We start from the raw sequence: 144179 nt of genomic DNA, 5'->3' as shown, positions 1-144179 counted from the left end.
CATGTTGCCACAAATGGCAAAATTTCATTCTTTTCTATGGCTGAATATTATTTCATTGTGTATATATACCACATCTTCTTTATCCACTCATTTGTTGATGGACACGTAGGTTGCTTCCATACCTTGGCTATTGTAAATAATGCTACTATGAACATTGGGGTACATGCATCTTTTCGAATTAGGCTTGTTTGTTTATTTCTTCGGGTGTATACCCAAGAGAGGAATTACTGGGTTGTTCTATTTTCAGTTTTTTGAGAAACCTCCGTACTGCTTTCCACAGTGGCTGCACCAATTTACATTCCCACCAAAAGTGTACGAGGGTTTCCTTTTCTCCACATCCTTACCAACATTTGTTATTTGCGTGGCACCTCTATTTGCTCTGCGTTATCTTTACTTATTTGTTTATTATCTCTCTTTCTCCCATAGAATATAGGCTCCCTGAGGGCAGAGAGTTTTGCCTTTTTTGTTCACTGCCACGTCCTCGTCACCTAATTGTTGCCTGACATACAGTATACACTAAAGAAGCATTTGTACAATAACTAGATAAATGAATGAATGTCCTCCTAAAGCTCCTTTCCTTGGGAGGAAGTGTCCTTCCTTCCTATCTTCATATCATCAGCACATTTTAAGGAGGTTATCATCTAGGACCTGTAAGGTACTTTACTTAGGCACTGCTTTTAAAACATATTTCTTTTCTGGATGAAAGTAACAAAAAATATAGGAAACTCATTTAATCATTTAGCAATCCTTCAATGAACAATTACTTGATTTTATTTTCTATCCTGATAGATCTTTATGATTCTTACATGGTTACAGAAAAAATTAGAACAGAGGCCTCAGTTTTACAATTTACAAGGTTTAACGGTGTGCACTTTCTCCATTCTGATTTTCCCCCTAGGAACTGGGGAGGTGGATATGTGCTCCCACGCGGGCACCCCCATGACTCTGACATCATCCTCACCCCCTGTAGCTGCAGGGAAGCACAATACACCTTTTCCAAACCTCTATATTCCCAGTTCAAACTTCCCATTTCCCCGTCTCCAGATGCTATCTGGGAAGCACATAGATCTCTCTCCACCTCTGTAGCTTCTGACTGTGATGCAGAGACTAAATGAAGCTGAAAGATTGTCCCTAAACCAAGAAATGGAGCTTGTCATTTTCAACACCTTAATTCTTGAACAGTAGAAACATATTGTATTGCAGCCTGTTACGTGGGACTCATTGTATGGGAATCATGGCCCAAATAGCTGGATGAACTAACGCTTTAGTCTATTACCCAGGTAATAGTCCCGTCTCCTGGTAAGTCCATTATAATGGACTTTCTGTTTTGGACTCCGTCTGCTTGCTCCCTCTCCCAGACCTGGCTAACAGAAGCCGGAGTCCCTATTTTATGAGGCTTCCTGATTTTTATTCCTTTTAAGTGTTCTTCTGGGGGGAGAGCTTTATAGGGAGATGAAATTTATGTGGTATCAGCAGAATCCAGCCCCAGATGCCTCCATGCTGAAGAGAATTCTATCAGGCAGGTGCTGTGATATATCTGCTTCACTTAGGGTCTGATAAATCGCAGATGTCTTAACCTCTGCAACCATCAGCAAGAAGTCCGGATACGATCTTCACTCGGGATTCCTGAACTCATCTTCTCAAAATCTTATAAAACTGCCCAACCTTCAGTACATTAAGCCAGCCAAATTAAGTAAACGGGGAAAAATAAAACTCCTTATAAGCACATTATTTTCTACATGAAAGCTCACTCTTCCTGTGAATTTTCTTAAAAGTTCCCCCCTGACGTAATATGCCTGGCAGGTATGTCAGGAAGAGAAGGTAGGGAAAATCCTCGCTCTCGGTGCATTCGCTAAGTGTTTGGAAGAAACTCTCAGAACCCAGCTTTCAGACAGCATTACCAGTTGGCTCCCTCTGACAATTCTGCAGCCCCTGCGGAACCAGAACAAAGCGGGTGGGCTTCTTGGGTGCTGATGTTGCTGCAATGGGAACACTAGACCTTCTGTGTCCTGTGCTAGTTGCCCAGCAGCCACGCTGCGTTGACGAAGGAGGCAGCCCAAGGCGCTTCCCTGTCCATCACCCATCAGCTCTGCGGCAGCTGGGAGCTGATTGGACTAGGAGAGGCCCCGCCCTTAGGGCTACTCTATACGCAACAGCGTTGACTCAAGAGATCCAGTGATGGAGACAAGCCAGACCCATCAAAGCCTTTTTCTCTCAGGATTTGAACATAAAGCATAGCCAGAGAGTAAGGCTCTGGGTAAGTGAACAAATCTCAGAAGTGGAGACGGAGTGAGTGGATGAATCTCAGAACTGCGGGAGTCCTGGAATAGGAACCAAAGAACTTACAGGATTGAACCGACAAAGATAATCTGGTGTCCAGAGCTGCACTGTATTCCGGTACAGGGCTGTATTCGCAAAACAAGAATAGCAAATGCTCCTACAGCACTTGTGTGCCAGGCGCTTTTCTGAGCACTTTACATGTATTATGTCTTTAAATCCTCACAACGATCCTGAGGTCAATGCTTTTGTCATTCTCTCTTTACAAGGAAGAAACTGAGACACAGGTTAGGATTAGGAATTTGCCTAAAATCACATAGTTGATAAATGGCTGGAGGAGGACCTGAGGCTTGCTTTCTGACTCTGGAGCCCATGCTTTTCACCATTCCACAAGCTATCAGTCAGTCCCTGGAGGCTCGTTTCAGAATTTTTTTCCAATTGCAAAGGTACTACATACATGTGAACAGACAACATTCTTTGGTTGCAAGTAAAGAAACTGATTCTACTAACTTGAACCAAAGGGAATTTGTTCGAAGGGAAGGAGGTAGCTCAGAGAATGTAAGAAAACACATAAGACTCAGGCTTGCGCCTCACTGAAGCCAGAGTAGCTCGGAGCTCTTGGACCGAATAGATGATTTGGTCTATCTGGACCAAATAGACACTGCCACAGTGGGGTGAAGGATCCTTTATATATGCTTCTGTTCTTGCAAATCCCAAGGAGAGAGGCCCACTGGTCTAGCCTGAGTCCCATACCCAGTCGTTGACTCAGTGGATGGTCCCTCCAAGACCACACACATTTGGGGAGCAGAGATTTCCCAGAAGGAAATCAGGCAGACATTGTCCCCTGGAAGGAGAACGGATGCTGTGTAGGCAAAACCAACCAAAACATGTCCACTACAGGATTCACTATAGTGGTGAAGAAGCTTAAAATTAAGGACATGAAAATTCTTCGAAATGCTACCATCCAGAGATAATCAACTTGTAACATTTTGGTCAGTATTTTTCCAGTCTCTTAATTCCCATGTGAAATTTTATACAAATGGTCATCACTTGTGCCTACCTCCCTCTCTTAATCTCAGTCTCTCTCCCTCTCTCTCTCTTTCCCAGGGCCTCACAAATGCTGCTTATCTCTCTTAAGTCCTTCCTTATCACTTCCTCTAACTCAGTGTTTCTCCAAAGATCTGTGAGGAAGAGCCAGTTGGTTTTTGGCTTTGTTTTTTTCAATTTCCAATCTGTCCTGACTCATTTTTTTTTAATAAAAATTTACAATAAAATTAATTACCACGGAAACTAAAATTTTAAGAACAGATACATAAAGTACATTCCCCAATTTTCTATAATTAGATTCAACAGACATAAAATTACTTTGCCCAAATGTTATAAAAGTTTCTAAATGTTTACTCTCAATTTCTGTACTTACCCAGGGAAGACTGTTAACAAATAGACTTAGTGGACACTTTGAGTAACTTTGTTCTAGGTAACTCCAACCCTTTCTTTGTTTCTGGTTTTTTTTTTTTTCCGACCCTTTCTTTAATTCTCAGCTTAGACATCACTTCTTCCAGGAAGTCTTCCTGACAACCTTCCTCCAACCCACATCTGGCTGGCTGGTCTCATAGAATTCTGTGTGTTCCCCTGTCAAAGCATTCACCAATCAAGCTGTGTTCTAAATGAATCTGTCCTAGTGGCTTAGAGGTGCTTCTGGTTATCTCTGAATGTCAACCTCTTGCAAAAGTTCAGGGTTCCAGGTCATGGAAGCAACCTAAATGCCCATCGACAGACGAATGTATAAAGAAGATGTGGTACATATACACAATGGAATATTACTCAGCCATAAAGAGGAACGAAATTGGGTCATTTGTAGAGACGTGGATGGATCTAGAGACTGTCATACAGAGTGAAGTAAGTCAGAAAGAGAAAAACAAATATCATATATTAGCGCATATATGTGGAACCTAGAAAAATGGTACAGATGAACTGGTTTGCAGGGCAGAAACTGAGACACAGATGTAGAGAACAAACGTATGGACACCAAGGGGGGAAAGCCGCAGGGGGTGTGGGGTTGATGGTGTGATGAATTGGGCGATTGGGATTGACATGTATACACTGATGTGTATAAAATTGATGAGTAATAAGAACCTGCTATATAAAAAAAAATCTGATCAAATGTATTCTATTGGAAAGAAGCAAAAATAGACCATATTTACTGTCTAAATTATATAATAATTTAACGATATTTAGCATCTGTTGCAGATGTATTTATTATTGCAGATTGTATTTGCTTTATCAATGTCTTTGCTTTGGGAGTCAAAAAAATAAAATGAAATAAAATAAAATCTGAAAAAAAATAGTCACTATTTGGTGACCATCTACTAGTGATTAGCAAGGTACAAAAGAAAAAAAAAAAGTTCAGTGTTCCAAAGCCAGTAGGGCCACCACAATCCCTTCAGCAAGCCACTTGACCAAAGGAGGTAAGTCTGTGTAGATCCATTTGTATAAGCGAAAAAAGAAATGCTGTGTGTCATTAAATTTAAGATGCCATGAATTGTAAGACCATACTTAGTTCAGTGATGCGAAAATAAGAATTGTAAGACGCATCTAGATTTCAGAAATGGTAAAATGTGGATGAACAGGTGTCTTTGAACTGATGATATGTGGTTGTTAAAATCTCAATCTTCTGTCTTTTGAGTAATGAACGTCTCAATTGTCTCTGTGGAGAGAAGAGTTTGTAGAAAGGAAGTATACACATATGAAGCATATTTACATTTCTGATTATGAATATCCTGCCAGAAGAGGTTACTGGTGGCTTCTTCTCATCCTTTGCAGATATTGTCACTAATTTCTCCTTCATTCCTCCAAATTATGTATGTACTTGGTATTCTTATTTCCTCATCCTCATTCTACCACTCAGGTAAGTAAAGCCCTAGGTGGTTGAGTAAGTTATCCAGGGTGTTGCAGTGCGTGACTCAGCGGGGAATGGAATTTCTGTTCTCCTATCCCCAGGTTACATGGCCTAGAGCTCTGCTGGGAAACTCACCCTGTAAGGCAATTCCGGAAACTTAATTAACTGGACAGGCCTGGTCCTGACTCCATTGTTTTCATCTTCACAATGAATAAGGGCTGTGACAGAGGAATCTGTGTTGCCTGGTCTGGGAAACAATTTCTTTAAAAAACTCATAAATTGACCTATGACTATAATCAATATTCTAGGACTAAAATAAAGCCACAGCTACAGGCTCCGATGATATATAAACATGAGTCTATGTTAATTTGAATGTAAAAGGGCCCAGAAATCTCTTTGTGGCCAAATTTAAATGTATTTTTTCTCATCTATGACAACTGATATTATAGCTTCTTTTACCTACTGGAGATCATTGTGTAGTAATTAGAGTGTATTTTTGTATATTAAAACATCCATTAACTAGAATGATTTGGGATTTATTCAACTTGATCCAAAATCAAGTTTGGTCAGGACATGGGTAATCCATGCATACTAGGAATATTGATATGTAAATAGTTCATATTAATGTTTGAGAAGACAACAAATGACAGTAATAATGCAAGTCTCCCAAGTAGACTAGTGATGCCAGAAGCAATGAGAGGAGGTACAGGAGCGTGGAACAGTAAAAATGATGGGTCCAGAAAATGTGTCAGTTCCTTGATACTAGAAAAAAAACATGTTGCCATAAAAGCATCATTCAAGAGACCATTACAGTCCCGGGCCTTCCCACAAACACCTGTGCAGCTGACGAGAAGCCACCCTCTTATCCTGATAGCACTAACCTGGCAGCTGGGACCCAGGGATCTAGGCGAGAAGGAGGAAGAGGAAGGCATTTGCTGCAGACCTTACTTTATTCACATCTTTCACTTCCTGGAGCCCCCCTCCTAGACAGCAAGGCTCTCAAGCTGCTTTATAAGGATCCTTCCCAGGCTTACTCAATTTCTCCTTGGGCCCCAAGCATCTCAATTACCTCATTCTTTTTTGCCCAACAAAACTCTCATTCCCTCTTGGCAGCTGGAAAGCAATCGGATTGAACTGATTGGCACCAGTCTGTGTTTGATCATCCCTATACTCATCTGTCCTCCATGTCTGCATTTTAAAAAATCATCTCTAGGGCTTCCCTGGTGGCGCAGTGGTTGGGAGTCCGCCTGCCGATGCAGGGGACGCGGGTTCGTGCCCCCGTCCGGGAAGATCCCACATGCCGCGGAGCGGCTGGGCCCGTGAGCCATGGCCGCTGAGCCTGCGCGTCCGGAGCCTGTGCTGCGCAACGGGAGAGGCCACAACAGTGAGAGGCCCGCGTACCGCAAAAAAAAAAAAAAAGAAAATCATCTCTAAACTGTGTCCAGTGGGTGGTCTGAAACAGAAGTGAAAAAAATATTCGGTGTGCCGAAGGAGGAGGATGTTTAAACACACAGCTATAAACACAGCGTATAAGAGAATATAATCTAAAGGTATATATATTTGCATGGTATGTCAGTTAGGATTCTTAGGTGTCAAGCAAGAGAAACAAATACTAACAAACAGAAAGGACATTTATGTGACGACTGTGGAGTAACTCACAGAATCGAAAGGAAAGTTAAATAAGTAGACTTAGAACAAGCAGGAATTGTGAAGTTTGAGCAGAAGCGGAAGTGTGTTCTAAGCAGCAGAATTGATGGGTGCTATCTTAGTAGGAGGAATCAACTCCACCAGTCATTTTGTCACTTTGTTCAAAAGTCAGATTCCCGAGAGAAAGCCTCTAAATCGTCTGGCTTGGGTCATTGGCTGGGGGTGAGCAAGGTGCTGTGATTGATGGTCCCAATCAAGGAGAGAAGGTAGTTCACTAGGGTGAAATAGGGTACTGTTTCCAGAAGAGTGGATGGATGCAGGTTAGGAGTCTTACTGTCTGCTACGCACTCTAGTACACCAACCTCCTTGACCAGCGATGCCTGGGGGTGTGCCCTTGGGTTCAGTCCACTGCTCTCTACTTTTCACAGCCTCTACCCTTTCTATGTTAGAGCCCACACTTGCTAAAAGATCCCAATCAGTTCACACAATAGCTCCTGCAACAATAGCAGTTCTAATAAAGTGCCTGGCCAGCCCGTCCCGCCCTCAGTCCCCAGTTCTTAGCATGTACAGGTCATTGGAAGGTCTGACATGGTCCTGTGAGCTCAGGGTGATGGGCTAGTGTGGTTTCCAGGTGCAGCACTCTTCATTTTGGTCCTCTGGCCAGTGTTCCAGTTAAAATAAGAAAACTGGGACTAAGTCCAGTGACATTCGCATTGCCCCTTAAAACTTTTGAGCTCTTCATTTGTGACTGCCAAGTATCTGGTTTCTTAGAAGTAGAGAAACCCTTGCTTTGCCTAAGGTCGCCTCCCTGACAGGTGACTCTCAGAATACTTATTTAAACAAAGTCTAATTAATGCCCAATGGCAGGAACAGGGCCACAGATTAATATTTAACCAGTTGGAACGGTAGGTAACTGTGTGTCCAGGGTTTAGTAACAGATCTGCCGTGCAGGTTGACTAGGTCTCTGCCTCGTCAGCGCTCCTGAGGTCTCCCTGTTCCCTAGACTACGTTCTCTCCTTGCCTTCCCACCACTCCCCTCCCCCATGAAGAACTTGGGAGGAATCATGGAAGGTGAAGTCTCAAGCCCTGACTTGCTAACCTAAGGCGTAGCTGAATTTAAGTTTAAAATTTACTCAGCCAGGAAATGCTCTAATTAAGACTAGCTCTTTAAATCTTAAAGCCCCACCCTGAAAGGGCAGAAAACGATTACTCACCCCTCAGGGCAGAGCCCTTTGGGAAAGCACTTTTCTGCCCTACACCCAGATGTCTCAGAGATTGGCTTAGGTCAACCTTCCAAGCTCAAGTAAGAGTGTAACAGGGATGGTGGATTGACTTTTCATGGGATGTCCAATGGCTTCCCGAATAGGAGCTGGCTGTGTAGATCTCCGATTCTAGATGACAAAAAGAGGAGCGGCCAAATATCCGGAACGAAAAAGGAGATTTTCCAGTCTAGGGAGGCAGTTTAGTACAGCCGTAGGAGCAGTAGTCAGATTTCCTGGGTTGAATTCTGGCTCCACCATCCTTTTCTGGGTGACCTTTGGGTGACTCAACCCTCTAAGCCTTCATTTCCTCAGGGGTAAGTTGCAGCAGTAGTATCTACTTCATGGGGTTCGTGCTTAGCGAAAATCTGCTACCATTAATTTGATCATTCATGGAATCATTCACACAATCATTCATTCAAATAATATACCAAGCATCCAACATACACCAAATAACGTGCAAGGTAATGGTTATACAGGAAACTGTCACTTTCCTGAAGGAGCTCACAGCTTAGCAGGGAAACACATACATAAATTCTTCTTCTTTGTTGTAATAATTGCAATAATAAACATATTAACTCAAGTGATAGTAATGTGCAGAAAGAGAGCTATTTCCATGGAAAATTTCAGGAAGGTTTCATGGTGACATTTAAACTGAGTGTTTTTTTCAAGAAGAGCAAAGAGGAAAAGTGATCCTGGAGGGAAGGAACATCATGAACAGGAGGACAACAATGAGAAAAAGCCCAGCGTGTTTGGGAAACAACAGAAAATTTGGCTGGAGTGCAGGGTGGGCAATGAGGCAAGGATGCCATGGGCCATATCAAGGCATTTAGACTTTATTTTGCACGATCAGATTTCCATTTAGGAAGAGAATTCATGTAGTAATATAAAAACTGGATGAGTAGAGAAGATATTAGAACCCAGAAGAACAAAGAGGAGACTATGGCCACAGTCCAGACAAGAAAGAAAGAGAGGTCAACTCAGGGCCACGGCAGGTGATGGAAAGGAGAGGAGGGCAGAGTTAAGAGATAACTTGGATGGGATGCTCTTGTCCAGTTTCCACGTTGCGTCACTATGAACAAACCACTTCTGCTGCTCCCAGTTCCTTACGTGCAAAACTTGTGTTAAGAAAGGGTTCATGGGGCTTCCCTGGTGGCGCAGTGGTTGAGAGTCCGCCTGCCGATTCAGGGGACACGGGTTCGTGCCCCGGTCTGGGAAGATCCCACATGCCGCGGAGCGGCTAGGCCCGTGAGCCATGGCCGCTGAGCCTGCGCGTCCAGAGCCTGTGCTGCGCAACGGGAGAGGCCACAACAGTGAGAGGCCCGCGTACCGCAAAAAAAAAGAAAAGAAAAAGAAAAAAAAGAAAGGGTTCATGAAAAAAAACCTAAGAAGTGTTGAGTGTTTCAGAAGAATATTTGAAATGATTTTTGGAGGGTAATGATTTATAAAGATTTATCCTCAAATAACCACCAATCTGTTAGGTAGATCTCGTAACTACCTCCCACACATGAATTTTTTACTTAAATTTGGTCCTCCCTTGTTTATCCTTCTTGTTGTTTTTTCCTTATTTTCTTCCTCCTGCCCTTCCTTCCTCCCTCCTTCTCCCTCCTTCCCTCCTTCCCCCGCTTCCTTCCATCCGTCCATCCATCCCAATAATTTTAAGGTTTCTTGACCTGTTCCAATCCCTTTATTAGTTAGCATTCTTGGTTGCAAGTGACAGAAACCAACTAGCATGACTAAGAAGGAGGTTGGCAAACCTGGGTCAGAAACCCACTTCTGTGGTCAGGAAGACTGGACCAGTTACCAAAACAAGGGCGTGTGTGAAGGTTTGGAACCAAAAGAAAAATATGTGACCACAGTTCACTGTGAAATAGTTGGTCAATGAGAATGATAGCAGCCCCTTCTATTATGCTCTTCGATCCACAATCAAGGATATTATCAGGCTACAAAAATACATTCTCTTTGCTAAAAGTTCAGATACCATAAAAAACAAAACACCCAAACAAACAAACAAAAACAGTGTTCTCTGAGTAATTGCTGGAAAGATTGTACTAAAATCCTGTGCTGTGAGGTGGGATCCGCACCCACCCACCAAGGTGGACGCATTTTTTTCATTTGCAGCCTGGCATTAATGTCATTCAAACTCTTGGGGAGTCTTGAATTCATACTCTGGTTTCTGGGGTCACTCTGGATTCCTGATCCTGGCCAATTTTTGTTTTGTCCACTAAGCATTCTGCTTCACTCTGGAAATCTTTTTAAACTTAAAGAGAAGGGCTCTAGTATTGGCACACTCCTTGGCCCATAGATAGGTTTATACTTTGTCCAGGCCTCAGTTACATTCCATGTGCGCATGTGTGCATGTGTACACACACACACACACACACACACACACACACACACACACACACACACGGTGTGCTGGAGCCAGTTCCTGAGAGCCAGTTGTTACATTTTAGGAACTTTGCAAGCCAACAACTAAAACACAGCCGTTATTAAAATTTATATAAACTTAATAATTAAATAAATTATTTTAAAAGCAAAGATAATAAACATTCAAACTCTGTCACTTCCTGTTTTTTTATGCCTATGATATCCATGTGCTGGGAATACTATATAATAGTGCATCTCTTCCCACCTCTGTTCAGTGAAGTCTCATTGGGAGCTTGAAATCGGCTGTGGTGGGAGTATTTACATCATGGAAATTGGCAAATGCTACACACCAGGGCTTTTTATTTTTGTTTCGGAGGGTTGGTTGTGAAACATTTACCAGCATACCAATGCACACACACACACAGGCGTGCGCGCGCGCGCACACACACACACACACACACACACACACACCCTACCCCAGTGTGGGCTTTCCATATTCTTTTTAGCACAGATATCATCTCCTTTACTATATGTCTCAGTACCACATATCAAGGAAACCCTTGTTATTCATGAAGATATTGTGGTATAGGCGTCGTTCACAACTGAAGTTTCTTACCACGTTACTTATCTGCCTGCTTATTGGGGCAAGTAGACAAAAATTACTAGACATCACAGTGCTTAGATTTCTCCCTGAACTCCCTTTTAGGGATTCCACAGTGAGAGGGCCCTCACCAAAACGAGATACCTGCATCTACTCTCTTAAATATGGCATTTTTTTTTCTGTTATAAGACCACATTTAAGAACACTGCTGGCACAGAACCAGAAGTCTTGCCAATTTCCCAAGTCCTTGAAAGTGTAATCACTCAGTAGCCAAGGTTAAATTTACATTGGATGACATTTTTGGCCTTTCTTGCTAACAGAAATGTATTTATGAATTCAGTAGTTTCGCTGTCCTATTATTTCCTTGCTTTGTACAATTAAGCCAAGCGTAAACTCAAAATAGAACTAAGTCCTGAATAAGTACTGTCTTAAGGCTGATGTAATTTCTTGCTCTTTTGCAAGCTGCAATTGAACATACATATCTAACAGACCAGCTATACAGGAGGCCAGCCAATGCTTTAGACTTTTAATCTACTTGATGGAATAAAGGTTAGGCATAATTAAATATCTTTGAGCTTGAATCTCTCAATGCAGTAAGCAAATGACTTTGAATTAAATCCATCCAGGGGATAAAATAAAAAACATTTATCAAGGTAGTGATTTTGAAGGAATAACTCTCCTTCCACTCAAACTTAAAATGGCTTGGCGCTTTGGCCAAATGCCTGAAAAATACATAACGACTTTAGCGCATTCTTAGTAACAGCACTCATAAAGAGTGGATGGAAAGATGAATTCCCTCATCTCAGTCTTCCCTGAGCCCCAGGATTTTCCTTTTTTTTTTTTTGGTTTCTATAGTCTGTGAACTTTCTGGAAGAATGTTGGAGGCCCTGAAGCAGTAAATATCTTAGAACGGCAGAGGTCAAGCATTCTAACTCTGATACGCTAAAGATTTTCCTACATCTGATAACTAAAAGGCAGCATTGAGGACAAAGATTATCTGTTCCCTGAAGAAGAAAGTGCTTAGCTCCTAATGATGGGGATCCCCATGGTCAGTGAAGCAGAATTCTGGTGAGGTGTCCACAAGCATGACATCCTGCTGCCTTAGATCCTATCTAGAACCACTGCTCCAAGATCCTGGTTTCAGTTCAACATGAGACTTTCAGTGCTGGTGACAGCCTACATCGGTCACTCCCCTTTGCTCTTTGCCTGGGAAGACAGTTGGGAACAACTGCCTGGGCAAACATAGCTTTGCATCCAGGCTCACCACTGTTCTCTCCTGCCTGTTGACCAGAAGATAATTCATCTACCTGCTGTCCAGTACAATAAACCAGGCAGACAGGACTCCTTGCAGATGATTCCCTAAGATAGTCCGTACTATGTCTGGAATCAGGAACATGAAGTGAGAGGAAGGGAGTGAGTGAAGGCACAGGAGTGGAAGGGGGCTCGTAACCAGGGCCCTGTGTAAGGCAAATCACATGGTATCATGTGATAGTAAAAAGAATTCCCATTAGCTGTTCTTACGCCCTGTCTCTAACGTCCCAGAGGTTTCCTCTAACCTAAAATTTTAGTCTTGAGGACCATTTGTTTGCTTCTTAGAATTAGGAAGTAGAAGAGAGAATGGTGGCGAGATCTTTCCCCATCTCCACCTCTCTCTCTCTTTATACATACATATGTATGTGTATGTATACATATGTATGCATGTACATGCATACACACATATGTGTATGCAAATACACATGCATACACAAACCTACACTTGTGTGTATATATGTGTAAGTCCTGATATCAGCATGTTTCTGACCATGTTTTGCTTGTAACAGATATTTCTCTGGATCCCTGCTTGCAGAACACTGTATTATGCTTTTGAATTGTGACCTAAGTTCTGTAATCTTTCACCTCCATGTTTACCTTGAGCCACTGATCCTTGGCATTAAGTTTTACATATTCTACATTTTAAATTCCATCAGTTTGTTCCGTGTCACAGAACTTGTTTGGGTCCAATACCCGTAAAGATAACGTTCACTTTACAATAGAGTAAATTCTGTTTCCTTGTTGACTCACTTTGAGCCCTGGAGAGCGGAATGCCTTGCTCTCACAGGCTGCCTGATAAGCATCAGAGTCGCCCTATTTGACTAGGAGGATGGGGGGCAGACACAAGAAGAATATGGTACTTAAGCTGTGATGATGGAGTCAAGTCCTTCCCTCAGCTCAAACTAAGAGACAATTCTCTGTGAGAAAATGCAAGGGTAGAAATTTTCAGTGAGATCCAGAGGAAGAGGAGGCAAGTTCATGAACCGCAAATGCTCGGGAGGGACAGACAGAACTGCAGTTTGAAGGAGTTGGGCCCGAGACCGGGGATCCTTGGGTGGGAGCCAACGGATGTGACCGCTCCTTTCACCAGCTGGGGAGGCCAATGTCCACTCCTAGATCAAATACTTGCTATGACCAGTGCCCTGCGATGCCACCATCTTTGAATCCCTAGAAGTCCTGCTTCTGGAATGGCTGCCCAGTTGCCTACAGCCTTGAGCACTTCCTTACCTGCCTTGAAGAGGTAACCCGAACCCCATCATTTTTCACTCTTTACAGCCTTGTTTCTGAAGTAACAGAGATGAAGCTAGGAAATGTGTGTGGCTGACATGGTGCCAGTGGGTCTCCATAGCTATGAGCTCCTTTGTCTAGACTAACAGACACCACTACCCCGCCCCTGAGGCCTGAGATAGTCCTCAAGTCCAAATGGCTGGGCCCCTAAGAGACAGGCCCCAGGGGCTGAGCCGTTTAGGAGAATTCAGACGCGGCAATGAGCGGAGACCCCTAAGTTTGTTAACAGCCTACGAGGTAAAGGCTGCTCATCCCCAGCTACAACTTTCCCATATCCACTGGCCTTTAAAAACTAACAGATGAAACTCAAATAGCTGGGCTCTTTCATGCCACAGTCCCCCAAAGCCGTGAAAGCCTTGCGTGCAGTTTTCCCTGCTGGCGGATTTTGTGCCTGGAGGTGATGCCCCTGAGCTTGCGTCATCTGTGATTTCTATTTAAAGGCAAATCCCAGACAGAGGAATGTTTGTCGTAAATTATTACAGCAATGTGACACATGGCTTTTCTGCCACTAAGGTCACTCTGCCATAGGTCTCTCGTTTCCTCCTCAATTGCCGTTCATTCCAGGAGGCTTCCTCAATTTCAGCAATTCTTGTGGTGCAGAACTGCCTGCCCAGCCATTCATCACTGGTAATAACCAGGAGAGCTGTGATCTTTTACGTCTCCACACAATGGTCTGAGTCTTGGAAGGCTTCCTAAACTCCCCAGCCCCCTCTGCCTGGCCAGGGCCTCTGTTCCTTTCCAAGTGCGACAGACTGAGTTCAGAGGCTGGGCGCTCCCTCTACTAGAATCCCATAGATCGACCGTTGAACAGGTTCATTAACGCAAGAGGGAAGAGATATGGGGACGTGTGTATATGTATAACTGGTTCACTTTGTTATAAAGCAGAAACTAACACACCATTGTAAAGCAGTTGTACTCCAATAAAGATGTAAAACAAACAAACAAGCAACAAAAAAACATAGCAATCACAGGAGAGAAAAAAGGCTGGGCCGTTCCCAGTGAATGCTGAGCCTTAGCTCTAAATCCTCACAGAGAATCTCTTTTTTTTTTTCTTTACCATTGCATTTTTAAAATGTATTTATTTATTTATATTAGAGTATAGTTGATTAACAGTGTTGTGTTAGTTTCAGGTGTACAGCAAAGTGATTCAGAGATATGTACTTTTTCAGGTTATTTTCCCATGTAGTTTATTACAAAATATTGACTATAGTTCTCTGCACTCTACAGTAGGTCCCTGTTGTTTATCTATTAGTAGTATGTATATGTTACCCCCGACTTCCTAATTTATCCCTCCCCACCCCACTTTCCCCTTTGGTAACCGGTTAGTAAGTTTGTTTTCTATGTCTGTGAGTCTGTTTCTGTTTTGTAAATAAGTTCATTTGTATCATTTTTTTTTAGATTCCACATAGAAGTGATATCATATATTTGTCTTTCTCTGTCTGACTTACTTCACTTAGCATGATAATCTCACATAGAATCTTGATAAACTCGTGAGCGAGAGATTTGAGGCACTGCTCTGCAAAAGAATTTCAGAAAGCCAGAAGCATGGAATGGAGCCATCAGGACAGAAAGTCATGCGTTGCAAAGCCCTACTACAATAAGCTCCACTCTGGGGAGAGCTCTTAACTGAAAAAATAGCACACAGCCGTCATTCCAACTCCATTCCAACTCCATCCTAGCGGGTGAAAGCACTTAAAAATTTTGAATGGAAGCAAGAATTCCTTTTCTCCCCATCTGTAGTTCCTGTTACTTATTCTCTCAGGACTCAATGCCTTTCTCCAGCCCTATCTTCTGGAGCCAGAGGATCTTCCTGCATCTTGTAGACATTTCCCTCATTTTTGATGGACCCACCCAGGCTTTGAGAGTGGGAAGCAGGGTGTGTCCATTAAATACAATCTCCCAGGGGATGCATTTCTTGAGGAAGCAGGCCTGCGTGTGCCTGCATCTATTCCAGTTCTTTCCATGGCTGTATCCTTCCTGTGAGTGGCCTTCCAGACAGGCACCCTCCGCCAGCTTGCACGGTGGCCTGTGGGTTGTTGCCTGCTAGATCCAGGACTCCACGGTAGTCCACAGCCAACAGAGAGGTCGGGACATGTAGGGTCTGGACAATGGACCATCCTGAACTTATAATTATGTTTTGGGAACAAAAACTGTACATAGAGATTTAAGAGTTCAGCATTCAGGTAAAAGACCAACGACGCTATGGGAGAGGGAGTGCTGCTTTGTCCCCACCTACCTTTTTGGGTGACAAATTCCAGAAAACTTCTGCAATTGCTTATTTAAAAAGTCAATCAGAAAAAAAAAAGTCTAAAACATTTCCCTTTGCTGGCCACTTTCTCATAAATGAGTGCACTTACAAGCACTAGATCTGGAACATAAAACCAAAACCAACAAACCAATCACCTTTCCCTCCTTTGTGACTGCACAAAACCAAACACGCTAATAAGGTGCATTTTTCCTTTTCAAGTTACCCTATTTCTTTCTCTTTACAATTTATTTTGGTAATGAGTTGCTGCAAAGGAATTTCACGGTAGATGTGCTTGCTCTATACTGATCTTCCCTCCTTAGCACCCTGGCTTCTTTTGATCAAAGAGCAAACTAGGTACCCACGTAGGAGAGGAGCACCTGAGAAGCTGCCCGCGCCCAAGGAGGTCGCCCATCACATGCTCCTTACTCAGTGGGAAGAGGAGTTGCCATTTGTTAGCGGCTAAAAGTCATGCTCAGCTCATGCTCTGGGTCCCTCAAGTCACAGTACGAGGGGTTGTCATGGGGGCAGGGAGGGGGGGGCTGAGCTGAGTGACTTTGGCGTTTGGAGGTGACCAAGGTGGCGCTGTCTCTTGGAAGCCCAGTGAGATGGCACAGGTTGGAGGTGCGGGGGTTGGGGAGGGGCAGGCTCAGGTCTGCAGATGCTGTGGGAACGTGCCTCCCCGTCGCTGGGCCTCCTAAAGGGTGGCCAGGCGGGGCTGACTTGTGCGACTCCAGGGGCCCCATTCACCCTGGAGCTGTGTAATGCTGGCTCCTGTGGCTTCTCAGCCTTGCCGCCCGAGGGGAAGAGGTGACAAGGGCTGGGCAGACCTATGACTCCATCCCTCCTCCACCTGCCTGTCCCAGCGCCCTTCCATTCAGAGTCGTGTGGCAGACTGTGCCAGAGTCCATCTCTGAGGGCCACAAGGTGTCCCACGTGGGAGAGAGTCTCTTCCTGCTTTGGAGATCCTCTCTGGCCGCCTCAAGTAATGGGAATGTTGTAAGGACAGACATCGATCCAGAGACGGGGATCCCACAGGGGCCCAGACTAGAGGGCAGAGGTCCTCATGGAAGAGGGAGTAGAGTTCAGGAACTGGAAGGATCTCAGGTGTCTCTGGGGCCTGTTCTGCTGCTCCCTCAGGACGACATTGTGAATTCCCAAAGAATCACAGTTGCGGAGCTCTTCTCGTCTTTCCTCGGATTTTCCCAGCATCTACCTGCCACCTGCACGGTGTTCCTGTACATCTTTTTTTCTACCTCAGGGACTCCTGCTAGCCCCAGCTCAGGGGTGCTTATGACCTGTGTTAACCCCTAACTCTTGTTCACTTGTGGACTCTCACTGCTTACCTGCCAATCAGTGCTCCTGTATCTCATCGTCAAGGTGCTCCGAGAGACAGAATCTGACTGGCCCGGGTGTATCACCAACAACCCTCCAGGCAGAGGCTTCCATGCTGGGTTACCCACCCGTCTGTGGCCTGCCTGCCTAGTCCTGTCGCCTAGCCCGGCGGGGCATGGGGGTCAGGGGGGCGTGGGGTTCCCCAGTGGAAGACTGTGGCTTGCAGCACTTGATAGTTCCCTCCGGAATGTAGGATAAAATGTGAAAAGGAAATTTTCTATGATTCCACAACAACCCAAAAGTACCCCAGATGCTGAGGCATCTTGGGAGCCCGCTCTTAGTAGGGTCTCTAGAACACATATGGCATTTCTACCAACAGCAGAGCCTGCAGGCTGCTGGCCTGAAAGCAACAGCCAGGCCGTTATCTATCTGCCTGCCGTTTTGTAAAAACAAAAAACAAACAAAAAACAAAAAACCCCCCACCCCCCCGAAACCTTTGCTCAAGGCTGTGAATACTAAAATTTGCCAAAGGAAGTTGGTGGGAACAGCATTACTTAAATCCTTTCAAAATTGCCTGAATAAGACACTTCACTCAGACCTAAGGAGAATAGAGTGGCGCTGACCCTGCAGGGCATCCATAAGATGACCTCAGAAGTTTTTTTTCCTGTGTCTGGTTTCTATGAAGGAGAAAGACTGGAGCTGAACCAATGAAACAAAGAAGTAAAATCATACCCCCTCCCATCCCCAAGCCCTTTAATCTTCAGTTGAGTTTTGATTCCAGACTGTCTCCACCAAAGAATTTTTAAAAGCGTCCACGCATCATGTCATCTTAAAATACTGTAAGATCATCCTTTCCACTTTGAAGAGAGAATTCATTTCAAACAGCCGTTCTTTTTTTTTTTCATTTCTTCTTCCATAATTACTGCAAATGTCATCATGAGTGGACTCTGAATAATTCTCCAGATTATCTCTGGTGCCTCAACAGGCCCTCCACCTTACGACCGTCAAATTGAGCAAAATGTGCCCTTGCACGACTTTACCGCATCTGTTATGAACTAAGAGTTGTTTGCTCTTTGAGATCCAAATAATCATCGGACAGCTTCTCAGGCAACAGCTAGAATCTGGAAAAGTAAAAGCAGAAGGAAATAGGCATCTTCTGCAGGAGGTGTAGCTTTGCTTTCTTTTTTTCTTCTTTTACTCATTCTTTGTTTAGAAAGCAGATAAGGAGGTATTATTTATTGAGAAGGAAGTGTGTGCATTGCTACCGTGGTAACTTATGTTACTATTGGCACTGCCCAGGCCAGTTAAGGTCCTTTCATAATGCTCATTTTCTTTCTAGGGGCTGGGAAAGCCACTCAGGTCAGAGACAGATAAGTATCTTGCAAGCCGTGAGCATCAGCCTTCGAATGTCCCTCTGTTGACTTTCCTGGAAGTCTTACTGGGCATGGTGGAGTTGCATTTACTCCCAGCCTCTGGGAGGAGCCTGCGCCCTGGATGGCACCCGGCTCTAACACTGGGCAAGGAGACCTCCTCTAGCAGGGGTCAGCCTGGCCATCACACCCTTCTGCACCTGCTGCCCTGCCCTCTGCAGTTACGTTTTAAGCCTCACTTGTTTCGTTCTATGGAGATCTTCCTTCCCTTGGCCCTTGGTCCCTGCTGTCATACCTCTTTGATGCTAAAACTGCTGGTCTGCTGATACCTATGAGTTTATCCATCTGCCCATCTACCCAGACACCTACCCATCTATCCATCCATCTATCCATTTATTACCTTCCTACTACATACCAGGTGCCGTATTTGGTGCAGGGGATACTGAGATGAATAGGACATGGTTTCTGCCCTCAAGGGACTTATAGTTGGCCCAGGCAGACAAATAAAAAGGCCAGTGATTTTATATGTGGACATACAAAAGTCACATCATATGAAAGAATTACAATGAAATATTTCATGCCCACTCCTGCTGTGCAGAGCCCCAGTTTTCTGCCCCACTAACTTCAACCAAGTTGTTGAAATCCTTCCAGGGATATGTAGCACCCAGGTGTCTGGGTCGGGTGGGCATACAGTGGATGCCTTCTGGATCTGGGGACTCTGGCTGAAGCAGTAAGTATACAGAATCACTCCAGCAGGGTCCCGTGGGGCTATGTCCTACTGGTACACCGGCAAACACACTTTCATTCTTTTCAACTCTCCTTCCTACAACTGTGGGTTAATCCTCCCAGGCTACTGTAATATCTGTGATGTGTGCCAATTCTACTGGTCTGGGTACTTCACTGTTTCCTCAGCCACTTCTTTGGAGGTGACATGAGGCACCCTAAAACTTGCATTCCAAATCCTGTGTGAGTCATTTCCATTGCCTCTTGGGAGGCCCAACGCCATCATTTCACACTTTATCGCCCGTGATGGATATTCACTGTCACGTAAAATGGTGGGCCGGAAGAAAGGCCACATCAGGTTAAAAAGTGATTGTTTAACTCAGGGGAGTGTAGCTGAGTGCTAGTGACTCAGAGCCTGGAGAAAATACACACGAATGGAGGATGTCTAGTGGATATATTTTGTAGGTGTTCAACGCTTACATTCATCTGGTATGCGCTGGGACACCTACACTGTTGGTTAATAGCTGGTATATTTCTGATTAGTTGGTGTCCATGACATACAGATTGGAACCATTTCAATGATGAATAGTGTTAATGTAAATAAGTACTTCATGGGATAGTTTTGAATGAAGAATGCCTGTATTTTATGTATAATCAATCACATATATTAGGTCTGAGATTTTAAAAGCATTTTCTGAGCCCCATTAACCTTTCCTTGGAAATTTCTCAGGGTGATCTCCTTGGGTAAGTAATGGGGCCAGGCAGGCAGGCTCTGGGTCTCCTTCCTTCTCCTGCCCGCACTTCACCTGCTCTGAGGTTTTGCATTAGGTTCTGAGTTAAGATTTCTTTTGAAGAAATTAGAAATAAGGCTGAAACCCTTTGAGACATACGATCCCAATACTCTGGTGGTGGTTCTGAGTTAAGATTTCTTTTGAAGAAATTAGAAATAAGGCTGAAACCCTCTGAGACATACGATCCCAATACTCTGGTGGTATTTCTACGGAGGCCATGGGGGATGTATGGGGCAGGGCACCTAATCCAGTCTTGGGGTGAAGCATGAATTAGGGAAAGCATTCCATAAAAAGTGATTTCTGAGCGTGTGTAGGGTGGGGTAGGGCGATTATGTATCTTCTAGGCAGAGGTAGCAACACATGTGAAGTCCCAGAAGGAAGGCAAAGAGAGTTTAACTTCTTCAGAAAAGGTGCAAGGTGTTCAATATGGCCGCAGCGTTTGGTTTAAGATGAGACTGAAGAGCTGCCTGCCTGCCTATTCCACCTGGGTAGTTTCGCATCCTGCAACCAATGCTCTGGACCCGGGCAGTGCCTCCCAAACTCTTGAACTTCAAGCCTAGCGAGGGCACCATCTGTTCCCCCCTGTCCTCTCAGCACTGCAGAACTTCGACCCAACCGTATTCTTGGAACCTGCTTCCCACGTGACTCAGTCTGAAAGACCGGACGCTGAATCCAGTTAGCTCACCCGTACATCTGCTTTTTTTGAAGTCTGCATATACCCAGCAACTTTCCAGATTCCTGAGCCCGATCGAGCCTGGCACTTGATTTGTCTAAACCAAGCGCTGAATTTCCACTGGCCGTGACCTAGTTTTCTGACTCTCATTTGGTTTCTTAGTTGAGTCCTTGGATAAGAATGTGGCAATGGGATAATACAGTGATCTTCTGAATGCTCAAAACCCTACAGCAAGAAGGGGCAGCCCCTTTAGGAAGCCAGCCTCGGGTTTCCTGAAGGCTAGCCAACCCTCAACAGATATGGTGCTCCCCCTCCAGTTTGCTAAGATGTCTTTAGTACCAAATTGTAGTCCAGCCTATGGCATTTTAGATTAAAATCAAGTCTTTCATTTGTGGGAAATGTTCTATTCTCTTTTCTTCACATTGAACTTCTCTTAGTCAAAGGGGATCGCCGGGTTATGAGAACTGAACATGCCAGCGATTTCTTCCCCTTGTGCAGAGTTGAGCACCGGGTGGGTGCCAGCAGGGGAACTTTGGGTTTGTCAAAACCAAAGAGCTCAGTTCAAAGTCTCTAAGGAACACTTTCTAGTGCAGAAACCATCAGGTCCTACACTGCTTATTATGGTCTCCAAATTGTTGATTGTGACAAAGCAAGTTTTGTGTACAGGAAGCAACCACTTCCCTTCTCCCTTTGGAGAACCTAAAAAAAAATTTGATCTTAGATAAGAAGCCATAAATAATTAGATAAACAATTACTCAGCCTTTACCTTTTTTTCTTTTAATCCTGTAATGGTACTTTAGCAATAACATCAAACACCACCTTTCCTCTTCAGTTTTCAGAGTGAATAAAAATAGGAATAGAATTTAAATAAGTACTTGGTTTTTAAGACTTTTGTTAGTTGTAGAGGATACTGTTATTGATCCTTTGCTGGCTCCTAATTTGCTAACCATGCATGACTACACAACTGAATGCAAGTTTTCACTAAGCAGAGAATAAGACCATTTTTACAGTATGCCACAGGGGACATAAATTTCCCAGTATATGAAGTGACTTAGATTAAAATTATGCCTTTAGATGTGAACCATAGCTCCAATGGTTAGTTTTAAATATCTAAACTTTAACTTCTCCCAAGCCATAAAGAAGTTAAAAGCCAGGTCATTCTCTAAACAGAGGCTGGGCTTTCCAATATACTGTTATCTTTTATGGGAAGAAAAGTGTTGGCAAAGCTCCATAAATGTTAAGCTGGCTTATCCTATGTAGCTTTCTGGGGAAGTCAGGAATAAAAATATGACCCATCAATGTGAACAATAAATATTTGCCATCGGGCTTCCCTGGTGGCGCAGTGGTTGAGAGTCCGCCTGCCGATGCAGGGGACACGGGTCCGTGCCCCGGTCCGGGAAGATCCCACATGCCGCGGAGCGGCTGGGCCTGTGAGCCACGGCCGCTGAGCCTGCGCATTTGGAGCCTGTGCTCCGCAACGGGAGAGGCCACAACAGTGAGAGGCCCGCGTACCGCAAAAAAAAAAAAAAATTGCCATGTACTTAGTGATAGGTTAGACATTTACTATTTGGAAATATTCTGGAAAAAAAAGTAGAAGTCATTTTACCATGGAGAATATGACTATCCATTAACATGTGAAAAGAATTTCCAGGATTTGAAATCACTCAAAACAATTGATTTAATATTTAACACTGGCATTTTATGTATTTTTACTATTTTATAACCATGGCAATACCTGTTTATAATTTGATTGGTATAATATTGGATAATATGCTCTGACCAGTAAAGCCTATTTCATGAAAGTTTTCAAGGCGGGAGCTTCATTTAATGCTCTAAAGTAGTTGTGTAATTGTACCTTTTATTTTATTAAGCCTATTTGCCTCGCAAATAGTAGAATTGATTGCATCTACACCCTCCTCTATGCCTCCTTATGACGCTTTTGTCATTCATTCATTCACTCTACTTAAATCATTCATTTTCATTCATTCTACTTAACACCTGTTGAGCACCTACAGTTGCCAAGGTACTCAGCAAGGTGCAAGGACCCAAAATGAATAGGACCAGGTCTTTGCCCTCCAGGAGTAAAAAGCAAGTGGAACGGCAGTGTGTGACCTGCTCTGACTCAAGTGTTAACAGAGTGCAGAGGATCAATTGAGGGAGGGGTTGGGTCTAGACAGGGGGCTGGTCTACACAGTTCTACTCGATGCAGGATTTCCCACAGAAGACAGACAAGAGGGTGTCGTGAAAGAGTCCTGCGCTGGGAATTAGAAGACTTGGGTCTGGCTCCTCGTCCAGCTACTTACTAGATTTGTGATCCTGAACAATTCACTTCAACTCCCTGAGTTTTCTAACCTGCAAAATAGAAATAATAATAGCGGCTCACTCATCACACGGAATGGTGGTTTTCAGGTTCAAATGAGCTAATGCATATAATTGCATTACATAATGTTATTTACATTTTGTATCTTTCATATTATGGGCACTACTTATTATTGTGACTGCTTCTGGACTCCATAATGAGACAGGGGGATGAAGGATTTGGAGAGGACTCAGAAGAGATGGATAAGAAGGTAAAAAAAGAATAAAATGGGAAACCTGAGATAATTGTGCAGTGAACACAAGAGGGACTCCAGGTGTTTCCTATATTTACCAAGAGCCAAACAAGAAGAAATGGATTTAAGTTGCAGCATGAGGGATTTAGGTTAGGAATAAGGATGCTTTTATTTTCTCTAAAGAGCTGTTAAAAGACTAAAACGGCCAGTGAAAGAAGCTTCTGGTTCTCCTCCTCTGGGAGTCTTTAAAAATAGAAAGAACAGAGCCATCTCACAGTGGGTCAATCGTCAGTGCAGAGGATCCAGAGTTCAAGTACGAGAAGTGCCCAGCTAATGCTTGCAACATGCACAGCTTTAAATTATTCCTTTGGGGGAGAACCAGAATCTGGAGAACTATGTCAGGGCCCCCCTTACCTTCTGGACGAAGTGGATGGAAAAGACATGCTTTCTCTTCTGCAGACTTGTTTCTGTTACTCTTTGTTCCTTATTTTGTATACCTGCAGATGCTTCACACCTATACAGCCTGAGGGCCATGAAAGTCATTTGCTTCAGGACCAACTAAGCATGCACCTGGTTTCTCTTAAGCACTTGGGTTGATTCTCATTCTTCGTGGGATTCTCTATTTTCATCCCAATGCCACGTGGAGTGCCGTACAGGCCTAGTGGACACTGGATTAACCCAAGCCACTAAGTTACAGCCCTCACCTCAGTGCAGCATATTTCAGGGATTCCTGATATGTGGCTGGTAGGAAAGGAGGTACATTGGGACCTGAAGACCGTACTGAACTTGGCTGTTTTCCAGGCTCTATAAAGTGAATAAAATGAAACAGAATCTTTAAAGCAACCAGGTACAGACCTAGTCTAGGCAGAAAGCAAGGGACAGTCTGCATCACTGGTGCAAACATTCTTCAAAGAAACCAATTGTCCTATTGGAGTTCTTCTGAAATGTTCTTGAACCCACACCGTGATTAAACTTGGCTTTCATTCCCCAAAGAAATGAGAGCCTGCAAATGAGCAGCGGTCTATGGTGGGTTTGCCTCTCTGGCTGTGGGTTCGCCCTGCCATTCCTTCTTGCCCTGCCCTCCTTTAGCTCTGGAGGAAAGGTTCAGCACCAGACAACGCTCCAATGGGTCCTCTACTTTCCATGCGTGATGTTTGTCATTCCCGAAATCGCAGTTCTATCTAAAACGTATTTCCCCTCAGATTACACCATAGCTTGGAGCTACAGTGATGCTTTCTTCTCCCTTTCATGGTTGGAGCCTGCCTCCGTATTTGTGTAGTCAACAGGGAAAATGGCAGAAGTAGGAGGGACTTTCTGTTATAACTGTCTATTTTTAGTGGCTCATAAACTTCCCAATATTCCTTTGGCCTGAAGCTACCACATGCTTGGTCTCAGCCTAAAGGGAAGTTATCTTGGAAAGTTTGAGTAAAATTCTCTCCATTGCTGCTTGGGCTGGGTAAGGGAGACAGAAAAAAGTGGGCTTTTGGAAAATCAGGTCAGTAACTTTGGGGCTGGTGTGGAATTGGCCACAGGAATTCTGCATGGTCCATCCTCCCCCCTGCCCCCCATTAGAGGTGGGGCTGCTGGACTGAACACTTGGTGGGGCCCTTTCCTAGGCTGCTTCTTACCACAGGAAAGTGGCCATGCCATTGCCCCTGAGTTAAGGGCGGTCAATGGGCTACACTGTGGTATGAAAGAAAAAACTAGATCAGAACTAAGGAGACTCACAATTTGCCTCTTACTATTTGTGTGGCCTTGGACAAGTCTAGTCCTCTCCTTGGAGTTCAGTTCCCTTCTCTATAAGATGAAGTAGTTAGGCCAGCTCTCATTTCTAATTCTGCTCTGGAATAAGAGGATAGAAATACATTTTTTCTTGGGATGAAAGTACTCAAATAACTGGGGGGAAATGATCTTCATCCTTTAGGGGAGCTGCTGGTAAGAAGCCATTGAGACCAAAGGCTTTTCCTGTAGCTCATATTTGGGAGAATAAAAATTTGAGGCCCTGGAGTACAAATATATAGCGGATTTCTTGTTTGTAGAGGGTGGAGATGTAGGAAAGATATAAACAAAAGTGAAGTGATGATTTTTTTAAATGGTCATTCCATGTAATTCCCCAGAAGTGAAACTATTTATCCATCAAAGCAGATGAAAGCCAAGGTCAAGTCTCTTTCCTTAAAAAATATGAAAGATTTCATTTGTTTATTTATTCATCTATTTATTTCTTCAACTAATATTTACTGAATGCCCACTAATTTTTACCCTTTCCTCATGGAGTGGGAAAGGAAATGGACAGGGGGAGGGAAAGGTAAGGATAAAAAAACTGGCTGACACCTGGTCACAGAAGGTGGGCTTGGGGCCTCGGGTGTGCGCTGAACGTAAGAATGGTATCCTCCAGGGGGACCTAGAGCATCACTGAGCAAACAGAGTGACCAGATGCCTAAATTGTATGTTTGTGCTTCCCAAATGCTTCCGGGTTTCAGAGGCAAATCCCCCTCTCTGGCTGGCAGAGACGCCAGGGCTCTGCGTTCAGAGGCAATTGGCAGGATGCCATCACACCTACATCAACCTTCTCACTTCCTTGCTCCATCATCCATTCCCATGGGAAGCTCTGAGTTCCCACATGTCCTCGGCCAGGAAGGTCAGCGTGGACACATCTGTGTGTATCTCAGGGTGGGGCTGATAAGCACCAGCTGCTGGACCCTACTTGGCCCAGAGCACCACATCCCCTTCCATATCAGCTACTGCAGCAAAACCGCAGACCCCAGTCTGCTGGTCAGAGCCAGCTTTTATTTTTATTTTTTTTTAATTTTATTTATTTTTGGCTGCGTTGGGTCTTCATTGCTGTGTGTGGGCTTTCTCTAGTTGTGGCGAACAGGGACTACTCTTCGTTTGCGGTGCGCAGGCTTCTCTTGTTGCGGAGCACGGTCTCTAGTCGTGAGGCTTCAGTAGTTGCAGCATGCGGGGTCAGTAGTTGTGGCACGTGGGCCCCTAGAGCGCGCAGGCTTCAGTAGTTGCGGTGTGTGGGCTCAACAGTTGCGGCACGCAGGCTCTAGGGCAGGCGGGCTTCAGTAGTTGTGGTGCGAGGGCTCAGCGGTTGTGGCTTGCGGGCTTAGTTGCTCCACAGCATGTGGGATCTTCCTGGACCAGGGATCGAACTTGTGTCCCCTGCATTGGCAGGCGGATTCTTAACCACTGCACCACCAGGGAAGTCCTCAGAGCTAGCTTTTAAGAAGGGCAAAGAGAAATAGCGCAAGGAGCTTGACTAGGTTTCTTGCCAACCAGGCGAGACCAGGTGTTGGTACTGCTGCTGGTGGGAGTGGCAGAAGGGGAATGGTGGCATCTGTTTTCTGCGGCTTTGACATAAAACCAAGAGAAAGGAATACCTATACTCTCACCAACTGAGAAAGTAATACCAGAGCACATAGCAGTCCTTCTCAAGCTTTCACGTGCATACAAATCACCTGGGGATCTTGCTAGAAGGCAGGTTCTGAATCAGCAGGTCTGAGATGGGGCCTGAGAATTTCCATGTGTAACAAGCTCCTGGGTGATGTCTACACGGCTGGTCCATGAACCACACTTTGAACAGCAAGGCTTTATTTTAGTCTCCCAGCACTCCTCAGAGGTAGCAACATGAACATGAACCAAGCTAGACCAACGATAATATCTCAACACAGGTCAAGGGGTGGCACATAGGCCAGTCAGAGTTTTGCCTTTTTTAAAAAACTGAAGGTCGAGGGTTCAATATAGACCCAAGGAAAGGAAGCCCTCTCCTTTCTAGTTGCTGAAGAGTGAGCCGGAGCCACTACTGGCAATGAATCCCACCTCACAGAGGAAGTGGTCTGAGAAGATGCAGCAGAGGGGTGTGAAAGTGAGCAGGGGAACAGAGAAGATCTGTGTTCAATGTCCTGGTTCCGGCTGTCCCTAAGGTAGCTCCACCTGGCCCTTCCTGTGGTTGCCTTGGTGAGCCTGCAAATTACCCTCTATTGCTTAAACAGGTGGTTTTCCACCTTGTACCCCCTGGAATCTGATGCTGGGGACCCTCATCTGGGGATTATGATTCAATTGGTCTGGGACAGAATTGGGGCACAGGTCATCTCTAAATGTCCCTGAGTGATTCTAATGTGCTGCCAGGATGGAGACCCACGGTCTTTATTTTTAATTGAAGTATAGTTGATGTACAATGTTGTATTAATTTCTGCTGTACAGCAAAGTGATTCAGCTTTACATATATGTACATCCTTTTTTAAATATATTCTTCTCCAGTATGGTTTATCGTAGGATATTGAATATAGTTCCCTGTGCTATACAGTAGGACTTTGTTGTTATCTATATATCGTTATCTATATATATGTTGTTATCTATTCTATATATAATGGTATGGATCTGTTAACCCCAAACTCCCACTCCATCCCTCCTGCCCCCTTGGCAACCACAAGTCTGTTCTCTATGAGACGCACTCTCTTAATGCTCATTCAAGTTGGGTATGTGTCAGCAGCACCTGAGAGAGTCCTAAAATGGGTTCTTAGGAACTACTGAGCAAGAATGCTGGGGCAGACTCCTGGGAGGACAGCGTCTACAGAGGGCCTGAAGAAAGGGAGGTTGAGGGCCACACTCTGGCCTTTGGTGACCTCTCTGCTCCCTAAGCTCTGTGAGTGCCATGGGATACCATCTCTGAATTATGTGTAGTACTTAGTCTTGTTTTGGCTTTTAATTGTTTCCAAGTGTTAGCTCTCGTTCCAGATTGTATGCTCCTCCAGGGCAGGGATGGCATCTGATGCCTCCTTCGTTTCTTCCAAACACCAACCACTGTACGTGCACTTACTAACATTCCCAAACACGAGGTGATAAATGGCTATCCAAGCATGTGCCATGGTTGGCCTCATCTTTCAAACCCGAGTCTCCCCAACTTCCTCCTTGATTGTGAAGAATTCCTAAGGCTGTTCACCATGTTCTCAGCATGTGTTTTGGAGGTAGGGAGGGGAAGTGCTTGTGTTATAGTCCAGACCCACATCTTAGCCCAGAGTGGATGGAACGTGCCAGAAGTGAGGGATCAAGGGGTTTGCGAACTCTCTTGCCACTTCAGGTTCAACAACTTGTTCTCTTGAAATAGAAAGAGCTGCTAGTTTTGTGGGGTTTTTTTGTTGTTGTTTTTTTTTGCCCCAAGGTCAGGCCCTTTTCTCAGAAATGCAGCTGCCTGTGGAAAACTGACACTCCCTAATGGGCCCTTAACAGCTGTCAGCAATAGTAATTATTCTGCAGGCTTCTTGCTAAATTCCAGCGGTGGTCTCTGCTGGGGCGGGGAGCACATGCGCACTGGAGGTGGCGGGAGCTCCGCGAGCTCTTTGGGTGGGATCCTATCCCTTCCTTGGGGAGGACTTGGCCTGGGCGGCTTCCAAGTGGACCTTCCACCGTGGAGGTGAGGAGACGGGGGAGTGCGTGCAGTGTTCTCAGGCTGGGCCTTAAGGCTGTTCTCCCGGAATCAAAGATTCTGAAGCACAGTAAGGGAGTGAGCTAATAGCTAGGAAGAGACACCAGCCTTGCCAAAAAAAAAAAAAAAAACGTACATGGAAGCTTGTTAATATACAGAAAACCTTTCACAAATGTAAATTCTATTATTCTTTCTCCTTCAGTATCATTGTCTGAGTGAGAGACATAACATATACAAGACGCTTTTTGACCAAAGCCCTCAGTGAGGACTCCAGAGCTCCACTGGGGTCTTCTAGGCTATTTTCTACTACCAACTTCCTGACAATTCAGCTAGTTGGTCTGGGCCTCAGAGTTCTCACGTCTGGATGTCTAGTTGTTCCAGCAACAACATTGTTACAATTGGACAAGTTATTCATCGGGTGAGGCATGGACGGTCAATAGTCTTCAAATAACGTGTGGGAAAATAATTGCAATTATTGGCAAGAATAGGAAGGGGCTATTCCCAAGTGACTTGAATTGTTTGGGTGTCAATTCTTTATTTTGTGGAGCCATGACCAAAATAAAGGGCTAATCGGGGAGGAACTGTAGCTCCCTGTAGCCTTAGTGTATTACACGGATCCGCTTTGGCTTAGTGAGGTAGAGAATTCATTTGTTTAACTCATTTGAGAATGTCTGCGGTGCTCTGTTCCTGCCTTCTCCTTTCCTCAGTCTCAATGGCTTTCAGGGGTGCTTTTTACCAGAACACCTGGGAAAGGCATGGGGGTGGGGGATGTCCTAGACCCGTCAGCTGCTGCTTACAGCACATGCTGGAAGGGCTTTACGCAAACCGTGCAGGATGCCTATCCAGAGGGTTGCCCCGCCCAAGCCATTCCATAGAGCTGGAGTCCAGCCAGTTCTTCCCAGCTGGCTCTGAAATCCGATGCCTCAATGATTGATTTCACCATCTGACTCCCAAAGACTTGCGCGCTGGGGTAAAAGGGACATCTCTCGAGAGTGTGATAATCCACACTTCCTGATGAGGTTTCTAAACAGCAGCTTCCCAGTTTTCTTCTCACTTGGTTGTAGATTTTCTCTTGATCATCTGAAAGCATCATTCAATGTTATGAAGTGGGTGTTGTACTTTTTTGTTCCTAGAATGTGAAAGATCGAGAATACGCGGTTTGGACCCTTCATGCCCACTTTCCATGTTCCTCTCTGTTGCCACATATCGGGATGTATTGTCATTATTTGTGTACGTCTTCATTCAACAATGATCTCTTCATGGGTGAGAGCTGGACCGTATTTATTCCCGTAGATCCAGCAACTAACAACTCATGGTCCTTAGAACACAGTAGGTGTTAACTAAATGTTTTTTGAATGGCTTTTTGAGGGCATTTTGGTGATTTCTGGGATGAGAGGAGACCATCAAAAGTCAAAATATAAAAAACTGCATGGTTTTAAGGTATCAGTAGGGGAAATATATTTGACTGTGAGTTCAGAGCCTGAGATAACTTTTGATGTCAGTATAATCCAATTATTGGCTAAATCGGTTTTCTCTCTTATGAATGACTCCAAAATCTCCTAAGATAACATGAAATTCTATGAGGCCTTACATACATAGAAGTAAAAATCCTGTATCTTCATTTATCCATTCATAAGTCTTTGTCAAATGAATGAAAAAATGTCTCTTAATAAACAGAAGATATGTAAATTCCCTTTAATTTTCTTTGAACTCCATTATTTAAAAAAAAAAACTCTACCTTTAAATGAGTTAATATATATAAACCTGGTATGATGTGTGGCACATAAATGTCAGCTATCTTGGTTATTTTAATGTGGGTAGTGAAGTGGCATGCTTCCCCATTCAGTACAAATCACAGCTAATGCCAAGAACTTCCCCACCCTTATGTTATATTAAAAGCAAATTAAAAATAATTTTTGGAAAATTCTATAGCTACATATACAGAATAATTTCTTGTATCCGAAGCCCTTTTTGTTTTGTAGTCTTTTTTTCTTTGGGAATGCCTCGATATAGCAAAGCAAGAAATACATCTTCAATGTGTAGATGAAAAAATGGATGGGTTAGGAGCAGAATTTGGCTAGATCTCAGGTCCCAGTGTGTCTTCAGTGACCTCTGAGTTGGTGGCCCAGTAGTTTCTTCCATTTTACTTCTGCCTCATTCCCTTTGCTTTGCATGGAGCCTGGGGAGGACAATCCTATACCTGGCATACTTGGCCCCAAAGGCTCCTAGAAAATGGGGCTGGAGTAATGGATTGAGGAGAGAGGGAAAATGGGGGAAATTGGGGAATTTCATTACTTACTGGTGTCTTCAAAATTCCTGGGAGGATTTGGTTAATTCCATCAGGTCATCACTGTTCAAGAGGGTCTGATGCTGTTTTTAATAACCCTGGTGAGCGAGGCCTCCTTATAGGACACACAGTCTCCTCACCCTCTATCCAAGCCCTCTCCCTATCTCAGTAGCAAGACTGGATTCCACGCTCCACAACAGCTTCCCTCCTCGCTGCAAGCGTCCATAGGTGGAGGGTGCATTTCCCTTCCTTTCTCCCTCTCTCTATAGGAAGCAAAGTTTGTAGGTACAGTTTCTGGCTTCACGTTATCCTGTTGTCCCCAGATATGGGCACATGAGTCATGCCCATTTGGAGGACTGTTTTACTGTTTGGGACAGGAAGACAGACAGGAGATGACAAAGCTTATGAGATGCACAGAACCCCCATCTCCGGAGGAAGGCTGGAGTTAGAGGGAGGTGAGGGAGGCTGAGTCACGCAAGTGCAGGGCCTGATCCCAATCCGGATATTTTGTTTACTTGGGATTTTTTTGCATTAAAATTACAATTGCCTTGATTACTGACTTCTTTGCCCCCCATCCCGCTTACATTTTGACTGCGTCAGCAGTATTTTAATCACCAAGACAGTCGGAGTAGTTAGCTGTTGAACTGTTTCATTGAAGGTCTCAGAGCCTATCGAGGACCTAGCACTTCTGTCATGTCACAGAGCACCTTGTCTTCTGAGTTAACACAGATACCTAACCATGCCCTGCGCAGGGTGGGAACTCAACAAGTACAGCTTCCCTTTCTTTTAATTGAGTGTGAAAGCATGTCAAAGCTAGAGGGGATCTTCTCCACCATAACTAACACATTTCAAGTGAATATGGTAGGTGAGCCTGTCTGCGATCTATTCTCCACTGAAACGAAAGTGTTGTTTTTACTTCGGAGGGGAGGAAGCTGTTTGCTTCCGCCTTTGGGCTCCCACAGCACTTTGTTTCTCCTGGACGACAGCTCTTACCCTGCTCACTTTCACATGTCTGTCTCCCCAGACTGTGCATCTTCCTATGCGAGGATGCCTTCTGTTTCCTCCCAACATCAAGCACAGTGCCTGGCCCCGGACCTGCTCAATAAGTGTTTCTGAAGTGAAGGAATCCGTTAGGCAGATTTTCTGACTCACAAAATATTTTTGGGAGATACTTTAGTGCAGTGCTTTTTGTTGGCATAAATTTTTGGTACCAGGAATTCTGTAATAAATCAGAACCAAGTGCTTTCTGTGAATGCTCTCTGGCTTTCACTTCCAATATTTCCATTTGCGAGAGCTCAATGTAAGATCTAGCCATTTAGGGAAGTTCTTAGGAACTGGCCAGAATGCCTGTCACTTAAAACCATTATTTTAGTGCCTGAAAGTTTACTTGAATTAATCAGGAACTTTTCGGTTGCAAGCAACAGACTCCAACTTAAATTGGCTCAAGCAAAAATGGGAATTAGCTCAAATAACACAGAGGCCCAGGGATGGAGAGGCTGAAATGATGTAATCTAGACCCCATCTCTCACGGGTGAGGGTGGTTTTCAGCATCTCAAGGTTCACATGCAACCTGCTCCCAACTCTCTATGAGGAAGAGCTCCTTCCTTTGAACTCCATCAGGAAAGTGCTGGCAGAGACTGCCTGGCTGAGCCTAGGTCACTTGCTCACCTGTGAACCCATCCCTGGGGCCTGAGAGAATGGGCTACCTTCACAGGCCTGGGTCACATTCCCATACCCGTGGCAAAGGGAGGACCAGGCGGTCAGGTCCACCTGAACCACACGGCCTGGGAGGCTCCGTGACAGAAGAATGGGGGTGGGTCAGGGCAGGCGGAAGCAACAGATGCCTGCTATACTTGTTACACTGGATTTACTCATTTTCCATTTATTTTTCCATTTTTGCATTCAGTCTTATTATCTTTAGTTAAGTTGTGAAATAGATGATTTATTTTATTTTATTTATTTGTTTGTTTGTTTTTTGCGGTACGCGGGCCTCTCACTGTTGTGGCCTCTCCCGTTGCAGAGCACAGGCTCCGGACACACAGGCCCAGCGGCCATGGCTCATGGGCCTAGCCGCTCCACAGTATGTGGGATCCTCCCAGACCGGGGCATGAACCCGTGTCCCCTGCATCGGCAGGTGGACCCTCAACCACTGTGCCACCAGGGAAGCCCTGTTTGTTTGTTTATTCGTTTATTTTTGGCTGCGTTGGGTCTTCATTGCTGCACGTGGGCTTTCTCTAGTTGTGGTGAGCAGGGGCTGTTCTTTGTTGCAGTGCAAGGGTTTCTCATTGCGGTGGCTTCTCTTGTTGCAGAACATGGGCTCCAGGCACGCAGGCTTCAGTGGTTGTGGCAGGCGGGCTCAGTAGTTGTGGCGCGCAGGCTAAGTAGTTGTGGAGCACGGGCTTAGTTGCTCCGCAGCATGTGAGATCTTCCCAGACCAGGGCTCAAACCCGTGTCCCCTGCATTGGCAGGCGGATTCTTAATCACGGCGCCACCAGGGAAGTCCCTGAAATAGATTATCATTGGAGCAGTTTTATGGTTCGATCTTTACCTTTTTTCTCTTTTTTTCCTTTGGGAAATGTTTTCAGACCTTTCCTGAGGTAGCCTGTTTTCTTGTTTCCCACTCTCCATCCTCCGTCTGCTTTCCTTTATTTACCAGTCTTTCCCTTTTAGTGCTTGGCTCAGGGTTAGTCTTCATCATCCAGGACCTATCTTGGGCTTCTGGTTATAAACAGCAGTGTCGTGTATGTGTGTGTGTGTGTGTGTGTGTGTGTGTGTGTGTGTGTTGTTTCCAGTCCTGACTATCTTCAAATGTCACTTCTGATGGCTTCTAGATGGTTTCAACAAGCAGGCTGTCTCATTTCACAGGGCCTGATTCTGATAAGCCCCACGGGGTGCTCACTGGCGGTGTTTGGTGAAGGCATGCTGATTCTCCTGGTTATGCACTGTGCTCTCACTCCACCAAGCATTTGTGCTGTCATCTCTGTCTGAAATGACCTTGCCTGGCCAATTTCTACTTGTCCTTCAAGTGTCTAATCAAGCATCACTTCCTGATTTTCAGGAAGCCCCCTGGCCATCCAGACTGGGCTAGGGACAGGGTTCTTTGATAATCAGCTGGTATAGCCATTTATGGAGCCAATCGTTCATGGCTGGAGTCAGTTCTGATTGGTCAGTTGCATATCTTGAATCACTATGGTTGGACCTCCTTCTCTGAGTTCTACTGTATCCCATATATATCCCTATTATACCCTGTATCACATTGTTCTCTATTCATCTGTTTATCTTCCTCTCCTATTAGATGGTGAGCAACTTGAAAACCAGGACTGTCTTTTAACTCTATTCCTAATGTTGGGAACAAACTAGGCCTTTGATAAATCTTTGGAGAATGACCTAACCTCTCCACTCAGGATCTCTTAAGCTCTGCCATGGGTCCCCACTGTCCTAAGGGCTCACATCTATTAGAGCCCCACTGCTATTTGTTTATGTCTCATTTCCCCTATGACATTGTAAAGTTCCTGGGCTAACCAACTGTGTCTTCATTCACTTTTGTTATCTGGTGCCTAGTCCACCACCTGGCATACAGAGTAGGTGCTAAATAAGTGTAGAAAAATATTTTAAACTCTAATTTAAAAGTTTCAAAGTGGCAGTGTATTATATACTTTTTTTGGGGGGGTAGGAGTTTATTAATTAATTAATTAATTTTTGCTGTGTTGGGTTTCATTTCCGTGCGAGGGCTTTCTCTAGTTGTGGCAAGCAGGGGCCACTCTTCATCGCGGTGCATGGGCCTCTCACTATCGCGGCCTCTCTTGTTGCGGAGCGCAGGCTCCAGACACGCAGGCTCAGTAATACCTTTTTTTTTTTAATCTACTGAAGTGCCTGGCTAGTTTCATAAAAACTGAACCATGTGATTTTTGTCAACACTTGGTTCGGATATTCCTTAGATGTCCTCAGATACCAGACTGTTAAGTAGCATGACTAGACTTTTGTTACTCTTGATATTAGGATGAGAACAAACTCTGAGACAGTGAGCACAATCTGGGCATTCTGTGCATCCCATCGTCTTAACTTACGTTCTGAAGCGTGTCTTTATTAGGCATCCGGCAGACGGGGCCCAAGCCTCTGGAAGTGAATGGGCTAGTTTGTGTCCAAAACTGAAGGTAGGGTTGGCATCAAGTCCACACAGGTAGAGGGAGAGCAAGAACTGGATTGCATGTAGAGAATCCAGAGGGCGAAGAAGCTAGAGAGACCCCCGAAAGGAGGTACTGGAAAGACCTCAGAGGCAATGGGATGCAGCAAGGACCTCGTTGCTGCAAACCTACAGTTGGGTCTGTGGGTGGAGAGGGATTATTTGGGGCAATGGGTGAGCTCTGAAAGAGGCGGAGAAGTTGCATTCTTGGTTTATGCAGTGGCGAGCCTGAGGGCCACCACAAACACACCATGTGTGTCAGAGGACACAATATAGACAGAACACCCTGGATGAGTGTACCCTGAATTGGTCTTAGCCAGGTGGCCTTTGGGGCATGATGTGATGGAGGAAAGATGGGGTTTTTGCTCTCCTCTGTGTTCTAAGCAGCCCAGACTCGGACAGCAAAATATCTTCCTCATCCTAGAATGAAGCCAAATCAGCTTAAATAAATATGATTAATAATATGTCAGAAGAGGGCTTCCCTGGTGGCGCAGTGGTTGAGAGTCCGCCTGCCGATGCAGGGGACACGGGTCCGTGCCCCGGTCCGGGAAGATCCCACATGCCGCGGAGTGGCTGGGCCCGTGAGCCATGGCCGCTGAGCCTGCGTGTCCGGAGCCTGTGCTCCACAACGGGAGAGGCCACAGCAGTGAGAGACCCGCGTACGGCAAAAAAAAAAAAAAAAAAGAAGAGTCCAGATAAAGGAGCTCAGACCCAACCCTGGTTACCCAGGCCATGATTCACACTGGCTCAGTGGCTGTGGGCTCACAGCCTGTGCTGGATAAATGAGGGGAGACAGGGATGAAACTCCAGGGAAGAGAAAATAGTAAAACTCGCTTCTACGTTTTTATAATACCAGTCAGGTGGGGCAGGATTAGGTATGGAGAAAACAGACTCGATCCACTTTCCTCTTGGGAAGGAGACACTTTCTTTCCTAGCCAGCTTACGTCAGAGTAGAAGATGAGGATTTGATAAAACAATGTCTTTATTTCCTATGTATATTTCTTTGTTCCAAAAAGAGCTCTAATGTGTTTTCATGTTGGGTTCAAAGAAAAGATTGTCCTGGAAAATCACAGCTCCTTTGGAAGGACAACTGGGATGTGAAAGCCCTTCTGCTAAATCTTCACCCTGTTAAACTGAGAACTGAATGCTCCGGCTCAGGTGGTTTTTAATTAAAGCAATTTATATTCAAAGAATGTGCACACATGCAGGCTCACACAAAATCAATGAAGTCAAGAGAGGAAACAAAAAAACTGCTGTAACCTAGAAGTCCTTACGAGGAAGGGCAAAAGAAATTTTTTTGGATTTAATTTCTGTTTAAAGTATTTGCACACTATTTACTATTCTCCCCCTTCCTTGCTGCCCCCCCCTTACAAAAGGAGGCTGAGTTTCATCCTAGATTGGGCATGGCTTCTTATTTTTCTTACATTTAAACAAGTACACAGTTTGAGTGATGAATAGAGCACGTGGAACACTTTGCTGCCACTCTCCTTCCATCAGCTCAATGGGAGTGAGGTATTGATGAGAATGCCCACTTAAACGAGCTGCAGAGTTTTGTCATTTCCATGAGGTTTGCTGGCATTTGAATATAACCCCACATTCTTTTATGAAATACATAAATGTAATCAAATAGTTGCTTTGGTTTCTTTTCTGGAGGCAGAAGGAGAAAAATGTCAAACTCTCATTGTTCACTGTTTCTAACAGACCTCTTTTGTATAAATGCTATGACTTTCCAGCACAAAGTTCCAAACTGCAGATAATAGCTTAAAAGGCTATCTGAACCCATTCTGTTATGTAGATGAAAGGAAGTCTTTACAATTAATCTATGGCATCTCTGAATAAAAAAGAAGGGCACTCATCCAACTCATTTCCTTGGGCCAGGGCAGTGAGCAAGCAGAATGAAAATGCCAAATTCTGCTGCTCGAAACCAGAGTTTGACATGCCACATGGGCAGCCGATTAGCAACCAGATTTTTGCTTTTGACCTGTCACTGTTTGGAAATCTGAAACAGTGTGTTATTATTCAATGTTATCACTAAATTAAAAGTTAATGTAAGGCATCTGACTAAGTAAAGTGTAGCATAAATATTTTAGAACCTGTTACATTGCTGTTTTATAATAAAGTATTTTGCGAGATTTACGTATTTAAAAAGAGATGAAATAATCCTAATTTAAAAATTAGAAAACTGTTTTAGGAGTTCCCTGGTGGTCCAGTGGTTAGGACTTGGCACTTTCACTGCTGTGGTCCAGGTTGAATCCCTGGTTGGGGAACTAAGATCCCACAAGCTGCCCTGCACGGCCCCCACAAAATACAAAACAAGACTGTCTAAACCAAGGGAAGCAAGTGAAAAACTGTTTGTCAAATTGGAATGAACATACTGGGAAATAAGCATGACACGTCATCCTAGAGAATCGATTTTATTAATAAAATTGTTTCTCCAAATTTGTTTATATTACAACAAATACCATATTAAGGAATCAAATGCAAGTAATGGCAAACTAAGAGATTTAAAGAAATTGAGCTAATCACATCAGTTAAAGTGGCATCTGCCACTTGGGGCATTCAGGTGAAAAGACTTGGGATTACTCAGTTATCAGAACTAATAAGCGTTTAGGGGGATCAGTTACAAAATAATTATGCAGATCAGTACTGTTCTATATGCAAGCAATTAATGGAAAATGTAATAAAAATTGAGATCCCATTCACAAGACATACATACACACAAAACATAAAATACATGGGAATAGAAATGTGCTAGACTTATATTTAGAAAAAAACAGTTTCTTTTTGAGACGTGGAAAGGAGGATTTGAATACATGGAGAAACATTTTCTATATCTCTACCACTGAAGATACAATATTAATAAGTCAATCTCTTCAATTAAGCTCTGATTATTAACACATTCCTAATGAAAAATGCCAATGGGATTTTAGGGAGAACTTGACAAAAATGTTCTAATGTTTACCTGAAAAAAAAAAAACATGTAGGAGTATCTAGGAAAATCCTGAAAAAGTAGAATAATGATGTAGGACTTGCCCACGTTTAAAAATATATCATAAACTTTTTTTGATTAGAACAGTATGGTGCTATCATAGGAATAGGTGAATAGGATAGGATTAAATAACATATTTGGTCATTCTACTAATAGGGTAGACACACTCAGAGGTGAACACGTACCATTTGAGTTTTTCTCCCCAAAGAGGTGTCTACTGATTTCCAGGCAAACAGATTTCTACTGGGCATTTCTTAGGTTTATCAACTATGCCGTGAAGCCTGAAGGTAAAAATACTACCATATTACTCATTGTCATTCCCGCACAGTGCCTGTTAATAGTAGCTATTCAATGTTCGATGAATCAAGAGTGACTGTATGAATTACTGTGCACTGAAATGAATTAATGTGCATTTGAATAACATTAGGAAGATCCACCAGCTTTATTTAAATCTCCGCTTGAAAGTTACTGACAAAACTCCTTTATAATAGCTAACATTAGAATGAGATTTTCTATTTAATATACAAAACCCAGCTAATTCCTTAATTCAGTGTTTTTCAAAGTAACGTACGGATGGCTTTTCATGGAAAAAGTTCTTAGTAGCCCAAGTGATGACTCAAATTACTATTACTTTTAAGTAACATTACTTAAATATAGACACACACAAAACTAGGTATATACTTCTTAGGTTTATGACCCTTAAACAGACGTAGCACCAAAAGACATTTATCAATTAAACATCCATATTTATAAAATAAGTAAAATTTAAATGAGCAACAGATGGTATGTTATGGAAACGAAATTGCTGATGTTGGGTTTAATAACATATGTGTTTAGTTGTTTTACATTTCAGTAGTTGACTTGATTCTTTCCATCTTGAATATGATGGATCATTATCTGACGCTTTATTGTGGTCACTGCCGTTATTTTTAGCTTTTACGGTTGGGTTTCTATCCATTGATCCATTATTATTCGTTGTCCAATCAATTTAGTACTTTGCCTTGTATACCATGTGTGTACAATGTATAATATATGATACTGAGGGTTTAGCGCAGGGTCTCTTGGAGACACAAATGCAGATGCTGAATTCTGGACAGCGTTTGGTTACAAGGTGGTCATCGCAATGGTTCAGAACACTCATATTACTTTTCTTAGTCTTAGTCTTAAAGAAAACCCCAAATCAAAAAATTCTTTCAGAACTTGTGAATCTCAGTTTGAGAAACATTACCTGAGCTTATTTCAAGTTGTAAGTGATTTAAAAAAAAATATTCCAGGAAAACAGAAGGCATTGGGAAACCTTTTGTGATTGTCGTAATGAGATTTTGTGACCATTGATCGATATTTTCAACACCTATTTCGGGCGTGAACCAACTGATTCTCCTTTGGAGACAGGCACCGAGAACCCTATTCTGCAGATGAAGAAACCAAGGCAGCGAACAGCACTCCAGGGGCACAGAGAACGTTGTGGTGAAATTTAGAGGTCAGAGTTGTGCCCAGTTGAGAGGAAAGGTGAAGGGTAATCACACAAATTGCTCAGCCTTTGGAGGGCTTTGACAATCATTTAGGCTGTACCTGTCTCCTTCTACCTAGGCAGGACTCGTTGGTATCTTGCACCACAATGCACAGAGCCTCATCGAGCACTTGTGCTAAATACACGCTCCCTGTGCCTCACCCCCTGTGTCCTATTCAGCTACAAGGGACTGAGTAAAAGCTAATCGCTTATCTGAGACCGTGAGAGCCGGCAGCCAGCTTGCAAGGTGTTACGGCTTCTACTTATAGGTCTTGTGCTTACCATGGGAGCTACTACTCCTTCCCAGGTATGGGTGTTCCTTCTTCTTGAACAGCTGCCAGGTGCTCAGCAGCTTGGGAGCCCTTCAGATAAATAGCACCTGAGGTTACGTTATCTCAATTGCAGCATGTATGGGCACAACCCTCAGGTATTTGGGCGCGGACTTGCCTTAGTCATAGTGAGACTGGAGAGAATGTTCTTTCAAATCAGACCAAGTTATAAACCCCTCCCCAAATATCAGGGGAACATCACCCTAGCCATAGTTACTCTTATAACCAAAAGAAATCACCGAAGAACATAGAACACCGGAGAGATTGTGTCAAGTAGATTCCTAATGAGTGATAAATAAGACACCATGTAGTATAAAACAGAGCTTTCCTACCCTTGAAACCTTTCTGTGACTTTATTTCTGCCTCATTCTCCCCTCTAAACTGACTACCTTGCTCTGTCTTCTCACTCAAAGCTTCTGCTCCCTTTTAGCTTTGGCTTGCCCATGACATGGCCACAATGGCCTCTTCTTTCCTTTCCTACATCACAACTTTTCACCTTAAGTTACTGTTGCCAACTGGGTCACTGTTTTCCAAAGCAAATTCCCAAGAGTGGGGATCTGATAGGCCCAGCTCATCTTTTAATTCCAGCCTGTGGACTGACTGTGACCCAAGGGTGATCCGACACCCCTGGGTCAGGTGTTCACCCATGTGCAATCATCTGTGCTGGACATGGGAGGTGGTCATTCAAAGAACACGCAGAGGCCACTTTCCTGGTGGCGCAGTGGTTAAGAATCCGGCTGCCAGTGCAGAGGACACGGGTTCAATCCCTGGTCTGGGAAGATCCCACATGCCATGGAGCAACTAAGCCCGTGTGCCACAACTACTGAGCCCACGCCCTAGAGACCTTGAGCCACAGCTACTGAATCCTGTGCACCCTAGAGCCTGTGTGCTGCAACTACTGAGCCCGCATGCCACAACTACTGAAGCTTGTGTGCCTAGAGTCCATGCTCCGCAACAAGAGAAGCCACCGCAATGAGAAGCCCACGCACCGCAATGAAGAGTAGCCCTTGCTCACCACAACTAGAGGAAGCCCGCGTGCAGCAACGAAGACCCAACACAGCCAAAAATATAAATAAAAAAATTAAAAAGCAAACCAAAAAAAAAAAAAAAAACCCAGTAGAAAAACTAAGAGCACGCAGCGGGGAGTGGTTGATTTGGCACTGTGATTAAAAAACATCTTGAGGGCTTCCCTGGTGGCGCAGTGGTTGAGAGTCCGCCTGCCGATGCAGGGGACACAGGTTCATGCCCCGGTCCGGGAAGACCCCACATGCCACGGAGTGGCTGGGCCCGTGAGCCATGGCTGCTGAGCCTGTGCATCCGGAGCCTGTGCTCCGCAATGGGAGAGGCCACAACAGTGAGAGGCCCGCGTACCGCAAAAAAAAAAAAAAAAACATCTTGGCGGGCTTCCCTGGTGGCGCAGTGGTTGAGAGTCCACCTTCTGATGCAGGGGACACGGGTTCGTGCCCCGGTCCGGGAGGATCCTGCATGCCGCGGAGCGGCTGGGCCCGTAGACCGTGGCCGCTGGGCCTGCGCGTCTGGAGCCTGTGCTCCGCAACGGGAGAGGCCACAACAGTGAGAGGCCCGCGTACCGAAAAACAAAACAAAACAAAACAAATAAAACATCTTGGCACGTCTGGCACATCTAAATTGAGTGGGCTTTTTTGTTTTGTTTAGGATATTTTTTTAACATCTTTATTGGAGTATAATTGCTTTACAATGTTGTGTTAGTTTCTGCTGTATAACAAAGTGAATCAGCTATATGTATACATATATCCCCATATCCCTCCCTCTTGCAAATCCCTCCCACCCCTCTAGGTGGTCACAAAGCACTGAGCTGATCTCCCTGTGTTATGCGGCTGCTTCCCACTAGCTAGCTATTTTACATTTCGTAGCGTATATATGTCTATGCCACTCTCTCTCTTCATCCCAGCTTACCCTTCCCCCTCCCCGTGTCCTCAAGTCCATTCTCTATGTCTGCGTCTTTATTCCTGTCCTGGCCCTAGGTTCTTCAGAATGTTTTTTTTTTTTAGAATCCATATATATGTTAGCATACGGTATTTGTTTTTCTCTTTCTGACTTGACTTACTTCACTCTGTATGACAGACTCTAGGTCCGTCCACCTCACTACAAATAACTCTAAATTGAGTAGTTTTTATAGAACTATATTCCCCATTTGCTGTTCATTTGAATTTCTATTGCCTTTCATGGTATTAACAATTTCACTAAAGTCATTATCATGTAAAAATTGAGGGCATATAGTCTAACTCGTTTTTCTGCCTAATAAATACTGATATTGAATGAGATAGAGTCTAAGAATGAACCCCATGAGACTCTCCTCAGAACATCACAGGTGGACACTGTTCCATTGAACACTACTACCTTCTGAGTTTAATCCGTAAGCCCCAACTCTAACTCGGACCAAAATAAACCAGAAGATAACACTTTTTCCTGATTGATAAAGCGTCACGTAATGAATTGGTTGGGTGTCTGGGTCACGCATACAGGCTTTGGAGCCGGCCCACCTGGAATCAAAATCTGGCTCCACTTCGGATTTATGTAACTTGGGGGACTTATGTGACCCTGCTGTTCCTGACTTCCCTTATGGATAAAATGGGATTACTAAGAATATTAATGATATGGGTTATTGCAAAGATTAAATGAATGAGTCAATGAAAATGCGTGCTGGGAACAGTACCTACTACAGAGCAAATATCCCATAAATGTTAGTTATTATTGCTATCATTAGTTCCATAAACTTTGTTGAATTTTAATTGTATAGCTTAAGCTAGTTTCAGGTGGGAGCCTATGCTTTTTACAACCACAATGGTCTTAATCAAGAAAATGCAGGTGGACTTCTTGTCACTTTCTACCAGTTTATGTGGCCATAATTTTATTATAGAAAGAAATCAGAGTGGTTTGTTATGCAGAGCTTTTTACAGAATCATGCTGGTAAATTTCTGTCATATTATTTCATGAATTTTCTGTTATGAATATTATCAAATGCCTGGGATCAAATTGAGAGCAATCGCATGATTTTTGTTGTCTTCCAGAATAGTAGATATTTAATTTATACCAATTAAAGTTTCATTAATTTAGTATAAAATATTTTACAAAGCTAATTCTTTGAATCTTGTAGTGACATTGTTCTTTGCATTTTTCTCCCTGTATTGCCTTTGGTTATAGTGACTTGAAGCTGAGAATGTATTGGTGTGAGAGAGTCTACGCTGAAATAGACACGAGTCACTCTCAAATCCAAGTTCATGAACTGTGAAAAGCCTAATAAGCAAAGAAATGTGGCATTGCTCATGTTAATCTTGAGCTAAGCTGAAAAAGTTCTGCTTCAAGGTTCTGTCACACCAAATACACTCGTCTTGCTAAGTATATGTATCAGGTTCACTGCCTCTAAACAGGCAGCCTCTCCTAAACTAGTGGTAAACATTTTGATTAGTGAGAAGTGTTTTCACATCTGCTTATTTCAAGCATAAGTGCTTTTCTCCTTCTCACAGAAAAATTGAGATAAGCAAATATCATCATCCCCCATTCATTTCCACTTGCAGTTTCAGCTAGTATGTAAATACAAGTCTTGGAGGACCAGAAAATGTCTTAAATTAACACAGTACTTAAACTGCATTGCCCAATGCTAGGGAGTGATGGGAAATTGGCATTCCTGATGGAGCTGTGGTGAATATTCATTTTTCCATCTGGAAACTTAAGCACATGCGATTTAGCAGATTGAAAACTGGTGTGACTTCAGTGCTGTAACTACATAAACTTCACAATCTTGAGAGTGTCATGCACATTAAAAAAATAAATGTGTTGCTGTAAAAGTATACAGATGAGATATAGAACTGAATTGGTTGCTGAAACGAATTAAGTCCACTTTTCAGAGGTAACCTGGGGCGCCGCCATGTTAAGAAAACTCTTGGGTGGGGATTCAGGACCCCACTTTGACCACTGTTATGAGGGGTCAGAGGAACTTGGAGACATTCTTCGCCCATTTTTCTACACGATTCCAATTTCAACAAGAATTGCCAGGATCTTCTTAGAAATACAGAATATTGAGGAAATGGAAAGAAACTGAGTAACTCAAAGACATATCTTACGCCATAAATAAAATCCTGTCGTTAGAGCTTGGATTGAAACCCTCCCGAGGACTGACAGCTTGTTCCTCTGTTAGAACCACTCTCCTGAAATTAATGGGCTTGGCTTTGTATCTCCAACTGTTCTGCACAAATGAACCACACTGGGAATCAGTTGGAGTCACTGAAGCTTAACACAAGTCCAGCTATTGTTTACATGGCTCCCATGAAACCCCTATGCCAAACTGATTAGATTTACAGTTCATTCGATAAGCTTGTCTGCTCATGGCACATAAGGCAGTGAACCTTTTCACAAAATGAAACTAGAGTTGGAGAGAGAAAAAACAAAGCCTTTAATGAAGAGGGAGGCTGAGAGACTTTGGTGGGGGATCTTCTAAGTTTCTAGGAAGGCTCCGTTGTGCTGAGGTTCTCCTGCTCAGTGTTGGCACGATACTCTGGGATTCGTCCTCCTGATTAACAGGAAGTCTTTAGTGCCATCTTCAAATGCGTTGTGATGATGGATACGTGTAATGCTAATGGGAACTAGGGGCTGTAAAAGACTCTTAAAGATGAAATGGGCCAGGGAGTGGCATATGGATGAGTGGAAGGCATCACCAACCACACAATGGCAGAGCTGCTTTTTGTTCTTCCCCTATCCCCATGCTAGAGGCTGGGAGAAAATGTATAAAGCCTACCGTATTTGCTCATGCTTTGGACCTGTTATTGAGTGATTGGGAATTAGTCATGGAGCCATGAAATCATCTCCCCCAAAACTCTTTCTAATCAACTTTTAAGCAAGTATAACTGATCTCACTTGTCCAAGAGCATGACTCAGTAGCTTAGTCAACCACATCCTGGCACTGTGGACTTGCTCCCGCTGAGAAAGATGGCAGCGGATGGGTCAACTGAGCAGAAGCTAATGCTTACCTTTGGAGGAGTCCCACACAGGAACTTTATACTACATCTGTTTTGGTTACCTATCGCTTCATCACAAACGACCCTGAAACTTAGTGGCCTGAAACAACCGTTGCTTTATTATTATCTGTGGGTCTGGAACTCAGGTAGGGCTTGGATGGGTGATTCTTCTGCTTCTTAAAGTGTCAGCAGGGATTACTTGGTGGTATCCAGATGGTGGCTGGATAGGTTTGTAGGCTCCAAGATAGCTTTAGTCCCATACATGGCACTTTGGCGCGGACAGCCAAAAAGCTGGGCTCAGTCAGCCCCTTCCCTCTCCATGTTGTCTCATGGCTGCTTCACCATGGAAGGTGGACTTCTTACATAGTGGCTCAGGGTCCGAGAATGAGTGTTTCAAGAGTCCCAGGAATGAGCTATAAGGCTCCTTATGCTTTAGCCTGGGGAGTCCCAGAATGTCATATCTGCTTTCTTGACCAATTTTTATTGGTCAGGAAAGTAACTGAGGACAGTTAAGATTCAAGGGTAAGAGAAGTAGACCCCGCCTCTCAATGAGAGGAATGTCAAAAAAATCTGTGGCCATCTCAGGTTTGCCTCAAACACTTTCTTGTGACCGTATAGAAAGAATTCAGTATTATAAGTCATTTCTCAAATCCCTTATCCAAAAATGGGGAAAAAGTAAAGGAAAACTCTTAAGAAACCCTTATGCACACACTGAGTGTGCACTGAATGCTTAATAATATTTAGTAAACCCTGATATGCATTGAGTGCTTAATAACATCAATATTTAGTAACAATTGGGAGATCAGTTCAATGAAATATATGATTGAGAGTAATTGCACAGGTTTCAAGTAGATAACACTTGGCTGACAATTTTACTATCAACCTTGAATAAATCGCAGAGAACATTGATGTTTATATAAAACAATATAGTCTGTATGTATTAAACTCTGGGACTCACACATTGGATGCCTTTTCCTATTGTTCACCTTGTAGTCTTTTATTGCTACAACCATACTCCTTCACACACTGCCCACGTCTCCAGGATTCTATGTAAACTATAATTGTGCCTTGGAAGCACATTGTATCATCTTTACAGATGCAAACAGAAGCCTATTTCCTGCAGTGTTTTTTCACTGCAATAAAAAAAAAATCACATCTGTAGTAGTGCTTCAAGCTCATAAGCCTCAGCTGTGTCTGCGGGAGACTCAATGCATGCTTTCTCTCAGAAGTCTTTTCCTGAGAAGGTCTAGCTGGCATTAAGCATCCTCCCATGTAGGCATGTGCAGTTGGAATGGGAAGAGGGCAGGGTGCAGAGCTGACCCAGTTATATACTATTATTTACTATTGGGTAGATTGGGTGGTGGAGTGGGAGGTTAGGGAAATCTACCACCTGAACCCTTCCTACCTCATGTCACCATGTCTTTTCTTTCTTTGGTGACTAAAGGACAAGATAGACTGAAGGTGATAACATTGTTAGCACTTTGGGACAGTAGACCGAAGAGTGAAACAAATGTGTTTTCCAATTTCAGGAACCTAGCCTTCTTAAGACGTGGCTCCTTTCTTTGTTCAAAGGAGTTCTGGATTTGCAGCCATCATGCCCCCCTCTCCAATCCACCCTCCTCCTCTCCAATCTCCCTCCAATCTCCCCAAAATCCTTTGCTAAGAATTTCCATTCCAGGTTAGGCAGTCCACTTTCACTTTTACTAGCTGTGTTTGAATTGTTGGCAGGATTATAGTATCAGAGACCTTGAGTCCAAAATGGTGCCTTGTTAATTGGCTGACTTGTTGCAGGGGTTTTCCATTTCCATGAGAATTACTGTTCTTTAGAGGAATCTGGGTGGGGAGGATGTGCCCTTTGAATAATGTGCACTATTGGGTATGCTCGGTTTTAAGCACGTAATGCAAGGGTGACACACTTTCTAAAAAAAGCTCTCCAACTTCAAAGAAGTCTTCTGGCATAAAAGTGATGATTGAGGAAAACCCTTAGGTACCCTAGTCAGTCATTTTTTTAGTAGCTTCCATGTTCCAGGCCTAATTATTGGTACTGGGGATACAAAGATGAGTAAAGCATGGCCCCTACTTTGAAGGAACTAACAGTTTAGCAGACAGTTATATAAGCATATAAATAACAGTATTATTCAATATGAAGTAGGAGAGAGGTGTATGCAAAGTGTTGATGGAGTCTGAAAAGGGAGTGCCTGGGCAGATGGATATGGTGTCTACTTAATGCTACTCTCTCTTCTTTGAATATTTATTCTAAGTGGCTGATGGCTGGAATATATATATATATATATATATATATATATATATATACACACACACACACATATATATGTATGTATATATACATATATATAAAACATTTAATATATAATTAACATTTGAAAATATTTCAACTTTGGAATATGTTTTAAAAATACACATAACTCTCAAACTATTTTTCCTGCATTTGAATTATTTAAAAAATACAGATTAAAAACAGTTTATAACCCCTAAAGACATCGCTAGATGACTGCAGTCAACACATAAAGAAAGTCTCAGAGAAATAGATGTACGTATTTTGGTTATTTACAGAGAGTAAATTAGGAAATTCTAACAGCCCTTCAAAATCAAAGAGCTGACTGTCTCCCATACTCTCTTACCTCCTTTTCAACCAGTACAGCATTTACCCAACGATGTCTGTAACCAACAGCAACCGGGGATGAGTTGGCTACCGGGGAAAGTAAACTTCTGGAGCAATGCGGTGGAGCCTCTATTTCCTAGTAGGGTCCAAGGCTGAAAAAATTCACCCTGGTTCCTTGGACGTGGTAGGGTACAAAACACCCCGGTTAGCCTTTCTACGCTTTCCGTCCTCCTGTGAGCAGCAAGAACAAGCAGCACGTGTTCATGTATGGACACTCCAGCCTAACTGATAAAACGTGACTGCTGGCTTTTTTTTCCTGCCAGAGAACAGCTTTGATCAAGATGACATTTTGTGAGCTGCTACAATTCCTTGTTTGGGAGTCAGGAAATCTGGTCTCGGTGGACTATTTGTCAGCCAAGGCTGAAAAAGGTTGGTTATGAATGTGTGGTGTTGGTTATGAAATCAGAAGTCAGGATATCCTGAGTCTTAATTTGGTCGGAGACCCTGACATTCTCTCTTACGAAAAGTCCCGCTTCGATGTCTCCAGACATAAAATAGGACAATACCTTTTGCCTTGTGGAGATGCACTGAAAGGTTTTTGAAAATGAAATGTGGTGTAAGTATCCTTTTCACCAGGGAGTGTCCAGAAACACCTTGTACAATGCAGAACCATTCAGCCCCTCACTTTGGATCACGTGACCTGGGACAGCAAAGCCATTGTTACAGGAACATTCTTGGCTGTTAGGTGGTCCAAATTTCTGCATTCTTTTTCTCCGTTCTTTGCTTTTTGTTCTTTATAGTGGTGTGTTCACAGGGCAGAATGTATTACATTGCCTTCAAATGTGTTGTTAATGTGACAGGAGAATCACCTTGTTAACTATACTGAGTACTTAATTATTTGTGTGCAAGTAAGTGGCTTTCCAGATTCAAAAATTTTGAGGAAATTTTGAAGTTCAGGATCTGATTTCCCTGTGAAGTGTCATTTTCTCCTAATTACCCTGATGATTCATTTTAAGTAGTAGAAGCTGCTTTAATATTAGCAGCAAGATGTAATCAATTAAGATAAATCTTCAAACAAAATAACAATGATTTTTAAGTTGGCCATGATTTTTGATAATCTTTAGCACTTACTTTTCCCCTGGCTGATCAGATCGTGGAAAGAGGAAGGTAAGGATATGTTTGGGCACATATGTCCACTTTTCATCTCTTTCTCCTACCAGGCCTCCTGGCTGGCGAGTCCTCTGAACTTTTTCTCTTCCAAACTTATGATGCTGAGTTTGGAACCCATTGTTGCTTCTGCAAAGACTGGCAGGAGACAGAAGTGGTCCAGAGCCAGGGTGAAGCACAAACTTGCTTCCATCCAAACCTCAAGCACTGAAAAGTTATGATATGACAGAGATTATTTGCCAAGCTATGATGGGAAGGAATGGTTTACCCTGACCACTTACATCAGGTGAATGTGGGGCGCAGGGGACCTCATTCACATGCTTCCTCTCCCTATGTGTCCCTGATCTGAAGCCCTCCTTTGTTTTATATTCTAGTATATTTGCTTCTCCTTCATCTTCACAGCTACTATTTTATTCAGCACATATTTAATAGCAGACACTGTGCTCTGTATCTCACATATATAATCTCATTTAATCCTTACAACAACCTGGTGAAGTAAGATTTCTGGCCATTTTACAGACTAGAAAACTGAGTCCTGGAGAAGTAGAGGAACTTGCTCCAGGCTGTCAGCTGGGAAGTGGGTGAGGCTAAGCTGCCTTCCCTGAGTGCTTGCTTTGACCTGAATTGATACACTCCAGAGATCACTGGGTTAAGTCCTAACTCAGAATCAGCTTGTCTTTTTTTCCAGTTAAGATATTTTTATAGAAAGCAAGAAAAAATTTTAAAAACGTCTCCTCCAAGTTTGGCCTGTCAAGACTGCATTTGTGCGGCATGAGATACACAGAGATTCATGTTTGTTTCTGATGATGGTGGGGATGGAAAACCAAATTTTCCAGTGGGGGTTTCACCTCAGCCTTGGGAGCTCAGTTTTAGACTTAACTTGATTCATTTAAAGTTTGAGTTTATTTCTGGCTGGCTGGCAAAATGTGCCTTCTTGGTTTAGAAAATTTCCCTCAAAACAAATTTGAAAAAAAGAATCCCACCTAAAATGGCAACATGAAATACTGTACAATATTTAATGCATTCATAACAAGCAAATTAGAAACATTCAACTTAAATTTACTTTAAAATAGATCTGGTGGGGCTTCCCTGGTGGCGCAGTGGTTAAGAATCCGCCTGCCAAGGCAGCAGACATGGGTTCAAGCCCTATTCCGGGAAGATGCCACATGCCGTGGAGCAACTAATCCCATGCACCACAACTACTGAGCTACTGAGCCTGTGCTCTAGAGCCCGCAAGCCACAACGACTGAGACCCCATGCCACAACTACTGAAGCCCGTGTGCCTAGAGCCCGTGCTCCGCAACAAGAGAAGCCACCACAATGAGAAGCCTGAGCACGGCAACAAAGAGTAGCCCCCACTCACCGCAACCAGAGAAAAGCCGCAACCAATGAAGACCCAATGCAGCCAAAAATAAAATAAATTTTAAAAAAAGCATCTTTTTTTTAAACAAAAGAGCTGGTGAACAACCTAAGGGTCTATTGATGGCTGAATGGATAAAGAAAATGGGTAAAGAAAAAATATATATATCACATTTTCACATATATATTACACAATGGAATATTATTCAGTCATAAAAAAGAAAGAAATCCTGCTGTTTGTAACAACATGGATGGACCTTGAGGGCATTATGCTAAGTGAAATTAGTCAGAGAAAGACAAATATTGTATGATCTCACTTATATGTGGAATCTGAAAAAAAAAAAAAAAAAAACAACTCATAGAAACAAAGAACAGATGGGCGATTACCAGAGGTGGGTGGTGGGGGAAATGGGTGAAGGTGGTCAAAAGAAACAAATTTCCAGTTAATAAGATAAATATGTTGTGAGGTTGTAATGCACAGCATGGTGACTACAGTTAACAACACTGTACTGTATATTTGAAAGTTGCTAAGATAATAAATCTTAAAAGTTCTCATCACAAGGAAAAAAACTAACTCTGTGAGGTGATGGATGTTAACTAAACTTATTGTGGTGATCATTTCATAATATATACATATATCAAATCATTGTATTGTATAGCTTAAACTTATACAACGTTCTATATAAATTATATCTTAATAAAACTGGAAAAATAAATAAAATAGATCTGAATGTTAAAATAAGGTAGAGCTGGCAATCTGGATTATCCTGGTCCAAACCAAAGGCAGATTTGCCCCTAGAAAATGTGCTGTGACTTACAGCAAATAAAATATCCAAACAAAAAGCATTAAGGCTCAGTGTGGAAGGAAAACCCCTGAACACGTATATAGAGACAAAAAAAGCAATCGGAGAAAACTCTGTTTCTTTTTCTGAAACACAAAAAAATCTGCCACTGAACAGTCTGAATCCCAGTTTGGAACAGTTTGCTATATACACCTGGTTTATAAAACTGTAGGTATACCATGGGTCAGTGCATAACTTGTAAAAGCCAAATTGTGAAAGCCTGTACGCACGGGCGGAAGTTCTGACACAACATTCTAAGTGCTTCAGCTCATGCTAACTTTATTCATCCTCAAGGCAAGGCGACTCTTTGAGGGTGGATGCTATTATCCCTACTTCATAGCTGGGGAAACTGAGGTGGAGAGAGATTCAATGACTTGTTTAAGGTCACCTGGCCAGTGTGGAGCAGAGATGGGATTTGAAGTGACTTGGGTTCCACGGACCATGTGCTAACCACTCTGACAAATGGCCTTCATCAAAGGGCCACAGGGAACACGTGAAACTGTTGATATGGCGATGTAATGCGACCACAGAAGAATAAAGAGATGTTTTAATAGTTTCTACGTTGCCTAAAAGCAGCAAATATGATATCCTCTGCTGTTGGTGATGACAAAGTCAATAGAACAGGGAAGCTGAGAGCAAAAATGATTAAAGTAGGTCCCAGGAAATGGAAAATATATCAGGCATGACGTGAGTACCTCAGACCTTTGCATGGGTGACCCATAGTTTAAAATTATTTACAAGCTCCTCTACCAAAAGTGGAATATAGAACAAAAAAATTTCTTTTGAAAAGTGTATCAATACAAGAATTCAAAAGCTGTCAACTGAGCAAATGCTTCTATTCATTGCTTTCACTGCCTTTTTACTTAAAAATTTCAGTTTGTAAAATTTCTTCTGTGATTATCGTATCATTTTCTTAGGTATTCCATTTTGTTTGTTTTCTAATGAGGCTTTTTGGGAACATGACACAATTTTGTCATAACTGGATTTGTAGAGCCCTTTGGTTTTTTCATACACACACCCCCCCATGCCATCTAATGGTCAGCACACCTTTATCATCAAGCTCTCTCTATCACTTTGGTGCCAGACAAATGTCTTTTTGTTCCAGAATGTTTTTCATTATAACTATGTACCTCCCTCCTCAGGTCTTTACTTCATAATTTTTAGATGTCTTGCTTCTTTCATTCCTTTGACCCTATAAACTGACATTGTCCTCAGCAAATCCCGAAGGACCTCTAAACCTCCTTTTTCTAAGACACCTCTTATGTCAGCCTTAACTATTTACCACAGAAATGACAACTAATTCACAAACCTTGATTGTTACAGTTAATCAGGAAGCACTGCCAATCTTCAAAGAGGTTATTATTAAGAGCCTGGGTTTGACTCCATTTCAAGTATGTTTGGCATCGTAGCCAGAGATAGGTGGAAGGCAGGAGTGTGGGTCCCCTGTGATGGGCACTTGGCACACTCCAGAACAAGTCTCTTATCCTTGTTTTTATCCCCTCCTTCTCCCATATAAGTAGTACTCAATTCGGAAGCACTATGTTTAAATTTAACATTATGTAAAATTTCAATTTGAGCATAATCTGTATTTGGGATCAAGGAGCTAACTCTGGCTATTCAAACGTCATCGACTAAACATACCTTTGGGAGGAAGCAAGAATTACTCTTGGAAGCAAGGGGTGATATGCGGTATAGTTAACAGTTGGTATGACATGAGCACACCCAATCAGAAGCCCTTGTAGTGCCAGGCAGGGCTTAAGGGCTCAAACCTTTGAGCTGCTGAATTGTGGGGAAGTTGGCGGGTCCTAGGAAAGTGGCCAGTTGAACCTGGGGAGCTCAGGGCATAGCTTTTGGCTACTAGTTCAGAAGTATTTCAGCAACCATTACAGCCCCATCAGTGGCTCCTGCTGAGTACCAGCCTGCAGTGAGGTTCGTTGTGCTCTAACTATAATAGCTGGGACCTGTACCCCCTGGAATAATATGTGTTTAACATGAAGAAGAAAGGCTAACTTGCATGAAAAATCATATTGCAGATGTTTCTTAGCTTACTAGATTATAGTCTCCAATGGTTTCTCAACCTTATCAAGGTTATCACGTACTGGTTAAAACAGTGATCTTCAAGATCTACTGAACTTGAACTCACTGTACCCCACTTTGGACTATATTTGACTGGAGGTATCGATTGGGAGAGAAGTGGGACGTACCCCCCCCGGCAGCTGTTACCACCTGTGGACTCTTGATGATGTTCAGGTGGCTTTTCGGTGTGGTACAGGCTGCTCCCTTGGTGTAAATACCCCTTGCGGCGAGATGGCACATGACCCCTACCCCCCATCACCACAGGCACATTCAGAGCTCCAGCTCTTCCCTGGGACTGGACTCTGCTTCTCTTTCTATGTCAGATTTCAAGGCAGGCCCCCCAAGGCATTCCAGGAGCCTTTGGGCTAGCATTTTTGGCAGACTGCTGAAGACCATGGACCCCTTTTTAGAACAAGGTTTTTATTATTTTTTTTTTAAATCTTTTGGCCATGCCATGCGTCATGTGGGATCTTAGTTCCCCCGACCAGGGATGGAACCTGAGTCCCCTGCATTGGAAGCACGGAGTCTTAACCAGTGAACCGCCAGGGAAGGCCCAGAACAAGGTTTTTAAATGCATAAAATAAAATACATGGGATTACAAAGGAAACCAATTTTATTGAAATACAGTTAACACAATATTTTTAAAAAATTGTGTTATAGCACTATTATATACATTTTAACTGACATATTACATAACAAGATCTAGCTGAGGGTCTATCTGATAACTACTGTAATTTAAGATATTTGCAGCAACTGTGATGTGATGTAAAAAACCTATGGGTTCTACTGGAGACTAAGTCATGGATTCTTACTGCCACCGTGGTGTGCTGCCTACCTTCATAATGGAAGGAAATGCTAAATGTCAGTTAAAGGATTAGTGAAAATAAAAATGTAATTTTTTTTTTTTCCCATCCAAATTCACAGTAACCTGAATTCTCTGTCCCCGGGTTAACAACCCCTGCAGGATAAAGTTACCCCAGGGGTCAACACCTCACTGGAGGCCCCACCCCTTGTGCTGGAGGCTGGAGCCTTTAGGCCACCCACACCGAACTCAGAGCGGTCTCTTGGCAGGGAAGTACTCCTCCCAACTGGTTCTGGGAATTTGGGGGCAGGAAAGAAGGGCTCCTGAGCTCGTGGGTGCCACTTTAAATAACTCATCCTTCACTGTTGAGGACCTTCTCAGTCTGAGAACACCTGGAAACCAAGTGTGAAGTTGCCTACACCAGTGTGACTTCTCCCACAAACTCTCTTTTCCACCTGGACGCAGATCTGTGGATGCTCTGGGGGCAAGGCTGAGCTTCAGTTTTCTCATCTGCAAAAAGAAAACACCCACCTCATAGGATTGTTAGGAGCATGAAATGAGATAATAGCTGCGCGTTGTCAATTGCACAGCCCTATTTGTGCTGTTATCCTTTTCGACGGTTAGGTCTTTGAGGGCCGAGGAGAATCTATAGAGCTCTATTCCCCAAGTACCTGGCCCGCGTTAATCGCTCCATAAACACTTGTGGAATGAATGAAGGCAGCCTGCATTTGCACGTGGGCCTCGGTCGGCGAGCGCCCAGGGCTCCGGGCCATTAGGGCCGGCGCATCACCAGCACTTGTCTTTACTAACAGGTAGTAAACGCCTTTCCGGCTCTGCGTCGAATGGCAGCCACAATTCAAGTGTTTTCTCTCCAGGAGGACACCCGAGCTGGGGCTGCCCGGCCCGCAGCTCGCCTCCGGGTCTCCCCGCCGCAGCTTCCGGGCCAGGTGCGGGGCGGCAGGGAGGGGCAGCGCCGCGCCGCACCGCACCGCAGCCGGGTCGGCCGGGAAGGTGCCGGCGGCGGGCGTGCGAGGAGGGGCCAGGGGGTGGGGAGGGCCGGGGCGGGGCCGGCGTCCTCGTCACTTGATAAAACGCCTGCGAGTCTCCAGAGAACAACGGGCTCATTCAGTGGTCGGGAGCTGCCCGCGAGGGGGAGCGGCCAGGCGGAGAGCGCGACTCGTCCCGGGGGTGGGGCCGGGCGAGGCGGCGAGAGGAGACCGAGGTGGCCGCGGCGGCAGCCTCGAACCCAGCCCGCAGCGCAGGGCGGCCGCGCAGCTTCCCGCTCCCCTCCCGGTGCGCCGGCCCATGGCGGCCGCGGGGCGACTGTGGCTGCTCTACCTGTCGGCGGGGCTCCTGCCGCGGCTCGGCGCCGCCTTCAACTTGGACACCCGCGAGGACAATGTGATCGAGAAAACCGGGGACTCCGGGAGCCTCTTCGGCTTCTCGCTGGCCATGCACTGGCAGCTGCAGCCCGAGGACAAGCGGCTGTGAGTTCCCCTATTCTGCCCACCCCATCGGGGCGCCGGCCCGCGAGCGAACCGGGGCGAGGGCGCGCCGCGTTCCCGCCGGCCGGCCCTGCCTCGCCCGGGACTCCGCCGACCCCCGGGGGGAGCGGGGCCCGACGCCCCGCGCGCTCGCCTCCGGCCCCGCCCGGCGCCGCGCCTCCCCCCCATTCAGCCCCGGAAGGAGGAGAATCCGGGGGCCGACCCCTGCGGACCGCGGCCCCGGTGCCAGGCGGGGCTGTCCTCGGCCCCGGGAGAGTTTACTTTTTTTTTTTTAAACAAAGTGTTTTCCGGCTGTCCTTCCCTCTGGGCGTTTGCTGGGAACCCGGCAGGTGGCATGCTTTGCTGAGCTTCACGTGTGTGCTAGGCGGGGGTGACGTGGGGTGGAGGGTCGCTGTACGCTGCGGTGAGGTGACTGGGAGGGTCGTTCAGGGAGATCCAGGCCTTTCCCAAACTCACAGAGAGCACCGCGGCCCCCCGCAGACTCGCGCGCCCCGCACAAGTTGGAAAGCCACCTTTCATCACGTCCTGCGAGGCTTTCCTCGAAGGGCGGGTGCTCCAGTAGGAGAGACTTTTACATGCCTTTCCCCTTTTCAGAAAGATGGAGCTAACCACGCACCTGTTCGCAGGCTAGATCAGCTGAGAAAACAAGACCCTCTTAGTGGTGTGGCCGACCCGTCGCCCAAGCCCCAAAGCCTCCGGCGCCACCCGAGACCCTCTGGGCCCCTGCACTGGGCAGGCCCTGCCGAGGGGTGAAAGCAAAATGTCCGATCTGGGCTGGTGCTTTGCAAACAAGGTTTGGAAGTGACAGCCCCGCGCCATGGCAGAGCAGTGCTCTTCCCTGGAGAAAGTGGAGACCGGCACTCTTAGCCTCTCTTTTTCTTTGGAGACAGTGTTTGGTTCCCACATGATCAAACTCTTTAGGCTGGAGAGGGTATTTGGGAGCTTAGTCGCCGTAATCGCTGTGAGCTACATTCTTGATCTGTGCTACCGAAAAATAAACTCACAAAAGGTTCCCCCTCCCCACAGGCCTTTAGTTGAACTGAGGTCCTTCCAGGACCAACAGAGCGAAGAAAGCAAAGTGCAGCTACAGGAGAGAGGACTTTGTGTTTATGAGAGGGGAATGGGATTTTAGGGCTGGAGGAAACCTCTTGATTTCAGCAATTGAGAACTTTGGAATTGGTGAATGTTGCGGGTCCCTGAATCTTAAAGTCAGATTTTTCTGGTAACACTTGCTAGTGAAGCAAAGAAATTAGTTGGGGGTGGTCTGCAGGCCTGGCCAGCTGCTTATACTCTGCTTTCTCTGAGTAGAAATAATGGTTATGCTGTAAATTTGAAATGGAAGGTGGTTTCTGGTAACTCAGTGAATGGATGACACTTAGTGTCTCTGAATACTTGAGCTTGTAGATGTGCATCTACCCATATGGAGAATGAACTTGTTAGTGCAGAAATGATCGTGGGCCCGCAGGGGGAGTACATTCTCCTTAGCATTCTCTGCGCCAGATGCCTACTGAAGCTGGTGGTTTCCTTGAAATACTTGTTCAAGCAAAGATTGTGAAGGGGAAGTACTGGGGCAAGAAAGTGTCTTGGTGGAGATTTGCAAAACGTGACTTCAGCCAGGATCTCTGTTGTCACTAAGGTTAGCCGCATGCTTGCTAAAGCTTGTTCTCTCTGGTGGGCTTCTCTATTAGAGCTGCTGCAAGTAAGTAAGAAGCAGTCTGTGTTTGGGGTCTGATGCCTTCTAGAAATGCTCTTCTTAGGGACTGAAGGAGAGGAGCAGCTCACTCTAAGGGGAGTGTATCTTTCCTTCAAGCTCAGAGTGTGGCAGTAACCACACTCTAAGGGGCTGTGGTTTATGTCAAATGCTGCTTCCCCCACCCCCACGCCCCTCCCCTCCCCCCACCCCCAATCGCTTCTTTTGGTAAAGTATTCCAGCAGCATTGGCCCCACCAGGAGAACCAGCACACACAGGCCATATCCACATCAGTTGTAACCTTTGTCAGTAAAGGATGTGTGTAAATAACAGCCGGTGAGGCTGAGACCTCACAACTTCTGGGCCAGCTTCCTAAACTCTGTACTTGATGGAAAAGCTCAGTGGGAGTACTTCAGGGAACTGGTGAGAGAGACCTGAGCTCAGAATTCCTTCTCAGCTGTTACTTTGAGCCTTAGTGTCTTTATCTGTAAAACGGAGATATTACTGCTTAATAGGGTTGTTGTGAGGATTAAGAGATAACATGCAAAGTGCCTGATTCCTGCCTGGCGTGGGTATTTGCTGACTAAATGGCGATGCATTTAGAAGCAGTAACTGAATTCCTACTGTGTGCCCTGCTACTCCACAGGTGTTAAACATCCTGTGATTCTCACTCTGCCAAAGAGTAAAGTCAAAGGTTATTGTAGGTTGGGTAATTTAAACTTATCACATTTATGAAACCCATTTTCAAAGCAATTTAACTTTAATCCATCTTAGACTTATAACAAAAGTTAATTTCTTCAACAGGGGACTTTACTGAGGCAGGAGAAGTAAAATACCAAAGATGTGTGGGCATAGCAGATGAATGCAGAATTATGGGAACAAACCATAGATGTTTGCGGGTTAAACTTTCTACGATGCCATTTAAATATTTAATAACATCTTAAACTCTACTTAACATTTTATAACAGAATCATATTGTATCTGAGAGCCTTAAAACATGCTGGGTGTTCCTAAAACTCTGGGGACTGTAAAATTGAAATAGAGACTTGTAAACTTTCCTCGGCTGTGTATTAAAGAAGTTTCAGACTCCAAAAGGTTCTTAGATGGTTGGCTGAGTTACTGAGGTCTGAGGACCTTGGAATCTTTCATTTCTCTTAGGTAGTTAAGGTTGAGTCACCCTGCCTAGGTAGAAAGTAGGGGGTGGCATCTGTGGGTATGTCCATCCCGTGAATCATCCCTCTTAGCTCTTCTGGGAAGAGACGGATCTGTGTATGACTGCAGGGCAGAATCTGGAAGGAAGAGATAAGTGATATCCTCAGGGAGCAATCCTGGGTCTAATCCAATTGCCATTTTCTTATTTTGGGGAGCTTTCTGATCACTGCCGTCTTCCTAAGGCTCTCCAGGCCCCCTGTCGCTTCTGTTCTGACTCTAACATTTGCTCTTGGTTTTTCTCAGACTTGCGATGCTTCCGCTCTTAAAATCGTGTTTACTGAACTAGAGATCATCTAGTCCAACTAGCTCCCTTTATAGATGAAGAAACTGAAGCTGAAAGTTAGGAAATGTCTAAAGTCTCTTGAGTGCTTAAGCAGAATCTTAACAAAATCTGGATTTGAACTTGGTATTTCTGACTCACGCTCATTCCACCTCTAAAAGGAAAAGTCAGAAGCATCCTTCAGACCTGGAGAAATTGGCCAGCATCTGAATTTTGGAAATGTGCTATGTGCGGTTGATTTATTAAATTGCTCCCCATGTGGGTCAGGCTGTCTATTTAAATATCTGTGCCTGGACTCTCTTCCTATTGACCCTTATTCCAGCTGGCCTTGGATCAGCTTCCGGGTCCTTCTTTGCCTGTCACTCCTTCCCCTTCTGAAAAAGCCCAGTGAGGGGTGACTGGAGCCAGCCCAGGATCAGAACTGTGTCCAGGATGTGTACTTGCTTCCTTGCATTCATTCAGAGTGCCATGTGGCCCAGGGCCATCGTCCAGGGACTGTCTCAGTCACCTTGAGTCCTCAGAGTCGAGAAAGAGACAAAATGGGCAGGGAGACTTGGAGGAGATCTTAGGACTCTGCAAGGAAGCAGAAATGGACAAGTTGAATTTGAACACAGGCTGGTGTGAGCCCATCCAAGTAATGACTTAGGGTCAAAAAAGAAAAGTATTTTGTGGTATGTGTAATATGTCGGGAAAGTCAGGTGAAATGCTCATGTAATAAAGTGTTACACTATTGTAAAGAAGCAAGTACTGTGTTCTTAGTTGTATTATTCTCTATTTTAGCGTAACAATAATATCAAGATTTAATTTAAGCTTTGTAACCAAATAGTACTGGAACTATGGTGCCTGGTTCCCCTAAGAACCTTGACCTAACATATTGCTATGGACGGAGTGGCAGGTGAATTATCTGGTACTTTCAAGATAGAAAGTGGAGACATAATAGAAGATACTATCCTTTGCTTAAGTGACAGGGTCAGTTTTACCTGGAACCCTGGTTGGTTCCGAGTCAGCCCACCTTGAAGAACATATTCATGTTGTAAGAACCAGTTTAAATTTCTCCATGAAAGCCTTTTGAGCCCAACCCATACTACAGCACTTGTTCTTCCTTTGAATGTCCGTATCCTTTCGTATCACATTCTGATGGTTTTGTGTATATCGGTTATCTGCCATTTTCAGAGGATGATCTAATCTCCCCCAGCTGGATTATAGGTTATGTGAGGGCAGGGGTCTTAACGTTCATTTCTTTGCCTGATGGCACGTAGCATATGCCTTGCAAGTACAATGGAGTCATATCATACACTCAATTTAACTTGTGAAATCAATTTTTCCAGCCCAGGGTAGAGACGGAGAAATCCCTTTATTTAGCCCTCTGTCCTTCCCTGCTCACCGTAGGTAGGCATTGGTCTCTGCTCCCCCAGGGAAAGAGAAGCTATGGTGGTAACGCAAAGACTCCACAAGACCTCAATTCTTGGTTTTTGAGTTTTCAAGGGCCCAGGTCCCAGCTAAGGGATTTTTTTTTTTTATAGGTGATTTTTAATTACACTTGACTTTTGCCTTAAAGGCAGACTTTAGAACTTAACCCCAGAAATACAGGCTGACCTGCACTGCAGTGCGTACTCAGGATCTGCTGGTTGGTAAAACGAGACTAGATAGAGAAGGATGGCCGTAGCGTAAGATCCTGGAAGCTACTTGACAAGGGTGTGGAGGGCAGATGGAAGTAAGAATGTGAGGGCACTTGTGAATTGATGGCTAAAGCTTTACTTATTCATGGTTAGTAAGGGAATCTTGGATACATGGAGCTCTTAAGTGCAATGGTGAGGAAGCTGCTGACCCCCTCCAGTGAGAGCTGTAGAATGGTGAACCAAGTGGATCACTCTCAGCTGAGAGCTAATGGCCTTTTGGGAGGGTGGTCAAGGTTGAGCCCTGCAGTAAAGGGCCCTGGGAGCTTTACTGCTCATCTTACCCTTGTGTTTTGGGGTAAAAGTTTAGAATCAAATAACTATATTTGCGAGGAACCTTAGGGGTTCTCAAATCTGGCTGGCCGTCAAGGTGATTTGGGGAATCTCTTTATAAAAAGTATAATTCTAGACTCAGTTCAGATCTATTGTACTAGTTTCCATCTGTTCATAAAGTTTTCTAAGATTGAGCTAGATGAGCTTTTATTTTTCACACAGAAGGCAGAAATAGTGTAGTGGATAAGAGCAGACTCTAGAGCTAGAGTCTAGATCCCAACTAGAGTCTAGAGCTAGATGGGATCAGATCCTGCTCTGCCATTTACTAGCTGTGACAGTGTGCAGGATACCTGTAATTCTGCTCGGCATTCCAGCATGTAGGTGTTTTCCACATACACCGCCAAGCCATTCTCAGATCCTAGTCAACTCAATTCTGACACTCTGTACCTGGAGATAGCATCAGATTCCACAGATTAAGGGTTCAGTCCTGCAAGACTGCCTCTCCCCCACTTCAGATGTCAAGTCCAGGTTGTCCCCTCTGCTGACAGACTGGCTATAAATTGGAGGTTCCCATGACCCCCTTCTTGGGTTTGATTAATTTGTTAGAGTGGCTCTCAGAACTCAGAGAAACATTTTATTTACTAGATTACCAGATTATTATAAAAAGATATAACTCAAGAACAGCCAGGTGGAAGAGATGCATAGGGCAAGGTATGGGGAAAGTAGAGTTTCCGTGCTCTCTCCTAGCACGCCCCTCTCCCCAAATCTCCACGTGGTCACCAACCCCGAAGTTCTCCAAACTCCATCCTTTTGGGTTTTTATGGAGGCTTCGATACATAAGGCACAGCTGATTAAATCATTAGCCATTGCTGATTGAACTCAACCTCCAGCCCTTCTTCCCTCCCCTGAGGTCAGGAAGGTGGCGCTGAAAGTTCCAGCCCTCTAATCAAGTGCCTGGTTCTCCTGGCAACCAGCCCCCCTCCCAGGTGCAGTCCCTTGGCCATCTCATTACCATAACAAAAGACATCTTTGTCGCTCTCCTCACTTAGGAAATTCCAAGGGTTTTAGGAGCTCTGTGGCAGGAACTGGAAGGAAAGCCAAATGTATTATTATAAATCACAATACATCATCTCTCTGGGTCTCTTTCCTCAGCTGTAAAGTGAGGATAATTGCACCTTAGACTAGTCCTGACTCAGAGTAATAAGCACTTTGTGTGTGTGTTAAATAAATGTGGAAACCAAGGCTGTGAGAGGTGAGGTGGCCATGACATGTTGGGCAAGTTGGTTCTCAGTCCACATCTTCCATGCTTCCTGGCCTGTGCAGTGTGTGCTTTCTCCTTTGGGGTTTGATTTTGATAATGTTCAAGTGTCCATCCTCCCTTCGCATCCATTCTACAGTTACATGTTTGGAAAGTACACCTCAGAAGAACCACGCCTTGTGGCCTTCTGGTAGCTGCCACGCGGTAGATAAACACCAGCAGGGTTTCAGTAAGCAAAGGAGATGAATGGGCAGACTGGTGCGGGGATGATGAGGTTCCGGACGGCAGGGACTTCGGGCATAGGTTACCCACGGAGGGTGGATTGTGCAGTTACAGGGTGGAGTGATTCATGCTGTCTGGTTTCCAGATCTTCTCAGACCTCTGTGACTTTCAAAGTCTCAGCTCCCACCTTATTCCTGGTAGGCTGGGTAATGTGCACTCCACCCAGGGCAGGGCTGATGACGATTTATTTTTCATAGTCCTTTGTTTGGCACTAATGTATGGTAGGAAGGAGCTTGTGCAAAGCTGGATCTGATTTGTTGATGATGAAGCTGCCTAAAGCTGAAAGATGCAGGGACAAAGTGTGAAAGTCATGTTCTAGCAGATGTTTGTTTGTTAAACTGGCATTTAGAATTGCATACAGAGATCTCTTGGAACTAAATTGAGGCTAATTGTTAATTAGTTGTGAACTGGGACAGGTCAATTGGCTCTTCACCAGTGTTGGTCCTTATTAGCCTAGTAACAGGGTAGAATGATCACCATCTAAACCACTGCTGTCTGGCTTTTCCGTTTCGATAAACAGGGCAAGACAATTCTAAATCAGTTCACCTGATGCGTGGTTGGTGTGTTTGCCGAATGACGCCTTCATAGGCCACAGTGTAGCAGCCCACCTGCCCCGCACGGCCACAGTACTGGATTCCAGTGTTGGATACTGCTGTCACTTCATCTAATCCCACATTGGCAAAAAGACTTTAGAAAACTTCAAGTCTCAAAAACCAATTAAATGGTAAAGATGACTGTTCCGAATTGAATTAGGGGGAATGGGGAAAGTGCCACAAAAGGAAGTGCGAAGGCAAAAACAAGTGACATGGAGCCCTGGTTGTCTGCTCGCATGTTTATTTGCCAACCAGCTGGGTATGTTTTACATGTCATACAATCCGAAGATTACTTTTTTTGAAAAGCCATTTCAGATATAAGAAAAACCTTTTAGAGAAATTGCCTATATAAGCCTGGGAGTATAGAAATAAAAATAAACTACTATGCAAGGGGCACATTGCTTAGTGATATGAAGAATAAACAAAGCACAGGGTAGTGCCTATGTACCTGTGGTCTGTGCTTGCTCAGCGATATCAATGTTGCTACAGTTTCTTCATTTTGAAAAGGACATTCATTTGTACTGAAGTTATTTTAATCGTGTGTGTGTGTGAGTGAGTGAGTGTGTGTGTGTGAGAGAGAGAGAGAGAGAGAGAGAGAGAGAGATACACATGATAAAAAATTGTTTCAGACCCAGAGCGTAGGATGTCACTGAACTGTAGGTCTCCTGAGCCAGTTAACCTTTTGTCTTTGCAGAACCAGAGTCCTTGTCTTCAGGGTCTACTGCCATTGATCAAGTGGTCAGTCTTCTGTGGTCTCGATAAAGCAACGTGATATAAAGTTAACTAGAGGATCCCATTAGAGTGAGCCATAGTGTAGGTGTGGAACGGTAGCTCCTTGCTGTGAATGGCCCATTCGGTAGCACTGGGAGTTTGAAGTTCTGTACTCCCTCTCTTTGCTGAGGAGAGTAAAAAAAAAAAATCTTTCCTGGGTCCCCTTCCCACTGATACGTCCTGTCAGGTGATGGCTGACCCCCCTCCTCCTGGCAGTGTAGTTTCATCTGTCCCTTGAGAACAAAGGTATTTTGAAGTAGTGAAATGGAAATGTTTAGAATTCTACAAGGCTCTGGAGAGATTGGAGATAGGTAGGAAAAGATATTTAAAATACCTGGAGTGAATGTGAGGTGGTTGAAAAACTATTGATTGGGCGTATGGAATTCACCTTTGCTGGGACACAAATAAACCTAAGAGTTTTTAAAGAAGGAAAAGCTTAGAGAGGTTTAGATGTGCTCAAGTGGATATGCAGACATGATTCTAGGAAAATGGCTTTGCCACTGAGGCCTCATGGCTGCTAGTGAAAGCAGGCCCACGGGCCGACTTAGGACAATACTCAGAAAAAGTTGAGATCTGGCTTTCAGATCTGGGTGATGAAGGGTCTCTGCACGAACCCACAAGTGCAAAAGCAGATGGCTCTGGACTCTGTTGGGCCTTCTAGAGGATCAAGGATAGGGTCCTGGGGAAGACCGAAGGAGAGACCCACTGAATTAGATGGTCCAGACCTCAAGGGAAGACTTTGGGGGCCAGCTGGAGCACAGCGCGTGGTAAAGTGTTTTCGCATTCCATATCAGACCAGCCAGTTTAGAAAGAAAAGTACTTTCTAAGCCGTGTGTTCAGAAAGGGCCCAAGGCTGCTACAGAGATGAACTGAGAAAGGGTGTGGGAGTGTGGAGAAGTGTCCTGGGGACCCTCAGAAGATGATCCCCTCAGCTTAGCCACACCACCAACCAGAAGCCAACAGAGAAGGTTTTTCACTACATAGGATAAGAAATTGGTCTTTTGTAAGCTCGTTTATTTCTGTGTATGTGCATGTATGTTGTATATTTCAACCTAAAAGATAATAGGGATTTTTATCCTTACTTGAACATGAGGACCAAGTAAAAACTTGGAGGGGAGTATGCTCTGGACTAGCTAGAAAAACCATAACCAGCTTCTTCTTTTTCCCATATAAAAGTTGCTAATAAATGCTTGGGCACCGTTCTAGGGCTAGAGATACAGCAGCAAACAAAATAGATAAAATTCCTACTTAGGTTCTGATGGAAGAGACAAGATAAATAGGGATATTATGTTAGATGGTAATAGTGATACAGGGGAAAATGAAGTGGAGAGAGGGACCAAAGAGTGGGAGTGGGGTAGGGAGTGATTGGCCATCGGGCAGGGAAGACTTCACTGAGAAGGTGCAAGCCATGTCAATATTGGGGGGGAAAGTATCCCTGGTGGTGAGAACAGCAAGCGCAAAGGCCCTGAGGCAGAAGCATGCCTAGCATGTTCAGGAACAGCAAGGAAGCCTGTATAGTCTCCTTGGAGCCAAATTGTGTAGAGCCTTATAGGACTTTGAAAGACTGGTTTTTACTCTCGAATGAGATGGGGAGCCATTGGAGGATTCTGAGAAGAGTATGACATATTCTGACTTAGATTTTAAATGGATTTCTCTAGCTGCTACATTATTAAGAATAGACTCAAGTATATAGATGTAATGATCTTAATGAGGAGGGTCCTTTTAATAATAGGTAAGAGTTGATAGTGGATAGCAGCAGTGATGATAGTGAGAAGTGGTTGGATTTTGGATATATTTTGAAAGTACAGTCAACAGGATTTCCTATGGACTAGACATAAGAGAGAGGGAAAAGCTGGAAGAGAAAACCGTTGTCATTCAATGGTTTAGGGTGGACTATAGAAGAAATGGATTTAGGGTGAAGAGCCTTCACGCTGAGTTTAATTTTGGAGATCCTAGGCTTGAGATGTCTGGACATCAAGTGGAGCTGTTGGGAAGGCAGTCGAAGAATACGAGTCTGAAGTTTAGGTGGAAAGGTTTGGATTGGAGATACAAATAGTGGAGCCCCGGGCTCCTGGGTTGTATTTAGAATGGTGGGCTGAATGAATGAGTTCACCAAGGAGGTGAAGATAGAGACTAAGGACACAGATGCAAGGCACTCCCCACGTAGAGGTTAGGGAGATGGGGGGACCAGCGCCAGGCACGGAGAGGGGTGGCCAGTAAGATGGGGAGCTAGGTGATATGCTATCCTGGAAGCCTCATGATGCAGGTGTTTCAGAGAGGGAGTGATCAATCAGTCGTGTCAGATGACGCTGAGAATTGATCCCTGGCCTAGCAATAGGGAGGCCATTGGTGACCATATCAGAAGCCTTGTGGAGTGGAGTGGAAGCAATGCCTGGTTGGACTGGGTTGGTGAGAGACTAGAAGAGGAATTGGAGGCGAAGAATAGGGACTCAGCTGAAGAGGGGAGCAGAGCAAGAGCTGGAGGGGAAACTGGGGTGAAGAGGGAACCTTATTTTTTTTTAAGAGGGGAGGAAGTGACAGTGAGCTAGTCTACTGATGAGGATAATTCAGTAGAAAGGGAAAAGCGAAGGCAGGAGTGGGGAGAATGGCTGGTGTGATGTCTGTGAGTAGGTGAGAGGGATACACCAGTGGAGAAGTTAGCCTAGTTACTGGAGCACAGGTAGCTCATCACACCACAGAATAAAGGGGCCCAGATGCAGGTCGGTGGGTAGTGATCTTGGTGGGAGACTGTGAGGTTTTTCTGGTTGCTTTTAATTTCTCAGTGAATAGTAGTAGATCATTAACCCTAATTTACTCAATACCTGCATAGAAGTTTGCCTTGTAGGAGTAAGAACTCCATTCTAGAGGCAAAGGAGTGTGGGGTTTGAATCCCAGCTGCTTCCCATTCTGTGGACCTGACCTTGGGCGAGTTGCTTGTGCTTATCAGTAAAATGGAGGCACTAATGATAACTACCCCGTAGAGTTGTGAAGATGGAATGTAGTGAGTGTGAAGCCCTTAGCATCATGCCCATCACGTCCAGTAACACTAGCCTTTCCTGTTGCGGCTGCCTTAGAGTAAAATCGTACTATAATCCCCTCACGTGGGAGAGTTTTGTAGCTATCTTATCTTTACTGTCTGGCAGACAGCAGAGGTTACCCTTTGGGGGTCAGATCAAAGGTGAAGTTGCCCCCAGAGTCCGGGGGGAGGTTCACAGCTAGATGGGAACTATCACATTGCCTTGAAGAGAGGAAGGGGAAACACGGGACTTGGAGGAAGGAAGAGAAGATGGAAACAAGGCAAAACCCTTTAAGGATTTCCAGTTTCTTATGCCATATTTGAGCTACAGAGAAGCACAGCTTCTTATTTTGTTAAATTCTTATGTGTTGGGTGGACGTTTCCCATGTAGGAGTATCTGCAGCTCCAGAATCTGGTTTTGTCTCAGACAGCACAGCATCCGTGTGTCCTGCAGGCTGGGTGGACATGGTGGGGGTGGGGCATTGGCAGGTGGGTGGGTACCATGCTGGGTGAGAGTGAGTGGGCAACACGCAGGGGTGCCGAGGCCCGGCTTCCTGTTCCCTGGCCCGATTGTCTTGGCGATCACGGTCAACGTATGCAGCATTTCGCTGCGTGCGTTGAACAAAAATGACGTATGGACTTGTTGAGTTGTCAGGGAGGTAGAAAACGAGACTAAATGGCACTGTGGCTCCTAAGATACTGGCAGTTTTCAGTCTCTTCTTTCAAGATAAGTGTTATTGGCTAAAGAGGTAGCTTGAGGTACATCTGAATCCAAAAGGATATAGAATATCTCTGCAGTTACGCAAGTGTGGCTCTTCAGGACCTTACCACCCTCACCCTGGGGTGTACCACAGATTCATTAGGAAATGTCTTTCGGAGGTGGCATGGTGGTGAGTTATTAAAAAACAAAGTGATCTCAGTATAGTGCAGAATGAAATATGAGTAAGTTTTTAATATAAAACCCAAGGCTTTAAAGACAGTTCAAGCTTTTGGCGGTCATCTTGGGCTATGCCCCCATACTTGTTCATCTCCCCTGTCAGTCAGGGCTTCTGGGAAAATGGTTGAACCGCTGACCGGCACAACCCTTTCTCTGCAGAGGGGTGACTGACACCCAGGAACGTCGAGCGACAGCTAGGTAGCAGCGGCGTGAGCCCTGGAACCCAGCTGCCCGATGCCCAGTCCACCAGGAGCTATGCCATACACATCTACATCTTGGTAGGCGATTCCTGTAATTGAACCTGTACCCTGTGGTCTTGCTCTTAATAGAACAGTATCTCACATTTTTAAATGTCTTTCCCCCATAATGGCCTGGTATAGCGATAGCAAATACACAGCCACTGTTGCCCTTTCCCCCCTGCCAACTGGGGGCACTCCAGATGACCGTAGCACTTCTTCCAGCTGAGTCTCAGAATTCTCCAGGTCAGCGTTAGTTAGCCTCTGCTGATGTATGTATAGGTGCTTGCACGTAAGACACGCACCTGTTTGCCCTCTTGGCCTGGCCAAATCCCCTGCATATGGAAGGCACTCTCTAAATGTCTCCCTGCTGGACATTATTCCTGCCGGTTTGTGAGCTTCTTAAGAGCAAGGCCAATGGCTTGTCCACTTTTGGTTCCAATCTGATAGACAGAAATGAGTACCCAAAAGGCATTTGTTAAGCCCTTTGAGTTAATTTCCCAAATACACTGAAGTCTTGTAGAAAATAGGAAGTGGGATGACCATTTCTTTAGAATGATCCTTTATGCCCTGATATTAGTACTACTACTTTAAAAAAAAAAACTGGTGAAATACACATAAGATTTATCATCTTAACCATTTTAAAGTATACAATTCAGTAGTGTTAAACACCCACATGGTTGTGAACACCCCTGTACTCCTTAAACTTCTTCTGGAGTGCCCCGTAATCAGGATGGCCCTATTATTTTATTTATTTATTTTTTACATCTTTATTGGAGTATAATTGCTTTACAATGGTGTGTTAGTTTCTGCTTTATAACAAAGTGAATCAGTTATACATATACATATGTTCCCATATCTCTTCCCTCTTGAGTCTCCCTCCCACCCTCCCTATCCCACCCCTCTAGGTGGACACAAAGCACCGAGCTGATCTCCCTGTGCTATGCGGCTGCTTCCCACTAGCTATCTGTTTTACATTTGGTAGTGTATATATGTCCATGCCACTCTCTCACTTTGTCACAACTTACCCTTCAGGATGGCCCTATTATGAGGGCATAAAATATTGGTAAACCAAACTTAAATACCTAAACATAGAATTGTGCTAAATCATATCATCTGATATGATATTCTAACAGAAGATTAGTGGCAATGGAATTAACATTTTAATAAATTTATGATGTTAAAAATTCCATCTCCTCAATCAGCTCTGTGCTTTGTGTCCCCCTAGAGGGATGGGATAGGGAGATGCAAGAGGGAGGGGATATGGGGATATATGTATACATATAACTGATGCACTTTGTTATACAGCAGAAACTAACACACCATTGTAAAGCAATTATACTCCAATAAAGATGTTAAAAAACAAAAAATTCCGTCTCCTAGCTTAGTATGTCTTTCCAATCTCGTAAAGGACGGCTCCTGGTTGATTTCAGCAGCCGTGCCCCTGGCTCCGTTTGTGGAACCCTAGGGCTCCTCACTGCATATTCTTTGAAAAACCGAAGTAAGTTGTTTTAAGTTTTTTGCTAAGTTATGAGGAAATGGCAACAGATTCAAAAAAACTGGCCGTTTGTTTCTTTTATCTTGCTACTCTTCCTACCTACCTCTTAGTAGCTTTGAAATGAAACCGATTTCAGTGGCACACTGAGTGCAGGTGCAGCTGAGGTTTGATGTGACAGTGGCACATTCATGGGTTGATGTTCAGGAGGAAGCGTGTGTTCGGGAACATCAGATTAGACTGACAGCTGTCCCTGGTGGCAAGGCTGGCTTTAGCTTGTCTTGCAAATACTTTGTTCATACCACCCTCCCTACCCACCCACCCCCTGCTTTCTTTAGAGCCCTGTTAAAGATGCTCCCAGGTATTCGATTATCTTTTTCCTCTGTTCCTTGTCTCTTTGGATTTCTAATGACTAATTTCTGTATTGCCCAGAATCTGTTGAGTTTAATAGGCTTTCTTCTTATCGATGTTTTCATTATGAAATTTCTAGTAAGCTATTTGGGAGCTGTCAAAATAAAGCTTACTGGTGGTTCTGAATTGTGGGCCCTCTGAAGGCAAGAGGTTGGGACTGATTTATCTGTGTTTGCTTTAACGTGGAGGCTGACGTGCGTCATTCTTCACAAATAAAACAGAAACGTGCTTTAAAAGAAATCTGACCCCCACACATGCACAAAGAGTAGTCATATTACCCAATACTGCTTTTGTGGATTGCTTTACTACCAAAACTACTTACCCCCTGCAGAAGTTAGGAAGGAACCCAGGGAATGATCTAGAAAGGTAGTCCATCTCTCTCATGTTATAGGTAAAGAACTGGAGGCCTAGGATTTGTTGTCGGTCATGCAGCCAGCTACTGGCAGAGCTGCCCCTCCATCCTTCCTCCCCCTAGTGTCCAGAGGTCTCTCCACACTTGAGCCCCTCCCTGTCTTCGACCTCCACTGCCCACCCTTGCAGGGATCAATCTAGCCAATGTGTCTGTTTTTATAAAATGTCACCGGAAGCTTAAGCAGATCTGTTCAAGTTCCACCAAGTTTCTTTGAAAATCTGTACTCATCAAAAAGAGTTGCTGGGCTTCCCTGGTGGCACAGTGGTTAAGAATCCACCTGCCAATGCAGGGGACACGGGTTCGAGCCCTGGCCCGGGGAGATTACCACATGCTGCGGAGCAACTAAGCCCATGCACCACAACTACTGAACCTGTGTTCTAGAGCCCGCGAACCACAGCTGCTGAAGCCCGCACGCCTAGAACCCTGTCCTCTACAAGAGAAGCCACCACAATGAGAAGCCCGCGCACCTCAACGAAGAGTAGTCCCCGCTCACCGCAACTAGAGAAAGCCCGTGCGCAGCAACGAAGACCCAATGCAGTCAAAAAATAAATTAATTACATAAATTAAAAAAAAAAAAAGAGTTGCCATCCTGAGTTTCTGAGATAACCGTTTCTCCATGAGGAACCGGGCCTGGGATTGCGGTTGAGCACGCAGAAGCGGTTGTGTGTTCCCCATGGGGAATCCCTACCCCCTCTGTTTCTGAACAAGCCACCCAGGCTCCCTCCACACCTCTCATTCATGCTTTAGATTAGATGTAAGGTGAGGTACTGCCTCAGGCAGTGACTCACTCCCGCTCTTCCCTGTGGCAGGTGGCTGCTGCGGGCTGGGTCGGGTCGGGACAGTGTCCACAGCATCTAAGGCAAAGGCATTTATTGAACCCTGCAGCTATTTGTCAAAGGTACTTACCGCACTTAAACCCTGCATATCGAGATGCTCCTGAACTGGGCACATTCATTCCCTTCTAAAGGAAGAGGTGAGGGGTGAGCATTTTGTGTTGTTTCTCCATAGCTGAGATGTTCCCCTGAATGCTGTCAGTTTCCTGGACTTTTATAGCCAGGTGACGGTTCCTCTTTCTGATGTCATTGCATTTTATTCTGCACCTCACTTGACTGTGGTGGAAGCTTGTCCACCCTCTCAGCTGGTTGGATTTCCTCTCCTCACTGTGTGTGTGTGTGTGTGTGTGTGTGTGTGTGTATAAAAATTTTTTTTTGGAAGAGTAGAAAGGAGTAGCTTTATTAGTTTGCCAGGCAAAGGGGGACACAGCGGGCTCCAGCCTTGAAAAACTATGTGTCCCTCCTCAGTATGTCTCACAGCCTCTGTCCATTACAATACATTTGCACTCGATTGTAACGCCCAGATGGCCGGCCAGCACAGTGCCTGGTACACAGTAGGTACGGGTTTATGTGCCTCTTTATGGTGTGTTGTCACACGTCTGGAATGGGCTGTGAAACTCAGTCTCTAACTCTTGCCTGCCTGCAGCTGCCTACAGAAAGCACGTGTGAGCTTGTCCTATGCAGTTATGAGGTTTGCCTTTTCATGATTTCTGGGCACTGATTTTTTTTTTTAACATCTTTATTGGAGTATAATTGCTTTACAATGGTGTGTTAGTTTCTGCTTTATTACAAAGGGAATCAGCTATACATATACATATATCCCCATATCTCCTCCCTCTGTGTCTCCCTCCCACCCTCCCTATCCCACCCCTGTAGATGGTCACAAAGCACCGAGCTGATCTCCTTGTGCTATGCAGCTGCTTCCCACTAGCTATCTATTTAACATTTGGTAGTGTATATATGTCCATGCCACTCTCTCACTTCATCCCAGCTTACTCTTCCCCCTCCCCATGTCCTCAAGTCCATTCTTTACATCTCCATCTTTATTCCCGTCCTGCTCCCTAGATTCATCAGAACCATTTTTTTTTAAGATACCATATATATGTGTTAGCATATGGTATTTGTTTTTCTCTTTCTGACTTACTTCATTCTGTATGACAGACTCTAGGTCCGTCCACCTCACTATAAATAACTCAGTTTCGTTCCTTTTTTATGACTTAGTAATATTCCATTGTATATATGTGCCACATCTTCTTTATTCATCTGTCAGTGGACACTGAGGTTGCTTCCATGTCCTGGCTAATGTAAATAGAGCTGCAATGAACATTGTGGTACATGACTTTTTGAATTATGGTTTTCTCAGGGTATATGCCCAGGAGTGGAATTTGGGCACTGATTTTTAACCTCCATGACCATCTATCTCTGTCATTTTCTTTGCAAGGCTTTTAATAAGCCAGTGTCCATCAACCAACATTATTTTTAAAATTACATTTTAAATTTACCTTTGAATAGGTAATATACTCACATGGTACGAATATAAAAACTGAAAAAAGATTGCCCTTGCACTTCTGGTCTCTAGTCATCCTATTCTTCCTGGAGACAGCACTTGTTTTACTAGTTGGTTGTATATGTTTATATTTGCTTATAAATTTGCAGACAGCTGTGAAAGGATTTACATTTTTTTTTTTTTTTACACATGATAGCATGCCACGTGTATTCTTCTGAACCTTGCTTTTTTTTTTTTCTCTCGGCATATTTTAGAGCTTGTTTGATGTAAATAAAGAGCTTCTTTAGTATTATTAATGTTTGCATAGTGTTCATTTTTAAGCATGAACCATGATTCACTGAACCAATCTGGATATTCAGGTATTTTCGAATCTTTTGCCGTTAAAAGCAGTGCTGCAGTGAAGAATTTTATACCTTCCTCCTTTCACCTTAGGTAGAGGATCACTTCCTGGTGCAGTGGCGTGCCCAGCATTGTTTTAATGATCACGGCTGATTCCGGAGGTGTGTCTGGCTGCTCTTCATGACTTTCTATCACAAACTATATCCTACCATCTGATATTATTATAGGCTCCTCAGCTGGCAGAGTTGCTGGAATCTTTTCAACAGCTAGAGTTGACCGTGTTAAGCCCAAGCTGTTGGGATTCCTCATGGCTTCAGCATTTGTGCCCCACCTGGACCTATGCTTGTTAAAATGTACTTGTTAAAATTAGAATGGCTTGTTGGAATGTGTGTTCACCAGATACTGATAAGAGCACATGTAGTGCTTCATCCCTGCATTGGAGTTAACAGGGTTATTGGACGTTTCATTTGATCCTTGCAACACCCTATGAGAAAACTTAGATAGGAGCATTTCACAGATAGTCATACAGATGACACCCAGCTAATAGGTGGTCCAGCCAGGACTTGAACCCACCAGGTCTTCGTGGAACTCCCTCACATTTCTGACTACGGTTTTGACTTACCAGTATGTTATCAGGCAGGTAAGAAGGCGTGGACTAGCTGGAGGTGGTAGCTGTGATAAGCATGTACCGTATTATCCCAATAATGACAGGCCCAAGTAGGACGGATGCTTAGCCAGTGTATACCAGTAAAGTAGTGCTAGTTGTTAAACTTTCAAAATACTTCTGGTTGGTAAGAGCTTTCCCCCGTCTCCCGAGTGTCCTTCGACACTGCCCTGGCCACTCTTCCTATAGGACACCCCCCCGCTCCCATATTTTGCCACAATCCAGCAACTAATGGGGAAATGTCCTAATACAACAGGGCGCTCTGGGCTGTAGCTCCAATACTACACCACCATCTGTGCTGATTAATTGGTTTCCAAGTCATATTGATTGCTCAATATTTTTTTAAAATTCATTAATTAATTTGGCTGCATTGGGTCTTCGTTGCTGTGCGCGGGCTTTCTATGGCCCTATGCCCAGCTAAAAGTTCTTTTACTATGGAAAAAGGGGGAAACCGGCACTGGGTGCCAGCCAGCAGTCTCTAGCCCAGCTACTAAGCCCGTTGCTTCAGTTATCTCATTTAGAAAATAAACTATGTGATCATACTAATTTCCTTTTCAAAACATTGAAAAATCTGGATTTCCTAAGCTGTTGGAATAGTCAAATGGATACAGTGACCTACCAGGTATGTGCTTTTTAGATATACCTTTTCTCTTGGCTTTTTTTAAAAGTATTTGATTGAAACATGATGGAAATTGAAAAGTTATTTTTTCCTTTGCAAATGAGCTTATTTGATAACAGCCTTTAAGAAATGAGTCTTTTTTTTTTTGAGTTAGCACTGACGATATGCTCAGTCCACTTGGCATAGAAAAACCATATGGTAACAACATACTTGAATTTAAAATTATGAAATGCAATGATAATTATAAAATGTTATTTACCAGAAATTTGCTAAATGCCTGTGTACCAAGCACTGTGTGAAGGTCAAGGATGGGAGGGTAGGCTCACAGTCCAGTTCAGACAGGTTTCTTAAAAGGACAGCTCACTAGAAGGACAAATGTGATTTGATTTGGCAACTGGAAAGTCAGGTATCTGATAATTCAGAAGCACAGGAAGCGATCCAGTGCCACATTGGACAAGCAGCCGCTTTGTAAAACTGAAAGAACAGGGTTGCTTGGAGATTTTCATTCTTCCCTTTCTTACTGCAGTAGATAAAAGCATTTTGGTTTTTGAATTTTATTTATTTTTTATACAGCAGGTTCTTATTAGTTATCCATTTTATACACATTAGTGTATGCACGTCAATCCCAATCTCCCAATTCATCACACCCCCACCCCCACCCCGCTTTCCCCCCTTGGTGTCCATACATTTGTTCTCTACATCTGTGTTTCTATTTCTGCCCTGCAAACCAGTTCATCAGTACCATTTTTCTAGGTTCCACAGACATGCGTTAATATACGATATTTGTTTTTCTCTTTCTGGCTTACTTCACTCTGTATGACAGTCTCTAGATCCATCCATGTCTCTACAAATGACCCAGTTTCGTTCCTTTTTATGGCTGAGTACTATTCCATTGTATATATGTACTACATCTTCTTTATCCATGTGTCTGTTGATGGGCATTTAGGTTGCTTCCATGACCTGGCTATTGTAAATAGTACTGCAGTGACCATTGGGGTGCATGAGTCTTTTTGAATTATGGGATAAAAGTATTTTTATTATAACTCCTTGAGTGATGTCTTACTGGTAATCAGTTGCTTGGTCAGCTGAAAAGCTCTTTTCAGCTCATGATTTTATTTTTTTAAATGAGCTAGTTATATATTTAATTAATTAATTAATTAATTTTTTTGGGCTGCGCGGCATGTGGGACCTTAATTCCTCGACCAGGAATCAAACCTGCCTCCCCTGCACTGGAAGCACAGAGTCTTAATCACTGGACTGCCAGGGAAGTCCCTGGTTATATATTTATACTTTATCATTTTTTGTTGAATTGAAGTGGAATTCTTGGCCATTCTGAATCTAGGCCAGTATCGTGATTTTATCTTGTTGGGTGCTAACTATATTCTTTTTCCTTGAGATTATTTAAATCTCTATTGTTGGGAGGTTAGAAGCAAGTGTTGAACCAAGGTCATTCCAAAAATTGATGCCAGGGCTGGAACCAGAATTCCTTCCCCACCCGCTTCTCCATGTTGCTGATCTGACCGCCCTTGTTGGCATTCCAGTTAAATAGTTGAAATTGATGCCATGATTTCACATTTTTCCTCCCAGTTGATGGTTGAGATTCTGAGCTGGAAGAGGAGTTGCATGTTGTGGATAATAAAAACATGTTCTGGGGCTTCCCTGGTGGCGCAGTGGTTGAGAGTCCGCCTGCCGATGCAGGGGACACGGGTTCGTGCCCCGGTCCGGGAAGATCCCACATGCCGCGGAGCGGCTGGGCCCGTGAGCCATGGCCGCTGAGCCTGCGCGTCTGGAGCCTGTGCTCCTCAACGGGAGAGGCCACAGCAGTGAGAGGCCCGTGTAATGCAAAAAAAAAAAATGTTCTGCTTTGGGTGTTCTTTTATTGTATGAGCTCCCTTGTTCTTAGTCAGAGACACACCTGTAGTAAAATGTACTGAGTCAAGTAAGAAACAGAACCCTCAGGCTCAGATGTCACAGGAGTTTCATAGTCACTGGAGATTGAATTTAGTTCCAGCATGTTTCTCCAAGGAGACAGGAAAAAAGTCTCAAGAAATGTTGGGAAGGCCAGGACAAGATGACTGGTTTTGTGATCCACATAAAGACCACAAGTATCCTTTGGGCCCCTGTGGCGTGGATCTTAAAGTGCTTTATAGACCTTAATTATAACTCCTGTAAAATAAATACTTTTTAAAAAAGGTGGATAGATTAAAGTACTTTAGTGATGTTTTCCAATGAAGCAGAAAGAAGAATTTGGGTGTAGTGATGTAGAGCAAGATTAGGGAGTGTTGGGCAGAACCCCTATTTCATCAATTACCAGCTGTGTGACATTGGACAAGTTACTTGTCCTCTCTGAACCTGCATCCACATTTGTAAAATGGGTGGTAGTAACAGTGTCTACTTCTTAAAGAACTCATAGCAGAGTGCCTAATACATTGTAAGAGCATGGGAGATGATAGCTCCGGTGTATTAATAATAATTGCTTATTTGCCCTGATTTGCAGGTTAAGGTATGTATTTCTCATGTGATTTCTTGGAAGTTTATTAGAAATCTAGTCTTTTGAAAGTGAGATTGTAGTTCATAGAGAAAATTTACCTTTCTGTGTAAATGTGAAAACCCAAGGCTAGGAAGTGAACAGATTTGTTCCACTGTGAATTTTTGCTCAGGCTTGCCCTACTGGATCAGCCAGTTAGTATAGTTAAATAGGGTTTTGGTTTTTCTTGGCCAAACACCCCTTGAGGTTATTTAAAAAAAAAAAAAAGGGACCAGATTCCTGCCCTCAAGGCGTTTGTAGTCTAATTAAGTGAAGTTGGGAGAAATCCTGGTCCAGGGAAGTTTACTTTGGAGAGGTGAAACTTGAGACAGGGTCTTGATATATAAAGCCTAGAGCTGGAGTTTGGAAGTTGCTGTTGAGGAGGATTTGGTGGAACGGGGGCAGGATGACGTGAGCCAAGGCACCAAGGCCTTTGTGTGCTTGGCAGGCGAGGGGCATAGGGGCAGCTAGGATGGATGGCTAGTGTGGGGACAGACGGCAGGGGGTGGCTGCCATTGCAGTGGGAAGAGTGTGGCACGTGGGAAGCCCTACCCATGCCAGGTGGCGTCTGAGCCTCGGTTTCTTCATCTCTGAGAGGCAGATACCTACCTCCCAGTTGCTGAGGCATAGCTGAATAAAAGTGTATGTTAAGGACTCTGTAATTATAGAGTGCTGTACAAATGTGAGTATTAGCACACCTGAGTAGGGAGCAATCTCCTTTGCTAAGGCAGAGCCTGGGATGCACGAGCAGTATCTACCTGCCAGGTACTGCTCTAGGTGTGTGTTCAGGAAGCAAAAGAAGAGCCCCCGCACCCTTGGAGCCAGTAGCATTCTAGCGCAGGGAAGATGGGCAGTTGACCCAAAGTGCCGAACATCGTCATTTCAGGTGCGGATGAGGGCTGTGAAGATCCTTACATAGGGAGACTATGTAGACAGTGCCTTAGGGAGAGCTCTCGGTAGGATGAGTAGGGAGGGCCTCTCTGAGGAGGTGACTTGTGAGTTGAGGGATGTGACGGGCGCATCCCACAAAGATCTGAGGCAGGAATGGTCTCAGCCGAAGGAAGTGACTGCAGAGACCCTGAAATGGAAAACAGGTTGGTGCGTTCAAATGCCAGAAGCCAGGCCAGTGTGGCAGGAGTGCACACCCGAGGTGAGTGAGGCTAGAGCGGCAGGTAAAGGGCAGTTCACGTAGGGCCTTGTGCAGCATGGCGGGAGGTTGCATTTCATGCCACTGGCCATGGGAACCCAGTGAGGGCTGTAAGCAGAGGGGTGTTGTGATGTGACTTAAGACGTAGAAAGAGCAGTGGTTGCTCTGCGGAGATGGGCTGGGGCGGGACAAGAGCGGAAGCAGGTGGAACGGTCAGAAGGATATTCCAGTTGTCCAGATGTGACCAGATGGAGGCTTGGACCATCCTTACAGCAAAGGAGCCACCGAGAAGTGGGTCAGAGTGAAATGTGGAGGCAGGGCCGAGAGAAGGTACTGATGCCTCGGATGTGGAAGGTGAGGGAAGGCGAGGAATCAAGGATGACTCCTAGGTTTCTAGCCTGAACAGACGCGTGGGTGGATAGTGTACATTTACCGAGAGAGGGAAGGCTTGTGGGGAGCGTGGCTGGGGGAATGCTGAGTTCTGTGTTGAACACGTTAAATGTGAGATGCTAAGGGCCGACGTCTAGTAGACAGCTGGGTGTCGGAGTGTGGAGAGTAGCGGAGAAGTCTGGGCTGAAAAGATGTTCTGAGAGTCACCTGTTAAATAAAGGTGTTTCCAGCCCCAGGACAAGAGTATAGCCAGAGACAAGGAAAGCCTCCAAGATCTATTGGAAGGGGAGCCGCCGGCGAGGGGGAGGATGAATCTGGCAAGCATTGATGGGCTCATATCATAGGCCTTGCTGCCTTTTCCTCCAGCTGCCCAGTCTAGTTCCTAATTGGACGGGACTAGAAGATCAACACGAAACTAGATGTGGGAAGTCACAGAGACTCTTGGGTCCCTCTCCTCTTACATAGGGACGTGAGCCCACAGTTCAAAGCTCTCCGCATGGTGCCCTCCTAGGATTATCATGTCAGGTTCGAACAGTGAAGAGGAGCCCCTGGTGCTTAATCTTACTGCTAAGATTGTGGAGGAGTTTGACATTCTGGGGATTCCTCTCAAACAGTGAATGAAATACGGCTTTAGAATTTGATTCAGAAAGAGGTGGAATGTAGTCGGTTTCCTTGTCCAGTTTCCCTCGATCTTCTAGCTCTTCTTTCCAGGTGGTTAATTGTTTTGACTATTAAGGTCTTAAATGCAGGCTGCGTAACTGACCACAGGACCTGGGCAGGTCCTCTTTGAACCTTTATTCTTGTCTCCCTAAAATCAGGGGCTCAGATGAGATCAAGCTGGGCTCCACGAGCTCCTCCAGGAAACCAGGGCCTGGTGGGGGTCGGTGGGCATTCTCAGCTACGGTCCACGTGGCAACCAACACCTGAGGAGGCAGAGAGGGCTGGGATTCACTCATGGAGGTGATGCTGGAGTTGAGTGGAGGTCTAGGGAAGAGTTGGGGTTGGGGCAGACGTTCTGCGGGGAATGGACAGCATCTGCGCAGTGTGGAAGCGTGAACGAAGAGCCTGGTGGAAAGGATGAATTCAGGTGGTCGGTCCGGTTGGAATCTCGGTGGGGCAGGGAGGGGAAGTGATGGTGGTAACGAGGTAGCAGTGTCATAGGACCAGAGCCACGTGGTGACCCCACACACAGGAACAGGGCAGTTCTCCTGTATTTTCTCATCTGTAAGTAGCCCTGTGGAAAATTCAAGTGGGTTGAGTAAAGACATTCAAAAACATTAGAGTTTATGGGTTCTGCATGTTTAAACCCAGAAACAAAGTTCAAGCTTCATTTGACAAGTTGATGTTTTAAAGCTTTCTCCCAAAACCCATCCTATGGGCTCATTTTGGTGTGTGTCGTTGCAGCTGGGTCATGGGTAAGAGCACCGATGTTAAAGCTACCTTTGAAACCTCCCAGCCCCTCCTGTGGTTCCCAGATGCAGTGTGGGCCACGGAGGCAAACTGCTGTCTGTGTAAGGTGTTGCTAAGACCAGTTTCCTTTGTGTCTCTTGGGAAGGCATTAATTGGTAGGAATCCTGGAAGTCGGAACCACTGACTGCTCCAACAGATCCAGCTGAGGCGGGGAGGCACAGCGTGGGCAGAGCGCTTCCTGCAGCAGGGAGCTTGGGAGATATCTGCTGAAGGAATGAAGGAGTGAACAGGGGGATGATTGAAAGGTTGCGCTCTCAGACTGGCGCCAGCATTTCACCATCATTTACTCAGATTTGTTGGCATAACTGTTCTGAAACAATGCTACAGTATAATCTAGCTTTTACATACGGTTTAAAAATCACCGTACAAAACAGAATACCGACATATTTTGAAGACCAACTGGAGCCCTCAAAGGAAAGTCTGACTTGTTGGAAATAGGCCAAGGGATGGGGGGGTGCAGCAGGCAGTGCTGTCCCCCGTTTTCCTCTACAGGGCCACTTGTAGAAATAGTGGAAGGTTTCTCAGTTTAGTTTAAATCTGCTGTGTTGAAATCATTAAAAGTGAACTTCACTTTTTAGCTGTGTAAATTGCTATGATGAATTTGGTTCATTAAAAATACCTGTTGAGGGCTCCCTGGTGGCGCAGTGGTTGAGAGTCTGCCTGCCGATGCAGGGGACACGGGTTCGTGCCCCGGTCCGGGAAGATCCCACATGCCACGGAGCGGCTGGGTCTGTGAGCTATGGCCGCTGAGCCTGTGCATCCGGAGCCTGTGCTCCGCAACGGGAGAGGCCACAACAGTGAGAGGCCCACGTACCGCAAAAAAAAACCCCAAAAAACCTGTTGAGTTAAGTGCTCGCCCTGAGCTGGACACTGAGGGACACAGCAGTGAACAGAACAGACATGGCCCTGCCCCCATGGAGCTGACCTTCTGGTGAGGGAGGTGGCCAGTATGCAGTTCCTCTCACATGTCATGATTACTGACCGAGGTCGTGCTCGGAAGGGAAGGTAGATGAGGACTTATAAGAGGTGGGGCCCGGCCTAGCTTGGAAGGTACATGAAGGGTTTTAAGCAGAGGCCTGAAGAGGGAGAGTAGGAGGATTCCGGGGGGAGAGAAGAGTGTGTGCAGACGTTCTGAGCCAGGAGAGAGCATGGTAGTTGAGGGGTTTGAAAGCAGCCCAGTCCAAAGTGTCGAAAGTGAGGGAGAAGGTAAACCCAGAATGTGCTCTTGACATATACTTAGCTTCAGCAAAAGCATTTTAGGTTATCATTCCAAATCGAAGTTCTTGGTGTCTGTGTACAATTCAATAAGAAAGAGACTGTTTAGATTTCCTGCTGTAATTGGCAGAATAATGCTTACAAAGAGTCTGTGTCCTAACCCCCCAAACCTGTGAATGTATTAGGTGAAGCGGCAAAGGGGAATTAAAGTTGCAGATGGATTAGGTTGCTAATCAGCTGACTTTAAGGTTAGCGAGATTGTCCTAGATTATCCAGGTGGGCCCCGTGTGGTCACATATAGGATCACATACAGGATCCTTATAAATGTGGAAGAGGGAGGCAAAAGAGAGGTCTGAACATACCTAGCTGCTGTTTCAGATGGAAGAAGGGGCTGCGAGTCAAGGAATGCAGGCACCTTTAGAAGCTGGCAGGGGCAAGGAAACACTCTCCTCTAACCTTCAGAAAGGAGCTGCCGACACCTTGGTTTTTCAGTCTAGTGAGACCCATTCTAGACTCCTGAACCACAGGAACTGTAAGATAAGAAATCTGTTTCAAGCCACTGAGTTGGTGGTAACTTGTTATAGCAGCCACAGAAAACGAACACACCTGCCCAACTCAAGGTCTCATTGCGTAGATGGCTGTTGCCACCAAGTCACTTGGTAGTAACGACCTCTGCTACTTGCTTTGCTTTTCAGGGCAGTGGAGAATGGCTCTTACACACCCTACCTCGAGGTGCTTGGGCTGTGGTCATTCTTCAGTGAATACTTGGGCATCGCCATGTGCTGGCACCAGCTGCAGGAGCTTGGGATAGGTTCGTAGGTTAAAAACAGCAAGATGTGTGCCTTCATGGAACTACATTCTAGATGCCTCATAGCCCTGACCTATGCAGAGGGCCGACGAGGGCAGAGAGTTCATGTCCAGACACTCAGCCAGGCACCCGGGCACTGCTACGTGGTTGTGAATAGCAGTGACTTTCCCTGAAAAAGACGAGTCTGTTTCCACTACTTATAGGAAAACTAGAGTTTTATCCAACATATCTATACTTAGTTTTTGGGTTGTTTGGAAATGATTCTTCAGGACTAACAGCACACATTAAATACAATAATATTTGCTAATGCACAGCTCACTGCTGCTGGATATCAGTGTTTTCTTAATAAATTTATTTATTTTTTGCCTGCATTGGGTCTTCGTTGCTGCGCACAGGGTTTCTCTAGTTGCGGCGAGCTGGGGCTATTCTTCGTTGCGGTGCACAGGCTTCTCATTGCGGTAGCTTCTTTTGTTGCGGAGCATGGGCTCTAGGCGCACGGGTTTCAGTAGTTGTGGTGCACAGGCTGTAGGGCACAGGCTCAGTAGTTGTGGCACGTGGGCTCGGTAGTTGTGGCTCACAGGCTCTAGAGCTCAGGCTCAGTAGTTGTGGCACACGGGCTCAGTTGCTCCGCGGAATGTGGAATCTTCCCGGACCAGGGCCCAAACCCGTGTCCCCTGCACTGGCAGGTGGATTCTTACCCACTGCGCCACCAGGGAAGCCCCTGGATATCAGTTCTTGAGTGCAGAGTTCCCTCGTATATTTTTAAATCTTCAAATAACCAGTCATCAAAATAAGAATAGTCTTTTTAAGTTTCATAACTTTAATAACGTATGTACTTTGGAAAGTCTAACATGGGAGTTAGTCTGATGATTGACAGATTTTCTGGTTCCAAAGGAGAGAGAAGCAGGCCCTTCCTCTGAAGCCATTTGACTCAGAGGCAGAGATGCGGGGTTTAGGTTAAAGCACAAGCGAGCTGTAATGCCTGTTCTCTACACCAGGTAAAGAAGGAAGGGGAGGAAAGGACAAAACTCCTTAGCAATCCTTAGCAAAAACCTGGCAGGTTACCAGGTTTGCTCATGATGGCTGGGGGTGGTAGGTGGGGTGTGGACATTCCCCGTTGACCGCTGGTCCTCGGAAAGCAGGCACCTCCCCCTCCAGCCAGAGGAGGGACAGTGCTTCTGCCGGCGGACACCTGGAGAGTCAGCCTGGCTGCGGTGGAGAGGGGCTCTCAGAGGGCCATTGGAGCATCGATGACCAGACAGGCTGCCCTCGGCGAGCCTGGTCATGTGGAAATTGACTGCAGGGCCTCCCGGGCCGAAGTAACTCCCCGGTACCTGGGAACCTGTGCCGTATCCCAGCACACAGTTGGACTGTAAGGATAGCGTTATTAAATTCAAGTTGTTGCCTCAGTCAGGTTACATTGCTAGCTTTATACCTGAGGCTGGGATGGCTGTATAGTTTATCTACCAACTGGGACATTTTTGAGAATGAAAGGGGGCCTGGGACAATAGGAGTGAATCAGGAGTGTCCTGGGGAAACCTGGACCTATGGTCAGCCCGGTGAAGTGTTGGAAGCTTTAATCACTTTGTGGACAGTCTGACCAAAAATGACTCAGCACAACGTGGCCTTTGTGTGGAAGGACCTAGACCTTCCAGAGGAGGAGAAGGCGTGACCCAGGGGCCTTTCTTAAGATTCCTGTTCACAGCACAGAGAGCTTTCCAAGTTGGAGGCCTTAGAGCTGTTGTCCATACACCTTTAAATATAAGGCAAGATCTATTTTTTATCCCCAAATTATCCCACCTTATATTTGAGCCCTTATACAGTCATTTTCCTCGGAGAGCTGCCCTCGTGATTACTTTACTTGAGCAACAAAATTTTGTTCGCTATAAACACATTAGCCTAAAGGGACCTCAATCAGTTATAACTGTGGGTGCTGATAGAGGTTAAATTTGTTTTAAAATATTTTAAATAAAATGATTTCAAAAAGGAAGCAAAGAAATTGAGCTCACATTTAGTAATAATTCCTCAGGATTTGACACGATAATTGCAAGTCTTAGGTGTGGTTATAAACTTTAAAATGTCCTAGAAATGCCCTGGAAAACTGGGTTAGACATTGCTTTTCAGAAAGTAATGTCAAAGCAGCATATGGAGTTTGAATACAATTGCTTTGTAAAATAAGCATAAAACTATCAGATAAATTTTTAATAAGATGTTATTCAAAATGTTTGCATAAATAATCAAATGTCAGTGGACTCTTTCATCTACATTCATAATGGCTTACATATACAAATTGGCCAAAAACCCCTTTTTTGGATTTTTGTTCCCCCATTCACGGAGCTTTATGAGGAATCCCTGGTATATGAGGGGTGATTGTAATGATAGAGATGTTGTGGTAACAGCTGGGAAAAGGACATTCACCTTCAAACTGCAAGGAATCCAGGCTGGGGGTGAAAATTGGATTCCTTCAAGAAATGATTGGATTTTGACTTACAGGTTCCAGATGGCTGACTAGATATACAGGTTTCCCTGCAGGCTCCTCAGGGCTCTGTGATGGCTGAGAGATTATTGCTAAAAGGCAGAAAGCAGATGGGATCTGGCTTATGGCCTTAACAAGGCAGGGAGCCACACTCAGGGGTATATCGTGCAGGGACTGGGAAAAAGGGGACAGGTGGTCTGCCTTGTGCCCACCCTGAGAATCGTCAGGTGAGGCAGGCTCTGGGAATCAGGCGTGGATCTGGAAGTAAAGGCCTATATGCTGGACCACAGATGCCAGATGACACCTTCATTCCCCATCTCTCTGTACAGAGTATAGGACGCTGGAATTTAACACTCTGGCAAAAACAAAAAAACCATAGTGCTTTCTTTTTGGGGGGAAAGGGGTGGGGATGTTGACAGGTGCATGTTTTACAAAGCTTAAATGATGACAGCTCAAGAGTGGATTCATGTAGAGGTAAAGCAAGGCAGTTATAGTATTTAAAAAACAGCTAGGGAAAGCTGGGGCTTCTAGTGTGAATGCTGGCAGCCCAAGAATTAAGCCTTCCTCCTCTAGCATTTGAAGACTGGTTTTCAGTCTTGACAGCAGCTCCCTACGCACTCAGCCTAAAGTGATTCCTCTGTCAGCAGGCCCCACCCAGGACTCCCTTTCAGCATTCCTGATCCGGGGTGAGACCAAGCCAAAAATGGACCTTTTTAGGCAACAGCAAAACAAGAGAACCAAGGATTATCAGGCATATGATGAGAGCTAGCAGCATGAAAGGGAATGGTTGAAGTAAACCAGAGGAAAAATCAGAAGAAACAGAAAATCCAGGAACAGAAGGAGAACAAAGGAAAAACAAAACCAAAAAACCTTCTAGGTAAAATGCTTAGAATATGAGAATTTGAGAATATGTGAATCCACAAAATAAGAATAGGTGCATTGGTATGTGAAAGGCGCAGTCCAAACACAGAGCTTTTGGAGATTATAAATATAATTGCTGAAACTTAAATTTCATTAGAAATACTAGAAAATTAAGTCAAGTCTCTGGAACCAGAGAGAGGGAAGGAAAAAGTGAGAAGATTAATCCAGGAGGTCCCACTAGCTAACAGACTAGCTAACAGAGATTCCAGAAAGAACAGAAAATGGAACGAGTAAAATGACCGATGCACCCTAAGAGTTTCCTGGAAGTCGATGTCCTAAGTCTCTAGATTGAAAGAGGCCACGCAGTGCACAGTGAGCGAGAAAAGGCTCACGCACAGGTACTGTCGTGCTGTTCAGAACGCCTGGGTTAACGCGCAGAGCCTAAAAGTCACCTTTAAAGAAACGAAAATAGGACTTAACGTCAGAAATTTCATTGGCAGCACTGGACGCTGGAATAAATTAGAGCAGTTCTGAAGAAAGTGTTTTCCAACCTAGATGCTACACCCAAACTATCAGTCAAGAGTGAGAGCAGAATGACGTTTTTGTATATGCAGGGACTCAGTGTACCTATCATGTACTGTTCTTTAGGATGACATTTAAGAAAACCAAATAAGAGGAAAACATGAGGTCCTAGGTCAAAGGAGACCAATCCAGGAGGGGGCAGTAAAGGGAAGTGCTAGGATGACCATGTACAGCAGACCCAGATGACCCTGACTCTGTACAGCAGACCTAGAAGAACAGTCAGTCTGTGTGGTACTAGGAGGTCCAAGGGCTCTGAGGAGGACATCTGAGCAAAGAAGAGATCCTGATTTCATACTAGGTACAATTGGGAGCTTAGAAACAATTGGGGCTGGAATAAAAGCAAACAACGTAAGCGAGAAAAAATGGTAATGAGAAGCGCCAAGAAAAGCTGAAGTCATGGTCCAAATCTGACGTACGCCAAACAATTGATAGAATGGAAGGAAAGCAAGTCTGTTTGACCTTGATGCTAGGAACAGTATCCTTGGAGGACAAGAGCTTCTGATACTGGTCCCAGATAGAGGATAATTTCAATGCTGTTTGGTTCAGCACTGAATAATGTTTACCTGGTTGTACAAAAGGACAGGTGACCAAAATGTGGTTACAAGACAAATTGTAAATGGTAATAGCTCTGGTAATAGTGTAAAAGTATAGCCAATGGATGGTAGGACTTGGAGGCACCAAGAGGAAAGTTGGGGAGACAGAGTGCTGATAGCATCATCTCCCCAGCTGGGGAATGGAGAGATTTTGTCAGAAATTGATGAAGAGAAAGTAGAAATTTAAATATATTACTTAAAGCATAGCAAATAGAAGAACTAAAGTAATATAGTTATTAAACATAGGGAAAGTAGCAAGTAGTTTAAGCTCTCCCCTTTTCATATTGTGGTGTCAACAGTTAATTGCCTAAAGCTGGTAAGTCAAGAAATGAATGTATTAGCATAATATCAATATCTAGCATTCTAGAGAAGTAAATTCAGAATTTAAAAGGAGTTCTGCCCAGAGAGTGGGACTTGGGATGAGTGTAGAATCTGTTGCTTTCCACTGTAAGTTGTTTTTGATTTCTTGCCATCCGTATTTATTACTGTTAAAGACTGAGCTCAAAGATGGATTAAATGTAGAGGTGACACAGTTGAATTATTAATGCCATCTTCTAATTAAGGTTTAATTTGGACAAACTAGGAAGGCTGTTTTAAATTAAGCAATAATAGTGTCCTTGTTCTAATGAAGCAATATTTCACATTTCCTGGGACAAAGTTGCATAGCTAGAGGCAGAATCTTTAATCCTTGAGGAAATGAATTATTGCCAAAAACAATGAAGCAAAGCTGCTACTGTCCTTAGAGTTTTAAAAGTACCCCAGTGTTTAGAACTTTTGGTTGATGTAGTTATGCAAAAGTATACTGGCTCTGCTTGGGGGAGAACTTGACTATAGGAAATAGGAGTATGGCTTGCTTGAAGTTTGAAATAACCTTGTGGTTAATAGCATGATAAGGGTCCTGCATCTTTGTGCCAAGAATTTTGATCTGGACTCCAAAGGCCTGAATTTATATCATGTCCTCAGTCACTGCCACACTTGTGCAATTTGCCTTTTACATTGTATTCTACTATTTCAAATTTCATTTCTCATCTTTAAAGATGATGTGGTTTTACACATTTTGAGTTTTGTATTTTAAAGGTAAGTTTCTAATATGTTGGAATCCCAAGGCAGTGTTTATGTCAGTACAGCTTGAAACAGTGGAGGTGATTGTCCAATTGCCCTGTGGAAAGCAATTTGGGAAGTAATTTTTCCTGTTCCTTTTGGTGTCTAAAACGATCTTAGTTCAAATCCAGATTCTTGCCCTTCCTTGATTACAGTTTTTCTTTTGACCTGATATATGGGAATAGGTTTCTAAGACCCTGTTCTGTTCATTTCCACCACTTCCCTTCAAAAGCCATAACTGCGTGTTCCTTGGTCCCTGTCACTCTGAATGTGAGGTGTGACTGTAGTTCTGAATTCCTCCAGTGGTACTGGGTGGGTCAGTAAAAAGCAGCAGCTGCTTAAAAGAAAATGAACAGCCTGGCAGATGCTTCCCCGGGCCCTAGGAGCTGCTGTGGGCATCCATCTGCGGTGCCCAGAGCTCCTGGTGCTCACATTAAACCCAGCCTCAAAGCGAAAAAGTGGGATCTGAGCAGAAACTGGATGTTGGTGTGGCCTGAGTCTTCCCCCCAGATGCAGACTGTCCCCCCTAGAGCTGCACTCGCTGTGCTATCCCAGGAGCTGGCTGGGTTCTGAATGGCTTAGGCCAGTGCCCAGGTCCTAAAGGACTTAATGAGGAAGTAGATGGGTTGCACCGGGGATGGTGTCATCGACTGGTTACAGCTCTATTTTCAGTTCTTTATCCTTGCCAGACATAGCCTCAGCTAATGGGCTGTGACCTCCTGTGATTAAGGCTGGTTCTAAGCAGAAATCAGAGTTTGCTTATTTCCTGAACAAGAGACGGTGACTTTCCCTTGAGGATTAAGACACCTGCCAGTTGTTGACTTTGGTTGGGGGTACCGTGTTCCTCCATCAAGGTGCTTCCTCACCTTTTCTATGACTGATTTTGTCTGACTTATAGCTCTACCTGCCCTCCCCATCACTGTCTTCCTGTAAGTGTGGTCCCAGGGAATGGGGTGCGGCTAGAGCAGGGGCACCCCCCCACTGATGGGTGTCTGGTCTTCCCCCTCTGGCTGCCTGTGGCCTGAGGCCCCAGAGCACCCCGCCTCCTCCGTCTGAGCTAGGACAGATTCTGAAGCGGGGCTCATTGTGCCAACTGTCCAGGGACCTGGGAGGAAGGATAGTGCTGGGAACACAAGGCAGCTAACATTATTCTCCAGAGGTACATTTCTCTTATTTTGTCAAGTTCCCTTTTCCTATGTGTTGTCCCCTCTCCCCCCCGCCCCCCAATCTTCCAGCTGCTTCCATCCTTCTCTGTGGTCAGCTTTCAGATGCAGTAGCCACCCCAAAGAATGCGGGGGAACTTCTGCAAGAGCTTGGCATTCGTAGCATCCGGGAAATTTTGTCGCCACAGCCCTATAACTAGCCAGCCAACTGGAGTGAAAGGGTTCCTGCGTGGTAGAGGCCCGCCCTTTGAGGGCCTGGGAAGCAGTGGAATCTGCAGGTACCGAAGAGGGAGAAGCCCTCCCACGCAGCCAGGGGAAAAGAGGCTGGAGGGAGCGCCTTGCTCTGAAGGACTGTCCATGTAAATGGAACAATCTCCACAGCTTTTTCAACAACAGGAAACCCGGAAGCACCTGTCCCCTGCTGGGGACAAACGGTCAGCGGAAGCCAAGGGCTCTGAGGCGCTGCGCAGGTGCGCATCTGTGTCCTTTTGCACCGGAACGCGGAGCTCCGCAGATCAGGCTGCCCATCCCCAATCCCGTCTTGTTGCATCACCGATTCCTACTCTTCCATTTCCTCCGGCCCCTTCCCTCTCAGCTTGTGCACATGCTGTGCCCCTCACTGGGCCACCTCCAGCTCCTGTCATCTCTAGGTGACACACGCTCCAGGGCAGGTTTAGCGCCCTCTGGACCGGCGTGGCACTCTGCCCCGGTCTCCCATTGCTTCTCCCTCCCTGTGGTTTAAAGACCCGATTATGGATCTGGCTCTCACAGGGCCAGGGTTTGGCAGGGAGGGGGACAATTCTTACTCACCCTAGGAGGCTCTTGAATGTTTGTGGAATGAATAGGTGAACAAATGAGCGAGGACGGTCAACGGGAAATAACAAGCCCCAGTACCTGCCTATGGTAGCTTGCCAGGCTCCTTGGGCGGGGATGAGGAGAGGAAGTGGTCAGAGAAGGCACACTGTAATAACCTTGGAACTCCTGGCCTGCTCTGCTCTTTATAGCCTTGCCTGTTGGAGTCGTTACCTTTACAGGAAATCTCCTCGTGACCTTCACCCCACCCAGCTGCAATAATGCTTCGCCTCCGCCTTCCCTCACCCTTTCTGAATTAATCTTAGTAAATGGAACAGTTCTTGTTTCAAAGTTTCATTTGTGTAGGTTTTGCCCTTTCATTTAAATTGTAAACACCTTAAAATCCTGGGTTTTATTTTCCTAGGAGCTAGCAATTTAGAGGAATGGAGAAAACATTACTCCAAGGTAGTTTTTTTTCCTGGCTCCCAACTAGCTGTGAGGTCTTAGGGACAGGGTACTTACCCTCCTCCCCAAAGCCCCTGTTTCCTCGTCTGTGAAGTTAGAGGGCTGGATGCATTTTCCGGCACTTCCAGTGCCCACATCCTGTGATTTTGTGCTTCTGACCCTAGCACTTTGCTTATCCCTTGAAGTACTTAGACAGGGTTCCATCTCCACCCCTGCTGGATAATTGAGCTTGTTCACTCACAGTGTAGCCTAGTTCACTTCTCAGCTCTTTGTCAGTGCTCCGGGGATCAAGAATGACATTAGCGGAATAGGTGTGGGACAGCCCTTGGCCTTGCCTCTGCACAGAAGTTCCAGGCACCAAGGACCCCAGCTTGGTCCTGCAGTTCCGTACTTTGGTGTGTTTTTGTTTCATCCCTTAAATGTTGGACGAATTGGAGGTGGAGGCTGATGGTGCTTCCACCCAAGGGTCTGGGAGGAAGGATGGCGCAAGGGATGCATGTTCCCACACAAGCCAGCCATCGTTCTGTAAGACCCGCCTCACTGGTTCTCCCTGGGCAGAGTCTGGCTCCCGTCTCTGTTTTCTGAGTGCATTTTCTTTGCATTGTACCCACTGCGTTGCATTGGTTTAAAAAAAAATTTTTTTTTAAATCCTTTATTGGGATCACAGCAAAGACAAAAGTGGTAAGGACTGTCGTGTGTGTGGGGTTGTTTATTTGTTTCTTTGTTCTTTTGTTTTTGGCATCTGAGATTTGTGAGTTTCTTGAAGGCCAGGAGTGGCTTTTCTGTTTTGGGAGCTGGTTGTTGGTTCACATTCGTGTTCCCAGCCCTTTTCCCCAACTACAGCCTGGTTTCCCTTTCAGCTCTGTTTCTCTGTCCAGTCAGGTGTATGTTCTTTCTCTTTGTTTCTTCTCCTCTTGTCAGTCAGCCAGACCTCAAAGATTGTAAAACTGATGGTGAGTAAAGGGCATTAATTAAGAAGAACACAGCAGAGAGGTAGTGGGTCTCCAAAGATCCCTCTGGCTGGGAAACAGATTTTCAGGATTGTGGGTTTGCCTTAGGAGCCCCTCTTACTGGAGATTGCAAGAACCCTGAGGTGGGAGGGGAGAGGGAATATTAGGATGCCTAGTACGTAAGTGGTATCCCTGAATCCTTGGTGGGGATTAATTGGACGATAAAGGAGGAGCTTGTGGAGATGACCAAAATGCCAGGAAGTAAGAATTGATGCAGAAAGAGGCCGCAAAAGAGTAATTCAGTTGAGTTGTATCTTGGGCACAGGTTTGGTTCCAAATCTGTGTTGTTAAAAGGTAAACTGAGGCATATTAAAAACTGGACGAGTTTGAGCAGAAATCAGTGCGAACCTGGCAGCGTCAAGCGGAAGTGGTTAGCGGTGCTCCACCGACAGGAGCGGGGAAAGACACAGGGAAAGTAAGGAAGCAAAGCAAGGAAATGATTTGATGGGATGGACACAGTTTGTGATTGGTTGCCCTTAGGGTTTGGTTTTGCAACAGAGAGGCGTTTACAGGCTGAGATTTTGGTTCGCTTCCGTAGGCTGCCGCAGCGTTACAGCCACCTCAGTCTGATGGCCTCCCGGTTTAATTAATGACAGTGTAAAAACTGGAAATCTGGGGGACATTCAAAATTACCTTTGAAAACCACCCCCAGGAAGGCACAATGTTGGAAATGGACGTATCATCGCTTGTTGAGTTTAATGGGACCATTTTTCTTCTCCAGTGTGGGAGTGTTTGTTGTGTCTGGGTTCCTTATAATGTCCTTGGCATAGGTGCAGGGGGCAAGCTCTGTGCAAAGCGTGGCTTCTGAAACACCAGAATCGTGCTCCACAGAGAGCTGCTGATTCGATGAGAGACGCGCGTATCCTCCACCTTGTTTCAACAACCCTTCTTCTTGTGCTTGACTTGCATCGTTTTGTGTGTGTGTGTGTGTCACAGGGCTCTGCTTTTGTTCTCCCTCACCACCTAAACTGGCAGAGAATTAGGGGACTCCTTGATAAAGAATAACCCCAGTATCTCCTGGTTCTGACTGATTGAAACGTTACATGCGTATTCAACTCAAATCTGCAAATTCTCTGCTTCGTCAACAGGTTGCTCGTGGGGGCCCCACGGGCAGTGGCCCTTCCGCTGCAGAAGGCCAACAGAACAGGAGGCTTGTACAGCTGCGACATCACCTCTCGGGGGCCGTGCCCACGGATTGAATTTGATAACGACGGTGAGTTCTTCTGCACTCGCTCAGGGTTCCCTTGACCAACTTGCCTTGTATCCCACTTGCCCTTTCCAGGCGGAAGGAAAGGCGGGGTGGGGGGGGGGACAAGCATTAATTCCTGGAGAGAGGGCCTCTGTTAATTGCATCAGCCTCGTCTGTTTCTTGCTTGCCCTGAGCACATTTACGTTTTAAGTCACTGGGCTGCAGCGTAGTTCCTGCCCGCCCGCCTGCCCAACTCTGCTTTCTAAACTGATATGGTGTATCGATGTCGCCACCTAGTGATGTGTTGAGGTTCTACGGGAGAGAAACTATTCACAGCCGCGAAGAAAATTGAATGTGTATTTTGTACTCAGCGGCCAAAAGTTCTCATTTGCTGTTAAAATATTTGGGAGAAAGACTGTTTAAACATCAGATCTCTCTAAAATGAAAGCTGGCCAACATGGATAAATTTTGCGCTACTATCTCAGTTAGAGGCTTGTTTTGCACAGACTCTGTGTGGTAGGCAGAGCAATTAGGGTCCCGAGAAGCTGCAGCCAAACCTAGTTTGACATTCTTGGTCTAAGCAGACTTGCAGATTCATGTTTATGCTCTTCTCTTGCTTTTTCATCTTTTTAGCAACAGCATTTGTTTTTGGGGTTTTTTTTTTTTTTTTACTGATTAGAAAATAATACATGTTAGTTGTGGGAAGCTTGTAAATGACTTTGAACTGTAAGGAAAAAACCCAGACCCACTGATAATGTAGGCATAGTTGCTCTTTACTTAACATTTTGGCATTTTTTCCTTCTGTCTACCTAAAGTTGTTAGGTTTCATAGTTGTTTTTTTTTTTTTTTTTTTTTGTGGTATGTGGGCCTCTCACTGTTGTGGCCTCTCCCGTTGCGGAGCACAGGCTCCGGATGCGCAGGCTCAGTGGCCATGGCCCACGGGCGCAGCCACTCCGCGGCATGTGGGATCCTCCCAGACCGGGGCACGAACCCGCGTCCCCTGCATCGGCAGGCGGACTCTCAACCACTGCGCCACCAGGGAAGCCCCAGGTTTCATAGTTTTGTAATGATTCAAGATTGGAAATCATGCCTGCCTTCTCATTGGGGAAGGCAAAAATTTGGATGTAGGGTCAAACAGTAGGCTCAGATTGATACTGAAATGAGCACATGGTGAGATTTATGGTTTCCCTTTCTCTCTCCCTTTTGGAGGAAGGAGGTAAAAATAAATATATCACTTTCCTTTTCTGCATTGATAGGAAGATATAAAGTGAGTCTGAGGCCTTGTCTTCCCATCTGCAGTAAAGAAGAGTTCATGCTATTAGGTAACAAATTTGGGAGTATGTAGAGAAGTACCCACTTTTTGTTAGTTTGGATGGTAGTTTCTGTACTCGGGACCCTGGATGTCAGAGAAAGTGAAGGGCTACCAGGTAAAGGTATGTATTTTATATAAAGAATTTGATGAATCATTCATACCAATAATCACTCACCCGTTTTCTTAAGATGAGAAGTAATTTTTCTGGATTGAGTAACTAAATTTACTAAGTGTTTAGACTTAGAGTCAAGGCAATTTAGAAGCTGTTTCTTATATTTTTGTTCATTTATTGGTTCATTTCCTGTTGCAGTGGCTTTGAAGTCCTAACTGTGTGTGTGTAACCTGTGCTGCTTTCTCCACAGCTGACCCTTCATCGGAAAGCAAGGAAGATCAGTGGATGGGGGTCACCGTCCAGAGCCAAGGTCCAGGGGGCAAAGTTGTGGTAAGTGTAGAGAAGTGTGTCCATTCCACAGTGTCTGAGTGCCTGTTGTGTGCCACTGCTGGGCTTACAGTATTGAACAAAACAGGTAGAGCTTCTGCCTGCATAGAGTATACATTCTAGAAAACTGACTGCTTTAAAGCAGGAATTGATGTCAAGAAAAAATGAAAGCATTATTTTTCCTGTGATTTCTGATCTATTTTGAAATAGCTCTACGATCTGCTTTTCTTTAGAACTTTCAGATTCAAAGAACTTATTTAAAAACCTTTACCAATGTCCCTAAAACTCTAGGTGGTCTTAAAACAAGAAGCAAAGCAAAACTAGACATGCTTCACTTTGTTATACAGCAGAAACTAACACAACAGTGCAAAGCAATTATACTCCAATAAAGATGTTAAAAACAAACAAAAAAACTAGCAATGCTTTTTGTCTCAGGAACTATGTAGCTATTATAGATGAGTTATAAAAAAAATATATGGGAATGGTCATGGAAAGTAAGGGTCAGATAATTTTAAGCTCTTTTATTATATATTCTGAGCTTCCTCAAATAGAAGTGGTAACGAAGAAAAAAGGGTCTGTTAGATGGAGTGTGCGAGGTGGCCTTGGAGGTGCCAGGCTGGATCATGATGATCTTTCTGTCTCTTTCAAAATCTGGTTGCTTAACAAATTTATGTAGAATTTTGAGAAAAGTGAGAAGTTTACCAAACACTGAATTTTTATATCTAAGGGGATGCATTATGGGAAATTGACTTGGACATTGTAAAGTGTTTTCAGCCTGTTATATGGAGGGTGGCCATGAATGCCCTGTAAAATTAGAGATTATTTCATCTCTCCCAGCAGTGTAATTGTCTCTGCCTTTTAAAATAAACTTAATCTCAAGAGTTCAGAGGATAAGTTAGTTAGTATCGATTATAAGGAAATAGTATAGGTAAAAGGAAAATGTCTTTGTTTTAGCAGTGTTAGCCTGATCCCTGTGAAAATATGTCCATGATTTCTCTCCTCTGGAATATGAGTACTTGTTTTCACAAACATACTGATGTGAAGGTTTATATAGCCACTAAAAACCAATTAAACTGAGAAGATGAAATAGGGTGTTTCCCACTGTTTATGTGACAAGTAAACTTATAAATAAATTTGCCTGTGGATTACAGATGGGCATTCAGTATTTGGATTGGAGCAGTATTCTCAGGCTGAGGGCAAGACAGAAGCCCTGTGCTAGAGAATGGTCTCCTTGCAACTGTGGGGAGGAAGATTTGCTGGTTTTCAGATCCAATCTCAGGAGGAGGCCACGTTTAACATCCCACTTAGAATTAACCTCTTGATTATTGACAACTTCATCAATCTGTAATGAAAAATGTAGGGTTTGCCGACCTGTATGGGCTACTTTATTCCATCTGTTTGCAGACATGTGCTCATCGATATGAAAAAAGGCAGCATGTTAATACAAAACAGGAATCCCGAGACATTTTTGGAAGGTGTTACGTCCTAAGTCAGAATCTCAGGATTGAAGATGATATGGATGGAGGAGACTGGAGTTTTTGTGATGGCCGATTAAGAGGTCATGAAAAATTTGGTTCTTGCCAGCAAGGTGTAGCAGCCACTTTTACTAAAGACTTTCATTACATTGCGTTTGGAGCCCCAGGCACTTACAACTGGAAAGGTATGACGTGTGTATTTATAGAAATAGAGATGAGAATGATTACATAATTGCTATCATATGCACCATGATTTAGTACATTTTAAATGAAAACAACAGGTGTTATAAGGCACTTTTATGTTGTAGAAGTAGGGTAGGATAGCAAAATATCTAAATTCTGATTTTTAAAAACAAATAACGTTCAAAATGTATGTTTTAAGAGATTTTTTTCCCCCTCTGCCAGCAGTTTACATTAATATCAGTAATTAACTTTCTTCTGTAAGAATATAATTAACATTAGTTTTTGCTGTTGTGTATTTGCCTGTGTCATGAAGCTGAAAGTTTTAATTTTAAGGTAGGGATCGGAAAACTGAAAATAATTGAGTGGTGTCATGTACAAATAACATTGTATTAATACAGACTTTTTTTTTTTTTGCGGTATGTGGGCCTCTCACTGTTGTGGCCCCTCCTGCCGCAGAGCACAGGCTCCGGACGCGCAGGCTCAACGGCCACGGCTCACGGGCCCAGCCGCTCCGAGGCATGTGGGACCTTCCCGGACCGGGTCACGAACCCGTGTCCCCTGCATCTGCAGGCGGACTCTCAACCACTGCGCCACCAGGGACGCCCTAGACATTTTTTCATTATGTATTATCTTAAAAGGCTGTGTTTTGCTAATAAAGCAGTATAGTGAGAAGCATAGATGTCAAATTAGGGAATTTTGAGATGATTTTGGATAACTTCTGGAAAGATTGTTTAATGGTATTGTTTAAATAATTTCGTGATATAGGTAAAAGGAGACACCGGGAGGGAGGGAGAAGAATGGCCTGCATTTTTTGCCTGGATGAACATGGTCAGTGCTCCTGTAGTAGAAGTTCAACTTCTCTGAAGAAATTAAGCAAGTGTAGAAAAACCACTGTGTTATAAAGGACAATTAACCTTCCTGTAATCCGTAGTGAAGACAAGTGCATCTGATTTGGAAATAAGACTTTTTTTTGAGAAATTTATTAAAATAAATCCTGTGTTATAACATTTTCACTAGTCAGGAAAAACTTAGGAAAATTTTCCCTTTTTCCATTCAGAAATTTCCTATTAGAAATGAGCCTTGAGAACACCTTGCTCGATAGCAACCTTTGGGAGGAATTTCCTTTGGGCTCCCCGGCCCCAACCAAAACTTCCACGTAACAGCATTTGTCAGGTTATCTTGACCTAATCGAAATAACACATGAATTTAGAAATTGTTTTATTTTAGCAAGGATAGAGGCCATGCATAGTAAAACAAAACAATAAAAACACCCATCAATTCTGTATGGTTTAATTTACGGGAAACATGTTTTATCTGCTTTATAAATTCTGACTTAAAATGTTACCATTTATAGTGGACTATGTGAGATCTTCTCTTTTCAATTATTAGCTGTGAAAATTTTTTAAAGCTTTTAAATCTTTGGTTAAAGTGATTGGAAGAAAAGATCAAACTACTAATCTTACTTTCACAGTACAGTAAAAAGATAAATTGATTTAGGATTATAGAAAATGTAAAATATATCAGGTTCATATAATTTAAAAGTTTTTTGTAGGTTTAGTTAACTAAGTAAACATTCCATTTTCCATCTAGTGTCATGGCATTATAAAGATAATTCATGAAAATGCATGGGCATTTTTTTTTTTTATTACTAGAACAAATTTGTTTGATGTAAAAATCTACACGAACATGATTTTTTAACTTTAATAACCTCAAAAGTCATCTTTCTTCTCCTTTTCTTCCTTCAGACTTTTCTTTCTGTGCTTAATGATAACACGAGGAATGTTTATTAGGAACCATCTATTTTATTTTGTTTCATCTTCATTTTTTTTTTAACCATTTCATTCTTTTAGGGATTGTTCGCGTAGAGCAAAAGAATAACACTTTTTTTGACATGAACATCTTTGAAGATGGGCCTTATGAAGTTGGTGGAGAGACTGACCATGATGAAAGTCTAGTTCCTGTTCCTGCTAACAGTTATTTAGGTAGGAACGAGAGTAGACGGCATGCCTGCCTCTTCAGATGCCTCTGTGTGACACCGCTGTCACAGGACCCTGGACTGCTAGGCTGAGAAGAGGCCAGGTTGGAGCCAGGGGACTGTGGCTGCATTTACTGGAATTTAAGCCTTGGTGATCCCAAGGTAACCTGACTGAAGCTTGGGATCCTTCCCGTCTCACCTGAGCTTGCTCAAAGCGGGAGGAAACCTACTACTGTCTCCTAAAATCTTCTGTCCTCCTGTGTGGAGGTCTGTTTCCTGAGCTAGTGTCGGCCTCTGTAACCTGAGGCAGGCTGTTCATGCATGGATGTTAGCAGGAGGCTGAAATGCCTTCCCTCTCCCTTCAGTGCCTCTTTTTGGAGAGAGACTCTTTAAGAGCTGCATTTATGAAGTTACTCTTAAGTGGCAGGTCAAGACCTCCAGGTCCATCCTCTGTGATTGCTGTTCTCCACGGGTTGGCCTTGCTCCTGGATTGGGGCCCTCTTGTCACAAAGCCCCTGGCGGGTGGCACGGGGGCTTTACAGCTGAGCCTAAGCAGGAGTGCTAAGGCAGCTCTTGAGGACACCCGGATTGTGTCTAAGTGCCAATTCCTTAACTCCTAAGGCTTGTTTGCATTACTAATGGGTGTCCTAAATTATTCATGTGCATTATGGTAATTACACAAAGGCTTTTAAAAGCTTTAATTCTTGGTATGAGTTGACATAAAGAATAATTACTGTGCAATTCTTGGAAAAAATGTAAAAAATCTCCTAAACCTAAATAGTAACCTATTCTTTTTCAAAAATAGAGACATACCCATATGCTAGAGATATTACTAGAACAATGGAAGGTTAAAAAAAAGAGAAAAAATAGGTGTAGATCTAAAAATAATTCTAAACAAGGTATTAGTAAATGTATTCTTCAAAAATTTTTGTAATTATATAGATATGTATGAACAATACTGTTAATTAAAAAAAAAAAAAACTCTTCAGAAACTTCCCCACCCCCAAATTAAAAACTTGGTGTGAGGGCAAGAAGGGACAAAAGTTATACTTATCGCTTGTTAAGCACCTACTATGTGCTATAAATCACACACTATACTTACTACTTTATAGGTCTTATTTGATCTTCCCAACAATATAAAATAAGTATCATTGTCCCTCTGTTGCTGATGGGGAGAAAAAAAACTTGTGCCTTAGGGACATTAATTTCCTAGTTCAAGGTCACACAATTAGTAATCCCCTAGCCAAGGGAAGAAACTCTTATGAAAATGACTGGGGCAGGGTGGGAAGCAGCTGGGAGTGTGAATGTTGTTAGTGGCTTTGCAGGACAGGAAGGGAACACAAGGCCAAGTGGTTTGGAGTGTCAATTATTAAATAGGCTTTTTCAGGGTAAAATCCTTTCCAAGGTAAATATTATCAACAAACCAATATTTTATTTGAATAAATTTTAACAGACAACCTCTCTTCAAATGGGTTATTTAGGAATTAAGTTTATGGTATTTCAAGTTAATGGCTTTGGTCAAGAAACCAACACTTTGGTCTGTAAGATAGATGCCCATGGATTTTATAAACTTAGTTTGTTGGAACATTTGAAAATATTAAACATTTTTTATTGAACGCATTTGCCACTTTTGGAATGAATTTCCTCAAACATGGTTGCCTGGGGGGGAAAAGAGTGTCAAGTTTGTACTGTTACATTTTGGTTGTCCATGCTGTCTGTGCATCTGTCATTTCAAAAAAAGCAGTAGGTTTTAGGAATAAAATGATCTGCATGAGGTTTGGAAGCTGGCAAAGAGGGGGGCTTGCCGGATGCAGTGGTGGCCCCATCATCCGGTGAGCACGGCCGTAGCTGGCGTGCCTCTTACCGAGTATAATTGCTTTTTCTTCAATCTCTTCCGTCCCGTGCATGTGTACAGGCCTGCTGTTTTTGACCAGCATTTCCTATACAGATCCCGATCAGTTTGTTTATAAAACACAGCCTCCCAGGGAGCAGCCCGACACATCCCCTGATGTGATGATGAATAGCTACCTAGGTTTGTGACCTCTGAGATGACAAATAAATTGTCTTGGTCATGGTCATTTAAGAATTTTTTTTTTGATCCATACAGAGCATAAATCTTTTTATTTTCTATTTCATTTCAAGTGAAGCACACATGAAAAGCATGTCGTGGTTGAGGCGCTGCAGACAGATGGCTTCCAGAGCTGGATTCAGTTGTATCGCCCTCTTCTAAACTTGTAGCTCATCCTATTTTTTGACTCACTTCACAATTTGAGAACTGCAACAGTAGTGGTGAAGCTTTTTGTAAATAAAACCCAATAAAAAGGGTGAGCTTATAGTATTCTGCATCTGCCTCGCCTTTACCTAGGAAGATTGGCTTAATATGAATGATTTTGATATGGGCGTTTGTGTTTGCTTGCCATTTAACCTCAATATTGGTAATCTGACATCCTACCTGATGCTTTATGGTGAGGTGTTCTACCGTTTTTCTGCCCTCTGAACAAGTATGTAATTGATACAGATGACAACTTGCTCACCTCTATTGTTTATACCAGGTTCTCAAACACTCTAGCTCATCAATCATGGTTTTGTTTGCATGTTTGTGTCTGAGAACTGAGTTGACCCCAAATAGTGAAACGCTGTCAGTGGTATATTAATGTTGTTCGCATTCTTATTCTTGCCTGACGACCAAGGAGATTGAGTACAGAAGTTACTAACTACTACATTAGAGCAAAACCCTATAACATGCACTCAATTACACTATGTCAGGTTGTATCCCAGTATATAGTATGTAACTTTCCCATGATAGTTTAGTATCTAGCTTGATCTCCTTTTACAGCAGTTTCAGTATTAAAATGGGGTTCAAACTGATTCTTAAGATGCATGAATGCTTCATGATTCAAGTTACACAGATGCCAAATAGTATAGGTGCTTTTCTTGAAAAGTCTTAATACATTCCCATAGAAAGCAATGCAGTAGCCTACTACTTTGTACTTGTGTCACATCTCTTGGCTCTGTGACTCTCATCGTAGATGTGATAGCTGGTGGGGAGGGTCAGAGGAGAGTGGTGGGAGTAACCAGTGTTATATACCTCCTGAAAAACAGAGTTGATATGTACTGTTTTGTTTTTCTAGGGTTTTCTTTGGACTCAGGGAAGGGTATTGTTTCCAAAGATGAGATCACTTTTGTATCTGGTGCTCCTAGAGCCAATCACAGCGGAGCTGTGGTTTTGCTTAAAAGAGACCTGAAGTCTGCGCACCTTCTCCCTGAGCACATATTTGACGGGGAAGGGCTGGCTTCTTCATTTGGCTATGACGTGGCAGTGGTGGACCTTAACAAAGATGGGTAAGAACCTCTTAGGTTATTTTTTATGTGCAAAGAATTCATTGCTGCTCTGGCTTCTGTAGGTCTTGAGAAGAAATATCCTTTCAGGTTAGTTGATGGAAAAAATATTTCTGCTGCCACGTCTTTACCATTCCATCACTCTTCCTCACTTATATTTTGGCAGTAGGCATCCGTTACCCTCCCCAGCGGGTAGGATTACATTTTCAGTTTTCAGTTTTACTATGTGCTGGGATCATGGGTCCGTGAGAATTAAACTTTAACTCAAAAATAACAACAACAACAAAAAAAAACCACCTACGAGGTTCTGTTCTCTGGTTTCTTGAGGGGCTGTTGGAGCATCCAGAATGTCCTGTTGAAAGTAGGGATTGGTGACAAAGTCAATACAAAGGTCTCTGTGGCTGGTGGTGCCAGTTTGGGTCTCGTAGAGAGATGAAGGTGGAGGGGAGTGGAATCTTTACTGGGAGTCTGCGCACTATAGATGTAACTTGGGAACTGGCTTCAAGTTCTTACTCTTGATATTTTTCTTTGGGTGTTTATTAGAGGCTACCTTGGTTTTTAAAAAATACTTTAATTGATGATATATAAATTCCAGATTTGAGGTCCTTTTATCATATCTCTTTGTGTCCTTAATACCTGGGCATGTGGGATTCTCCCTAAGCTCGCTGGTATTTTAGCCAATGGTTCACAGTTCTTCCCCTCATTATGTTTTCAGGTGGCAAGATATAGTTATTGGAGCCCCACAGTATTTTGATAGAAGTGGAGAAGTCGGAGGTGCAGCGTATGTCTACATTAACCAGCAAGGCAGATGGAATAATGTCAAGCCAATTCGTCTTAATGGAACCAAAGATTCTATGTTTGGCATTGCGGTCAAAAATATCGGTGATATTAATCAAGATGGCTACCCAGGTAGACAATAGATTATGAATTGGTCATGATTTATAGATTATTTGATTGTCTAAAATAGTGAGTGCTCATGGCATCTTATTTTAAAACATTGTATTGGAATGCTTTTAAAATTTAATGTTTGTTAAAATGTGGCGTTGTCAACAGATATTGCAGTTGGAGCACCCTACGATGGTAAGGGGAAGGTTTTTATCTATCACGGATCTGCGAACGGAATAAATACCAAACCAACACAGGTAACCAGATAACCTGGATTTCTACAACAAAGGTCTCAACAGTTTGCTTTCTAATGGAATGTTTAGGTTTATGTGAATTTTCACACCAATCATATTTTATTTACAAGTCTACAATAGTATGAATTTTGTTTTTATAAAAAATGTATTATTAGAAGATAGCTTGTAAATAGATATAAATGCAATGACCTGGTTGTTTTAAATTGTAAAATTTCTATGGTGAATTAGGAATCAAAGTAAGCCAAAGGAAAAGACTATTCTACCCTGACAGCATAAATAGATGGAAATGTGATATATTCCTTTTAGTAGCATACTAAATAGAGATGAAACTGGACGACCATAAGAGATGATTGTAATTGCATAGAATTCAGATACCAAAAACTAAAAATTGCTTTTGAGAAAAACAAGACATTTGGAGAGCAGGTAGAGAGGTTTGGTTTGAAATACACTGATCGACTTGATATAGTACACAAGCTCATCAAAAATTGTCTCTTTTGTCTTTTGAGGTACAACATAAATCAGATAACTTTTATGAAATAAAATGTATGAAGTGTTGGACCATATGTATACTTATTTATGATTTAGTTTTGATTTAATGTAATTTATAAGTTCAGTTCAAAAGAGACTTATGTGCCTTTTTCAAAGCATGGATAAGAGGCTCTATTTAGTGGCCCAGTGTCCATTCTGATGCCCTGTTCCTTTCAGATTCTCGAAGGTAAATCACCTTTTTTCGGATATTCAATTGCCGGAAACATGGACCTTGATAGAAATTCCTACCCCGATGTTGCTGTTGGTTCCCTCTCAGATTCAGTAACTATTTTCAGGTGTGTAATCTCTGACTTAAAGCATGTTTGGTAATCCGCTTACACTAGAATTTTTTTACCTTTTGAATTGAAATTTGTTAACAACTATACTTCAAAGGCAAAGGCTTGTATGAATTTTGAATATTCTTTTTCTCTTCAGAGTAGTGTAATGATGTAATAAAAACCTATTTTGTAAAGTCTTGCTGTAATTTTGAACTAGTTTTTTTAAAAAGGTCAGAATTGGTGGAAAATTTTTACTTTTGGATATATTTCAAAAACCTTTATTTTCATAAAAACTGAAACAGAAAATTTGACAGTATAAAGAATATAAAGAAGGAAATAAATGTCCTATATTTCACCATCCCTTATGAAACTCCAAAATTTTGGTTTATATCCTTCTAGTTTTTAATTTTCTGTGAATATACACATACGTTTAACAAAATTGAGATCATAACGTACATATTGTTTTGTAACCTGCTTTTGTTGGTTTGTAACGTATAGTGGCCTTTTTCCATGAGTGAGTTTATAATGCATAGTGGACTATCTCCCTGTCATTGAGTACTTTTCTGAAATGAAGTTAATGGTTGTCTGAGATATCCCATGGCCGGATCATAGTTTACTTAACCACTGCCATCCTGTCATCGGACACATTTATGTTGCTTTCCCGGTTTGGTTGTTTGCTCCTATTATGATACACAAAGCTGTGGTCAACATCCTTAATTTTCTTTGTGTCCTGGATTATTTCCTTATGGTAAATTCCTAAAAGTGAGTTGCTAAGTTGAAGGGTCATGTGTGTTTTAGGACTTGTGATTCAGGTTCACAAGTGAAATGACCTCCAGAAAGGCTGCAACAGTGTGCCCATCAGCTGTGTCTGAGTTCCTTTATCCCAGCAATTCCATCACTGCTGGAAATCACCAGGAAAAAACGTTAAAGAAGTTTTTTTTATTATTTAAAAAGCACATTCTTTAAAAAAAAAAAAAAGGTTAATACAGAATTTCAGTTAAGCGCAAGTTCCCCAATATTCTCTTCTTCCACGAGACAGCTTTTAATAGTTTTGAGTCTCTCTCCAGTTCTAGGGTATCATCAAAAGGCCATACTATAACTGCTGTTCTCTGTTCTGGCTTTTAAAAATTAATCTCTTCAGTTATCTCTCCTTGTTAATGCAGATACATCAATCTTACTCTTTCTAACAACTTAATATTATTCCATAATATGCATTTAATGAATCCTCAGTTGATGGAATTTTTAGACAGTCTTTGACTTTTAGCTATGATAAACAGTGTGCTATACAGTATATTGTATGTATCTCTATGTAATGGATTTTTTTAAAGAAAAATTCCTAGAAATAGAATTGCTGGGGTGAGGTTAGCACATTTTTGTATTGATACATATACCCACAGAAAAGTGCTAGCGATTTATGCTCACAATAACAACCTGCTAGAGGGCCCATTTTCTCACACCCTTACCAACATTGAACAGGATGAATCTATTTAATTTTTGCCAGTGTGATATATGTGATCTCATCTTTTGAGTGAATTTGCATTTCTTTGCTCGTTGGTGAGAGTGAACCATTGGGGTTTGTTTTTTTAAACTATTTGGCTCTATAGTCATTTTTATCTAAAGAATGTCTTTAAAGAAATAGGCAGTGATGTACAATGAAACCCTAAAAGAAGAAAATCTGTGCCGTATGTACCCTTGGTGCCATCATTGCCCTTTGTTCCTCCAGAAGGTGCAAGTGTAGATGTGGCCTCTGTGTCTAAACAGAATCCTAAGCAAGACCCCTGGGGGTAGGAAGACGACACCAGGACACTTCTGAAGAGCACGCTATTTAAAACAACTAGAATATACTGTACGTTCATATAATGTAGTATAGAATACTATAGAAAAATAGTTTTCTAGTTAAATGGCAAGATCTATGGAAGCCATTTTATATGAAAACTAAGAACCACAAGAGACGTTACAGATGACAAAAGTAGGAGATGTGAAAATAAGTGGAGAAAAATGTATCTGGGATATGAGGCCAAAGGAAGAAGGAAAAAAAAAAAATTTAGTTAACTGAATGAATGTGTGTTACTACCTTTATATGCCTGTTTCTCTCTGTACATATAAGTGTTAGGTATTAACCTTAAAATAGTCAACATTTTTAAAAGGTGGAAGAGTATAGCATAACACCCAAGTATTTTAGCAAGTTTCCATCAGAAAGCAATTTGAACTTCTAGTTTGAGGTATAGACCTCAGGTGTCAAGAAGACTTGAATTCCTGTAACAAAATTTGGTTACGATGTCTTTCCTAGCAGATAACCTGACTTTAGCCAATTAAATATTTGCCTCTGTATGTAATTGATATTTTAATATCCTTTCCCGTCCTCATAAGTAGGTTGACTGAACCCTGTAAATGTGTTCCTTCATTCCTCATAGATAGTATGAAAATACATTTCAAAAGCCTTTGATAATGAGATAATAAGAAATAAGGTAACTCCCTTATTTTACAAACAAGGAAAATGGAGGCCCAGGACTCGCTTGAACTTTTAAAGGCTGGATCCTGTGAGAACAGGGCGTGGTACCTAAATCCTCCCAACTTCAGTCCCTGGGCATTTCTCCCCACTAAATTATACTAGTACTTCAGGGTACTTAATAAATAAATGCTAATTAAACATGAGACAGCTGAGCCATAAGATTTGCTTTATGTGTTAAGACATTTTTTATGATTCCTATATAATGTGCACTCAGAATTGTGTGTGTATGTTGTGTGTTTAAAAACAGAAATAAAAATAGGATTTAGGCAGAAGTATGTGTTAAAATATTTCCTTTTGAAATTTATGCCGCACTAAAGCCCTAATACTATTGTATGTAAAACACTCGAGCATCTGTAGCAACTGGCTTTAAAATATTTGTGAATTTTTGCCTTTTAAACATGCCCTCAAGACTTTCAGAACATAGCTGCGGGCGCACTTCGTTTTATCGTGCTTTGCTTTATCGCGCTTCACAGATACTGTGTTCTTGGTTTTTTTTTTAACAAATTGAAGGTTTGTGGTGAGGTGCCATTTTTCTAATATCATTTGTTCACTTCATGTCTCTGTGTCACATTTTGGTAGTTCTTGCCACATTTTAAACTTTTTCATTATTATTATTATTTTCATTATGGTTGATCTTTGATATTATTGCTACAACTTCCTGAAGACCCAGATGCTGGTTAGCATTTTTTTTTTTTTTTTTTTAGCAATAAAGTTTTTTTTTTCTTCTTTTTTTTTCTCTTCTTTCTTTTTCTACAAACCCTTGTGTCGAGGGCTGACTTTGAATAGATCGCAGCGAGGGAGCTGCTCTGCTAATAAAGTATTTTTTAATTAAGGCATGTACATTGTTTTTTTAAGACATCATGCCATTGCAACTTAATAGATTACAGTATAGTGTAAACATAACTTTTATATGCACTAGGAAACCAAAAAATTCAAGTGACTCCTTTATTGCAATCCTTTTGCTTTGTTGCCATGGTCTGGAACCAAACCTGTAGTATCTCCGAAGTATGCTTGTAGTTAGGATCTTAGAAATTAGTAGCTGTCTAAATGTAAAATAACAATAGAAAGGTAGACAGTTAAGATAAAGGGAAATGAAGAAACAAAATGTAGGCAGCATTTGCCCTTTAATTGGCTCCTGGCTTCCCCAGGAAGGTACTCAAAACCTCTCTGGCCTACTGATAGATGGATTCCAGAAGTTCAAAGTAGCTGTTTGGAACTTGGATACATTTTCTTGTCGAAACACTGTTCTCCAGAATGGCTGGGTTTACCACAAACCCACTAAAGTCAGGGTGACTGAATCCCTGTGGTAGTGGAGCAATAGAACCTGCTCTGAGTCCATGCTGGAAAGCGAAGGAGCAGAGAGGTGCGCTGTCTCCCCAGCCACCATACACTTGTACTTCCCTGCCTCTGGGGCAGGGGTTAAGCCGTAGGCCCTTGGTGACCCCTTGGCTGTGGGAAGTAGGGAAGAATACGTAAGGGAGAAAGATGATGTTTTTACATGGTGAGAAGGGCTAAAGTTGTGGGACTCAGCTTCTTGTGTGCCTGTGAGGTTGGGTTAGGCAGAGCAGAGAGGGGAAAGGATAAAGGATTCAAGGTTTTGCTTGTAGAGATATTGTGCGGGTAGAAAAGCTGTAGTCAGTACTGGCAGCAGGTGGACAAAGGCTTAAGGTTGGGGGTGGGAGATTCCGAGGGAGGATAGGAAGGGCACATGTTTGTAAGATGGGGACCCGTAAGTTCAGGATTTGCCTGGATTACTAAAATTCACATGCATGTAGAAATCCTGACAGCGAGCACCCCAGGTGTTAGGTGTATGTTGGTGTAATCTTTTTTTGGCAAGATTACTCAGAATTAAAAATGCATGTGTTCTTTGACTCAGAAATTCTGCCTAGGAGTTTAATCCTACAGATAAATAGATGTATGTATTTAGGACGCATACATGTGCATGGATGTATATGCAAGGATGTCTGTCAGAGCAGAAAGACTTAAAAAAATTATCGATGTCTACTGATTAAGGACTGGTTAAATAAATGATGTTATGTTGACACATGCAACACCACCAGCTGTGAAGAACAACTAGGTTTGTGTGTATAGATATGAGAAGACCTCTGAAATGTTAGTGCATGAAAAAAGTAACATGCAGAGTGATAAGCATGAAAAGCTCCCACTTAAAAAATAGATGCATGTTATTATATTTAATTTTAGATAATATTTTTAACTGAAACTGACTGATAACGTCTGGAAGGACATGCAAGTCTCCTTAGGGGTTTAGGTGGGGACGAGACATATTTGCCTGAAAACTCTGGAACTTTTACATGTTGCCCATATTATTCTTTCAGTTTAAAAAACTAATATTAAAATCATTAAAACAATCTATAATTTTAAGTAAATCATATTTAAACATTTTTATAAATATCATGTAAACAGGTTTTAAATTATCTTTGTTAACAGTTGTTTTCTTTAGCAGTGTGGGAGCAGAAATCACATTGGGGAACATTTTTTTTCCTGTGGTTTTTAAGATGCCACATCTGAGGATGCCTATCTAGTATGTGAGTTCATCTTACCTCCAAGTAGCAAAGGGCTGAGCTTGTTTTTTCACTCCTTTGTCTTCAGATCCCGGCCTGTGATTAATATTCAGCAAACCATCACAGTTACACCTAACAGAATTGATCTCCATCAGAAAATGCCCTGCGGGGCGCCTAGCGGGATATGGTGAGCTTTTGCGCTGTGTCCACTCTTCCCCCAGTGTCACGTCTCTGCTTGATGATGGCCCTGTTACCCTGAGGAGCCACAGGGAAGATTAAGAGAAATGGTCAAAGGGAAGAGGAATCTGTCAAGTGAATATATAACATTTTACTCATCAGTCGTCACTGGGGGGATTTCAGGGCTGGGGAACGTGTTGGGATTTTTTTCTAGGGCAATAATGCATCTCTTAAGAAATACGTGTTTGATTTTGTACAGCCTGAAGGTCAAGGCCTGTTTTGAATATACTGCCAAACCCACTGGTTACAATCCTTCAATAAGTAAGTACCTGCTACTTTTAAAATTATATCTTTTCTGTCTGCCAGGTTGAAAGTTGCATAAATAATAGAAGAATAAAAAACTGTAATGGCCAGAATGGGTCCATAAATTCTGGTTTAAAGAACTAAGTCTATCTGTTGTCTCCTCTTTAATCAGGAGGGTGAAGCCCAAGGGGAAAACTGCATTTGGTCCCCATTTGAAGTTTCCAGAGCAGATGATGTAGGACGGAATGAATGCCTTGGAAAAGTACTCATTTGCTTCCACAACCGTTTCCTCCATTTCTGTCTTTGAAAAGCAGTGTGGAAAATTGGTTTTGTACTTGTGAGGTGGCGGGTGGTAGCTGTAGAAGAGTGACCACAGGAGCCCGCGTCCTGCTCTAATAATTACCAGTTTATAGTCTCTTTGCTGCCCGGTCCCCTCCCAGAGGCCTCCATGGCCCAGAACACCCAAGCTGTGTCCCCGAGGGTGGGCCCTGGGGGGACGTGAAGGCCGGCCTTGAGAACTCAGAGACTTGGGCCCTGCTCCTGGTTCCAGCACCGATGCTGACTGACCCTTCAACACAGAGCAAGTCCCTTAACGTTTGAGTTTTTATTTTCCTATCAGTTTAAAAAAAAAAATGCTTCTGATAGGAATTGCTACATAGGATTGTGGTGGAGAGCAAATGAGATAAGGTGGGGAAAGCAGGTTGTCATTTTTAAGGTCTAGTCCGCTTCCTTTCTTTATAACCCGAATAGGAGTTTTGCCACGAAGTTTGACAAATTTTTAACGATACTCTCACAGTAGTGACGATCACCTAGGCCTTGTCTGGTATGTTTTAGTAGCAGCTGTACCTCTTCAGGAGTAAGCCAGAGTGAAGTTGGGGGCCTAGGAATTTAAAGAAAATCTTTTCCCCAAAGAGGAAGTACAGAGTGAGGGTGATTTCCTTCCTGGGTCGGCCGTGGTCCCAGCAGCTCGGTATTCTAGTGCAGCAATGCCCCCAGGAGAAACTTTCTGGAAGAACAGGTGGTCTATTCTCATGGCTTTTAGTTTTTACTCTACCTTGAGATGGAGTGAGTTCTCTTAGGGTTTGTCCGTGTTACCTAAAGTATTACTTTCTTTTCTTTATTAAAAAATGTCCCTTTATAACACCCCAGAATTTGACAACTAAGTCGGCCTTCACCCAATCCATGCTGTCATAGGCCCACTTGGCCTTCATCTTTCCAGATTTTAAACTGTCCTCAGGTGGTTTCTTCATCTCTTTGACCTTTTTAGGCCCCTTCTTCTGGGCCACCTCCTGCTGTACGGTCTCCCCACAGGATCTGTGGACCTTGCATGGAGTGTGCACGGTGTGCGTGTATTAGGACTTTCTACACCGGAGGAGCTGTGGCCTTTCACTTTACTTTTGATGTAGCCGGTATTTTATTGAGTACAGAGAATCGTTTTTTGTGTGGCTTTCAGTGACGACATATTTTATGATTTCTCACAATCTGTCATCCTCTCAGTGTAGTTTGTGTTGTTTTTACCCAAATACAGTGCCTTACACTTGCTGGCTTGGGTGACGGGCCTTGTACCATTGTGTTTGGAAGTAGCCTAGAGAGACCAGGAGAAACAGTGATTCTTTGACTGGGCAAGGAGAGGAAACGGAGACATGTTTTTTATTCTATTGGTCATGTTCTCAAACCACTCTGTTTGCCTGTAGATGTGAAATCTCACCGGAACACTCCGTGTCTTCCCCCAGATCAATCATTTCTACAAAATAAATTACAAACTTCCTTCTAGCTTTAATGCTGCGCTTGATGCCATGTAAATGAATTTTATATTCTGTAACTACTCCATTAACCAAGTGTTTATGGATGGCCTACTATAGATAGAACTTTTTTTTCTGAAGACATTGAGAGAAAACCAGTTTTCATTGCCTTTGCTTCCACGGTATTGGGAAATTCTGAATGAAATAAAGCAGAACTTGCACAAAGCTGCAGAAGTTAATACCTCTAAAATCTGTGTTCCCAGTGTCAGAGAGTGTGAGCTTATTGTCTGACTAGGCTGTTTTAACTCGGCAGTCCTCAGATGTGGTGTTCCATACGTACAGATATTTATAATTGAGCCTTAATGACTATTCTACTTGGCTTGCCCCTCAAAAGGTCAGCAAAGGTGGCCGGCAAGGATTTTAAGATGATGTGAACTGTCTGGAGGGTCAGAAAAGGTTAGAGTGGGTTTGGTAGATAAACGGTTTTAATGCACCCACACCCTCCCCTGCTTTTGCTGTGAGGCGCACTCAGCACGTGAGCCTTCGTCTGGTTCATTGTGAAGTTAGCAGGTCACTGATAAATGGATGATGTCAAGGTTCACAGAGGGCCTAAAATGGAGGCCCGTTCCATTTGGCAGCCGTGACATTTAGGAATTCTTTAGATGGACACAGAAATTACTATTGAAACTGTCATTTCTAAATTTTGGCCTTCCATATTGGAACAGCTATTGTTTCAGCATAAGGATGACGTCACATTGTGTGCGCGCAAATGTGCATTGGCCGTATGTTGGCGTGTATGCTTCTGTTCATCTATTCTACCACTTATATTTATGTCAGGTGTTCTGCTGTTGCCGGGGAGTACAGTGGTGAACCGACCGAGGTGGTCCCTGGCACGGCTTTGCCTGGGAAGATGGTCAGGCAGTCACAGGTCAGCCGGCTAAGTGTGGTTATGGGAGGAATACTGTCGGACCCCCAGGAGGGGCGAGGAGAGGCTTCCTAGAGGAAGCGATGTCCACGCTGAGATCTGAAGGAGGAGTAGGGTTAGTCAGCCAGTGACGGGGAGTCAAAAAGTAGGGGGTGGTCCAGCCGGCAGAAGGGGAGAGTGACTTGCGCAGAGGCCTAGGGGAAGTGGGGACCTGCATGTCTAAGAGGCTTTGTAAGGCAGTCGTCTTTTGTGTTTGTGACAGAGACTGTAGGATTTGCCTCCATCCCTCACTGCAGGTCCCTGGGCCAGCCACCTAGCTCTGTGGGCCTCCAGTTCTTCATGTGGAAGAAGAGGGAATTAAAATAGATGCTCTTAAAAAGGTCTCTTCCAAACTCTAATGTGAATATTAGAACATGGGTTACTCATTTTCTGGAGCAGATTTTTTTTCCTTGAAGCTACCTGCCCTGGCCCTGTACACACTGGTTCACTTCCTCTTCTGATGGTTAGTGAGTGATTAATAAATGTAAGTCATTTAAGTGTTGGCCCATAAAGAAACACAGTTGAGTTAGCAGTTACATATAGCGAACTGGCAAAGAATGCATTCTGAAGTCAAGAAGTGAGATTTTGATCATCCAAACCCTAGCTTGTCTCCAGGCTCTGTTAGTGTCGGTAATCGCAAGCAGGATGTGCCTTCTGGGGCTTTGGAAGTGGAAACTTTGGTTGTCGGAGCTTTATTAGCTAACAAACGGGCCCTCTAGTCCCTGAAAGGAAGTATATTTTTACCTTTTAATTCTTTTTCTTTTTTAAGTGAAAAGTCTCATCCTGTTGTCAAAAGACATCTCCATCTCTAACATATATATTGTTCCTCTTTTAGACAACTCTCCTTTATCAAAGCTTCTTAAACTTGAATGTGTGTAAGAACCACCTGATGATCTTGTTAAAATGCAGATTCGGGTTAAGTAGGTCTGGCTGGGGCCCAAGGTTCTGCATTCCTGACACAACTCAGGAGAAGCCCCTGCTGCTGATCTAGAGAACATTTTTGAATTTAAGCATCGGACTGTTGAAGGGGGAGTCAGTTTAGGCGCTTAGGGAGTGTTGGCTGCCCTCCTGTTGTCTGAGGTACTCTTGAGTTCTAGAAACACAGTCAGACACTGATTCTTAGATGCTGCTCTGAGGTTTTGACTTACTCTCGAGCTCCCCCAGGTGGCCCAATGGAACTGTAGCTTTAAAACATTATTCACAGCAATGGGTAGGAGAGAACAGCTTGATTTGAAACATCATAATTCAGTCAGAATGTACATTACCAGGGAATATGAAGGAAAACAATGGCAGTGGGAACAAGTGTTCTAGGAGGGATTAAAATATATCAAAAAGGGACTCACCATACTTACAGCTGTCTTGTGTATGAATGCACTTCTGAGTTGCCATGATTTTGTTGATTTCACCTAGCCATTGCCGGCACACTGGAGGCTGAAAAGGAAAGAAGAAAATCTGGGCTGTCATCAAGAGTTCAGTTTCGAAACCAAGGTTCTGAGCCCAAGTATACGCAGGCGCTCACTCTGAGCCGGCAGAAGCAGAAGGTGTGCATGGAGGAAACCCTGTGGCTCCAGGTGAGGGCTGCAGACAGATCAGTTCTTTAAAGGGTGACGTGGAGATTTCTGACATTTATACCAGCCACCCATTTTCCAGTACAAAGGAAAGCATTGTTTCGGAGTTCCCCAGTAGCAAGTATAGCATGCTTAACTGTACCTCTGCATACTTTCCAGGAAAATATCAGAGATAAACTGCGTCCCATCCCCATAACTGCTTCAGTAGAGATCCAAGAGCCGAGCACTCGGAGGCGAGTGAATTCACTTCCAGAAGTTCTTCCAATTCTGAATTCAAACGAACCCAAGTCTGTTCATACAGATGTAAGTCTTTCTGACTTTCATTTTGCCAATTGTTTGCCCTGTTATTGTGCTAAATCAGACATCTCCGAAGGCAGTAGAACCAGTGACTGATTTGCTCTAAAGGCCCTTCCTTGGCAGTAAATAAGCTTTTTAATATATGCAAGGTTTGTTGCAGAAAATGTTTCCCAAATTAGCAGTGAACATACAGGGTACAATTTGCAGCCAGAGAGTATTTTTCTTAATAATTTTTGGCCACTGCAACTTACTGAGACTATAATTGACAGAACTTATTATTCTCACATCAAGTTTCTCCTGTAGCTGTATGTAGGAAGAAAAATGCATTGTATTTTTACCACTGAGAGCATTAAAATGTAGAAAAGAAACTGTTGTTAGTCTGAACGTTAAAATCAAGGAGTATCAAAATTCAGCAAGGCAAAAATGTATTAACAGTAAGATAGTCATTTAGTGCCTAATGGAGCCTCTGTAATCTTAGGAAGAAAAATTTATATCGGATGGCTTGCTGTATACCACTTATGAGGTGCAGTCTGTTTGCTAGGGTTTAGGATGGCTGAGATGCCAGATTAGGCTGGGGAGTGGTGACATCTTGATTTGGCGTTTTGTACTTGTTGTCAAAATCTAGTTCATACTGGAGTGTCCACTCTGAGGCACCTGGTTCTAATGGCTCACTGACGAAGGTTTTCACGAGTGAGTTAGGCTTGGGGGCTGATGCCTAAATCTGCACATTGTAGTTTATTGTCATCAAGCATAGTTCCTTGTATACTTTTCAATATACTCTCAATGTCATAGTCACATTAATGTTTCTTGTGTATATTGCCAGCTCCATAGTCACGTTAAACGTGACAAGCAAGGAGACCGTTTTCCTCATTATTTATCAGTGTGATTATTGAGCACCCCCTAGCACAGTGCAAGATACTCTGCCCTTTGCTTTCCTGACCTCGAACTCTGTTTCCCCATCTGTGCAATGGGGCTCTGAATAGTATATGCCTCATAGGTCCCTTGTGAGGATTACATGAGTTAAAATATGTAATCATGTGTTAGGTAGCACTGTCATTATTATCGGTAATTCTTACAGTAACCCTGTATAGTAGGGAGGTGGTATCCCATGTCACCTGTGATGAAACTTAGACTCTGAAAGGTTAAGTGACTCGCCCAAAGCCATACAACTGAGTGAGCAGCAGAGCCAGGTTTACTCTTTACTCTCCTACAGCACCTCAGTGCCCTGGCCAGAGTGTTTTGAAAACACAGTTTCATTAAAGGACAGAGTGGGCGTTTGATGCAAAGCATGTTTGTAGCTTGGATTCTGCTGTCGTAATTGTCACACAGGGAAATGAACTGTATGGAAACAGTCACCTATTTAGAGTCCTAAGTGATGTAAATTACAACGATTTTGTTTTCCTACAGGTGCACTTCTTAAAAGAGGGATGTGGAGACGACAACGTATGTAACAGCAACCTTAAGCTAGAATATAAATTTTGTACCCGAGAAGGAAATCAAGACAAATTTTCTTATTTACCAATGTAAGAACTGCTCCATAGCACTAGCAAAAATGACTCTGGCTTTGCAGTGACTTTTTGTGAAGGGTTATTGAAAATGTATTGAGAGCTTTGTCATTTTCCTTTTGTTTTTCAATAGTCAAAAAGGTGTACCAGAACTAGTTCTAAAAGATCAGAAGGACATTGCTTTAGAAATAACAGTGACAAACAGCCCTTCCAACCCGAAGAATCCCACCAAAGATGGTGATGACGCTCATGAAGCTAAACTCGTCGCCACTTTTCCGGACACTTTGACTTATTCTGCATATAGAGAACTGAGGGCTTTCCCTGTAAGTATTTCTGGAGACCATGTTGGCCGGAAAAAACATTGTGTGGCAGGTGAATGTGTTGTGATCTGGTATGTTCTTCTGTTACAGGAGAAACAGTTGAGTTGTGTTGCAAACCAGAACGGCTCACAAGCAGACTGCGAGCTTGGGAATCCTTTTAAAAGAAATTCCAGTGTGGGTGATGCCTTTACATACTGTATTTTAATGTTTCAAATAACACTACAGTGTCGATATGCTCAGTCTGTGTTAACAGCTATTTCTGTTTTTTAGGTTACTTTTTATTTAATTTTAAGTACAACCGAGATCACCTTTGACACCACAGATCTGGATATTAATCTGAAGTTGGAAACGTAAGAGTTCTTTCAACCTTCCATTCAGAATTGTTTCATGAAAACACAGCCAGTCAATGAATTGGCCTTTATCTAAAGCATAAAAGAAGTGTAATTTAATGAGAAAACTGACTGTTAAAATAAAACCCTATTGTTTCCTTTTCATTTTCAGAACAAGCAATCAGGATAATTTGGCTTCAATTACAGCTACAGCAAGAGTGGTTATTGAACTGCTTTTATCGGTCTCCGGGTAAGTGTTTGTGTTTAGCACAACAAATCAGTGTTTGAAAGGACCGTTTACAATCCTCACTAAAACTGGTGTTTTTTAATTTAACAGAGTTGCTAAACCTTCCCAGGTGTATTTTGGAGGTACAGTCATTGGTGAGCAAGCTATGAAATCTGAAGAGGAAGTGGGAAGTTTAATTGAGTATGAGTTCAGGGTAAGTGGCCGCAGTTGGCCCTTCTGTTCTGTGTACTGAAAGCTAACATGTGCTGTATATGGTCTTGAATATGTAATTTTAATAAATAATAATAAATACACATGATAAAGTGAGTTTGCCAGCTTTTCAACACCATACTGGCTTAGTGTAAAAGTCATATTTTCCAGAATGGAGAACCACAACTGTCATTCAACATAAGATTCTGTTCAGAATCCAGTTCGGTTTGGTCCTAGAAAGTTGGAGTTTGGTGTAGAGAGAAAGGAAGAATCGATTTTTCCCCCTCCAGAGTCTGTCTGTAAAACAAAAATCTCAAAGTAATTTCTATCTGGCTTTAGAATGTGTTATGATTTCTTTCTTTCTCTATTATAAGGTCCTCTGTCTTATTGCTTGTGGTTAATGTTCATGACCTTTCCCGAGCCCAGTTTTGTGATGGTGAATGTGGGTTTGGCATATGCCAGTAAGGAAGACGAGTGGTTGCTCTGACCCATTTCAAAGTAGGCAATCCCAGTGGCTCTTGGTCCCGCTGAATGAACATATTCTCATGGTACAGAGGTGGCTCCTAAGTTGTAGGCAGGTTGAGGTCTGTGTGTCTCCAGTCATGCTCCTGAAAACACAGTGACCGTTGTTGAGGTGTGAAAGTCTGAAGTAGCAAGAATGGGCCCACCGGGGACTGCAACAAGGTGAAGAGGCAGAGTTCTCCTCTGCAAGCATCTCTTAGCTCTGCAGACATGGATGGGACAGGTAGTGGGTGGTGGTCGTGGCACCTAGGCAGATGTGGCTGGAGGAGAGGTCTGTGGGTTCCGGAGCCGTCCTCCACAGAAACTCTTTCGATTTCTGCTGCAGGGAATTGCTCCCTGCCTGCCCCCAGCTTGCACTTGTGGGTTCCTGGCTGCCAGAAGGGTCCTACTCCGGGTCTGTCAGTTGTTATCCCAAGCCTCCCCCGCATAGTAAGGACGGGGGCAGCTTCATTTTTGCAGCAGGTGGGGCTTCCCAGAAGCAGGTTGTGGGTGCACTGCCACCACACAGGCTTGGTCATCTGCCAGGCAGTGTGGTTACAGAGCGATACACAAACACACATGTGACTTTTTCCTGGGTCTGTTGAGAGCCTGGCGTATCTACACTGCAGATTCTGTTACAACAAAAGTTGTTCCTGGATTGAATGAACGATGATTTCTCTTTGATCTCTCTTTTCTTTCTGTTTTTATTGACAGGAATCTTTAAGCACAAGTCTCTATTTTGAATGCCCTAGCCATACTCCATTTTTGGAAACTGTGCTTTTATTGTAGTATTATGCCGGATACTTTGGCTTTTTTTCTCTTGGCAGTAGGAACTGCTTACTTAATTTTATGTTGAGGGAATTACACTGAGATAATAACGTATTATTTTCTAACAGGTGATTAACTTGGGCAAGCCTCTTAAAAACCTCGGCACAGCAACCTTGAATATCCAGTGGCCAAAAGAAATTAGCAATGGCAAATGGTTGCTTTATTTGGTGAAAGTAGAATCCAAAGGATTGGAAAAGATAGCTTGTCAGCCACAAAATGAAATAAACTTCCTGAAACTAAAGGTAGGCTGGTGGACTTTACACTTAAATTATGTCTGCGCCTTTGGTGATGGGAGAAGGGTGAAGATGAATTGTCAATCATGGGAATTTGGCACTGTTTGGGGAGGGAGAGCTCAAGAGGTCTGTACAGTAGTACCAGAAAATTACCTTAGGTGGAACTATTCTTGGATGTAATTCTTTTCAGGAGGCTCACAACTCAAGAAAGAAACGAGAAATTGCTGAAAGACAGACAGACGATGGTAGAAAACTTGCTTTATTTGCCGAAAGAAAATACCAGACCCTCGTAAGTATTTGTCAAGAGCTGTGAATGTTTGACAGGAGGTGGCAGGAAGGCCCTCCCCAGACCCCTGCGCCGTAACCCCTGCTCTTCCTTTTCTCCCCAGAACTGCAGCGTGAACGTGAACTGTGTGAATATCAAGTGTCCGATCCGAGGGCTGGACAGCAAGGCCTCCGTGGTTCTGCGCTCGAGGCTCTGGAACAGCACGTTTCTGGAGGTGGGCTCCGCCGCCGGGCTGTGCCCCTCAAGTTGTCTGCCACCTCCCAGGACATTTCCCTCTTCACTAATGCTTTCACTAACTTTGTCTCCGACAGGAGTACTCCAAGATGAACTACCTGGACATCCTCGTGCGGGCTTCCATTGATGTAACTGCTGCCACCGAGAATATTAAGCTGCCCAATGCGGGCACTCAGGTGAGGGGTCCCCGGGCTTCACTCAGCTCAGAGCAGATCTCTCTCCTCCACCCCATGCCCGTGGCCTGAGGATGTGCTGCTCTGCAACTCATATCCCTCACGGCACTGTCACCCCCTTTAAGGAGAAAGCAGATGGTATCTTAAGGTGCGGCCCACCCCAAGCAGTGTTTCAACAGAATCATGGCAGAAAGAAGTGATTCCCGGGTCATCTCGATCTGTGGTGCATGGGGTAGATTTGAGAGCTCCTGGCTCGAGGAGAGAATGGGTGCACCTCCCAAGTCCATAAAGACCCCACGTCTTGTACCGCCCCTGATGCCTGTCACCGTTGTCGGCGTGTCCCCAGTGACGGTAGCCTCACTGCATTATGGGGTAGCTCGTGGCATGTGTGGCCAGCAGCAGTTACTAGAAACGATCTCTATATAGGAATCCAGAGTTGAATCTTGTAAAATCGGTCTGTGCTTATCCTTTGAAATAATTGAAGGAAACTGTCATGCCTCCTCGGACAGGTCTCTTCAGAGCTAAGCACCCAGCTCTTCAGTTTTCCGTCCTGCCCTGGCGCAGCTGAACTGGTTCCGGGTCTCTGCCCTTCCTGGGCCGGCCCCAGGCAGGGCTGAGCGGATGTGTGGTCTGCCTCCTTCAGCTTACCCGAACCTGCCTCCCGGTGTCTCAGACCCAAGCGTCTGTTAGTTCAGCCTGAAATTTGGTTGCTGAGGATGGTTTGCATTTCTAGCACCTACCGTTTTTACGTTTGCATTCTGCTGAAACTTCCAGGTGTTTTCATCAGAATGTGCTGTCAAGCTGTATTTCTCATATCCCACCCTTGAGCAAATTTTAAAAATCTAAATGCATGCCTTTAAGTGTATCCTTGCATTTTATGTGATTTACTTTTGGTCCGTGGTTTGGGTTTACAGCATAATTTTGAGTCTCGGTCATTTGCTCTTTGTTAACTTTCTATCCCTGCAAGCTTTATCTTTCTTAAAACCAAGAGGCATGCCTACTGTGTCTTCCTCCAGGTAAGTAAGAAAACTATTGAACAAGAGTAGGAGCTTGTGAACCACTAGTCAGAGGTTCCTTGTCGGGGTCTGGCACCCACAGGGGCTTGTATCAGGCTCGCAAAGTAAATGCCTGCAGGTTACAGTTGGGAATGTTTTGCAAAAGAGAATGAATGGAGAAGGAAGGATTGTGAATTACTGTCCTGAAGCTGATCTGCTGATGTATTTATGACAGTGTCCTGGCTTCAGTCCTCTCACCAGCTGAAAATCCAGTGAGTCTTCCTGATCACCTTGGTTTCTGGGATATAGTGGCCCTTAGCTGTTAAAATTTATCATCCAAACCAGGACATGTTTATCTGGGCAGGATGCTGGGGCCACCTGGTGCAAGCCAGGACTGTCCCAGGCTCACCAGGACGTACCCTCACCCTGGCCTTACATTAACTTTGCAGGTTACTCCAGCCCACCTTTCTACCTCTTATTAATAAGGCATCATAAGGACTGTCAACTAAACTACACCCTCCCTGAGAATCCTTTAACTCCCTCTCTGACTGAAGGCAGTTGCTGTAACTTCCTGTGACTTTTAATCAGCAACCCTGAGAACCACTGAGTTTTTAGAGCTGCCAAGAGAAAGAACACTTTAGGGGGAAGGGACTAACATTAATAAAATGTTAATTAAGTGTCTGCCATCTACTAGCTGCTTTACCGATATGCTGTCATTCAGACTGCAGAAGAATGCCAAGGTAGACATTGTACCCACTTTACAAAAAAGGAAGCAGGCACAGAGACGGGATGCCATTTGGGGTCCTGGATTGAAATCTGTACCTGTCTGACCTCAGGGCTCCTGTTCTTTGGCTCTGTGACACTTGTTCCCCATTAAGTCCCCAAATCTCAAGTTTAGATGAGAAAACTTGAGTCCAAAAAGGAAGGTTGTCTCTTCCTCAGGGTCACAGGACCAGCATGTGGAGTTAAGACCAGACCTCGGGCTCAGAGCCCCTCATCAGGTGCTCTTGTTTTCTCGAAGATAATGGAACTAAATCCCCTCGTACCCAGTCTCATGGCTGGGCCACAAATGCAGATGAGGTTCTCTTGGGTATTTCATGTTCTTCGGGCTTTGAGAGCCCATGCCTACCAACGGGAATTGGAATCTTTGCTGTAATCCTACTTGATTTGTTTAATAATTGGTAGATTTGAAAACGGGTTATTAGTCTCATGTCTAGAACCCATTTCTTTTGAAAACCGAGACTTTTTTTGTAATCTCTAGTCTTCTGTTACCTCTTCTATTAACTGATTTCTGAGATAAAATAGTAGCTCAGATATCATATCTACACGTTTCTTTAGATTTTAAGGTGCAGTTTTGGGAGGCCTAAAGATTCAAACTTAATTCAAGTGTCAGGATGCCTTCATTGTTTATTCCCTCACTTACTGAGGGTTTCAATTTCATTTATATCTTGGTTCCTCTCTCTTTTCCAGTGTCTAGATCATTTTTCTTTGGAGATAGAAGCAAAGGAGGTTGAGTAATTTAGTCTTGTCTTTTGGTGTTAATATTGAAACATCTTCCCATTGCTTTTACTCTAATCCTGGTTTTAAAAAGATGAAAAAAAAGCCTTTGTTTCCTTATAACCCAACTAATTTCAAGAGTTTTGTGTTCATTTCTTAATAAAACACTTTCAAGATATTGTTACAACAAAGTCAGAGAGAGCTGGTCACCTAACTGAAACAGCTAAGATGGTTACTAAAACTTTAGTATCAATTAAATTGATCCAATTAACAATCCAGTTAGCCATGGACACACTGCGTGCCTTCCCTGCAAAAATGCTAGAGAAGCAAAGTTGAACAAGATAGTGTCAATTGTGAAGAATTTCACGGTCTAGGAGATCGCGAACTGGGAGAGAACTGTTGAAGTCAGCCAAGGAAGAAGGAGATTACTTATGGGTTGTACTTATATACCCCCATTTCATTCCTAAGGAAGTAGGAAGAGAGTGTCTAAGCTTCCTGGTTGCCAAAGATGAGAAAGAATGTGATAGGTGAAAGTAGGCACATCATTTTTCGGGGGGAGGAGCTTTTCTTTTTTTGGTTCTAAATTCAGAGAAGGACTTGAGATATGGATCCTTTTATAAGATGGATTTCTGATATGAAGAACACTCACTAAGGGGATGGTGTCTTTAATAGAGAGTTTTGTAAAAGATAGGAAAATCCCTTCATTGGGGGGTTTCTTATACTGATGTTCAGTAAGAGCATAGGATATTACATGACAGAGTGATGTAGGGAAACGGTTTGGCTGGGGGCAAGCTAATGTGGTCTCAGCACTGCTCACTGGTGATGGAATTTAATGCATCAGCAGAGTTAAGCCCTTTTTCCCCTTACGGACACATGATGGATGAGGTTCACATGCACAGGTCATCCCTATGGAAATGCCAAGATTTTAATGAAACCAAAAAAATTTTTTTTGATTTTGGAGTTGGAGTAATTTCTACTGGCCTGAACCTGTCATTGTCCATCAGTAACAGTTGCTGTGACAAGATGAGACAAGGCTTCCCGAGCTCTGGGAGTCGCAGCTCATAGTTGGTCTCCCCTCACCCGATTCTAAGGCCAGCTCCACACAACCCCCATTCTCAGTCCCAGCTGGAGAATGACTGTCATACACACACACACACACACACACACAGAGTTGACAATTTAAGGAAACAAACAATAAAATCTTGCTGACTGGCCTCTCTCGCCTTCCTGGACCGCACTGTGGCCTTGCACACACTGGGTTTGCAGAGCACATCTGGCCTTTAAATGTGTGGCCCAGCCCCTAGCATCAGTCCTCAGTCTTTGATGCACAGTGAGTTGTTTTAGTTTTTAAAACCACACACCACCCCAGCCCCAACCCGCAAAATAAACTACCTTGTTCAGCCCTTATGCTGTTGGATTGCAGCCTTTTATGGGCATGGTTTCCCCCTATGATCAGCCATTTAAAAGGCTCTGGTATGCGGTGTGACTTATAAGGCTGCTTGCCCTTGCCATGGACCAGTTTCCACTCTCCACTTCAAGGTTTCATCAGAGCTTATTCTTAAACATGAGGATGGCCCTTCCAAGTCATCACCTTGCCCCAGGGACACACTGTGTGGCTTCCCTGTGCTACATACTAGGGAAGCAAAGTTAAATGAGATAAAGCATAGGCTAATTGAAATAATCTTTTTATTTTAGAATAGTCTGTCTTAGCAGTCACATCAACTATATTATTTCTTCACCAGTCTCTCACCATTCTTTCTTCCCCACTTCGTGGGTGCCCCTCTGCTTGAACCAGTAATCTCAAGAAAGGGTTGTTTTAGCTTAAAGCTAGGGCACCTGTTGGGGGATGGGAGGCAACAGAAGTGAGCCATGAGGCCCTCCCTGGGGCTGGGAGCTTGAGTGAAACCTCTTTGAGAGCATAACAGGAAACATAGTAGCTGAGAAAGGTGTTTATGCTAAAAACTCTAAAAGTGAATTCTTTCCTATTAAATGTTTAAAGGAAAGCATTTCTTACTTTTAAGTATATTCCATAAGCCAAAGGAGGTTGAGAAGCTGTTTTCTAGGATAAGTAGGAAGGGAAGTACTTTAAGAGATTTTTAAAGAAAGAGTTCTAGTATAGTAGTATTGAATCACAGTGTAGACATAGAAGCATTTTTAGGCAGCATCCAGAATTCAATATTAATTTAGAATACGTGAATAGAAACATTTCTCAGAAATTAAATTTTTCCCTCTAAGTTTTCTTTACCCTTCACTTTATATTCTCTAAATTCAAAAATATCAGAAACTTCAAACTGGTAGATCTCTAATCAGTATAGTTTACAAAATCATATTTGTAGCTTTCACCGGGTCTTTTATGTGCTTTGAAAGATCATCTCCTGGGGAAAAAAAGTCTCCTGGCGTTACAAAACTCCACTTGAATTTCTAAACCCGTGTAACCAAGTTGTAGCAAATTGCCATAAGCAACTTTTTAGATTTCTAAATAAACACTATTTCTATTTAATTGGTATTTGCCAGCTATCAAGTGTTTAGAACTTAAGCTTCTCATCAGCTGCCACTTAAAGCTCTAAGCTGCCTCTGAATGAAGCCAGAGTCTAGTTTGTCTAAACACATTTTGTAGAAGATGACACCAAGCCATTTCAGGAAATTTTATTCTTTGAGGATCTTTAGTTTGCTATCCTGTTACTGAACTCAGGTTTGGCTTCTTGTCGCTCAAGAATCCAGTTGTGAGAGAGAAGTGTTAGGTAAAAGAAAAGATAGCTTTGTCGAGGAAGCTGGCAATCCTGGGGAGAAGGTGGACTCATATCCCAAAGAACCGACTCCCCAGGTTTTGCTCAGAGATTATGTAGGGAAAAGAGGGGCTACGTGCTGGAGAGGAGGTAATCTTCTATGTTCAGAGATGACTGTCTCAGTCCTGTGGTTCCAAGTAGCTGTCAGCTGGGGGCGCCCTGTAGGGTCCTGCTCGGTTTCAACCCTAAGGAAGAATTAGAATGGTATCCATCTAATGCCTCTAATACCATCTAATAGCTCCATCCCTATTTTTGTATTTCATAACGTCTTTAAAATCTGAGGGAGGAATGTAGGCTTATTGTGCATAAACAGACCCTTTTGTTGCCATTGTTGGATGCTTAATTAAGAGAGGTGACCATTCTCAAAAAGATACCAGGTTATATAGATGTAACAAGATTGGGGTTGTGTCCCTATTGATAATTGTTGAAACTTGGTGATGAATAAATGATGGTTCATTATACAATTTTCTCTACTTTTGTTGATTACAAAAAATTTAAAACCATAAGTTAGCAAAGAAATAATTACTTTGTCAAAACACAATCCAGGACTTCCCTGGTGGCGCAGTGGTTAAGAATCCATCTGCAAATGCAGAAAACACGGGTTCGAGCCCTGGTCCGGGAAGATCCCACATGCCACGGAGCAGCTAAGCCCGTGCACCACAACTACTGAGCCTGCGCTCTAGAGCCACGAGCCACAACTACCGAGCCCGTGAGCCACAACTACTGAAGTCCACATGCCTAGAGCCTGTGCTCCACAACAAGAGAAGCCACCACAAGGAGAAGCCCGTGCACCGAAATGAAGAGGAGCCCCCGCTCGATGCAACTAGAGAAAGTCCACACGCAGCAACAAAGACCCAACACATAAATAAAAATAAATAAATTTATTTTAAAAAAACCCCACAATCCAGCATTTTCCAGGTTCTGGGAAAAGATCTCCAAGAAACGTCTCTTAAAGCAGTATTCCGTTACTAAAGGAAAGGATCTCACGTCAAAAAGACATCTCATCTGTCCATAGGCTACATTGACCAAAATGTGTCTGGAAGCAGAATTAGTAATATAAACTCATGGTTTAATTTTCGCCTCAGTTTATAATGATATTGCTTTCTTTTATGCCCCATAGGTTCGTGTGACTGTGTTTCCCTCAAAGACTGGAGCTCAATATTCAGGAGTACCTTGGTGGATCATCCTAGTGGCTATTCTTGCTGGGATTTTGATGCTTGCTCTATTAGTATTTTTACTATGGAAGGTAAGTCATATCTGGCACTTGAGTTTTGTGATACAAACTTTATTTCAGGTTTTTTAAAAAGTAAATTAACACTGATAGTGTATTTTTTTCATTGCTGCCTTTTCCCAACATTTTACTATGAAATTTTCCAACATACAGCAAACTTGAGAATTATACAATGAACATCTGAATATCTATCTAACATTTTGTATTTAAAGGTATATAGTATTTGTACATTATAAGGAGCTTCTTAAGTGTGTAAATTTTGGTGTTTTTCACATATAATTTAGCACGTTTGGCAAATAACAATTTAAAAAATCTTACCACTATGACCTTTTCTTCATCTAAGATCAAATTCTGAATCTAAGCCAAATTGTTGGGTATCACATTAATCAGAATCTGTATCCCGGTTAATTTCAACTTTCCTAAAGAAATGTTCATGGCAGCAGTTGGGGCTTGTTACAGTTGCAGCTAGATTAGGAATAGGAAAGCATGAAATTAATGAATCCCAGAGTAGTTTTCATAGCCTATATCAAACATAAGGAAGATCCATGTTTAATATAATGTTCTTCATTAGAATTTGGTCCTGCAAATATAATGTAGTATCTTCCGCCTGCTTTCTACCAGTAAATAATCTACATTACAAAAAATGTATGAGATGTTGCATACTTTTGTTGCCAGAGATTATGACCTATAGATTTTGGATTATTCTCAGTGAGTAATGGAGGTTCACAGACCTTTATCAACCTTTGTCAACAATCACAACTTGTAAAAAAAAAAAAAAAAAAAACTCAGTTTGTAATGACTTATTCAGCAGCACAACTTGACATGATGTGAAAAGAGGCTCTTTATGGTCTTTATCCTTTACTCATTAGTCTCACTGCAGAAATACTAATGTTTTGATTACTGTGACATTATGTATGCAGTGTGTTACTTTTCTAAAATGCCAAAAATTCTGGGTTTCCAAACACGTCTGGTCGAGAGGTTAACAGATTATGAAACTCCACCGACAATATCTAGGATCAGACTATCCTTATCTTTTCCTTGGATCCAAGAGTATAATGGACAGGGCTCAGGATATTCTCACTTTCAAATATTGGGCATCTCTTTTTCACTTTATTTTTTCAAGTAACTTCCTCTTGCCAAGATAATTTTCTGAGATAATTTTCCTGTGTCCTCCAGTTGTGTGATTGAAGCTTGGTATCTGCTCATGCCAAGACCCATCCTCCCATGGGATGTTAGCCAGTCCTACCTCTGATGTTTACTTCAGGTAGTAGGTTTGTCTGATGAGCACAGCCAGCCAATATAGGAGATGCTTTGGAAATTATTTTGATATCAAAAACTGAATGCAAGGTTTGATATTTGAGGATGGCCTTCTGCTCTCCAGAAGAGGTCACAAGAACAATCTTTTTCAAAGCAGATCTTATTGGCAGTCTCTAATGAGGGTAAGTTGAGAGTTAAGAAACCCGAGCTATATAATCTTGGACAAATCATTTCACCTCCCTGGGGCACTGGTTTAGCCTTAGCTGCTTAGTAAGTGGGTTGGACTAGATGATCTCTCTCTCCTTTTTTTTTATGTTCTAAAGTATCCGGACTCACAAGTGAACTCTAAAGTAATTAGACAACTTCTACAACAACCCCCCCATGAAAATCATTTTTATTACTTTATGCTTTTCTTTCTGAAACTGAACTGTTTGCTTTTATTTGCTAAAATAATAGACTTTGAGGACCAGAGAGGACTCTGGTTCACTGGCCTTTAAATTGAGTTTTGCACATCCACGTGGGTGCCAAGATGAAGCTACGCAGGTGGGGCTAGGGGCAGTATCCCCACTTCAGCCAGAGCCGTTGTGACTTTATCTGCTTTGAACATAGGGATTCTGCATAGGGTTTTGTTTGAGGGTATAAGAGAAAAGTCCTCCAGCCTGGTCCAGTCACCTTCATTTTGTAAGCAAAGATGCTCACGTCCATGGATGTTAAGAAGGTTGCCAAGTTAGAGGCATAACAAGGACTCTTGGTTTGTGGTTCATTCCTTTTCCCACGATATTTACTAGCACGTGTTACTGAAAGTTGGCTGGGTGTGCTCACTGTATAATAAATGTCAGAAATGAATATCCAGATGAATAGCCTAGATCAACAGCCTGGATCAACGCTGCACAGTAAAACTTTCTGTAATAATGGAGATGTTCTGAAGCTGCACTGTCCATTATGGTAATCACTGGTCACATGTGGCTGTTGAGCACGTGGAATATGGCTAGTGCAACGGAGGTACTGACTTTTAAATTTAATTTAAATCTGAATAGCCTCACGTGGTTAGTAGCTACCACATTGTACAAAGCAGATCAAGATTTGTACTTCGTGAGTTGCCAGGCTAGGCTGCAGAATTTTCCAGGAGGTCAGAAATTGTTCAATCAAGTTATATATCAAAGGGCAGTTCCATGGCCTTATGAACGAGATAAAAGTAAGTAGAAAAAGTTCTCCACGGTTGAATGAGGAAATTGTAGTAGAAAGTGGAATTATACCTTTATACTCATTTAGAGTGACCTAACCTGAGGAGCACAGGTTCCTACCACTTAAGTGTTACATGGTGGTTCAGAATTTGGGAAAATGACAGCTGTCGTTGTTTCATGACAGTGTATTTGAATTTATTTTGTGATTTACCTCCACCAAGGCCCCCAAGCAAATGGCATTTATTCCATAAAATTCACTGCGAAGGGCAGAAAAATATTCACAGAATCTATTTTATTTGGATTTGTGCTAAGCCTTAGAGAATTTATTCTTTACACTTTGAATCAGTAAACTGTAGATGTCAATCTTTTGCCTATTTTTAGACTCCGTATTCCCTGCAAGAAGAAACCACCCAAAGCTGTAATCAGATGTGTATATATTTTCCATTTTAGGATGATTTTGGTCCTTAGGATTGGTTACAAATAGAAAAATCAATCAGCTAATGTCATCCATGTAAATGTTTGACCAGAGACCCATGGTAATAGAGTTGGGTTAATTGCTGTCACCATGCAGTATAGCGCAGGGGCTGATCCCTTTTGGTTGATGCATAGTGGTCTCTCTGTAAACAAGCTGTAAGTAGAAAACAGGTTAAAATCTGAGATTTTCTTTTGTTTAGCTTTTATACACAAAACTGTTAACACTGACTAAATACCTTGCTTCCTTATAGTGTGGTTTCTTCAAGAGAAATAAGAAAGCTCATTATGATGCCACATATCACAAGGCTGAGATCCATGCTCAGCCGTCTGATAAAGAGAGGCTTACTTCTGATGCGTAGTATTGATCTACTTCTGTAATTGGTAATTGATCAATGTTTTTTAATTGCTAGCTGTGGGACCCGCTATGGTTGTGGTGGCTAACTTTAAAAGCAACAGCTTGCTGTGTGTGTCCCATTAACAGATGTTTCCAAATGTCCACACTGGCTTGCCTTGCTTGGATTTATTTCATTTATTTCACTTGAAAGCTTACAGTTTTTAAAAAATGCACAAAGCATCTTTCATTGCAGGTGAGTAATTTTGTGGTGTTGTTTTTCTTATTAAACATTACCCACAGCAATGAAGAAAACGGCAACCTATGTACACAAAAAAGGAGGCTTTAGACCTCCACAGTAGCCCAGTTTGCCATGTGTTGTTAATCCAGTATGTAGCATCTCACTTGGAATTTCAAAGATGTATAAGAAATCATCCCAGATTTCTTGTCCATTTTGGAATTTCCCACAGATAGAAGCTTGTGTTGACTGCCTCATTAACCTATTGCATGTTGGAAACATTGCGTTTCTCTTGAAGAGAAGCCTTTCTCACTGTCATCTTTTTGATCTCCTTGCTATGAAGTGATGGGGGAAGGCTTGGAATGCTTTTATTGTTGCTCAGAAATTGTTTTATGCGAGCTAAGCATGCAACTTCCTTTCCCTGCATATCTACCATGGGTCAAAGACCATTGCAACAAACTCTAACTATTGGCGTGATGGACATTATGGTCAACTTCAGAAGATGATTCTTTGCCACATGGCCTTCAATATACAAAATTCTAATATAAAAATGCTCTGGACAGTTTATTTCAGAACGTTGTAATGGAGTTTGACCTTGTTCCTTGTTCCTAGAGATTTTTTTCAACCTTGGGTCTCAGTTGATTTTAAGTTTGTATTTGGCTTTTCTTATTTGTAAATCCACGGAAATGGGAATGGCAGAGATTCCTTTTTCCATTTCTGTGGGCATGAGAGGGTAGAATTACCCCTATAATCCCTTTCCATGGCACTGTCAACGATGAATCCCAATTCCATTTCAGTTTTCTGTATCACCCTTGATTTCTTCTTTGTTTAAATGGGGAAGAGCCACATACTGCAACAGATAGTTGTTTTGGCTTTTTTGCAGAAAATAGAAAAGGCCTTAGAACAAAACTTCTTGGTCCATTTTTCCCATTGACTCAGTGATAACTTCGTACATGATTTCATTTTGTCCCATGCCATTCTTATAACTTAACATCATTCAAAACAAATGTTCTGTTCCTGTTGATGTCACATAGTAAACACATTAACCAACCATTCTAAGTATCTTCCTCATCCACCTTTTATCTGCATTTTTAAATTAAAAACACATCTTTTTAAAAAATACATATATATTTTATTCACTTAAAAAATTCAATCTGATTTTTAAATTTCCAGATATGTTCTCAATAAAAATCTACTTTGGATCAGATTGAATATTTTTTAAAGATCAATAAAATATATATTCATTAATAATTTAAATGTAAAGGTTGTCTTTTCGCCAAAAAAAAAGAAATTAGGGGATGCTCTGAAATTCAGTCAAGTGATAGTTTCCTCAAATTCCTTGCAGTACATAAATGCTTTTATTGCAGGACACAGTTACTACATGATTTATTAATGAAACAGCTTAGTTTGGAAGCTTTGTTTGGAAATCCAGGCAATATAAATTACCTTCTAGCTATTGAGAGATAAGTACTGGAGCCTTGGAGGAGAGATTTCTTAAATTGACCCACTTCAAGTAGTAATTTATAAAATATTTGTGACCTGATTTCCATTTTGTTAGTGGAAGAGGGCATGAAATAATCTTTGGTGTACGGCCTTGGGAAAAAAATGTGTTCTTGAAACTAACATGATGTTCTAATAATCTGAAAATTAGATCTTTTACGTACAGTATTGCGATTATAAAAAATGGAAGCACTGTTTCATAAGCTCTTCAACTGTTAGAGGCAACTAACATTGTTGTAAGATGGAAGGACAAGATGGAAAAAGGGACTTTTCTTCCAATTTTACAGCTGTTCTCTTCCGTTTATCCCCACCGGCTGTTATCATTTCTTTTTGACCTATTGGTTCCTTCTTAAAAGAAAACCATGTGTTTTATTCTTTGTCCAAGTCCAAAGTTAGGCATAGGTGAACAGAAAGCTTAGACATTGCCATCTAGTGGACTTGCTCTTGTTGGAATTATTTAATTTGTTTCTGTGTCTTTCTCCCCTGCCTCCAGTGTGGATTCTTTAAACGCTCTAGGTACGACGATAGTGTTCCCCGATACCATGCTGTAAGGATCCGGAAAGAGGAGCGAGAGATCCAAGATGAAAAGTATAATGATAACCTTGAAAAAAAACAGTGGATCACAAGGTGGAATGAAAATGAAAGCTACTCCTAGGGGGGCCAAAAAAGCTTCACAGTACCCAAACTGCTTTTTGTTTTCCCCAACCCAGAAATTCAGATGGATTGAAAAGCCTGTTCAATACCTGAAAACAGATTTCAGACAGACTACACACAGTACAAGCCTACAGTTTTAACTGTGGACACTGTTATGTAGCCTGAGGCTCCTGTTTTGCACGGCCAATTTGAAGGCTGTTGGAATGGATTTTTCTTTAACTGCCTTAATTTAATGTTCCGGGTTGCCTTTGTTTTTGGTGTGACTGACTTACCTGTGCTGGGGAAGGACCTGCCACATCCTCTTGATGGTATAGCTGGAAGAAGCCACCACAACCACTGCACCAACAGAGTGACTGTCCTGACCTCGGCACCACCTCTGCAAACGTGCTTCTCGCAGGACCAGAGAACCTGCAAGTCAACTGTCCTGTGTTACAAGACTATGCCGTCAGGGTAGCTGGGTTCAGTTTAAAGTGCTCCCATAAATTAAGTGTGCAATAGAAGGTGATGCTGCCATCCTGCCATGTTTTTCCATTTCCTAGATGTGTGAATACCTGCTCACACCAAATACACAGAGGTTTAATTCCCCTTTCACTAAAACACACAGGCATAACAGATTTGAATGCTAGTTATACTTATTTGTATATGGTATTTATTTTTCTTTTTTACAAACCATTTTGTTATTGACTAACAGGCCAAAGATTCTCCAGTTTACCCTTCAGGTTGGATTAAGCAATCAGAATTAGAACACGAGAGGTCGTTGGTTGGACCTAAATTATTGACTGCCTAAAGAAAACAGTAATTCTTTATAAATGTATCAGAGTTGTTATACTTTACAGATAAGTTTAAGTTATTAAAACATCTCCCTTCATGGCAGCCCTTACCCCCTCCCTCCAGACCCAAAACATTTAAGAAATAGGATTTAACTGTAAGATGTTTAATTCTTAAAGACAGCAGATATTTTTTAGTTTAGAGCTCTGTGTGATATTTCTGAATTTCATGCTATAACTTTCAGGAACTCTTGGAAATGATGGGATTGTGTGTTGGACTTTAGTGCAGTTTAGTCACTGCTGAAAATACTGTATATTCAGGACTTGAAAGAAGCGGTGAGTACCTAGGGTAGACCCAAACCGATCCAGCGTAAGACTACTGAATACTTGATACCAAAAGTCAGAACATTGTGGCTTTGACATTTTTAAATGTTATTGGAAGCATTTAATCAGTGAGTTGATGTTCTGTTTTTTGCTTTGTTTCCTCTCCTGTCTGCATCCCCCAAAAGACTTTGACTACTCTAAAAAAGAACTTAAAATTGTTTAATTTTAAAGATGAAGGGGAGGGAGGAGGAAGATATTATTATATAATACATTCAATAGAGGTTGAATAGATACGAAAACTAAATTTTAAAAAATCACTGTACTTCAAAATGTTAAGTTATATGGGGCGCAACAGCAAACAGGTGCTAATTTGTTTGGCTATAGTGTAAGCAGCATCTCAGAATCTTTTAAAAGAACAAAATACAGCTACGTGTGCCATTGTTGCTTTGTAGTTTTAATTTTTTTTTTCTTTTCAGAAATGTTATGCCCTTAAGATACTAGTTGTACTTTGGAATTTTCAAAACAAAAATAGTTATATAAGTGATATTTTGTTTACAAAGATTTCTCTAAAACCGGTCATAACAGTGTTTAAAATCTCAGTTTCTTGCTTAGGTAACTTGCAACCTAGTGCACTGGCGTATAGGTTGCTCAGAAGCTGATATTTTGAAAGTGTTTATAGACCTTTGTTATAAAAATGAATGTCCTAAAAGGTGGGGGGGGGGGTACAAGGGTGGTTCAACAACAAAAGCAGCAAGAATGTAGTGGTGTTTAAATTTATAGTTGTTAAAAATGTCATCTCAAGTCAAGTCACTGGTCTGTTTGCATTTGATACATTTTTATACTAACTAGCATTGTGAAATTATTTCATGATTAGAAAAATACCTGTGGATATTTGTATAAAAGTGTGAAATAAATTTTTTTATGAAAGTGTTCATTGCTTAGTAACAGCATTGTATATGTGAAATTATAAATAATGTGAATTGCCTTTCTTTTTATTTCATCAAACTAAACTGTAAAGTTTTTCGTGTTTTTATTTATATGGGACACTAAGAATAATCTCACATCAGCCAAAGATATTAGTGCCCCCCCCAAAATGCAATGTAAATGTGATTGATGGGGGTTTTTCCCCCCCTTTTGGCTCTACTGTTCAGTTGAGGATATTTTCAAAAGAAAATGATCTTAAAGGTGGTTTGTTCAAGATACCTACAAATTGGGAGATGTCTGTATGTGTTGATTCATTTGCTTCAAAGGCTTATGATGCGTCATTTAGCAATGATACCATGGCATGAAGCGAAAAGTTCTTATGGCTAAGTTGCTTTCTTCTTAGAACACACTTTGGATGTGAGAGCAGGCCAGCTGTGACATGACTCATCGTACTGGTCACCAAGGACTGATTTGGCAGAATTGACAGGTCAGAAAATATTTTCTTCACCAATGGATTTCGTTTAAATTTAAGCAATTTTATGAAACTTCTCTAGCTGGATTATCACAATTTAATAAATATAAGGTATGTATAGAGTGCCCAGACAATACAGCATGCCCTGGCCTGAATACATTTCCAATCTAAAATGTATTATATGCCCAGGCTCTTAGGTAATAGTTTTCCATTGTACCTGGTGTAACGTGTTAAGTCTTAGCTTTCTTAGTTCTTGGAAGATCAGACAGATGTTATCACCCAAAGAAATGAGTGATTGGCACTTTTTAATGATAGGCCAGTGGCTGTGACCCTTGATTAGCCACAGTCCTATGGGTGTACCCGGTTTAAATCACTGCAATAATGTATAATCAACATAACTGTTAAGAGTGTCAGTGACTGTGGTCTGGCTAGGGCTGTGGCATACATGCTCTTGGCTGGAGGTCACTGGCAGTGCTTTATATGACTCCTGTGATTCTATTCGCTTCTCCCCCTCTCATAAAATACAGGGACGCCTAGGAGTGATAGTGGTATTATTACAGGGGATCCTTGGACCCGTCTGCAAACACCGACGTGTCACTGCCACAACCTCGCAGTGCGTCACGCACAGTCATGGCTTATGTTATGCCCTTGTGGTTCAGAATATTCTAGAATGTGGGGTAGATGTCGGTGGGGAATGCTTTAAGTTGTCCAGACCAGGGAAGTAAGGATAAGTTCTAGCCTTCTACCCTAAATGAAAACATCTTAATAAGAAGCTCATCTCTAGTACCCTAGCCCACAGAAGGACAATGTGGGAAGACAGGCTGGGACTGACGGACTGTTTTGTTTTAAAGGAGGAAAGAGTGGAATGCTGTAGGTGGCTGGCTTCCACATAAGTACATCCCTAGAGCTGAGAAAACAGGAATGTGGAAGGGTTGTTTGATCAGCTTGGGTAGCATGAAGTAAATGATTAAAGGCAGTTCCTTGAGACCAAAGGATGGGTGGTCCATCCTTTGGTTGGACTTCCGTGGTCCAACCACGTGCACTGAGCTTCAAAGAGATGGAGAAAATGAACTGAAGAACGATTTCAGAAGAGTGGCTATTGCAGAGAAGCTAGTGGGCATCTGTTCCTCCACTAGTTCCTGATTATGGTCAAATGGCAAGTAACAGTTTTCTTTCTCTTGTACCTTAAAAAACAGGTTTTGCTGACTCTAACCCAGCTGTTAGATTGTGAGAGTGCTGTGTGCTAGTGGCTGAGGCCAGGTCTGCAGAGGTGTCACCAAGAGACCCATCTAGGAGGGAAGTGTTATAAAGGGATTCCTGGTTAAATCCTCTATGGGTAAGTGAACTGTAAAACACAAGTCAGAGGGAGAAAACTTGTCTAGCACAGTGCAAGGTAGACCAGGCACCACAGAGGGAAAAGCTAACCAGGTAATGGTCGATGGCTATACTGGTATGAAGGAAAACAAGTGCGATTTTTGTAGCAGTCAGCAAAGCTTAAGTGCCTCAATCTCTTTGCCTTGACCCTGGAACCATCTCTCTGTCAGGCTGCCTGTGCCGGGGTCATGGAAATAAGCAGAGACATATCGTATTAGCAGAGATTAGATAATATTTCTCACACACTATTCATCCTTCGAGAACATCCCCAAGAAATCTCAAACTACAGGGACACAGTGTGCTTCTTTTACTATCTCGAAGCCTAGCAGATAAGTATTCAGTTCAACAATAACCAGTAGATAGATTTAAGTGAGATTTAAGATTCTGTTATTGTCACTGTAACAGATCCTGTGATTGTAATATGGAGATGGTTAGGCGTGGTTTCATCATTTTTTTCCCAATTAGAAATAAAATTTCTAGGATGGTACTAGGCTCTGGGGATACACATACAAATAAGACATGGGCTCTGACCTTTTATTGGAAGCTCATCTAAAATAACAGATGGTACTGACGAACACAGGTAAATTTACATAAGTAGCAGATTAAAAATCTTGCATCAAGGTATGAACGGTTGACACATAAGGTCAGTACCTGGTCCTGCGTGGGTAGAACTTGCCTCCAGAACAAACCCCATTCCTGGAAAATTGGAAGTAGTCATTCTCAATCTGGGCTGCCTATTTGAATTCCTAAGAAACATTTTTTAAAAGTCCCAGTGCCCAGACCTCATGTTAGACTGACTTTATCAGAATCTCTGAGGGTGGGACCCCAGGCATTAGTGCTATTTAAGGCTCCCCAGGTGACACAAAGTGTAGCTCAGGTTGAGAGCTGCTATAGAGGTCGTTGGACGGCCTGAATATTTACGGCAAGGGGTCCGCCCTCTGTGTGGAAATGCCTTATCTCTGTGTGTGATGCTTCCAAGTAATGAGAGCTTGGAAGCTAGAGGCATATTTGCCATAAAGTAGGAGGCGATTGAACAAGAGTGAGGTTGCAGTCAGACTGCCAGGGTATGAATTAGCTTCCCCTCTTAGAAATATAACCCCGGTGAGTGACTGACCTGTCTGTGCCCCAGTTTCTCCATTTGTAAAGTAAGATTGATTTTAGTACCTATCTCGTGGATTTTTATAAGGAATAAATGAGATGATCAGAAAGTGCTCACTAAATGTTAGCTTTTTTGTGTGTGTGTGGTACGCGGGCCTCTCACTGTTGTGGCCTCTCCCGTTGCGGAGCACAGGCTCCGGACGCGCGGGCTCAGAGGCCATGGTTCACGGGCCCAGCCGCTCCGCGGCATGTGGAATCTTCCCGGACCGAGGCACGAACCCGTGTCCCCTGCATCGGCAGGCGGACTCTCAACCACTGCGCCACCAGAGAAGCCCAAATGTTAGCTATTTTTATAATCACACTTGTTACGTAGATTCATAAAATGTTAAAATAGGAAGGAAGCACGGAAATCTAGTTCTACTTCCTCATTTTACAGATGGGGAAACATAGTTTAACTGTCGCTGACCTTTCGTTTCCTCACTCTTCAAGGTCTATCATACCCTGTGATTTACCTGTTACAGCTATAATCTGCAAGTCCAAGTACCCGTAACTAACTAAAAAATACTGGGAGCCTAACTCTTAAACTGCTTATCAACATAGGTCATTTTGTACAACGAGAGTGACCTTACTTCTGTGTTCAATTGTTTCAGGCCCTTAATACAATGACCAGAATGCGGGTTGGGGTGGGAGCATGCGCACAAAGTCAGTCTGTAGGCATCTTGAAATTGCTATGTACTGATTCTTCTTGATTTTTTCTGAAGTGGAAGAGTGTAATAAGAAAGGATTATTTTTTTTTGAACCCTTCCTCAGTTCTTCACCCACACTATTGATTCTTTGGTTTCCTGTAATGGGAAGGCATGTTGTAGCTTTGTTGCTTATACCTTTACTGCTATGCAGAAGAGGATGTGCTCACAGAGCCCATCTCGTGCTTGAGTTACATCACTTACATTAGACCAAGTCTGTCATTGGAAGGACAGTTGGAACAACTCCCATTTCTCCCTCGCACATGTCACAATGCATCGACTGAAAGACCTTGTTAAAGTCCAAAAAAAAAAAAACAAGGCACTTTTCCCTAGGAAAACTGGGGGTCTGTTTGATTCTATGGTGTCATCAAATTGCTGATGGAACAACTTCTAGGGCGCTTACCAAACTGAGAAAGCCACCCTGGTTAGGAAGTCTTAAATCAACAAAGTGGTTAAGAGCCCTCCTCATCACACTTTCACATGCCTGAGAATCACCTAGGGATCTTAAGATGCAGGTGCTGCTTCAGACAGCCTGGAAAAGAGCCTGAGAGTCAACATTTCTAACGAGCTCCAGGTGCTGCAATGCCGTTGGTCCACGGATTACACGTTGGGCAGCAAGGGTCTATGGAGTCGACCTTCATTCAAGGTTCAGGTTACTTCTCTGCCACTTCCTACTTGTGTGACCTTGGGCAAGTTTACTTACCCCTAATGGTTTAATTTCCTCATCTATAAAACGGTATATGGAGTACACAGTATTATAACCTAGGAGGCCTCTAGGAAATAGACACCAGTCTACTCACTTTATACAATTTCCAACCCCCTAACATCCTCAGACTTGTGGATAAAGAGCAATCAGGGCACATTTTAGTATTTGTTATATGTGAGTCTATAGCTTTCACTGGCTTGACAGGATAGATAACATTCGTTTTAGGCTACTCTTATGGGTCATGCCTTCAAGACACCTGCCCTGCTAGAAGCAAAATCCCATTACAGTGAATCCCATTACAGCGGAATGGGGAGCAATCCGCCAGTTCTGGTGGCTGACCCACAGAAGCAGTGATATGTTGGTCTGGTTATAGTGACTTCTCTAAATCAGTAACAAAACAAAAAGACTGAAGTAAGGGTCAGGCTAACTCTAAGAGCTAAGTTTTTGAATTTGACATTTCCTTTCTCAAGCAGCAACAGTTCTTCAGTTTCCCTTTGCCTGTTGCCACCACAAACAACCCAACTACTCCTGCCAGAAAACAAATGAATAAGATGCCTAAGACCATTGTGGTAGATACCTGTGGATTGGCTTGCCCAACCTCTATTCCACCCTTCTTCTAGTTAGAAGGGCTGGAAAGCTAAAAATACTTTTCCAGACTCCCTTACAGCTAGGGATTTTGCACGTGAATTAGAGTCTATGAATTATATTCCTTCATCTGAGATCTGCAAGGTGGACTCAGTGGGTGTTTCTACAGGCAGACACGGTTGTGGAGGTTCAGTGTTGAGTGTCTTCTAGCTTTAAGTATCAGAAAGGATTGACTGGTGGTGGTCTCTTTTCTGCTGTTTTTGACCGTGGATTGCAGCTACAAGTATTTGTCTTCTCCTCAATTTCCAGAAATCCCCAGATGGGTCACTGTTCTAGAAATTATCCTCAGAGGCCCAGGCTAGAGCCTACTTTAGTCTATTTTGTATACATGTAATTTCCTGAATTAATTCCCTTCATGCCAGCAATATCTAGAATGATTTCTATTTTTATGCCCTGAATTCCGACTGATATGGTCACTCACCCAAAGAAAATGGTAAAAGATCTAGGAAATTAAAAGAAAATACATAGAGGGGATGTAACTGCCTTCTTCTAGCTAATGCTGGATTCAAAATACTTTTATTGCTTTTAAGATCAACCTGATTCTCCAAGATATACGTCACATCAAGGTGAATCTTGTTTCTTTTTTCTCAATCTCCTCTAAAAGAGGGTAGAAATGTGTATGCACATTATCTGACCTAAATAATCTGGAAATGAAGGGAATAAAAATAGAGAAAAAAATCATTATTCTGTGAGAGAATGTCACATTTCATGGATTGAATGTCTCCATTAAATCGCAGTGTTTCATAAGAAAACACAATACCAGTCTGCAGAACATGGAAATAATGTGTTGTTTCTTTATCTGCCCAGCATCCCTTCAGATGAAAGAATCTGCTGTTTCCCTTTCTTCTAATTCAGTCCCTGATGTTGGATAGGTATAGGTGTGTGTGTACCACCACCTCTCCACACCTACTTCCAGTTTCCAGGGCTGGAAACATGGCCCCAGCCTGGCCAGAGTCAATCCTAGTGTTTTTCTAGAGCAATGAGGGGTGCTCACTACTGAGCTTTTGCCCATCAGGGACTAAAGCCTGCTGCTACTCTGTCCATCTCTAAAATAATGCAGGGAGTCAGCCTTGGGAAGCTTCACAAGAAACCCAACACCAAGAATAGCAGAGCTGAAATATGGGAGGAAGAAAGAGGAGGAGAAGGGCAGGACACACTGATGCTTTGGATGTACCACTCGAAGAGTTTTTCAGTGACTTGAGAAAAAAATGGTCTTTTATTTAAGGAAGTTTGAACTAGGTTTTCTGTACTTGAGTCTGCAAGAGTCCTGCTTAATACAAAGTAAAATCCGTCAACCCTAACGCATCTCTAGAAGGATTATCAAAAGAAGACGTGGTTATTCTGAATTTCCTTTCCTTAGATGGTTTATCCGGTGAGCTTCTCCCACCTTTCCCTTTACCTTCAAGCACACTATACCTCCTGCTTCACACACACACAAAATGCAAATTATTGTATAAGGATTTTCTCAATTTCCTGACTAGATTTGAGCCCTGGTCTGATTAAACACACAGTGTTCTCTCCACTAGGCTATACGGCCTCAGCATTCTCTGTTAAAATAACTGCTTCATTGGTTAGTTCCTATGCCACAGAAAGAGAAATGGCTGTAATCATTAGTAAGAGTGAGCAACTTAGCCAAGGTTACACATTAGAAAGTGGTGGAGCCTTGATTCCAGCCCAGGTCTGCCCATATCAATGCCACACATTTCTTAAACATACTGATAACGCATCCCAATCAAAGACGTGTCCCTCCTCCCATCTAAGGCAATGCTTCCAGTCCTCCAGGACCCTATTCAGGCACTTAAGCTCTCCCTCTTCTTTATATCCAGCTTGCTTCATAAGTTCCTCACCTCCAGCAGTTAGACATACTCAAGACTTTCCCATTGTAAAATATATAAATAAACCAACTCCACAGTGGTCCTTCCCAATGACTGTATTTATTTACAAGTAGAGTTATTATTTATAAGTAGAGTTATCATCTCTACTTCCTCATCACTGTTCTTATGAAGCCACTTGTTCCAAAGCCACCACCAACTTTTTGGTTATTAAGTCTAAAGCATACTTCTCAGTTCTCATTTTACTTGACTGCTGGAGAATATTTAACAATATCGAACGCTCCCTTATTTTTGAAAGCGCTTTTTCTTTGGCTTCCACTGTTGTCGTGCCTTAAATATTTTTGCTGTGAGGGATTGTCTCTGGCTTCCTGTACCCTCCCCAGGTTATCTCAATTCCAATTACCAGTTGCATTAGAGACAGTTTGTCTCCTGATATTCCTCCTAGTAAGAATTTTAAAAGGTCGCCAATGACAATGCTTTCTTATCCCTTAAAATTTTATCTTAGTAACAGCTCTAGATACATTTAGACAGATTTTAATCATATTCCTTGTACATATAATAATAGGAAAAAGTAAGTGAAATAAATTGATTCTCCAAGAACTTCTTTATATTATAACCTTCTTTATAATATAACCTTTATTATAACCTTGTAACCTTTATAATATAACCTTCTTTATATTAACCTTTAGCTCAGAATAATGTCTTTTCCAAAAAATAGTATTGTGATGCAGCATTTGTTTTTGGTTTTTTTTTTGCGGTACGCGGGCCTCTCACTGTTGTGGCCTCTCCCGTCGCGGAGCACAGGCTCCGGACGCGCAGGCTCAGCGGCCATGGCTCACGGGCCCAGCCGCTCCGCGGCATGTGGGATCTTCCCGGACCGGGGCACGAACCTGTGTCCCCTGCATCGGCAGGCGGACTCTCAACCACTGCGCCACCAGGGAAGCCCTGCAGCATTTCTTAAGAGGGCGCTTCACTCTTCAGGATTTTCTTCCAGACAGCTGATACCCAGTCTGCAAATTTTGATGATCAAAAACATAGGCAATGTCAACACCTGTTCTGATGGGAATTGTAAGACCTTATTGATTTGTGAAGTGTTAAAATGTGAAAAAAAAAAATTCTAAGTATCAGTGAAATATGGCAACTCACATTGTTCTGAAGAGGACATGGCTGTAGATCCAGGCTTTTTACAGAATCTTAAGTTATAGTTTCCTGACAGACAGTGGGGGCACCTCCACAGGCAGAACAAATGGAAAAGGACCTTTTGAAAAAGCCTTTCAGTTGCTCTCCTGAGAGTGGAGGAGGGGGCTGGACAGGACAGTGTCCAGGAAGCAAAAGACTCGCGCCTCGGCCTTAACTCTGCCTTGCCCGCGGTTATTTGCAAGTTGAGGTGATGACCGTAGCCAGCTATGTGTTTTGAGGGAATCATAGCAATCATAATCCAAAGTCTCACCTAATGACTTTTTCACTGAATTACGAATGAATGAAGGCCAACAAGCTTAGGGATTTTCTGTTTTGTTTCTTGCAGTAGCAATGATTGGTTTTTTTGAGGCTCATGGTGGAAGGAGTCACATGAACATCTTTTTTTTTTTTTTTTAGGGCCTCTGAAAGTCCTCTCAGCCTCCATACAACACACACACACACACACACACACACACACACACACACACTAGCTTATTATTGTTATAGCCTGTAGCACTCTCTGAGATAATCTTATATATTTATTCTCTCTTTCCCTTATCATGGAAGCCCCATGACAGCAGGGACCTGGATGTCTTGTACAATGCTGTATCCCAGAACTTAAACTAGCTCCTGCCCAGGACACAGCATGTCTAAAGAAACATTTACAGAATGAGTGAACCCCAGAACTAGGCAGCTAGAAACCTAAGAAGGAAAGAAATGAAAGAAATAAAGGGAAATTGGTGGTGAAACTAGAAATTTGGACGCCCTCCCCCCCCAACAAAATTTTAAAGAGAACAACTTGAACTGTGCTGATGGCATATATAATTCAGACATCAGCAGACTTCTTGCCCCCAGAATTAGCTCAAATGGCAAATTCCAGTTTGTCCAGGTCCAGAGTTCTGTCAGGTCTGTAAACTCTTAGGGGTTTTCGACCTCAGAGTCCCCTTCAACCCGACTACTGCTTAGGCTCCTCAAGTGCAAATGCTGCCCCCAATTCTCATGCAAAATTCACCCCTTTCACCAATTTGCACAAAGGCACAAAAGACCCAGTCTCAACCATCTTTTTCTTTTTCTAGTGAGCTTTACTGAGGGTTCAGGGAGCGCTCTCATTGTGAAACAGCCTTTGCAAATGCCACCTCCCCTCCTCCTGAGCTCTGCAGAGTGGATTCCTCTCCTAGCTTCCTGCAGGGCTGTTCTGTTACTCGTTCCCTGGGGATCTCCCTCTCAACTCCAGCAGCATATCAAATACCTACGCCAGATAAATACGGGGATTTCTCTAAAACAAGTCCTGGTGAACAGGATGGCCTCCACATCACTGCACAGGTAATCACTTGAATGACGGTCCTTCTTAAAGAAAGAAGGCAAATATAGGTAGGGAAAAATCATGCCTCAGTGAAATACCATGCATTAATCAGAGCACAACTTCTTAGGGTGTCTGATTCTGACTCACTGCCTTTGAGCTATTTATAACTATGTAAATTGTAGGTAACTGATAATGCAAATAATTCTTGCCTATATCCATGCAAATAACGTTCTGTCTGGTGGAGGTGGAGGTGGAGGGTTCCGGCCTCCTAAGGGGAAAAGCCAGTTTTACAGCCCTTTACAAATTCGTTTCTGTAATCCTATTTTTTGGCTTCTCCTTTGAACTGGTTGTAATACTTTTTCTGATTCCCTCATTTAATGAATGTGTTAATTAAAATTTGGGTGTGTTCATTTTATTTTTTCAGCTTTATTGAAGTATAATTGATAAAATCATAAGATGTTAAACGTACACAATGTGATGATTTGTTCATTTTGTAGTTGCATGAAAGTCATGCTTTTTATCTTTTGTTTGAAAGTTACCTTTGTAAAGCATCAGGGTTCTGGGACAGGAAATGGTAGTGTACCCAAAGGGGAAACAGAAGAGTGTGTGAAGGGACTCTTTACAGAGGTGTGGGCAGAGTAAAGAGACAGGGATCGTGAAGCACCCCCAATTAACAGGAGAAGGAAACTGGTACCACCTCTAGGGCTCACTGGGCATGGGGAGGGAGCTGTGGCCACACTTAAGAGGGACGCAAATAATGGCCCAGCAGGAAGGGGCAGGAGAATAAATAGTCATAACTTTCCTCTTGTCCTCTGAGCCCCATGAAGCCAGAGGGTAAAGGAGACAGGGTGAACATAGTCCAGCTTGTTTCCATGATTTTCAGTCAAATCAGTCCAACAAGAATCATAAAATCTCAGTGAATTTAGAGAATCCCGCCCAAGTCTGCTATAAAGGTTTTTATAGAGCCTTACATTACAGTTATACTTTATATGTACATAGTTAAATAACATAGCCCTTTGGTAAAAGTTCGTAAAAGAGATACCATCCTTTGATCACTTTCTACCTTTGATCCCGTATCTTACAGTCTTATGCTTATATTGCTCCCTCTAAAATATTTTTACTATAGTCTTAACAACCGTCATGTTAACAGATACCTGAAAAAAATCTAATGTTCTCTCCAGTTTCTGGACCCTAAGCCTCTGACCAAGAAGTGAAAAGTTGATGTAATTTTAAATCTATTTTTATATACTCATTCTCTGTATATTGGGTGGAAGCTTGGTGAATATACTTTGGAGAAAAGAAAAGCTGGATTGGTTTCTGGGTGAAAGAACCTTGATATGATAAATCTCAAGCTTTCTGCCCGGCCTTTGTGCTTTCACACAGTTAACGTTCAGCTGAGCACCTCGACATGCTCGGGTGGAAAACAGCACAGTTGCAAATCAGGGCTGAGGAAGCTGAATAAAACTGTGCATGATAGTGTGAGAAGAATTTAGAGCTCAAGGAGTGATCTGGAAGGAAGGGGAGAAGGAGGACGGCAAAACGACTGGAGGCTGCAGCAGAATCACAGAGTAGTTGAGGGACTATTTTAAGGATGGCTAATATTCCATTGTAAATTGTTTTCTACCAAATCTTTGGTAAAGTTGGCTTCATGCAAAACATGTATGTGAGTGGTTCTGATCAAACCGTAATAAGGAAATAACTTTAAAAAACCACCAGTAATGATAAAAAAAAAAAAATAGAGGGCATTTGAGTGTTTAGTATGTCCTGGGCATTCTGCTAACACAGATGGCTAAACTATCTATGTTACAGTCACCCCCAGTGAGACAGATATTATACCCCCTTTTTAGGTAAGGAGGCTGAGGCTCAGAGAGGTTAAGTAACTCACCCAAGGCCACATAGCCAGTTCACGAAAGAGCCAGGATTTGACACCAGAATCCAGTCTCTTTTCATAGCACCACATTGCTTCCTAATCATCCTCCCCACAGTGTCCTTAGAAAGCTGTCCTCCAGACTCTAACAGTCATTGACAAGAACCCCCTCCTCCTCTAAGGTTGCCCATTTCACAGTCAAAGGGCTGTAACCAAAGTTTTTCCATGTGTGAGTCAGATCTGTCTCCCTACAGTTTCCACCCACAAGTCTTCCATCTGCTTCCTGGGCCACTCAGAACAAACCTAATCTTTCTTTTACGGAGCAGGCTAATATTTGAAGACAACGTGTAAAATTCTTCTACCATGTTGGACTTTGCATTATATGCTTTGTAAAAGCAGGCATATGTGAAAGGGATCCTATCTGAATTGCACATGGCTTTATTCCCAGCCACCTAGGACATGACCTGGTACCTAGGCATTCAACAAATATTCATAGAATGGATGAAGGAAGGCCACATTTGGAGGGTACAGAGTATGGCTGATGGGGCAGCAAACATATGAAAGAGATACCACCCTCTGATTACTTTCTCTACATATCTCATACTCATGTTCATACTGCTTCCTCTAAGATATTGTCACCAAAATCATAACAACCACCATTTTAACAGATACCTGAAAGAATTATTAGAGGCACCACTTTGGGAAAATATGTTTCCTGCTTCCACCCCATCCCCTCAACTGCCTACACATGTTTCCAGGTGGTCAATGTTCTCCCTCAAGCTAAACCTGTGGGATAATGAAAGCAAGGGCAGTCAACAGATCCCTTAAACTATAACTTGCTTAATCATATGTAACCTGCCTTCACTGATCAAACCTGCCTTAACTGTTCCTACAAATTGCACACCCTTCGAGCTTCACATAGCTTAGACAATACATCACAAGACTCCTTTAACCGCCCCCTGTAGGTAACACCTCTGACGTATGGATCACTATAGTAACGGTTTCAAAAGCTGTTTTTCAGGAACATGGAGCTAGTCTTGCCCAGTTCATATTGGTCGAGACTGCCAACTATTCAACTGGGCCTTCTGCAGTGTTGGATAGATGACCTTTTGACATCAGAAGGCCAAAACACTCCACCCTCAGATCACACTAACCCCTCCATTTTCTGAACAAGCATCCCATGAAAAAGCACGTAGCTCAGTTGCGCATGCGCAGAACACAGGTTTCTTCACCGCCTTACCTCCATTCATCTTTCCCCAGGCCTCAGACCACCCTACTTATTTTTTTTTTTTTTTTGCGGTACGTGGACCTCTCACCGCTGTGGCCTCTCCCGTTGCGGAGCACAGGCTCCGGACGCGCAGGCTCAGCGGCCATGGCTCACGGGCCCAGCCACTCCGCGGCATGTGGGATATTCCCGGACCGAGGCACGAACTCGTGTCCCCTGCATCGGCAGGCGGACTGTCAACCACTGCA

The 144179-nt window shown here is 43.2% G+C and overlaps 1 protein-coding gene across 2 annotated transcripts; it reads left to right on the top strand.

Moving 5' to 3' along the window:
• The first annotated feature begins 55017 nt into the window (after positions 1–55017).
• On the top strand, positions 55018–131495 carry ITGA6 (integrin subunit alpha 6). 2 transcript variants are annotated; one of them, XM_027128216.1, is made up of 26 exons: positions 55018–55416; positions 91627–91751; positions 93402–93481; positions 94883–95138; positions 96987–97118; positions 100243–100453; positions 101166–101359; positions 101504–101592; positions 102295–102413; positions 107518–107616; positions 107866–107927; positions 112026–112186; positions 112343–112486; positions 113888–114003; positions 114119–114308; positions 114396–114479; positions 114576–114655; positions 114807–114884; positions 114972–115074; positions 116468–116641; positions 116823–116921; positions 117022–117132; positions 117230–117328; positions 123724–123849; positions 127001–127130; positions 129312–131495. In XM_027128216.1, the coding sequence occupies exons 1-25, from the start codon at positions 55235–55237 to the stop codon at positions 127106–127108; spliced, it is 3222 nt and encodes a 1073-aa protein (XP_026984017.1). In that variant the 5' UTR covers positions 55018–55234; the 3' UTR covers positions 127109–127130; positions 129312–131495. The 2 variants fall into 2 exon arrangements, with proteins under 2 accessions (XP_026984017.1, XP_026984009.1); XM_027128208.1 differs by lacking the exon at positions 127001–127130.
• The last annotated feature ends 12684 nt before the right edge of the window (positions 131496–144179 follow it).

Source organism: Aethalodelphis obliquidens, unplaced genomic scaffold (genome assembly GCF_003676395.1).
Source record: "Aethalodelphis obliquidens isolate GAN/ISIS:26980383/991018 unplaced genomic scaffold, ASM367639v1 scaffold2, whole genome shotgun sequence".
Classification (NCBI taxonomy): Eukaryota; Metazoa; Chordata; class Mammalia; order Artiodactyla; family Delphinidae; genus Aethalodelphis; species Aethalodelphis obliquidens.
The sequence above is the reverse complement of the archived record's forward strand: the minus strand, read 5'-3'. Positions and strand labels throughout refer to the sequence as shown.

Excerpts from the sequence above, each read along its gene's own strand:
- ITGA6 (XM_027128208.1), top strand. The coding sequence starts at position 55,235 with ATGGCGGCCGCGGGGCGACTGTGGCTGCTCTACCTGTCGGCGGGGCTC. Across the intron at positions 101,593-102,294 it reads TAAATACCAAACCAACACAG|ATTCTCGAAGGTAAATCACC; the intron begins GTAACCAGATAA and ends TGTTCCTTTCAG. Across the intron at positions 116,642-116,822 it reads TAAACTTCCTGAAACTAAAG|GAGGCTCACAACTCAAGAAA; the intron begins GTAGGCTGGTGG and ends AATTCTTTTCAG.